At 36.5% G+C, this 129,606-nt stretch overlaps 3 protein-coding genes and 1 non-coding gene across 4 annotated transcripts; 2 read left to right on the top strand and 2 right to left on the bottom strand.

The window, feature by feature from the left end:
• Positions 1 to 55,604: 55,604 nt before the first annotated feature.
• On the top strand, positions 55,605 to 55,712 carry LOC132254220 (small nucleolar RNA R71). The gene has a single exon (XR_009466496.1). It is a non-coding gene; the product is annotated as a small nucleolar RNA R71 (small nucleolar RNA).
• An 11,694-nt stretch (positions 55,713 to 67,406) lies between these two features.
• LOC100265818 (syntaxin-121) lies at positions 67,407 to 69,096 on the bottom strand. Its single transcript, XM_002263950.5, has one exon. It carries the CDS (start codon positions 68,590 to 68,592, stop codon positions 67,618 to 67,620), a length of 975 nt encoding a protein of 324 aa, XP_002263986.1. The 5' UTR covers positions 68,593 to 69,096; the 3' UTR covers positions 67,407 to 67,617.
• A 603-nt stretch (positions 69,097 to 69,699) lies between these two features.
• Positions 69,700 to 124,765, bottom strand: LOC100248747 (uncharacterized). The gene is made up of 28 exons (XM_002263605.5): positions 124,392 to 124,765; positions 124,198 to 124,292; positions 123,296 to 123,395; positions 119,968 to 120,072; positions 119,682 to 119,844; positions 115,952 to 116,072; positions 115,765 to 115,827; positions 115,568 to 115,648; positions 115,360 to 115,454; positions 115,039 to 115,189; positions 114,850 to 114,936; positions 104,967 to 105,086; positions 104,762 to 104,890; positions 104,572 to 104,669; positions 104,346 to 104,469; positions 104,080 to 104,187; positions 85,557 to 85,698; positions 84,194 to 84,304; positions 84,011 to 84,074; positions 83,795 to 83,867; positions 73,808 to 73,993; positions 73,597 to 73,707; positions 72,989 to 73,150; positions 72,745 to 72,903; positions 71,936 to 72,166; positions 71,308 to 71,481; positions 70,597 to 70,712; positions 69,700 to 70,504 (listed from the first exon to the last, which is right to left on the bottom strand). Exons 1-28 carry the CDS (start codon positions 124,570 to 124,572, stop codon positions 69,985 to 69,987), a joined length of 3,870 nt encoding a protein of 1,289 aa, XP_002263641.2. The 5' UTR covers positions 124,573 to 124,765; the 3' UTR covers positions 69,700 to 69,984.
• A 475-nt stretch (positions 124,766 to 125,240) lies between these two features.
• LOC100253843 (caffeic acid 3-O-methyltransferase) lies at positions 125,241 to 127,156 on the top strand. The gene is given in 7 exon segments (XM_019221570.2): positions 125,241 to 125,249; positions 125,762 to 125,801; positions 125,804 to 125,866; positions 126,111 to 126,162; positions 126,339 to 126,574; positions 126,668 to 126,732; positions 126,838 to 127,156. Coding segments are annotated over 7 exon segments (774 nt in total). The 3' UTR covers positions 127,147 to 127,156.
• Positions 127,157 to 129,606: the final 2,450 nt, after the last annotated feature.

Raw genomic sequence — 129,606 nt, 5'->3', positions numbered from 1 at the left:
ATTTTTGGGACTTCATATGGCTTGGATAATGTTTAAATAGGTTAACTACACTTAGGAGGTGTTCAAATGATTTCCGTAAATATCAAAATAAAAAAATACTAAAAAATTAGACAAGGTACGAAAAATGTGAGGAATCCTCTCATTCTTTGTACCCTGCCTATTCTCTAATTCCTTGAACTTTTTAAATTTTTTGGGACTTCATATGGATTAGATATTGTTTAAATAGGTTCATTACACTTAGGAAATGTTCAAATTATTTCCGCAAAAATCAAAATCCAAAAATACTAAAAAATTTGACAAGGTACGAAGAATGTGAGGAATCCTCACATTCTTCGTACCCTTCCCATTCTCCACTTCTTTGAACTTTTCAAAATTGTTTGAAAATTCATATGGCTTGGATATTGTTTAAATAGGTTCATTACACTTAGGAGGTATTCAAATGATTTCCAGAAAAATCAAAATCCAAAAATACTAAAAATTTAGACAAGGTAAGAAGAATGTGAGGAATCCTTACATTCTTTTTACCCTTCCCTTTCTCCACTTCTTCGAACTTTTCAAAATTTTTTGGGACTTCATATGGCTTGGATACTATTTGAATAGGTTCATTACACTTAGGATGTGTTTAAATGATTTTTGGAAAAATCAAAATCCAAAAATACTAAAAAATTTGGCGAGGTACGAAGAATGTGAGGAATCCTCACATTCATCCTCTTCCCATTCTCCACTTCTTAGAACTTTTCAAAATTTTTTGAAAATTCATATGACTTGGATATTATTTAAATAGGTTCATTACACTTAGGAGGTGTTCAAATGATTTTTGGAAAAATCAAAATAAAAAAATACTAAAAAATTAGACAAGGTACGAAGAATGTGACGAATCCTCACATTCTTTGTACCCTTCTATTTCTCCAATTATTTGAACTTTTTAAAAATTCCTAGGACTTTATATGGCTTGGATATTGTTTAAATAGGTTTATTACACTTAGGACGTGTTCAAACGATTTCTGAAAAAAAATCTAAATCCAAAAATACTAAAAAATTAGACAAGGTACGAAGAATGTGAGGAATCCTCACATTCTTCGTATCCTCCCATTTCTCAACTTTTTTAAAGTTTTTAAAAATTCTTGGGATTTCATATGACTTGGATATTGTTTAAATAGGTTCATTACACTTAGGAGGTGTTTAATTGATTTCCGAAAAATCAAAATCTAAAAATACTAAAAAATTAGACAAGGTACGAAGAATGTGAGGAATCCTCACATTCTTTGTACCCTTCCTATTCTCCATGTCTTTGAACTTTTCAAAATTTATTTGGACTTCATTTGGATTGGATATTATTTAAATAGGTTCATTACACTTAGGAGGTGTTAAATGATTTCCGAAAAAATCAAATCCAAAAATACTAAAAAATTGGACAAGGTACGAAGAATGTGAGGATTCCTCACATTCTTCGTACCCTTTCCATTTCTCCACTTATTTGAACTTTTTAAAAATTCTTGGGGCTTCACATGGCTTGGATATTGATTAAATAGGTTCATTACACTTAGGACGTGTTAAAATGATTTCTGAAAAAAACAAAATCCAAAAATACTAAAAAATTAGATAACGTTAGAAGAATTTGATGAATCCTCACATTCTTTGTACCCTTCCCATTCTCCACTTCTTTGAACTTTTCATATTTTTTTGGGACTTCATACGACTTGGATACTGTTTAAATATGTTCATTACACTTAGGAGGTGTTTAAATGATTTTCGGAAAAATCAAAATCCAAAAATACTAAGAAATTAGACAAGGTACGAAGAATGTGAGGAATCCTCACATTCTTCGTACCCTTCCCATTTTAAACTTCTTTGAACTTTTCAACAATTTTTGGAACTTCATATGGCTTGAATATTATTTAAATAGGATCATTACACTAAAGAGGTGTTCAAATGATTCTGGAAAAATCAAAATCTAAAAATAATAAAAATTTACACAAGGTACGAAGAATGTGAGGAATCCTCTCATTTTTCATACCCTTCCCATTCTCTACTTCTTTGATTTTTTTTAAATTTTTTGGGACTTCATATGCCTTGGATATTATTTAAATAAGTTCATTACAATTAGAAGGTGTTTAAATGATTTCCGGAAAAATCAAAATCTAAAAATACTAAAAAATTTGACAAGGTACGAAGAATGTGATGAATCCTCTCTCATTCTTCGTACCCCTTCCCATTCTCTACTTCTTTGAACTTTTTAGTATTTTTGGAGACTTCATATGGCTTGGATATTGTTTAAATAAGTTCATTACACTTAGGAGGTGTTTAATGATTTCCAAAAAAATCAAAATCCCAAAATACTAAAAAATTAGACAAGGTACGAAGAATGTGAGGATTCCTCACATTCTTTGTACCCTTCCCATTCTCCACTTCTTTGAACTTTTCAATTTTTTTTGGAAATTCACATGGCTTGAATATTGTTCAAATAGGTTCATTACACTTAAGAGGTGTTCAAATGATTTCCGGAAAAATCAAAATCCAAAAATACTAAAAATTTTGACAAAGTATGAAGAATGTGAGGAATCCTCACATTCTTCGTATCCTTCCCATTCTCCACTTCTTTGAATTGTTAAATTTTTTTTAGAAATTCACCTGGATTGCCTATTGTTTAAATAGGTTCATTACACTTAGGAGGTGTTCAAATGATTTCAAAAAAATCAAAATCCAAAAATACTAAAAAATTTGACAAGGTACGAAAAATGTGAGGAATCCTCACATTCTTCGTACCCTTCCCATTCTCCACTTCTTTAAACTTTTCATAATTTTTTAGAATTCATATGGCTTGGATATTGTTGAAGTAGGTTCATTATAGTTAGGAGGTGTTTAAATGATTTCCGGAAAAATCAAAATCCAAAAATAATAAAAAATTAGACAAGGTACGAAGTATGTGAGGAATTCTCACATTCTTCCTACTCTTCCAATTCTCAACTTCTTTGAACTTTTCAAAAATTTTTGGGACTTCATATGACTTGGATATTGTTTAAATAGGTGAACTACAATTAGGAGGTGTTCAAATGATTTCCATAAATATCAAAATAAAAAAATACTAAAAAATTAGACAAGGTACAAAAAATGTGAGGAATCCTCTCATTCTTCGTACCCTTCCTATTCTCTACTTCCTTGAACTTTTTATATTTTTTTGGGACTTCATATGGATTAGATATTGTTTAAATAGGTTCATTACACTTAGGAAGTGTTCAAATGATTTCCGCAAAAATCAAAATCCAAAAATACTAAAGAATTTGACAAGGTACGAAGAATGTGAGGAATCCTCACATTCTTCGTACCCTTCCCATTCTCCACTTCTTTGAACTTTTCAAAATTGTTTGAAAATTCATATGGCTTGGATATTGTTTAAATAGGTTCATTACACTTAGGAGGTATTCAAATGATTTCCAAAAAAATCAAAATCCAAGAATACTAAAAAATTAGACAAGGTACGAAGAATGTGAGGATTCCTCACATTCTTTGTACTCTTCCATTTCTCCACTTCTTTGAACTTTTTAAAAATTATTGGAACTTCATCTGGCTTGGATATTGTTTAAATATGTTGATTACAGTTAGGAGCTATTCAAATGATTTTCGGAAAAATCAAAATCCAAAAATACTAAAAATTTAGACAAGGTAAGAAGAATGTGAGGAATCCTTACATTCTTTTTACCCTTCCCTTTCTCCACTTCTTCGAACTTTTCAAAAATTTTTGGGACTTTATATGGCTTGGATACTATTTAAATAGGTTCATTATACTTAGAAGGTGTTTAAATGATTTCCAGAAAAATCAATATCCAAAAATACTAAAAAATTTGACAAGGTACGAAGAATGTGAGGAATCCTCACATTCTTTGTACTCTTCCCATTCTCCACCTCTTAGAACTTTTCAATTTTTTTTGAAAATTTATATGGCTTGGATATTATTTAAATAGATTCATTGCACTTAGGAGGTGTTCAAATGATTTTCGGAAAAATCAAAATAAAAAAATACTAAAAAATTAGACAAGGTACGAAGAATGTGAGGAACCCTCACATTCTTCATACCTTTCCATTTCTCCACTTCTTTGAACTTTTTAAAGATTCCTGGGACTTCATATGACTTGGATATTGTTGAAATACGTTCATTACACTTAGGACGTGTTCAAATGATTTCCGGAAAAATCAAAATCCAAAAATACTAAAAAATTAGGCAAGGTAAGAAGAATGTGAGGAATCCTCACATTCTTTGTACCCTTCCCATTCTCCACTTCTTTGAACTTTTCAAATTTTTTTGGGACTTCATATGGCTTGGATACTATTTAAATAGGTTCATTACACTTAGGAGGTGTTTAAATGATTTCCGAAAAAAAAATCAAAATCCAAAAATACTAAAAAATTAGACAAGGTACGAAGAATGTGAGGAATCCTCGAATTCTTCATGCCCTTCCAGTTCTCCATTGTTTTGAACTTTTCAAAATTTTTTGGGACATCATATGACTTGAATTAGTTTAAATAGGTTCATTACACTTAGGAGGTGGTCAAATTATTTCCGGAAGAATCAAAATAAAAAAATACTATAAAATTAGACAAGGTATGAAGAATGTGAGGAATCCTCACATTCTTCGTACCCTTGTCATTCTCCACTTGTTTGCACTTTTCAAAATTTTGTGGGACTTCATATGGCTTGGATATTGTTTAAATAGGTTCATTACACTTAGGAGGTTTTCAAATGATTTCCGGAAAAATGAAAATCCAAAAATATTAAAAAATTAACAAGAGTACGGAGAATGTGAGGAATCCTCACATTCTTCGTACCCTTCCCATTCTCCACTTCATTGAACTTTTCAAAATTTTTTGGGACTTCATATGACTTGGATATTGTTTAAATAGGTTCATTACACTTAGGAGGTGTTCAAATAATTCCGAAAAAATCAAAAACCAAAAATATTAAAATATTAGACAAGGTACGAAGAATGTGAGGATTCCTCACATTCTTCATATCCTCCCATTTCTCAACTTTTTTTAACTTTTTAAAAATTCTTGGGATTTAATATGATTTGGATATTGTTTAAATAAGTTCATTACAATTAGGAGGTGTTCAAATGATTCTGGAAAAATCAAAAACAAAAAATATTAAAATATTAGACAAGGTACGAAGAATGTGAGGAATCCTCACATTCTTCGTATCCTCCAATTTCTCAACTTTTTTGAACGTTTTAAAAATTCTTGGGATTTAATATGACTTGGATATTGTTTAAATAGGTTCATTACACTTAGGAGGTGTTCAATTGATTTTCGAAAAATCAGAATCGAAAAATGCTAAAAAATTAGACAAGGAACGAAGAATGTGAGGAATCCTCACATTCTTTGTACCCTTGCTATTCTCCATGTCTTTGAACTTTTCAAAATTTATTTGGACTTCATTTGGTTTGGATATTGTTTAAATAAGTTGATTACAGTTAGGAGGTGTTGAAATGATTTATTGAAAAATCAAAATCCAGAAATACTAAAACATTAGACTAGTATGAAGAATGTGAGGAATCCTCACGTTCTTCGTTCCCTTCCCATTTTCCACTTTTTTGAACTTTTCAAAATTTTTTGGGACTTCATATGGCTTGGATATTGTTTAAATAGGTTCATTACACTTAAGAGGTTTTTAAATGATTTCGGAACAATCAAAATCCAAAAATACTAAAAAATTGCACAATGTACGAAGAATGTGATGAATCCTTACATTCTATATACCCTCCCATTTCTCAACTTATTTGAACTTTTTAAAAATTCTTGGTACTTAAGAAGACTTGGATATTGTTTAAATATGTTCACTACACTTAGAAGGTGTTCAAATGAGTTCCTGAAAAATCTAAATCCAAAAATACTAAAAAATAAGACAAGGGTACGATGAATGTGAGGAATCCTCACATTCTTCATACCCTTCCCATTCTCCACTTTGAACTTTTCAAAATTTTTTGGGACTTCATATGGCTTGGATATTATTCAAATAGGTTTATTATACTTAAGAGGTTGTCAAATGATTTCCGAAAAAATCAAAATCTCTAAATACTAAAAAATTAACAAGGGTACGAAGAATGTGAGGATCCCCCATTCTCCACTTCTTTGAACTTTTCAAAATTTTTTGGGACTTCATATGACTTGGATATTGTTTTAATAGGTTTATTACACTTAGGAGGTGTTCAAATGATTTCCGAAAAAATCTAAATCCAAAAATACTAAAAAATTAGACAAGGTACGAAGATTGTGAGGAATCCTCACTTTCTTCGTACCCTTCCCATTTTCCACTTGTTTGAACTTTTCAAAATTTTTGGAACTTTATATGGCTTGGATATTATTCAAATAGGTTTATTATACTTAAGAGGTTGTCAAATGATTTCCGAAAAAATCAATATCTCTAAATACTAAAAAATTAACAAGGGTACGAAGAATGTGAGGATCCCATTCTCCACTTTTTTGAACTTTTCAAAATTTTTTGGGACTTCATATGACTTATATATTGTTTTAATAGGTTTATTACAGGAGGTGTTCAAATGATTTCCGAAAAAATCTAAATCCAAAAATACTAAAAAATTAGACAAGGTACGAAGATTGTGAGGAATCCTCACTTTCTTCGTACCCTTCCCATTCTCCACTTGTTTGAACTTTTCAAAATTTTTGGGACTTCATATGGCTTGGATATTGTTTAAATATGTTAAATACACTTATTGGTGTTTAATGGATGAAAAGAATAATCATAATCCAAAAATACTAAATAATTAGTATGGGGGATAAGAATTTGAGGATTCTCTATTCTCTACTTTTTTAAACTTTTAAAAGGTTTTGAAAATTCAAGATGATTAAAATATTAGCGAGGTGTGTGAAATTCCATATTGTTACTAATTATATTTATTTTTTTTATTTGCAATTTTTTGAACCAATATTTTATGTAATTAAATGTAAATTATAATAATTATTTTATTAATACAATTTTCAATTGAGTACATAACTTTCTTAATTTTTGAGCAATGTATACTTATTTATATTTATTTCATTTTTTTTTCATTTTTTATAGTAGTCTAATTAGACTTGCAATTCATTGAAATTATTCAATTATTTTATTTTTTTACTTTTTAAACTAATTATATTGCTTTTTGCATTTTCAATATTCATCCAATTTTTTCCAGAAATAATTTCAATTGAAAATTAAATAAATTAACTAACTCTCAATTTATACATTTTCTTATCGATTTATTTTTTTTACAATATTTAGTTTATTTAAAAAAAAATTCCTTCACCTCCTCCGTTTATCAATTTATATTACAAAATAAAATAAATTCTAATTTCTTTTTGTAGAAAATTTGTATTTTTAAAAATTATTCAATATTTTTCAATTTTTATAACAGAATTCATCATATTATATAATTGGGTGTTGTAAAGAATTAAAACTTTTGTGTTGCATTGATTTTTTTTTTTTTTTTTTTTTTTTTTTTGCGCATGGGAGTTGACCGGTTGGTAACCCACATAGCAAGTTTTTTTTTTCTTTTTATTCACAAACCTAACATGCGGCAAAATGCCATTTTTGGAAGATTGGAGGCATGGTACCGAAAAGGAGAAATAGGTACCGAAGCATGACCCTTTTCATGAATGTATAGCTAATTGGATTTTAGGGATATCTCTATGCATGTAGGCCAAATCGAAAACTACGTCCTAATAAATCAAAATCTATTATATTGGTTTGAATTCTAATAATAAAAAAGATGGGTTAAATTTGAAACTTTTGAAAACTAATCTTATCAATTCCATATTTTATTTTTTTGTCTCTAAATCTATCAAAATAGAACCAAACTAATATTTTAAAACATATATATAATTATTTGATATTTGATAAGTTTTTTTTATATTATATTCTATTATAGTAATTCATTATTTTTATATTATAGTCAAATTAATTCTAAATACATTCAATTTATTTTTAACATCAAATTTAAGTTGGTTTCAATTAATTTTAAAAATAAATTAGATTTAAAGCCTATTATAAACTCAAATTAATGGGTTTTGGGTTCAAAACAAATACAAATCTACAATTGGGTTAAGAACTAATAAAGGTTATTAAGTTAAATCAAAACCAATCTACGAAAATTGAACCAAACCAACCTTAAAAGACTTAGTTTGGTTTGGTTTTTCATTCCAACTCTAATTGATTAAGTTTTTATCACATATAAAATCAATTATATTGGTTTTGTTTATTTTTTACTTAAAAACTGATTGAACCGACCTTATTTACACCCTTAAATATCTCCACATATACATAAGAAAATCATCAGTGGATATTTTCATTATCAAAGGACCTTAAGCTTTTCTTCCTTCTCTCTTCTTTCTTTCTCAAGATTTCTAGATGTAAGCCTTCAAGTTCAAATTTTCCCTTTACTCTTCCATCTCTTTCTTTTTCATTGTAAGTTATCTCTCCTTAAGATGTATGTTTTTAAGTTTATGTAATATATGAATTTCAAGTTTCAAGTTCCTTTATTTTAAATTTCTTTATGATTTAATATCTTTGTGTTTATTTCCAATTTCTTTTAATTTATTTTGAGTTTTCGCATAATTTATCATTTCATTGCATGTTACCTTGTTCTGGGTGGTGTATGGTATCAGATCCATGGGAAGGAAACTTGGGTTTCTTTTAAGTTTTTAATCTATCCTAAGAGTAGTGGTCTGCTTGGAGGTGATCCTAGGTTGAGACAATTGTTAGTCGAGGTCAAACGTGTTTAAGACAAGTTTTTGGGTGATCACTCACTTAGGTTTGTAAATCTGGAAATAGGCTCTAGATTAAGACCTTAAGTTGAAATCAATTTTCAAATCCATGTCTAGGAAATCCATAGATCCCTAAGAGGTTGTAGTAAATAGGGAAGAGATTAATTATTCTAAGACCCAAAATGAATTAGATGATCTAAGATATCTAATCAAGAAATTTATAAGAAAGGAACCTTTAAGTTTTTCTCAAATTATACCATTAAGACACTTGAACAAACCATAAGCTTAGGGCAAAATGATCAAGTAATAAGACTCTTGGATAGTAAGTTCATAGAGAAACACAAGAAAGACTACAACGTCCTACATTTTGGTATGATTCAAGTAGCAGCCAAGCCTTTAACAGGAATAGGTTTAAACACCTTAATTGTCATTTGTTTAAGGGATAACAGACATCTTGATTATTGAGATTCTATTATTAGATTCGTCCAAATAGGATCAAATGATAGTCTTATTTAATTTCAATGCTTCCTTAACTTCATCGTCAGATTAAGAGATGTTGGCATTCTAGATTGGGTTGTCCTCCATGTTAAAACCCATGGATTTAAGTTCAAGGAAGGAAACAATCCAGTTTCCATCATCACAAGATTTGTTTATAAATGCATGACCACTAGTGTAGGATCTGGAGCATTGTGCACCAGTCCTAAGGGAGAAAACTATACACTTCCATTTAGACACACTACATAAGTCTAACTTCATCATCCCTAAGAGAATTATGTAGAATGAGGTTGAGTTTATAGAATTATGGCATTTCACCAATGTTGTTCTAGCCTTAGAGAAAAGGACATAAAAAATTGAACAAATTATTCAATACCCAGGTGGAGGAGGAGATTTGGTTTTCTCCAACTCTTTTAGATATTCTAAAACCTTAGAATATCATAATATGAACCTTTTAGAACATCATGCTCATCTATCCTAGTAAGAACCACTATGATGGAGGCAGTATCCACTTCAGCAAATCTTAAGAATATTAAGTTGATTGGTGTTAAGAGTCACACCAACCTAGCAAGACCCTTTAACACATAAGAAAATGAGTGTACCCAATAATCACCATATATGTCATCCACATATTCACAAATGATCAATACGAAAAGTCAAGACTTTGAGATTGAAAAAGAACTCTTAAGACAAGACTTCTATTTAGAAGCAAATAAGGAAAAAATAGATTGGTTCTTTAGCAAGGTCCCAAAAGTGTTAAGAACCATTTATCAAGAAGAATTTTAGACATACTTTAGAAAACATCAAAAACATGTCAAGTATTGGCTCTAGTTTGAACTCTTTAAACAAGAGGAATATCTAGACTATCCTGAAGGAGTATGAACAACACATCCACAAAAACTAAGTAATGGAAAACTAGTAACAACACTATCATAGAATCCATTCACCCTCCAGAAGTTAAGATAAACAAGAATGTTAATGGAACAATAATAAGAGCTTCATTCTTTAAGACTAAGACAAAGGATAAAGGAACTACTAGTGCAATAGATGTTGAGAAAATCATGGAACAAAATAACTACACCAACATGTTTCTTTAAGACTCTAGGAAATCAACTTAACAGAGTTGAGGAAATCATTGAAACTTAATATCACATCAAGACAATTTTTGTTAAGAAAGATAATAAGCCTTTATTTAAGTCATTTGAATTCTCTAAAAAATTCCAAGAAAATCCTTTTGTAGATCAAGATTTAACAAAAAGAATAATTGAAAAGGTAAAAGAAAGCTTAATTGTCCTAGAGACACCACAACCATCTTATCATAAGAGAATTAATGCTATTAATGAAGAAATTATTTTTGAAGTTGAATCATATGAACTAATTAAGATATTTAAGGAATCTTAAGACAAAAAAATTTCAAGAATTTTTCATAACCAAGAAACCCTAAGACTAAGAATTTTTATCCTAGGCCTACTTTTCCTACTTTTTGTGATATGCAATATGAGGAAAGAAACCAATACACTCAAGCCTCTTATACTAGTGATACCATTTATGAATGGAATACAAATGGTATGACCAAGTACAATATACTTACAAAACTTATAGAAATGACCATGTTTAGCACAACCTATAAGTTAAACAATAGACTACTAGATCATGCTGTAGCTCAGACACTTATTGTTGGGCTTATAGGTCAATTAAAAGGATGGTGGGATAACTATCTCACATAAGATGATAGGAATGCTATCTTAAAAGCCCAGAGAATAAATGAAGACAGCGAAATTGTTAAGGATGAAGAAGGAGAAGAAATAGAGGATGAAGTGGCTACTTTAATCTTTTCAATCTTGAAACACTTCATAGGAGAACCATCCAAACTTAAGGATAAGACTGTAGATCTCTTAACCAACCTTAAATGTCCTAAACTTCAAGACTTTAGGTGGTATAAGGATATGTTCCTAACCAAGGTCGTGTTAAGATTAGACTATAATCAATCATTTTGGAAAGAAATATTTATTTCAGGATTACCTAAACTTTTCTCTAAAATGATTAGGATTAAGATAAAAAAAAAACAATTTAATGGACACATTCCTTATTATAAATTAACATATGGAGAAATCATAAGTATAATCACTACAGAAGGAATAAGCCTATGCAATGATTTTAAGCTTAAACAACAAATGAAATCTGAACAAAAGGTTTACAAAAATGATTTTAGCACGTTTTATGGTCAGTTTGGATTCAATCAAAAGGAAACTAAGCTCCATTCTAAGCAATGCAAAAAAAGACAAGTAGTAAGAAAACCCAACAGGGAAAACCTTTATCATAATGAGAGGGGAACTCATGGAAAATATAAGATGAATGAAATAAGAAGTTAAGACACATCCAAAGAATAATGAGCAGATGAACTCATGAGAAGATAGAAACCCCTTCACACTCCAATCCAGTTTGTTTTAAGTGTGGAAAAGTAAGATACTTTAAGAAAGATTGTAAGGTTAAGAAATGTTTCAGATGGGTTAAAAGACATGATATGTGAACTAATGTTAAACACCTCTAAATCTAAATGTATGACTGGTTTAAATAACCAAGATGACATAAACCAACTTCAAAACACTGAAGAAACTTCAAGTCAATCATCTAGTGATCAACAAGAATACATTAAGGATAGTTGTGATTGCCAACCTAAGACTATAAATCTCATAAGCCAAGAACAAGAGTTAATTATAGATCTATTAAAGAAGGTAAAAGATTCGTCAGTCAAACAAGAACTTTATGAAGTCTTTAAGAAATTTGTTCACAAACCATAAAATAAGAAAATAGTAAGTCCATACAATCTAAATGAAATCTTAACAAGATTCAATCAGAAATCTCTCAAAGATGTAACTATTAAGGATCTTCAGGAAGAAATAAGACAATATAAGATGAAAGTACAAAAATTAAGATAGTTCACAAACTTAGGTTTAACAGACCTCTAATATCAAATTAATAAGATTTTGAACCAAGCATAGGGGTGCAAACGGAAGAACCCTAAATCCATGAATAAAAACTCTAAATTGGCAGTTATAGGGTTTGAATATCAAAGCCAAAGAGAAAGAATTAATAGAACACATTGTCCCTAAGGCATTATAGAAAAACCTTAGACAGTATAAAAAATGAAGCACTAAACCAAAGTGTAGGCAAAACCCAAAAAACTAACTTGAGAAATTTGAAGAAGCGGTGACAACCTTTGATAATAGATGGCAAAATAGTAGCAAAATGCGCGGAGAGGAGCAAAAAAGCATAGGAATGGTAGAAAGTGAAAATTGAGAAAGAAAATAGGTTTAAATAAGAAATAGGAGGAACGACGATCGAGACACCCTCTATGAAGCGCCACTTGATAGTGGGTATAATCATTATCCACTATAATAGGACCCTTTGGGTCTTGAGCCATCGACACACATCTAATAGGCATCAATTCCCATTTTTTTTTTAAAATTTCAGCATCTTAGGCGATGTGATGCGACCAAGTTGATTTTTCTCAACGAAGTCCATTTCATCCAAAACATGAGTGACCTTAGATGAGAAAGGTGGGCATTGTGGGCTTGTGAGGTTGTTTGGATCTAGTAGACGGAATCGCTCGGTTAATGGGAAAACATACCAATGAACATAACTCCTTCTTGGGTAGTAGGAATATAAATATAGTAGTTACGCGTCATCGAAGACCAATGATCATCACATTAATCGCCAACTATTGATAATAATTAAGTGGTTGACCATTATGCATTAATGTGCATTGAAGCAATAATGAATATCAATCATAAAAGTAAAGTTTTGGACCTTGCATTTATAAAAAGCACTAACACTTGAAATCGAGGTCCACAAAGAAAACCTTTTCAAATTGTGCTGGAAATTTCCTCAAGCTAACTTAGCCATTGGAGGGGTGTGCTCGGAAAAACCATCTAGTTACTCCTTTTTGCAGGTCCATGTAACAGCTAAGTGGAGAGGGTTGCCTAAGACAAGCAATAGTTTGTCATGCACCAACATATATATAATGCGCCAATTAAATGTAGAAAAATATAACACATACATAGGAAAAATCAAGTTATTTTGATGTAAAAAACAAAGTTGAAATGAAAAAAAAATTAAAAGAATGTGGTGTTGAAAATTCCAATAAAGATATTTGAAATAAATGTAATGATGAGCCTATTTGTAGGAAATAAAATACCTTTTATTCTTTTTGGATTGGGAAAGTTAGGATATGTTTTAGAGAACTAATTTTTAGAATAGTTTTTTATTTTCTAGAATAAAAAATACAGAAAATATGTTTGAAAATCAAAAACTGTTTTTTGTTCTTAAAAATAGAAAACAATATGTTTTTAGATAACATTTTTTTATTGTTTTCTATTGTTTTCTTGGATTATACAAACATATAAAATGATTAAAAATAAAATACTAGATATAAAAATTATTTTTAAAACATATTTAAAAATATTAAAAATAGGTTAAAAACATTTTAGGTTTCAAGCAAATTTTTGTTCTATAAAAATCAGAGAACAAATTTAAAAAACTATTTTTCAGAATTGTTTTAAAAAATAGTTACCAAACAGGTCGTTAGTCGCATTTCTTCATATATTTTCATATAATTAGACATTATCCTATTTTTTCCTAATATTTTTTAACTAACATATATAAATTTTATATCACTCCTACATTTAAATTAAAAGTTGGATCTTACACAACTTTTTATATTTTTTTCATTTTTTTTATTTTACCCTTTAAGTGAAGCTCTATCATGGAAATGGTGATATTAATACCATTTATAATATAATTTTTATATATACCTAATAATAAATCAATTTATATTTGAAAAAATTCTTAAAAAGAAAAAAATTGTCACCCTAAGAATGCAACTATTTGAGGTGAAAAATTGTAAATCATATTTTGAGTTTTTACTCACGCTTTTTTCACTTGCATAAATTCAAACACTGAACAAATCTTTTGCACAAAATTTACAATTTTGTTGGACCCTATTTATTTTTATTTATTGCTAGCAGCTAAGTTAGGAAAAAACTTTTGCAAAAATAAAATAATAATAGAAAAAGTTTCAAATCTATTACCAGTAATAATCATAAAATGAGGAAATTTAAGAAAGAGTGGGGGTATAATATCTCAATTATTACAAAGCTCATAGCTCTACCAAATCCATCAAACCATTAAACTATGTTTAGTTTACATATAATAAAAAATATTTGTTTTATATTTGAATGTCATTAAAAATGGAAAGGAAAATATATTAACAAAAAAAGAGAAGAAAATATTAAAAAAGTGTTTCTCCTCATTTTCCTTATTAATTTTTTAATTTTCTAAATTAGTTTTCATTTAACCTTTTTTTTTTAATGAACCTCCAAAAAAGAAAAAAGAAAATTATAATATTTCGAGTGCATTTGAGAGTGATTTTAGAAAGCGTTTTTAGCATTTCTAACATTTGAATGATAAAAATTTTCAAGTATTAAGAATATTCGAAGTGCTTTTTAGAATTACTACTAAACGAGCTCTTCTTCATCCCTTCTTTTTTATCTCAATTTTCTTTCCAAACCAAAGTTAACGACGTGTAAAAATTAGATATGTCATGGTCTTTAAACTTGTGAATACAAAAATATTAAATTCTATAGGAATAAAATCTTCTCGTTTGCTTCATTAATGCATGTAATAATAATTTTTATTTTTTAGTTTATAAATCCTTAAAGCCACAAGAAAACATAAATTAATAATTAATTGACAATATATATTAAAAAAAAAAGCAAACAAAAAATTCATAATGTAATTTTTTACAATTTCCATTTTTTCAATTTATTTCTTTCTCAATATATATATATATATATATATATATATATATAATTATGTCTTTTCTTTATATATAAATTGAACTCAACCTCTTTTTTCTTTACATCTAAATTGAACTCAACCTCAATGTTAAATTTGCTTAGATATGTAGATATGTTATAGATTAACTTTTTATCTCTAGGAAAAAACAATAGAAAGTTTTTCTAACTATGATAGAAAATAAAAAGAAAATAAGATTATGTTTGGTAATTGTTTTTGAAAATTATTACATCATTTTTGTATAATAAAGTCTATTTGAAAGCCTAAAATATTTTTAACATATTTTTAAATATATTTTAAAAATAATTTTTATATCTAATGTTTTATTTTTAATTATTTTACATGTTTCCATAATTATTTTTTAGAAAAATCCTCGAAAACAAGTAAAAATAATAAAAAACAACTAAAAAGATGTTTTATGAAATCATCATATTTTTTGTTTTTAAGAACAGAAAATAAAAAATAGTTTTTTATTATTGAACATTTTGTTTTTTGTTTTTTTATTTTGGAGAACAAAAGACTATTTTAAAAAATAGTCTAAGCAGGCCCTAAAAACCTAAAGAAGATTAAAAAAAAAAAAAGGAAACTTGTGTTTTCAACTTATGATTAAGAAAATATATGGTTTTGGAATCATACATAAGTGAAATATGAGATTTCCCTGTTAATGGAGAAAATATTATGTTTCTCATGCACTATATACTGTTTAGGTATGCATTTCCAAATTGCCCTTTAATGTTTCCTTGTCAGCAGCCACCGGTGTCCATGTTAACAGGAAGGTGCGCAATTTAATAAGCACCAAATTTTGAAACTTGAAGTTATCAAATCTGAAACCCACAAAACACCCGACCCAAGAAACATTTGAAATTTGGGAAACTCTTTCTGTCACTTCCTCTCATTTTGCCCTAACTCGATCTCAGAAAATTCTCATTTTCATAGCTCATTTGATACACGAAGATAGACAGCCGATCTATTTAGACGTCTTGACCAGGCAATGGATACCCATTTTCCCAGAGCCGTCTTCATCTCATTTTGGCATAACCCTAGTGTGCCTCTCTTAACAAGTTGGCCACCCAAACCCAATAGGCATCTTCTAAAAACCTTCAATGAAGCCAAAGTTGAGGCATATCTTCATATTTCTTCATCAAAGGTGGAATTTTTTTAAGGTTTCTAAAAACTGAAGTGGAGTTTCCTTTTGCTGTGGATTAATAAATCACAGGTGAGTTTTCCATTTAAGGATTTGTTTGGTTGTTGAGAAAATATTGGGGCCGAAGTTCTTATATTTTGGGGTTTGTTGTATTTTGATTCATTTTCGCATGAATGAAATAGACAGAAAATTTGTTTTGGTTAAAGAAATTTTTAGATGAAGTGAATTTTGGAAACAAGAATGGTTGTTTTCCATTGTTAACAACCCTATGATTTAGAATATTTGGGATTTTTTTTTGTTATATATTAAATTTTTATGTTTACATGGACAACTATTTGTGGGGAATTGTTTAGGAAATTTTTTTTGAGAACCACACACATCATTAATTTGTTTTATGTTCCTTTTTAGTTTTGAAAATGGAAGATATTTTTTTGAATGTGAATGAAAGCCTTAGCTTAATAGCTTATGTGTAATAGAGGAAAGAGACTGTTGAAATAGTGAAAAAAAATGTTTCTAGGTTATGTACTTTCAAGAATCATATACAATTAACAATGTAACTATGTAGTTTGATGCAAAAATAGCTTGCTATAGGACTTTATTGTTCTTACTAGACTTTTTTTTTTGGTAACCTGTAATCTATTTATCATTAGCTCATGGATGTTACATACTGTAGAGGATTTAAACCAAGGAAGTTGTGGATGAGTGGCAAAGTTTGAACTCTTTGAAATTTTATTTTTTTATCCCATTGAGAGAAAACTATTTAGGCGTTGACATTTTAAATGCAAGTAAGTGGCATAGGCCTGATGGGTGAAAATAGGTGGATTAAGTTTATCAATACTACAATCAAATTCTCTATAGTGAAAAAATAAGATTCTCCTTTTGGTTTTTCACCAATCTTACTAGTTTTGAGACAAGACAACCCTTTTCCTCATATTTGTTTATGTACTCATAGAAGTATCGAGTTATATGGTTTAAAGAGCCATCAATAATGGTTTCCGTCAAGGCTTTATGACCAGTGAAATAATATTAAAGGGTTATAATATTTTCATTTATTCTTTAGTAAGGGTTGTATTCTTTCCTTTGATAGGAAATGGTAATGATTAATTGTTAGTTTTGGGGTGAACCTTCTTTTCTTTGTGGTGGTTCTTTGAATGAATAGAAAATTTCATTTCTGAAGTAGAATGTTAGAACATGGAATTACTACTTTCAATTGTTGGTTAAAGGGTAGGGCGTTTGACATTTATATACTTAGGCTTAGCTTTAGATGTTCCTTTTAGATTGATGTTATTAGGGATTTAGTAGAAGAAATGATCATAAGAAATTAACTTATTAAAGAAGACAATATTTATCTAAGGATAGAGACCAACTTTGATTAAAAGTTACCCTTACTAACTTCTCAATTTATTTCATATACATTAAATTTTTTTTTTTTGTCTTGAAGTGGACAATTCTTTGGAGAATAAGGTTTATCTTACAAAGTGTCTACCATTTTTTTAGGAGAATAAGTAGGAGTTTTGAAAGTTAGGAGTCTTTTAATACTAAACAAGTTGTTACTTGAAAAGTAGCTTCTGTGATTGCATGGTTGTAATTTCTAAATTAATTCTCATCCTGAAATTGGCATTATGTACAAAAATTGTAATTTATTTGATGATGTGGTAAAACATTTAGGTTAATTCAAACATAGGGTAGTTGACTTGATCTTGATCACTTGTTAAAGAGGTTTAATGATTACATGTTTTGTAGAGTTTTCTTATCTTGATCAAATTAGCATAGCGACGATTCCCGACTAGCCTGATGCTTATAAAATATTATCCTATGTTTGTCTGAGTTGGCTAGGTTAATTCATGAAAACCCTTCAAAAATCAGGATTTATTGTTGTGTATGCATTTACTGACATTTGGAGGTTTTCTAGGTTCTTTATGATACAACTGACTTATTGGAAAAGAACATAGATCCTCTTCACTCTGATTTGATCCAACTCCTCTTATCATGCAGTTGCAAGCTTCCTTAGTTGTTTGCCTCCAATTTGCTCGACCATTCCCAGAAGCAAGCTAATCCTTTATCCTTAGGTGCATTTGATTCGCAGAAGCAAAGTGTTGGGACAAAGTTTAAGGTAAATATGTTTGTTTCCTAGAACTGCATATACTGTGCATCTAGCTAGAAACTATTTTTCAATTACAAGCCACTGAATATGAAATGTGGAACAGTACTGTAGTATGTGAAGTAATACTATGTAAAACCTACTCTCTTTTGACAATTTAATTGATTTAAAATTGTAAATAGTATTTGCATAAGTACATGTTAATGTGGTTATTTGGATTATTGACTGCATATATGGTAGTTTGGAAATCATAATGTGTTTTTGTTGTTGTTTGATGAAGGTCCTTTATTCGTTTGTGATGAGATGAATATCAATTGTTCACCCCATAGTGTTTTATGTAATGCTAGGTTTTTAACTAGTTTGTGTATAAATGTTATTTAATTTATAACAAATTACATGTTTAACAAACTTGTCATAGAAAACATGTTTATTGGTCATGAAAATTTAAATATTCAAAATGTTTTTTTGTTCCTATATATTTTTTCATGAAACAAACATAGATATGAATACATAAAAATAAATTTTAGGTGTAGAGAAAAGGTTAAGCATACAGTTAAAATGAGATATATTTGGTTTTGCTTAAATGTAGTATTGTCAGGGGTTGTCTTAATTAGTTGTCACTATGAATTAGAAGCTTAATAGTTGATGTAAAAAATATTTGAGGTTGGTATATGTGGTCATCTCACTCTTGAAGAGCTTTTCCCCTATCCAATGATGGCATGAATCCAAGGACTTCAAAAGCTAGTCCAACACTCCTCTACTCACTTTGATCCATCTCTGATAGCCTTTGCCTTTTTCCATTATATATACATTCCTCTACCCCTTGACTCATCCAACTCTAAGCTCAAAACACTTGGACTCAGTAATGACCAACCTTGAGTTTTGTACACCCCTTGGATCCATCTCTTTTCTCTCTATATTCCTCATTACTTCTAGACGTGCAACACTAGCTAGCTACCTATGTCTAGTATTCATTGATACAAACACAAAAACTTATTTATTTATTTATTTATTTTGATGAATTTGATACAAACACAAACACATGCAACCACAAACATATCTAGGTATACCTCAGGTTAAGGATAGTAGTAGATGTGTTGATATGGGTGGAAAAAGGAAAGAAATAAATAGGTTTGAAATGCAAAACAACCCTGCTGTGAGATCTTCAAGAGTACAGTGCACATCACAAAACACATTTTTCTTTTGGAGAAAAAGGACACAGTTCTTATACATGTCCACATTGGCAGAAACATTTAAACAAACTGATTGCCTCACTAAAAGAGAAAAGATTATACTTGCCATAATGTTTCTTGGAACTGAATTTCTAATAAGGTTGGTTGCACAAATGCTCTTACTTTTGTCTAAACTATGTTCAAGCTAATGAGTCTGTTGCATAAAATTTTCAAAGAATTTCTTGTTTTCTGAACAATAAAAACCTAAGATGATATCTTGATGAAGCCTTTCCTGGCCATCACCCAGTAAAGGAGAATTTGAACCTATGATGCCACCATATGTGCCAAATGGCAATGTAAAAAACTTGCATATGTTAAAAGTGAACCAATTGTGGAGGAGAGTTGTAGAATATATGATATAGCTAAATTGAAACCCTATTTCAATTTGTAATCGGGTCAGGTTCACAGGGTAATTTGATGGCACATATGCTTGAATAGTTTATGGACTTATTCTCACCCATGTATATACTAGGTCACTAAGAATCATGAGTCTCTCTAACTTCCCAACAAATAAAAAAAAGTGCTATAACAATCTGATCTGCATCAGGTTTGTATTTTAAGACTGGTTTCTGCATCAATTGTGTTTCAAGTAGTGATAAAAATAAAAAATACTTAACAATATCATGGGTTGGACTTTTATGTCAGGATTGATTTTTTTTTTCGACAAATGATATATGAATATATTTAAATTATTCAAAATTGACACTTGATCTTGATTTTTTATTCAAAATTATTGTGGAAAAATTAAAATCTCTATGGATATTTTCTGTGATACAATTCAATGGTATTACATTTGTGCAGTTCTCTTACCACTTACTATTCTAGTTTGAAGTATATTGTTCAAATTTGGATTGCTTACATTTGCACTAACTTTTGTTTCCAACTCACTTTTCATAAGTTAAGGCGTACTCAGAATCATCAAGACAATCAACTTCCCAATGATTAGAAGATGGGCCGGTATCATTACAACTGTTTTATACAATTTCTTGTTGATTTCTATCTATTGGATGCTAGATTGGCTGTTGCAAATAGAAATGTGCAAGTTGATTGTTCTGACATTCATTTTTATAACAACAGTTGAAGGGACAAAATTCTTCAGCTGAAGGGTTTGGAAGGGAAATTGAGATTCAAGGATTTAACTAACATGGTATGCCATCCACTCATGAAGTTCATTTGTATAATTTTTTTGTTGGCTAAACATGATTTTTTTTTTCAAGTTGATAACTTGATATTATGAAATTTCTGAATCCATTTTAGTTGGAAATTAATTATTTCATTTGGGTAGTCTATTGGAGCCCACCTAATAGCTTTATAAAGTGCTACAAATACAAAAAATAAAAATAAAATAAAAGAATAAAAAACTAGTGTCTGCATATTTGTTATGTTTGGTGTTTTGCACAAATGAACACAATTCAATAGGAAAATAGTTTCCTAAATGGAACACTGATTTTAGAAGATGCTTAGTGCTTGAGGCTTTTAAATCTAAATATTGTCACACTTAGATGGCAATATTTTTTTTGGTTTTTTCGATTAGCAAATTGAGCTGATCCTCAGCACTATAAAATCAACTGCTTGGTTTCCAGCTCATTGAAAGCTAGCCAGTCATTGATTGTTCATACACCATAGTTCTTTATATTTTGTAATTGTTGGATGTAACAGAAAATTTCATACTTATTGCATGTAGAAGCAAAGTTTAACCCATTTTTCCATTTTCCCCACTTGGAGGGCAAACCCACCTCCTAAGGAATGGCCCCCAACACACACATTGTTGCTTCCATAGCTGTGTGCAATTGATTTTAATGCTTCAAAAGCTCCTTTGAATATGACAGAACCCTTTAAGCTTTCCCAAGCCAGAAAGCGGAGATCATCCTTAATGTCTCTTCTAATTGTTGGGCTCTTGAGTAATGTCCTTATTGCTAGAACAACCCTAGGCGCGCCACTGGGTCTGATGAGGATTATTTATTAGATGTAGCAGGCTAATTAGATCATCCTCAATGTACTTGTTTTATTCATGGCAAAGCATGACTAAAACAAGTACTTCAATAAAAGAGCAACTGTAATTTGTTGAATGAAAAATGTTGTCACAAGTCACATGCTTCAAAGATTAAGTTAGAATGCATTATTGCCCAAAAAAGAGGAACTAAAAGAAAGAAAAAGACAACTGTAATTTTACAAATATTCAATTAGATATTTTACCTATATGTGGAGCTTTTGGAAAGCTCATTTCTAACATCGAGAAATAGGCATAAAACATTGACCACTTCATGAGTAGAATACTATAAATGTGATTGAGGCAAATTAGAACTTATCTCTTGGAATAAAATTCTTCTTCTTCTAGTTTGTTTGTGTAAGGATCTTCTATATTATATGTTGTTCTATGGATATATTAGATCTTGGGTTAAGGGATGGGTCCCAATCTAGAAAATTAACCATGAAATCTATGTTATGATCCTGCAACAATTATCAAACCATATTTTAGTGTTTACGCAAAATGCTTACATCAATTAGGTGATGCTTTATAGTTATCAATGCACAAATAGGAGGAGTTGGAAAATATGCATTATTGTAGTTGAACTATATTTAGTAAAGCAAATTTATAGTTTTACATTGTTAGAGTCTACTTCAAACGAACGTGGTAAGAAATGATCAAGGACTCTGACCTAGCTTAAAGGCTATTCTACATCTTTATTATTTATTTAATTAAATGTTAAAAAAATTAAAAAATCGTTTGGTCCTTTACGAGTTCCTCGAAAATTCATATCCATAAGTATTAGTTTAATCTAAATACATTAGATAAACAACCATAAGGAGTATTCCCCAACTGAGAAGCAATTCTCAAACACATGAAAACTTTGGGATCCTCTCATCATTCTTTACAAGCGAAGGACTAAAAATTTATAGGAAGAAATGATGAAGTATCACCCAAAAATTGAGTGGCTTTTTGGTGCTCAATTCACTCAACTAAACTTGTGAGAATGAGAGATTTTTTTAGATTGTCTTTCCTTGCAATTGGAATATACTAATATTCTTAAGAATAGGGTGAATCTACACAGTCAAGGCATGACAACAATACCATGGATATATGAATCATTCCATAGAATATGACTGATGTTTTATAAGATAATATTCCAAAAGGCAAATAAAAAAATTGTGACTATAACATGGCCAATTGATTTATCCCAAAAACATACATCAATTCCATCTGTACAATTGTAAATTATACGGTAAAGAATTTCCCATGCTGCTTCAACATGATGAATTGCTTTACCATAGCGTCTATAGGAGTAGGTTTCCAATCATTCCTACAAGAGAAATAAGTTAAAATCACAATTATAAAACACCAAATGTCATCAATTATCAACAAAAATTCTGACCATTGTTCTGCAAGGCTTGATATGAATCATGTCATGCACTTGGAAATTTATAATTCTAATATTTAAAATCAAGTATGCAACTCCTAAAGGATGGGGGTAGGGGGAAGACACCATAAATACATATAACAATGCTAAAACAGATTGTATAGCATGCCAAAAGATCCTTGCCCTGTTCATAGCACACATACATTCACACAATCACAATTAAGTAAAATAAATCCACCTTAGGAGAATAAATGAAAGTGGCATTTTTTTGGCCTATGCTTACACAAAAGCACCATTCAATATTAATATTGCCACCAAAATTTAGCCTATCAATTCCAGATTGAAAAAATAAACATGGATCAATTATTGGAGGGCTTTCTAGTTCTCATAAGGTTAGAAAATAAAAGTATAATTAAAGAATTAGGTTATTGAAGTTATGGAAACTCTAAAGAATATGAAAATGGAGAAAGTGGGATTTTGAATTTAGAAAATCTCTACAGAAGATGAATATAGGAAAGGCTATTGGAGACAGGGTGATGAAGCTAGACAAAGACTTCAAAAAATTCATGCAAGGCCCACTAGTGACCAAGGGGTCCACCATGAGTTTCACATGACAGGATATCATTTCTTGTGGAGTATGGTTGAACCTCCATGGTTCTAGCCTCATATATTGAAAAAAAAAAATCTAAAAATTTGATCTTAGAGGGTGTTTTGGAAATTTAAGATCATGAGGCTTTTTGGTATTTGACTACAAGAGAAAGAGCTAAGAGAAAATTCATTTTTCCCACCAAACCAAAGGACACATGATAGTCAATCCTATGGGTCTCTATAGGAAGCCTTTATACACTAATCACACCTTATCTATTTCATCTAGTTTGTACTCCTAAGCAAAAACAACCACTTGCATCCAACAAGTTTCTTCCACTAACCCTAAGTAGATAGTTAATCCTACGGGTCTCTGTAAGAAGCCTTTATATGCTAATCACACTGATTACTACCAAAAAGTGCTATTTTGTAGATCTAATTATAATGGTTTTAAGCACCTTTAAGTAGTAATCATATTCATTTAACCCAATTAATTCATTAAGGTCCTTAGTAATTGGTTTTAACCATTTTGTGGCAAGTTTACATGTTTTTATTAGCTTATGAACCAATTCAAGCATGCCAATTGATGGAGGAGCTATTTGGGCAAGTTAAGCAAGGATTTTGGACAATTACAGGCTTGAATTTCAAGTGGAAACACGAGCACAAGCAATGGAGAAGAGGAAAACAAAGTGAAGAAAACAGCTGCAGTCTTCTTTCGCACTTTTGAAGCACTTCCCGAAGTCTATTTTTTTGCATGCTATATACCTTTTGAAAGCTTAGGAAGTCAAAAATCCAACGCTTCAAACCGTGTATGATTTGGAGCTGAAATAAGGAAGATATGGCCTTCGGAAGACAACTGCATCATGTCAAATGACCAATTTCGCAAGGAGATTTTCTTCATGGTGCGAAATTTTGCCATTTCGCACCATGAAGACCCACCTTGCGAAAATTTCACAGGTGGATTTAGGCACATTGCGAAATTCCTTTGAATCCCCTGTTTTGAGACGTTGTTGATGTTATTCCACTGCCGGTTCTCCAAGATATTTTGCTTGGCTTTTAGCTTTGTAAATACCTATTTTACCCTTGTAATCAACCAATGAATAGGTTGCTTTTGTAATAGCTCTTGTAATTTAGCTTGTTATTGTCTTTAAATAGAGGTGAAAAGCCTTAGACACGCATCATCTAATCTTGTAAACTGTAACTTTATAAGTTATAAGAGCACTTTTGTTCATACTTTTCTTTTCTCTTTTCTTTCTCATTTTCTTAGTAGCCAAACATCCTTGGAGGATGAAATCCCCAAGGATGAGAGGCTAAAACCTTTTAGTTTCTTGAAGTAATGGATGCCATGTGAAGCTCCCGTGTCAGGATGGAGATTTCCAAGCCATGAATGTAAGTAGCTGAGCGTCATAAATGTTTTCATTCAAAGTAAAGCTTTTAATCCCTCTGACTTGCTTTGAATGGCCAATACTTGATAACCTTTTGGTCTCAGTGGATTCTTATTGTTAGATCCACTGATGTTCATTAGTTTTCTCCTACGAGCCATTGTATTGCAAGTCGAGGAGATGACCTATATCATTAAAAGAGCATTTATGAGGTTCAACTACCCTTTTTGTAAGTTTTCAAGGACTAAAACTCAGTTGTTAAACTCATATCGGTTCGGGAAGTAAGCATCACCTTAGTTGCTTCCCCAACTCGAGGTGAAAAGTCCCAAAATCTCCATTTTTACACAGTGAGTTAAGCATGGCTATCCAAAGCTTTGAGAAACTTCTTTTTCCATCTTTTAACCTATTTTCATGTTAGTTTAGTTTACAACACCTTCATTTTTTTATGTTTTCATCTTAACCCAATTTTTATTAAGAAAAGTTCACTCCATCCTCCGAACTTCATCAGTTAAAGTAAAAACCCTTCCCAATGTTCGATCCTAGAGCCACTATGCTATAGTAGCTTTGCTACTTTAGTGTAAGGACCTTAGGTATAAATTTTGTTGATACCCTTACATGCCAAGCTACCAAGAGTCAGGTTGTCACACACCTTATCTGTTTCATTTAATTTGTACTCCTAAGCAAAAACACCCACTTGCATCCAACAAGTTTCTTCCACTAACCTTAAGTAGATAAAAGAGCAATATGAAATTTAAAACTGGAAAATAGAAAATGAACTCTTATGCATTGTCTTATAATATCCTTGGACATAATATTCTTCCATTTTGGCTCCGACAATGCATTTTTCAATTTTCAAGGTACAAAAAATCACTAGATGGTGTTGCAAATGCATGATAGGAAGTCAGAGAAGCTAATTAAAAATTAAATAAAGACAAGACTTTTGAGAACATAAGATATCTCCTAGAAAAATTATGAACCATCAATACGATAGAAACAACATTAGATTATTGTGTTAATCACCTCAATGATATGTGGTTTGGGCATGAACCTATCTGATTGTGACTATTTATTTATTTTTATCAGAACATGACTAAAATATGGATCCTTTTAAACGTAAATACCCCTATCTAAGAGTAAAATATTGGCGACCAAAAGGGAAAAAAAGAAAATTTTCCAATCATTATTGACTCAAGTAAAAATTCTTTGAGTATAGAATAACACTTTTTTTTTTTGTATTCAATAGCAATTAGGGCAGTTAAATTACCATACCATTAAGGAGTTAAATTACCACAAGTTGAACATTTTCACTGTGAAATGCCATTTCAAACATCGACTCATAAACAACTGGGTTTTGCTCAATTCCTTCCATGCACACGCCAACACCAACCTACGGGAAATGATTACTACTCAAAAAGTGCTATTTGATAGCCTATAATTAATCCTTTTAAACACTTTTGAGTAGTAGTTTAGCCTTTTTAACTCAATTGGCATGTTAAGGACCCTTGAAAGCAATTTTAATCACTTTATGTAAGTTTTGGTGTTTTTGTTAGTAATTTGATCACCAAAGCAAGTCAAGACTGAGGAGAGTTATGAGGAATCTTGGGCAAAGCTTAGAAGTCATTTACCAAGAGTAAATCCGGATTGCAAAAGAGAAAAAGTAAAGAGAATCTGCCAAGAAGCATATTCTTGATGACAGTCGTAGCAGCCACTTTTGGAGCACTTTATGAAGTCCAATTGATGCATGCTATATACCATTTCAAAGCTCAGGAAGTCAACAATCCAATACTTCAAACGGTGCGCAATTTGGAGTTGAAACGAAGAAGTTGCAGCCATTGCAAGCCAATCACTCCAAGCTGAAGGAAGCATTTTCCAAAGTGTTGCGAAATCACCCTTTTGCTGCGAAGTGATTCCGCAGCCTTTTTGTACAGTAGGGTGTATTTCCTTCTGAAGGTGCCCGATGTATACCGCGAGAGGGAAGCTTGGAACCTCAAGGTGGAAGCCAACTTCGTAGCCCTGCGAAGATAGCATGTTGTTGCGAAGTGATTTCGCAGCCCCTCTTGAGTGTCTGCGAAATCTCGCAGACACCATTTTCTCTTGCGAAATGGTTCCTGAAGCACCCCGATATTTGCTACCGACATTGGGAGATATTTTACATCAGATTTTTTGTTGTCTAAATCCCAAAATACTCCTTGTAAGCCACCAATTACATGATTCCTTAGCTTTTAAGTAAGTAAAAAGAGTAAATATCTATGTAATAATTAGTTTTATATTATGTTCATATATATACCTCTCGAGAGCCTGTTCTCGGAGAGGAGTTCCTTCTGTAAAAGTTTGGGTAAGCAAGTAAAGTTTATTTCTTTCTACTGCCTTACCTTCTCACTTTGTATTTTTATTTTTATACTAAGTTATGAACTCTCTGAGGAGTTTTCCCCAGAGAATGAGTAACTAAACCTCTAATTCCCTCTAATTCCTTGGAGCTAAGGTTGCCGGGGAAGGTTCCAAATGCAAAGCTTTGTGGTTTTAGCTAGTAATGAAGAGGAAGTGAAATCCTTTAGTGATTTCTATGTTTTTAGTTAACTTAAAACACCTTAGAGTCACCTGGGCCAACACTTGGTAAGGCAAGTGATTTCCAACCATGGAAATGCACTAGTTTACCCCTTGCGAGCCTCTGGGAGGTGACTTTAGGGTAGGATTTTCTAGAATAGCCAACACTTGGTAAGCTTTTGGACTCCAAGGAGACATCCATTAGTTATCTCTTGCGAGCTTGAGAAGGGAAGTCCAAGGTTAAAGATCACCTTGGATGGTTGAGGCTTAGTGAGAGGCTTAAACCATTGCAAGTTGCATCAGTGAGAGAATTAAAGTGAAATCTAATTGAAGGAGTCTCTGTACAACACCGGTTAGAGAATTGACTATATGTTGAATCTCTAACGCAAGGAAATGAACCATCTGACCGGAGCTATGTCTTTTGCATGAGGAACCACCCCAGTGAACCTAACTCTCCAAGGAATGTTTTTCTTCCTAAGTTATTCCTATTACTTATTTTATTAGTTAGTTTAAGTCTAAATCTTTACCAATCAAAGTTTGTGTTTTATTTCTTAATCTAACCTTGAAATGAAACAAGACCAATTCACTTTGAATTGGTATCATTGATAGCTTGTTAATCCTTCCCAGTGAATGATCCTAGAGCCGCTATACTATAGTAGCTTTGTCTTTGCTACCCTAGTATATGGTGTTATAGGTTATAAATTTTGTTGATTACTCCCTCAAACAAGGAGCACCAGTTTGACACGAATCAGTTGAGACACCAATTGGGCACGAATCAAATGGCGCCGTTGCCGGGGATGATGTCAAGTTTATATTGATACCATTTTTGAGCACTTGTGATTTTCATCACAAGTTGGTAAAGTTTCTTTCACTTTACTAATTCTCATTCTTTCTTTATTTATTTATAATCTAAGTTTATCTTTTAAAATTTAGCCTAGTTTAATTTTGTTGTTGTAGCCCTGTTTCTCTTGTTGTCCTTTGTTTTTATTTAAGTTGCAGATAGATACTAGTTGTGTATGCCAAAGTGGATACGAGACAGTGGAGGAAGGCTTGTTAAGTGTGATACACCTTAGAGAAAAGAATTCGAAGTGATCTTGAATATCATGGAAGCTACACCTGAAGATCAGCATAGTCACCAAGGTCGTCAAGACAATCTCAATGAATTTAGATCAATGAGGGACCGCATGCATCCACCTCGTATGAGTGCACCATCATGTATAGTGCCCCCTACAGAGCAGCTAGTGATCAGACCGTATTTTGTTCCACTTCTTCCAACTTTCCATGGGATGGAAAGTGAGAATGCGTATGCACACATCAAGGAATTTGAAGATGTTTGTAATACATTCCAAGAGGGAGGAGCTTCAATTGATTTGATGAGGCTTAAGTTATTTCCTTTTACTTTAAAGGATAAGGCCAAAATTTGGCTTAATTCTTTAAGGCCAAGGAGTATCCGTTCTTGGACTGACTTACAAGCTGAATTCCTCAAGAAATTTTTTCCCACTCATAGAACAAATGGCTTGAAAAGGCAAATTTCAAATTTCTCAGCTAAAGAGAATGAGAAATTCTATGAGTGTTGGGAAAGATACATGGAAGCTATAAATGCTTGCCCTCATCATGGCTTTGATACTTGGCTACTGGTGAGCTATTTTTATGATGGTATGTCCTCTTCAATGAAGCAACTCCTCGAGATAATGTGTGGAGGAGATTTCATGAGCAAAAATCCAGAGGAAGCTATGGATTTCTTGAGCTATGTAGCTGATGTTTCAAGGGGATGGGATGAACCAACTAAAGGAGAAGTGGGAAAGATGAAGTCTCAGTTGAATGCTTACAATGCAAAGGCTGGGATGTATACTTTAAAAGAAGATGATGATATGAAAGCAAAGTTGGCAGCTATGACAAGAAGATTGGAGGAGCTGGAGCTGAAAAGAATTCATGAAGTGCAAGCTGTTGCTGAAGCACCAGTGCAAGTGAAGTTGTGTCCTAATTGTAAATCATATGAACATTTGGTGGAGGAATGCCCTGCAATTTCAGCTGAAAGGGAGATGTATAGAGATCAAGCAAATGTTGTTGGACAATTCAGGCCCAATAACAATGCGCCATATGGAAATACCTACAACTCAAGTTGGAGGAATCATCCAAATTTCTCATGGAAGGCCAAAGCAACTCAATACCAACAACCGGATCCACCATCTCAACAACCTTCAAGTCTTCAACAAGCAATGGCTAACCTCAGCAAGGTAGTGGGAGATTTTGTTGGAAAGCAAGAAGCCACCAATGCTCAAATCTATCAAAGAATTGATAGAGTGGAGAGTATGTTGAATAAAAGGATAGATGGAATGCAAAATGATATGAACCAAAAGTTTGATAACATCCAATATTCAATTTCAAGGCTTACAAATTTGAACACACTGCAAGAAAAGGGAAGATTTCCTTCTCAACCCCACCAAAACCCCAAAGGTGTCCATGAAGTGGAAAGCCAAGAGGGAGAATCATCATAGATGAAAGATGTTAAAGCCTTGATCACTCTAAGGAGTGGTAAAAAAATTGAGCAGCCAACACCCAAGCCACATGTTGAGAAAGAAGAAGAGATAAAGAAAGGGAGGGAAATGGAAGATAAAGAGAGTGAGATCAGTGAAGAAAAGAAGGACTCTAATTCAATAAGGAAAGTAATTCCAGAGAAGGAGCTTCTGAAGGAAGAAATGCTGAAGAAATCAACTTCTCCACCTTTTCCTCAAGCATTACATGGGAAAAAGGGGATTAGAAATGCAACTGAAATCCTTGAAGTATTGAGACAAGTGAAAGTCAATATTCCATTGCTGGATATGATTAAACAAGTTCCAACGTATGCAAAATTCCTAAAGGACTTATGTACTATCAAAAGAAGGTTAACTGTAAACAAGAAAGCCTTCTTGACTGAGCAAGTAAGTGCAATCTTACAATATAAGTCTCCTTTGAAGTACAAAGACCCTGGAAGTCCTACCATTTCAGTCATGATTGGAGGAAAGGTAGTGGAAAAAGCCTTGCTAGATTTGGGAGTAAGTGTGAATTTGCTTCCATACTCCGTCTACAAGCAATTGGGACTTGGAGAGTTGAAGCCAACAGCAATCACTCTATCTCTGGCAGATAGATTAGTGAAAATTCCAAGAGGGGTAATTGAGGATGTATTGGTTCAAGTAGATAATTTCTACTATCCAGTAGATTTTATTGTTCTTGATACAGATCCTACTGTAAAGGAAGCTAATTTAGTTCCTATCATCCTTGGAAGACCATTTCTTGCAACTTCAAATGCAATCATCAACTGCAGGAATGGGCTTATGCAACTCACTTTTGGTAACATGACACTGGATCTCAATATTTTCTATATGTCTAAAAAGAAAATCACTCCGGAAGAAGAAGAGGGTCCAAAAGAGCTGTGCATTATTGATACTTTGGTGGAGGAGCACTGTAATCAAAATATGCAAGACAAGTTGAATGAAAGTCTTGTGAATTTTGAAGAAGGTTTGTCTGAATCTCCTATTGGGCTTGCTACTCTACAAAGTTGGAGAAAGATAGAAGAGATTCTACCTTTGTTCAATAAAGAAGAGGAGACATCTGCTGAAAAAGAAATTCCAAAACTCAATCTGAAGCCTCTACCTATGGAGCTGAAATATACATATCTTGAAGAAAATAATCAATGTCCTGTTGTGATATCTTCATCTCTGACCAGTCATTAAGAGAATTGTTTAATGGAAATTCTCAAAAGGTGTAAGAAGGCAATATGATGGCAAATATCTGACTTGAAAGGCATTAGTCCTTTAGTTTGTACTCATCATATATATATGGAGGAGGAAACAAAGCCAATTCGTCAATTTCAAAGAAGGTTGAATCCTCATCTACAAGAGGTGGTGCGAGCTGAAGTGCTGAAGCTACTTCAAGCAGGAATCATTTACCCTATATCTGATAGCCCTTGGGTGAGTCCTACTCAAGTGGTACCAAAGAAGTCAGGGATCACAATGGTTCAAAATGAAAAAGGGGAAGAAATTACTACACACCTCACTTCAGGTTGGAGGGTGTGTATTGATTATAGAAAGCTGAATGCTGTCACCAGGAAAGATCATTTTCCATTACCATTTATTGATCAAGTGCTGGAGAGAGTCTATGGACATCCATTTTATTGTTTCTTGGATGGGTATTCAGGGTATTTTCAGATTGAAATTGATTTGGCAGATCAGGAAAAGACCACTTTTACATGTCCATTTGGAACATATGCTTATAGAAGAATGTCTTTTGGTTTATGCAATGCACCTGCTACATTTCAAAGATGTATGTTGAGTATTTTCAGTGATATGGTGGAGCGAATTATGGAGGTTTTCATGGATGACATCACCGTATATGGAGGTACATTTGAGAAATGCTTGGTTAATTTGGAAGCAGTTCTTCATAGATGCATTGAAAAAGACCTGGTGCTCAACTGGGAGAAATGCCATTTTATGGTACATCAAGGAATTGTCCTTGGCCATATCATCTCTAAAAAAGGCATTGAAATTGATAAAGCAAAGGTGGAACTTATTGTCAAATTACCATCCCCAACAACTGTAAAAGGAGTAAGACGGTTCCTTAGCCATGCAGGGTTCTATAGGCGGTTTATAAAAGGTTTTTCAAGTCTTTCAAAACCTCTTTGTGAGCTGTTAGCTAAGGATACTAAGTTTATATGGGATGAAAGGTGTCAAAATAGCTTTGATCAACTGAAGAAATTTTTAACAACAACTCCAATAGCGAGAGCCCCTAACTGGCAATTACCTTTTGAACTGATGTGTGATGCCAGTGACTTTGCTATAGGAGCTGTGCTTGGCCAAAGAGAAGATGGGAAGCCCTATGTGATTTACTATGCAAGTAAAACACTAAATGAAGCTCAAAGGAATTACACAACTATAGAGAAAGAATTGTTAGTTGTGGTATTTGCTTTGGACAAATTTCGTGTTTACTTAGTGGGGTCTTTCATCATTGTCTTTACTGACCATTCAGCCTTGAAGTATTTATTGACAAAGCAAGATGCAAAAGCAAGGTTGATTAGATGGATTCTTTTGTTATAAGAATTCGATCTTCAAATCAAAGATAAGAAAGGAGTGGAGAATGTGGTAGCTAACCACCTTTCAAAGTTAGTTATAGCACATAATTCCCATCCCTTGCCTATTAATGATGATTTTCCTGAAGAATCACTCATGTTCCTATTGAAAACTCCTTGGTATGCTCATATTGCCAATTATTTAGTAACTAGAGAAATTCCAAGTGAGTGGAATGCACAGGACAGGAAGCACTTCTTTGCCAAAATTCATGCTTATTATTGGGAAGAGCCCTTTCTTTTTAAGTATTGTGCATATCAGATCATAAGGAAGTGTGTCCCTGAAGATGAGCAGCAAGGGATTCTATCCCATTGTCATGAGAATGCATGTGGAGGCCACTTTGCCTCTCAGAAAACAACCATGAAGGTATTGCAATCAAGGTTTACTTGACTATCTCTTTTCAAAGATGCCCACATCATGTGTAGGAGTTGTGATAGATGCCAAAGGCTTGGAAAGCTAACAAAAAGAAATCAAATGCCTATGAACCCCATTCTAATAGTTGAGTTATTTGATGTATAGGGCATTGACTTCATGGGACCTTTCCCAATGTCTTTTGGTAATTCTTACATTTTGGTGGGGGTGGATTATGTTTCTAAATGGGTTGAGGCAATCCCCTGTAAACAAAATGATCACAGGGTGGTTCTCAAGTTTCTTAAAGAGAATATATTCTCAAGATTTGGGGTGCCCAAAGCCATAATCAGTGATGGAGGTGCTCATTTTTGCAACAAACCTTTTGAAGCTTTGTTATCCAAGTATGGAGTGAAGCATAAGGTGGCTACACCTTATCATCCTCAGACTTTCGGGCAAGTTGAGCTAGCTAACAGGGAAATAAAGAACATATTGATGAAAGTGGTGAATTCCAACAGAAAAGATTGGTCTATTAGGCTTCATGATTCATTGTGGGCATATAGAACAGCTTATAAGACTATTCTTGGGATGTCTCCCTATCGTCTTGTCTATGGTAAAGCATGCCATCTCCCTGTGGAAGTTGAATACAAAGCTTGGTGGGCAATAAAGAAGCTGAATATGGACTTGATCAAGGCAGGAGAAAAGAGATATCTAGACCTTAATGAGATGGAGGAATTAAGAAATAATGCTTATATCAATTCCAAAGTTGCAAAACAGAGGATGAAGAAGTGGCATGACCAACTCATCTCCAACAAGGAATTTCAGGAAGGGCAAAGAGTTTTGCTGTATGACACAAGACTCCATATCTTTCCTGGGAAGCTCAAGTAATGATGGATAGGCCCGTTCATAATTCACCGAGTATATTCCAATGGAGTGGTGGAATTATTGAATTCTAATGGCAAGGACACCTTCAAAGTTAATGGATATCGTCTCAAGCCATTCATGGAGCCATTCAAACCAGAAAAGGAGGAGATCAACCTCCTTGAGCCTCAAAAAGCCTAAGCAAAGAAGGGTTTGCTGGATGTGCTTTACCACAGTCCAAAATTTTTGTAAATTTTGTAAATTTTCAAGTTTTTTCCATACATTTGATCTTAAATCATGTTTTTAGGTGTGTTTTAATCTTTTTGAATGATCTCAGGTGGAAGAAATTTCAAGGAAATTGAAAGAAAAAAAATCGGGAAGAAATCGGAGCAAAAACAGAGGAAAAACAGAGCTCTACGAAATTTCGCAGGCTAAAAAAAAGCCTCTACGAAATCAGCACTATGCTACAAAACCATTCCGCAACACTTTGGAGTTCTCTGCGAGAATTTTCGCAGCTGCGAAGGCGATTTTGGCACACGTGTGCCACTTCGCAGCACAGGAGCCCTCATTTGGCAGCTGCGAAATGCATTGCGAAGTGGTAAAGCCCAGATTTCGCAACAAAAATCCCATTCCGCAAGGTATTTCGCAATTGCGAAGGCGATTTTGGCACACGTGTGCCACTTCGCAACACAGTAACATTAATTTCGCAGCTGCGAAACGCATTGCGAAGTGGCTGTGAAATTGGCATTTTGCTGTGAAATTGGCGTTTTGTTGCGAAACTCAAACTGACCCTTAGGCTTCCATTTTTCCTATTTATACCAGTCATTTGAGCTGCGAAAAGGGTTTCAAAAATCAGAGCGCCATTCTCGCAAGCTGTTCGTCTTCTTCAGTGAGCCACGCCATCCAAGCCTCCGGTCATCTTCTCCGATCAGCAACGTCGGCCAAATTTCGGTATCCCGAAATGGCGCGAACACCAGGGGCTAAATCTTCATCTCCTTCGAATCGCAAGAAGAGTCTGCGAAAGGAGCCAGTTTCAGATTCTGCTCCAGAGCCTTCGCCATCAAAAGCAATTCCTCCTCCGATGAAGCCAGCGTCGCCAAAGCCTCCGGCGAAACGTTACCTTACCAGGTCAGGGGGTCGACCACTGCAAAAGAGACTCAGGGTGGAGAGCTCAGAACCCATCGATTTGACTGAGCAATCTCCAGAGCCTTCACCAATTCCATCACCGGTTCCAACTTCAGTTCCCTCGCCGATTCCCATGCCAGTTCCGTCGCCGGTACCATCTCCAGCACCGCAAGAAAAATCTCAAGAGCCTCAAGCGCCACTTCTCGAGCCCTAAATTCCATCTGAAACAGCTCTGGAAGAAGTAATCAGGCGGCCAATGCTACCTCAGCCCCCAATTGAGGGAAATTTGGATTGTAGAGCTCGACCATTCCATTCCGAGCTATGCTTCGACATAGCCGCATTCAGAGTGAGGCCGGAGCTTGCACAGTCATTCAACCTGCTAAGAAGGTACCATATGGAGCATCTGCTAGCTCCGAGAGACTTTTTCTACCCCCGGGTAGCCACAGATTTCTATCAATCCATGACAACCAACCAGGTCAGGGATCCAACTTTGATTCATTTCACTATCGATGGGAGACATGGCATATTGGGAGCACGCCATATTGCTGAAGCCCTGCAAATTTCTTATGAGCCAACCCAATTCGATAATTTTAGAGCTTGGGCAAATCCTACTGAGTTAAAGATGGTGTGCACCCTTTCTAGAGGAGCTGCAAATTGATCACACCTGCTGAGGGGGGAGCTTCCTCCAGTTATGTTTTTGATTGATGCATTTTTGCGTCATAATATCTACCCATTGCAGCATTGGACCCAAAGAAGGGGAGTCCTCTTAGAAGCTCTTTACAAGATGTCAGAAGGATTTTTCTTTGGGCCTCATCATCTGATCCTGGCAGCCCTTCTCTATTTCGAAGAGAAGGTTCACAAAAAGAAGCTTCAGAGAGCTGATTGCCCTCTCCTCTTTCCAAGGCTGCTATGCCAAATTCTGGAGCATTTGGGATATCCTTCTGAGCCTCAGTTGGAGAGAAAGCGAATTTATCGTGAGCTATTCACTCTTGATAAATGGAACAACATGACGGCCTACAAAGTTGATCAGCCTGAGCAGCCTTAGCCAGCTGCAAGGAGAGCATCCCCACGACACATACCTGAGGGTATAACAGTTGCTGCTCCTGCCATTCCCAGAGCTCCACCAGCTGCACCAGCTTCATCTCAGCCATCCACTTCAGCTGAGCCGAGGATGACCATTCCTATATCTGAATATCGAGAATTATGCCGTGCATTGGAGACTCTCACAACTTCTCAGAACAATCTTGCTCAAGAGATGGCAGCCATTAGAGCATGCCAAGAGCAGATGTTGGCCACTTAGGCTCAACAAGCTACCATCTTAAGGCAGCTCCAGCTTCATTTCGACCTACCACCAGCTGTTGAGCCATCCACTTCTACTCCAGCAGTGCCACACTCTCATCCCTCAGAGCCTCAAGCCCCAGCTGATGCACCTACTGAAGAGGCAGATCCATCTGCCTAGCCCCAACACTACCCACTCATCAGATCATTATATATATATATATATATATATATATATATATATCTACTATCTTTGTTTTATGTATTTCGTTTTTTTTTTGTTTGAAAGAAATCCCATTATTTTGGTACTATATTTGGGATTGCTTGTATTGCTTTTCTTTTGCATTGTACTTAAATGGATTCAAAGTAATACAAGTTTAATATTTCTTGTTAACAGTTAGCATTAACTTATTCTTATTTCCTTTTCTCACATATTCTATTCTTTTTGAAACATGTGGTTTCCCCAATCAATATTCGAATTTGATATCAACCAGGAGGTACCACTTCCTCCCTTTAATTACAATCACTCATATCACATTGAGGACAATGCTCAGTTCGGTTGGGGGGAATTATGAAGGAAGTATGCTAAATCTTTTTGGTATTGCAATTATATTGGTTAATTAGTTGTAGTTTTTACTTTTTACTCTTGTTACTCTTTTCTCCATGAATTTTGAGGAAAAATTTTCAAATTAAACCAAGAAAAATTGAACTGTTGTTTTTTCACTTGACTTAGAGTATGGATTATGCTCACTAAAGTGGTTCAATTGTTTAAACTTCTATTGAAATTGAATTTAGTTCTTCCACTTTAAGCTATTCACACACTGTGCACATTAGATTCCGATTATAATATGAAAAACTATTTCCCTCTTGACTTAGAATAATTTTGGGACTTGGTATACTTGACCTCATTTGATAAAAATTGAAACACCCTGCAAAAGGCTAATGAGCCTTTGAAATAAAGAAAGTTGTTTGCTTGTCTTGAAACCCGAGCAAGGTCTGAGGGGTATATGGTGAAAATCTTTAAAGCCTGGTGCCCTAAGCCTTAATTGGTTGGGAGTCACCGACCTCAATGCTCGTTATAAGGGTGAATAGGTAGAGTTAGCATATGGTAGATGCTTGGGTATTAGAAATTCATTCTTAAAAGTCCGGGGAAAAATCCGAGGAGTTAGTGGTTGAAAGATCCTTAAAACTTGATGCCCTAAACCTTAATTGGTTGGGAGTCATCGATGGACCCCCATTACATAGACAATTCAGAAAGAGTACCCCATAAAGCTGCCTTAAAATAAAAAAAAAAAAAAAAAAAAAGGTGTGTTCTTTTCTTATTGATTTTGGTCAGATTCCTAAAGTATTGAAAAGAGATAGGTTGGGGGGAGAGATTAGTTTAGCATATTATTCTCGGAAGCTAAGGAACCAATACACATAGATTTTTGTGGAAGATTAAAGTTTGATTCTTAGAAAGTGGAAATGATTTTAAAACTTCAGTTTGCATAATGCACTCCCTTGATTGACAGTGTTTAGCATAGTTTGTTATAACTCTTGTTGAAATTTGGGTTTGTATTTCTTTAATGTTTCATGAGAGAATTAGATCATCATGCCACTTGAGAATTATTTTCTTTCAGCATGATGTTGTAAATTTTAGATTAGTTTGCTTTTTATTTTCATTTTTCTCTCCAATATTGCTAAGGGACTAGCAATATGTCGGTTGGGGGGAGTGATTACTACTCAAAAAGTGCTATTTGATAGCCTATAATTAATCCTTTTAAACACTTTTGAGTAGTAGTTTAGCCCTTTTAACTCAATTGGCATGTTAAGGACCCTTGAAAGCAATTTTAATCACTTTATGTAAGTTTTGGTGTTTTTGTTAGTAATTTGATCACCAAAGCAAGTCAAGACTGAGGAGAGTTATGAGGAATCTTGGGCAAAGCTTAGAAGTCATTTGCCAAGAGTAAATCCGGATTGCAAGGAGAAAAAGTAAAGAGAATCTGCCAAGAAGCATATTCTTGATGACAGTCGTAGCAGCCACTTTTTGAGCACTTTATGAAGTCCAATTGATGCATGCTATATACCATTTTAAAGCTCAGGAAGTTAACAATCCAATGCTTCAAACGGTGCACAATTTGGAGTTGAAACGAAGAAGTTTCAGCCATTGCAAGCCAATCACTCCGAGCTGAAGGAAGCATTTTCCAAAGTGTTGCGAAATCACCCTTTTGCTGCGAAGTGATTCCACAACCTTTTTGTACAGTAGGGTGTATTTCCTTCTGAAGGTGCCCGACGTATACCGCGAGAGGGAAGCTTGGAACCTCAAGGTGGAAGCCAACTTCGCAGCCATGCGAAGATAGCATGTTGTTGCGAAGTGATTTCGCAGCCCCTCTTGAGTGTCTGCGAAATCTCGCAGACACCATTTTCTCTTGCGAAATGGTTCCTGAAGCACCCTGATATTTGCTACCGACATTGGGAGATATTTTACATCAGATTTTTGTTGTCTAAATCCCAAAATACTCCTTGTAAGCCACCAATTACATGATTCCTTAGCTTTTAAGTTAGTAAAAAGAGTAAATATCTATGTAATAATTAGTTTTATATTATGTTCATATATATACCTCTCGAGAGCCTGTTCTCAGAGAGGAGTTCCTTCTGTAAAAGTTTGGGTAAGCAAGTAAAGTTTATTTCTTTCTACTGCCTTACCTTCTCACTTTGTATTTTTATTTTTATACTAAGTTATGAACTCTCTGAGGAGTTTTCCCCAGAGAATGAGTAACTAAACCTCTAATTCCCTCTAATTCCTTGGAGCTAAGGTTGCCGGGGAAGGTTCCAAATGCAAAGCTTTGTGGTTTTAGCTAGTAATGAAGAGGAAGTGAAATCCTTTAGTGATTTCTATGTTTTTAGTTAACTTAAAACACCTTAGAGTCACATGGGCCAACACTTGGTAAGGCAAGTGATTTCCAACCATGGAAATGCACTAGTTTACCCCTTGCGAGCCTCTGGGAGGTGACTTTAGGATAGGATTTTCTAGAATAGCCAACACTTGGTAAGCTTTTGGACTCCAAGGAGACATCCATTAGTTATCTCTTGCGAGCTTGAGAAGGGAAGTCCAAGGTTAAAGATCACCTTGGATGGTTGAGGCTTAGTGAGAGGCTTAAACCATTGCAAGTTGCATCAGTGAGAGAATTAAAGTGAAATCTAATTGAAGGAGTCTCTGTACAACACCGGTTAGAGAATTGACTATATGTTGAATCTCTAACGCAAGGAAATGAACCATCTGACCGGAGCTATGTCTTTTGCATGAGGAACCACCCCAATGAACCTAACTCTCCAAGGAATGTTTTTCTTCCTAAGTTATTCCTATTACTTATTTTATTAGTTAGTTTAAGTCTAAATCTTTACCAATCAAAGTTTGTGTTTTATTTCTTAATCTAACCTTGAAATGAAACAAGATCAATTCACTTTGAATTGGTATCGTTGATAGCTTGTTAATCCTTCCTAGTGAACGATCCTAGAGCCGCTATACTATAGTAGCTTTGTCTTTGCTACCCTAGTATATGGTGTTATAGGTTATAAATTTTGTTGATTACTCCCTCAATCAAGGAGCACCAGCTGGACACGAATCAGTTGAGACACCAATTGGGCACGAATCAGGAAACATCAATAATTAGTGAGCCATGTCAATAACCTCCTCAAGAACATAGGAGGTGAAATGATATACTAGAATATAAACATCCAAAAGTTTAGTAAATCTCTATTTTATGAAGATGACAAATCAAACAGAATGAGGAAACGAGTGCAGGTTCAAATGGAAGCTTTCATATAGCTATGTACTAATCTTTGTTTTGTCTATACAGAATGACTACAAAATATAGCATTTGTTATCTATTCCGTTCCTTGTCATATATATTCATGGTCACTGATTAATACCTTGAACTATTGGCTACTAAGTTTAACAAATAGTTTGATGAAGCCAAAATGTCTCAAATCCTATTATGTTGTCTGCTTCTAATTTGATAATTAAATCTTATAATGTGCTCACTAAAATTAAATCTTATAATTAAATTTCATCCTTGTTTTATGCTCATACACATTTTTTTATCTGCATCATGGAGCCTTCTACATCTAACAAAAATGTAATTGGGCTTTAGTAGTTGCATCTAAAGTTTTTTTTTTCTCAATTTATTTATTTATTTTTTCCCCCTCATGACTAGAACTTGGAACCTCCTACAAACCCATCCCATCTCTTTATCACTTGAGCTATGCCTCAAAGACTGAGTTTCTATTAATAATTTTTCTTGCACTTGAAAGGCTCTGTGAAAATCATAACTTAAAAAAAAAAATTTGGAGATTGTTAAGGGGCTTATTGAATTTTACTATAGGTCTATTTTTAGCTCATATTTTAATTGACATACAAATTAAATTAATCTTTATTTATGTTGGTGTGTTTTGCAGATGCATTTTAAGAGCAACTAAAGATGGCTGTAGAGAGGAAGGTGTGGTTTTTGTTATATTTTGCGATCTTTGAACCACTTACAACATTCAATTCTATGGTCATGATTAAGCTAGAAAATACACATTATTGCTTAAGGGCTTTTAATTGATAGGCTATGTTTATGCTATGCCTCTTTTTTTTTTGTTCTTTAAAACTTTTATGCCATGGTTGGATGTCCTATTAAGCATAAATCATTGAAGTATGTTGTTCATTAGCATATGAAATCAACTCACATTGTTATTCTAGTATCCTTATTTTTAATTTCCATGGTATACTGTCTTTCAATTTTTCTTTACGTATTGAATTTCTTGATCACTCCATTATCTGTGTTTGCTACATCTTTAGATGGATTTTTCGATTTTAAATATATGAAAATGACATTGCATTGCTTTATTTTACTAGATAACACACTGTGCTTATTCTCTACATGAATTTATATATATATTCTAAGAATATCAAGGTTGAGTGGGTTGCATGTACCTTAGTTTGTGTTTAAACGGCAAACATTTCAATGTTACCCTCGTATTGTCAAGATTAGGTTATATATGCCCATTAGGTTTCGAATATGGGTTAAGGTGCCTCATTATTATACTTGACAAGAGCATCTCCCTTATCTTATGAGATGTCAACGTTTTGGGGAAGAATGAAATTTATTAATATTACCTTATAATGTAAATTGCTTATCATAGTGAAACTCAAGTTTCTCAAACTCACTATCAACCTTATCTACTTACCAAACCTTAGGTACTTCCATACTCAACCTTAGGTAGTACTTTAGTTAAGGGCAAAACTAAATGCCAAAATGAGTCAATAACGATATTGAATCCAACATCATTATAATTAAAAAGTGGTCCTTAATACAAGAACTCTTATATTCATACATAATCCCTGGTTACTTTTGTTGTCGTTTTGTTTGTAACAAGTTTTTATGTGATTAAGGAGATGGAAGGGGACATGTTCTGCTACATTCATGAAGGCGGTGAGCTAGTTAAGTGTGTTGGTGGGTCCGTAGAATATCAGGATGGTCGGACCGAAGGCATTGTTGTTAGCTCGCATATGTCACATAGTGATTTCGTTTCAAAATTGTGTGATGAACTGAACATTGACCGAAATTCAATCAAATTGGAATTCATAGTCAAGTTTGACCCATCATGTCTACTACCGTTGCATGATGACGCAGCCATATTAAAGATGTTCAGATTCAACGAAATGTTTTGTCGTGTCTATGTTTCCCCATCAAGTGAAGTTGTTACAGCTTGTATCGCATCGACTAGGTGTATATGGCCTTACCAACATCACAGTCACTTTGTCTAATAACTTTTGAAAGATATGTAGATGGATGAATAATTTGTTTTTATGTTTTATTTGTAGTGCCCCAACCCCTATTGTTGGTTCGAATTCGATACAAGTAGTTTCCTTTGGTGGTGATCCGCTAATGGATATCTATAATGCTCTCTTACAATTGAGTCATATGGGTTTTCCCAAAGATGTGTTGAATCAAATATACTTGAATGTGACTCAAGACAGTTCGAAAATTCCATTATGGGTAGTGGACATACCTTCCCCAATGCTGCTGAGTTTCGGGATGTCGTGTATTTGATGTCAATTGCTGGTAGATTCCGTTATTGCTTCAAGAGAAATAATATAAAACACATGACAGTAGTCTGCATAGTTAATGAATGTCCTTGGAAAGTCACCGCTCATGCATTAGGGGATTTGAACATCGTTTAGGTTCACACATTTCAAAACCTCCATAATCATAGTTTGGAAAATGTTGCCTCATCCCAACCTTTAGTGAGATCCAATTGTGCCTCATTCCTTATTGATGATGTCCTACGGTCTACTCCTGATTACCAACCCCGCCAAATTTGTAAGGACTTCCACAAGCAACATGGGATGCAATTGACATGTCTTCAAGCATGGAATATCAAGGAGAAGGCAAATGAGCGCATTTATGGAGAGCTCAAATATTATTACAAATTGTTGCCTTGGATGTGTGAGAAAATGGTTGCAACAAATCCGGGAAGCATTGTTGAGTTGAGTCATTCGAGTGATGGGCATTTTGAGCAACTCTTTGTTACTCATTCGGTATCTATCTAAGGATTTGCAATAGGGTGTCGACCAATCATTACTATTGACTTAATCCATATGAGTGGTCCATATAAGGGTGCCTTATTTTTCAGCCATTGCATACTGAGAAAATAAAGGCTAATTTTAAATGATGAAAACACCCAAGAGGGGGAGTGAATTGGTTTTTTAAAAATTCTTTTTGAACACAACAAATTTAAGCACAATAGAAGCAAATATAAAGAGATAGAGTTAGAGAAATCAAACTCAGATTTTATAGTGGTTTAACACTTTCCTGCCTACGTCCACTCTCCTAAAGCTCCTAACCGAGTGAGGGTTCCACTAACTTGAAGCTTCAACCAAACTTCTAATCTCCTTTACACTTGGATTCTGGCTCCAATGGGCTCTTACACAATCTCTTCAAGATTCAACTCACTTGAAGGCTTTAACACTCAATTTTATAAGAATGAATTCCTCAACTTGGCTCAATAATAGCTCAAATACAAATCAAAGCTAGGATGAATAAAAAATGTGTACTAAAGGATATGCAAGTGAAGATTTAATGCACCAAGAAAGAAATGAGAGCTTTTAAGGCAAGAACAAGTGGGTAGACAAATAAATGCAGGTGCTCTCTTCTTCATAAATGAAGTGGACCTCTCTATTTATAGGTTTCTAAACTTAGGAGCTAAGAAAATCAAAAAGCAGCCTCAACCGATCGAGTTGGGGGTCGACCGGTTCACTAGCCATTGGAGCATTTAATGCTTTGACAGGTTACCGTTGCTCCAACCTGACCTTGACCAAAGGTCGACCGGGAAGGAAGATACCTCAAGTGGGAAGGAAAGGCTACTGGAAAAGAGAGAGTGTTTTTTACACTCCTCGACCGGACCTTAACCGGGCAAAGGGTACCATTCTATCGGTTCCCTGGCCGGTTGAGCCAGTTGGCCAGTGCCTCGACCGGTTCACCATTTTGGGCCCGAAAACTTATTTTTTCTATTTGTTTCTCTTCTAACACTTAGGCAAGGTCTTTAGGTAAATTACTATGTCAATTTTGAAATGTTTTGCCTAAGGTACATTTGATAAACCTCGGGTTTTAATGAAACTGTTACTTTAAAGAATAACCGAGTTTTTCAAAGATGCATGAAATGATATGTAAAACCTAAGTGCACCCATGCATTCATCTCACATTTGTTTCCTATGATTAAAGTCTTCCAAACGTCTTGATCTTGTATCCATTAGGTCCTTTGATGAATTTCCAAATTAATACTTGAGATTCTTTACAATTCAAACCAATTAGTAACTTAACCATGGTTTGTTATCATCAAAACCTGATTAGGAGAACCCTTGGGCTAACAATCTCCCCTTTTTTTATGATGAAAAACCTTGGTTATCTAGGAAAAGAAGAATCTCCCCCTCAAACCAATCATGGATCAATCAATCAAAATTTATGAAATTAAAACCAAGATAATCAAGACATGCTAGAGAGAATGAATTTTCAATAAGAAACAGTGTAAGTCATGAAATATATAAGCATATCATATATAAGTCAAATGTACATGAAACATATAAGCCTATCATATATACGATCTAAACAAATGATATGACAATGATATGCATGTAAGTCTCCTAAATCCTAAATATCTCTCCCTTTTGGCAACATAAAAAATGAACAAAATAGGTCTCTATGAAATCAAGGCTGAGGAGGTGGAGGTGGAGGTGGAAACACGGAGCATAGGTAAGCCATTATCTCCTCATGTTGACTCTCCAGGCAATCCTCAATGTGCTCAATCCTCTGTTGTAGATACTCAAACTGAAAAGTGAAACCAATTTGCTATTGATCCATGCGATTCTCAAGACGCTCAAATTGAGAGGTGAAGTCAGCTTGATACTAATCCATGCGATCCTCCATGGAGTAGAACTGAGTATCACTGACTACAAAAAAACTCCTCCATGCGAGTGCCTAGAAAGCTAATCTAAGCATATAGATCCATCCAAGGTGCATGATCAGGAGCATGAGGTGCCTGATGAGGTGGTATCTCTGTGTGAGGAGGCTTAGTGAATGATAGCTGAGAAGATGGTCCCGCTATATAAGTTGGCTCAAACATCATCGACTTAGAAAATGTGGCCTCAAACTAAACACCCTCTGACTGGAGTGGAGGAATGTCAAGCTCTGGCTCTCTCTGTTGATAGCTACTCTAAGGGTCTACTCCACCCTCCATCTCTCATATCTTAGCGTTCTCATCTACTCCAGGATGTGTCTGTCCCTGTCCTCGGGCATGTGCTAATGGTCTCTCTGCTCACCTAACCCAAGAACCATCGGGGGCCTTCTCAAATTTCATCCGCCCCATCGACAGATCATCATATGTATCATAAACGTTGGGGGCCTCAAAATCTGTCTCTCTACTCAAATCAACCCCGACATCCTTGAACACTCTGGTGAGGAAGCGACCATAGGGGAGTACGCGGGTCGTGCTCTCGCAAAATGAGATCATGTGTATCATCATCAAGTACCCCAAGTGGATCTATCTCCTTGTCATAATAGAGTCCATGAAGAATGCCTCATAATAGGAGACCTCATCTCGGTGTCCGCCCCGTGGTAGCAAGATAGAGCAAATCATGTGGTGTATTACTCTGTTGATCACGGTCAAGCTGTGGACCGAGAGTTTGCCCATCCCCTAGGCGTCTACAAGTCCGTAGATCCTCTGAACTACCTTTCTAGGCTCGAATCCCAGTAGAGTGGGCTAAATCTTGGACTCGTACACTTTAAGTCCAATCGAAGCAATATCGAAAATATGACAAATGCTCTCTAAGTCCAGGCGGATCTGGACTCCTCTAACAGTGGAAATAATTGGGCCACCAATGCCATAAGTAGCCCTCAAATAAAATACTCACACCAAAGTTGGGAAAATCGGCTCTAAAACCGTCACCACAGGAAGCCAACCCCTCTTACTGAAAAGGCCCTCAAACCTGAAATGCTGGAGTTGGGAGAAATTGATATTTCTCCTTGGAACTACTTTCCTTTGAGTAGACTTTTGCTTGTATTGCTGGTAGTCCTCCACGAAATTGAACAGGGCAATGTCAAATCTTGCCTTTTGGCGAGCCTCTGGCTAACACGACATAGCTAGGCACTTGCCCTTGTGCCCTAGAGGCAACCGACTCTTTCCTAGGAGCCATGAGAAAAAGCAAAACATTGGAAAAAGGGCTAATAGAGAGAGAAATGAGCACATCCGAAACCCTAGGCGCACAGAAATGAAGAAGAACCTAACTGTGACACGCGGGAGGAAGAAAATGCAATCGAAAACCGAAACCCTAGCCTCCAATCTTGCCAAAAATTCAATCCAAAACCTTTAATCGGTCCAAACCTCACTCAAAATAGTCTCTAGAAGCCAAAATGTGAAAGTCCCTTAAGAAATGGTGGAGAAACTAAAGCGTGGGAGTCACTTAAAAACCCTAATCCTGACGAACCAATCGACCGGTCTTGGTCTGGTCGACTGCCTAGTCAATGCGGTCAATGACTTGACTTTTCCAATTTTTCGCGTATTTCCTCATTTTTTGATCCTCTTCCTTCCTTTTTCAATTGAAATCCCTAATTTTTTATGCCCAATGCCAACAAAATTTTAATTTTTGGTCAAAATTTGACCATTTATCTAAGTATATGTCTATGTGATGTATATGACATGAAATTCATGCAATCAGAAGATACATTCATAAAAAATTCATAAAGCAATCGTTAGATCATAAAGAATTCACCCCTAGTTGTCTTCTAATATCAACAAATTTTTCTTCACTTAGAGGTTTTGTAAAGATATTAGCAAGTTGATATTTTATGCTTACAAATTCAAGTGTTATGTCACCCTTTTGTGCATGGTCTCTAAGAAAATGATGTCTAATCTCTATGTGCTTAGTCTTAGAGTGTTGCACGAGATTTTTTGATATACTTATGGCACTAGTATTATCACATTTAATAGGAATATGCTCAAAAGATAAATCAAAATCACTAAGTGTTTGTTTCATCCAAAGAATTTGTGCACAACATAAATCGGTTGCTATGTATTCGCCTTCCGTCATTAACAAAGCTATCGAATTTTGCTTCTTACTCCCCCCAACCGACATATTCCTAGTCCCTTAGCAATATAGGAGAGAAAAATGAAAATAAAAAGCAAACTAATCTAAAATTTACAACATCATGCTGAAAGAAAATAATTCTCAAGTGGCATGATGATCTAATTCTCTCATGAAACATTAAAGAAATACAAACCCAAATTTCAACAAGAGTTATAACAAACTATGCTAAACACTGTCAATCAAGGGAGTGCATTATGCAAACTGAAGTTTTAAAATCATTTCAACTTCCAAAGAACCAAACTTTAATCTTCCACAAAAATCTATGTGTATTGGTTCCTTAGCTTCCGAGAATAATATGCTAAACTAATCTCTCCCCCCAACCTATCTCTTTTCAACACTTAGCAAACTGACCAAAATCAATAAGAAAAGAACACACTTTCATCTTTTTTTTTTCTTTTTTCTTTTTTTAAGGCAACTTTATGGGGTACTCTTTCTGACTTGTCCATGTAATGGGGGTCCATCGATGACTCCCAACCAATTAAGGTTTAGGGCATCAAGCTTTAAGGATCTTTCAACCACTAACTCCTCGGATTTCTCCCCAGACTTTTGAGAATGAATTTCTAATACCCAAGCACCTACCACATGCTAACTCCACCTATCAACCCTTATAACGAGCATTGAGGTTGATGACTCCCAACCAATTAAGGTTTAGGGCACCAGGCTTTAAAGATTTTCACCATATACTCCTCAGACCTTGCTCGGGTTTCAAGGCAAGCAAACAACTTTCTTTATTTCAAAGGCTCATTGGCCTTTTGCAGGGTGTTTCAATTTTATCAATTGAGGTCAAATATACCAAGTCCCAAAATTATTCTAAGTCAAGAGGGAAATAGCTTTTCATCTTATAATCGGACTCTAATGTGCACAGTGTGTGAATAGCTTAAAGTGGAAGAACTAAATTCAATTTCAATAGAAGTTTAAACAATTGTACCACTTTAGTGAGCATAATCCATACTCTAAGTCAAGTGAAAAAACAACAATTCAATTTCTCTTGGTTTAATTTGAAAATTTTTCCTCAAAATTCATGGAGAAAATAGTAACAAGAGTAAAAAGTAAAAAATACAACTAATTAACCAATATAATTGCAATACCAAAAAGATTTAGCATACTTCCTTCCTCATTCCCCCCAACCGAACTGAGCATTGTCCTCAATGTGATATGAGTGACTGTAATTAAAGGGAGGAAGTGGTACTTCCTGGCTGATATCAAATTCGAATATTGATTGGAGAAACCACATGTTTCAAAAAGAATAGAATATGTGAGAAAAGGAAATAAGAATAAATTAATGCTAAAGGTTAACAAGAAAATATTAAACTTGTATTACTTTAAATCCATTTGAGTACAATGCAAAGGAAAAGCAATACAAGCAATCCCAAATATGGTACCAAAATAATGGGATTTCTTTCAAACTAAAAACGAAATACATAAAACAAAGATAATAGATATATAATAGTCTGATGAGTGGGTGGTGCTCTGGCTAGGCAGATGGATCTGCCTCTTCAGTAGGTGCATCAACTGGGGCTTGAGGCTCTGAGGGATGAGAGTGTGGCACTGCTGGAGTAGAAGTGGAGGGCTCTACAGCTGGTGGCAGATCGAAATGAAGCTGGAGCTGCCTTAAGATGGCAGCTTGTTAAGCCTGAGTGGCCAACATCTGCTCTTGGCATGCTCTAATGGCTGCCATCTCTTGAGCAAGACTGTTCTGAGAAGCTGTGAGAGTCTCCAATGCACGGCATAATTCTCGATATTCAGATATAGGAATGGCCATCCTCGGCTCAGCTGAAGTGGATGGCTGAGATGAAGCTGGTGCAGCTGGTGGAACTCTGGGAATGGCAGGAGCAGCAACTGTTATACCCTCAGGTATGTGTCGTGGGGATGCTCTCCTTGCAGTTGGCTGAGGCTGCTCACGCTGATCAACTTTATAGGCCGTCATGTTGTTCCATTTATCAAGAGTAAATGGCTCACGGCAAATGCGTTTTCTCTCCAGCTGAGGCTCAGAAGGATATCCCAAGTGCTCCAGAATTTGGCATAGCAGCCTTGGAAAGAGGAGAGGAATGCAATCAGCTCTCTGAAGCTTCTTTTTGTGAACCTTCTCTTCGAAATAGAGAAGGGCTGCCAGGATTAGATGATGAGGCCCAAAGAAAAATCCTTCAGACATCTTGTACAGGGCTTCTAAGAGGACTCCTCTTCTTTGAGTCCAATGCTGCAATGGGTAGAGGTTATGACGCAAAAATGCATCAATAAAAAATATAATTGGAGGAAGCTCCCCCCTCAACAAATGTGATCGATTTGCAGCTCCTCTGGAAAGAGTGCACACCATCTCCAGCTCAGTAGGATTTGCCCAAACTCTAAAATTATCGAATTGGGTTGGCTCATAGGGAATTTGCAGGGCTTCAGCAATATGGCGTGCTCCCAATATGCCATGTCTCCCATCGATAGTGAAATGAATCAAAGTTGGATCCCTGACCTGGTTGGTTGTCATGGATTGATAGAAATCCGTGGCTACCCGGGGGTAGAAAAAGTCTCTCGGAGCTAGCAGATGCTCCATATGGTACCTTCTCAGCAGGTTGAATGACTGTGCAAGCTCCAGCCTCACTCTGAATGCGGCTATGTCGAAGCATAGCTCGGAATGGAATGGCCGAACTCTACAGTCCAAGTTTCCCTCAATTGGGGGCTGAGGTAGCATTGGCCGCCTGATTACTTCTTCCAGAGCTGTTTCGGATGGAATTTGGGGCTCGGGAAGTGGCCCTTGAGGCTCCTGAGATTTTTCTTGCGGCGCTAGAGATGGCACCGACGACAGAAGTGGCATGGGAATCGGCGAGGGAACTGGAGTTGGAACCGGTGATGGAATTGGTGAAGGCTCTGGAGATTGCTCCGTCAAGTCGATGGGTTCTGAGCTCTCAACCCTAAGTCTCTTTTGCAGTGGCCGACCCCCTGACCTGGTAAGGTAACGTTTCGCCGAAGGCTTTGGCGGCGCTGGCTTCACCGGAGGAGGAATTGCTTTCGGCTGCAGAGGCTCTGGAGCAGAATCTGGAACTGGCTCCTTTCGCAGACTCTTCTTGCGATTTGAAGGAGATGAAGATTTAGCCCCTCGTGTTCGCGCCATTTCGGGATACCGAAATTTGGCTGACGTTGCTAATCGGAGAAGATGACCGAAGGCTTGGACGGCGTGGCTCACTCAAGAAGACGAACAGCTTGCGAGAATGGCGCTCTGATTTTTGAAACCCTTTTCACAGCTCAAATGACCGGTATAAATAGGAAAAACGGAAGACTAAGAGTCAGTTTGAGTTTCGCAGCAAAACGCCAATTTCGTAGCAAAATGCCATTTTCGCAGCAACTTCGCAATGCGTTTCGCAACTGCGAAATTAATGTTACTGTGCTGCGAAGTGGCACACGTGTGCCAAAATCGCTTTCGCAATTGAAAATACCCTGCGGAATGGGACTTTTAGTGCGAAATCAGGTCTTTACCACTTCGCAAGGCGTTTCGCAGCTGCCAAATGAGGGCTCCTGGACTGCGAAGTGGCACTCGTGTGCCAAAATCGCCTTCGCAGCTGCGAAAATTCTCGCAAAGAACTCCAAAGTGTTGCGGAATGGTTTGTCAACAAAATGCTCATTTCGCAGAAGTTTTCTTCAGCCTGCGAAATCTCGCAGAGCTCTGTTTTTCCTTTGTTTTCACTCTGTTTTTGCTCCGATTTCGATCCGATTTTTTTCTTTCAATTTCCTTGAAATTTCTTCCACCTGGGATCATTCAAAAAGATTAAAACACACCTAAAAACATGATTTAAGATCAAAAACTAAGATCAAATGTATGAAAAAAACTTAAAAATTTACAAAATTTACAAAAATTTTGGACTGTGGTAAACCACATCCAGCAAACCCTTCTTTGCTTAGGATTTTTGAGGGTCAAGGAGGTTGATCTCCTCCTTTTCTGGTTTGAATGGCTCCATGAATGGCTTGAGACGATATCCATTGACTTTGAAGGTGTCCTTGCCATTGGAATTCAATAATTCCACCACTCCATTGGAATATACTCGGTGAACTATGAACGGGCCTATCCACCTTGACTTGAGCTTCCCAGGAAAGATATGGAGTCTTGTGTCATAAAGTAAAACTCTTTGCCCTTCCTGAAATTCCTTGTTGGAGATGAGTTGGTCATGCCACTTCTTCATCCTCTGTTTTGCAACTTTGGAATTGATATAAGCATTATTTCTTAATTCCTCCATCTCATTAAGGTCTAGATATCTCTTTTCTCCTGCCTTGATCAAGTCCATATTCAGCTTCTTTATTGCCCACCAAGCCTTGTATTCAACTTCCATAGGGAGATGGCATGTTTTGCCATAGACAAGACGATAGGGAGACATCCCAAGAATAGTCTTATAAGTTGTTCTATATGCCCACAATGAATCATGAAGCCTAATAGACCAATCCTTTCTGTTGGAATTCACCACTTTCATCAATATGTTCTTTATTTCCCTGTTAGCTAGCTCAACTTGCCCGGAAGTCTGAGGATGATAAGGTGTAGCCACCTTATGCTTCACTCCATACTTGGATAACAAAGCTTCAAAAGGTTTGTTGCAAAAATGAGCACCTCCATCACTGATTATGGCTTTGGGCACCCCAAATCTTGAGAATATATTCTCTTTAAGAAACTTGAGAACCACCCTGTGATCATTTTGTTTACAGGGGATTGCCTCAATCCATTTAGAAACATAATCCACCCCCACCAAGATGTAAGAATTACCAAAAGACATTGGGAAAGGTCCCATGAAGTCAATGCCCCATACATCAAATAGCTCAACTATTAGAATGGGGTTCATAGGCATTTGGTTTCTTCTTGTTAGCTTTCCAAGCCTTTGGCATTTATCACAACTCCTACACATGATGTGGGCATCTTTGAAAAGAGATGGCCAAGTAAACCCTGATTGCAATACCTTCATGGCTGTTTTCTGAGAGGCAAAGTGGCCTCCACATGCATTCTCATGACAATGGGATAGAATCCCTTGCTGCTCATCTTCAGGGACACACTTCCTAATTATCTGATCTGCACAATACTTAAAAAGAAAGGGCTCTTCCCAATAATAAGCATGAATTTTGGCAAAGAAGTGCTTCCTGTCCTGTGCATTCCACTCACTTGGAATTTCTCCAGTTACTAAATAATTAGCAATATGAGCATACCAAGGAGTTTTCACTAGGAACATGAGTGATTCTTCAGGAAAATCATCATTAATAGGCAAGGGATGAGAATTATGTGCTATAACTAACCTTGAAAGGTGGTCAGCTACCACATTCTCCACTCCTTTCTTATCTTTGATTTGAAGATCGAATTCTTGTAACAAAAGAATCCATCTAATCAACCTTGCTTTTGCATCTTGCTTTGTCAATAAATACTTCAAGGCTGAATGGTCAGTAAAGACAATGATGAAAGACCCCACTAAATAAGCACGAAATTTGTCCAAAGCAAATACCACAGCTAACAATTCTTTTTCTGTAGTTGTGTAGTTCCTTTGAGCTTCATTTAGTGTTTTACTTGCATAGTAAATCACATAGGGCTTCCCATCTTCCCTTTGGCCAAGCACAGCTCCTATAGCAAAGTCACTGGCATCACACATCAATTCAAAAGGTAATTGCCAGTTAGGGGCTCTCACTATTGGAGTTGTTGTTAAAAATTTCTTCAGTTGATCAAAGCTATTTTGACACCTTTCATCCCATATAAACTTAGCATCCTTAGCTAACAGCTCACAAAGAGGTTTTGAAAGACTTGAAAAACCTTTTATAAACCGCCTATAGAACCCTACATGGCCAAGGAACTGTCTTACTCCTTTTACAGTTGTTGGGGATGGTAATTTGACAATAAGCTCCACCTTTGCTTTATCAACTTCAATGCCTTTTTCAGAGATGATATGGCCAAGGACAATTCCTTGACGTACCATAAAATGGCATTTCTCCCAGTTGAGCACCAGGTCTTTTTCAATGCATCTGTGAAGAACTGCTTCCAAATTAACCAAGCATTCCTCAAATGTACCTCCATATACGGTGATGTCATCCATGAAAACCTCCATAATTCGCTCCACCATATCACTGAAAATACTCAACATACATCTTTGAAATGTAGCAAGTGCATTGCATAAACCAAAAGGCATTCTCCTGTAAGCATATGTTCCAAATGGACATGTAAAAGTGGTCTTTTCCTGATCTGCCAAATCAATTTCAATCTGAAAATACCCTGAATACCCATCCAAGAAACAATAAAATGGATGTCCAGAGACTCTCTCCAGCACTTGATCAATAAATGGCAATGGAAAATGATCTTTCCTGGTGACAGCATTCAGCTTTCTATAATCAATACACACCCTCCAACCTGAAGTGAGGCGTGTAGTAACTTCTTCCCCTTTTTCATTTTGAACCACTGTGATCCCTGACTTTTTTGGTACCACTTGAGTAGGACTCACCTAAGGGCTATCAGATATAGGGTAAATGATTCCTGCTTGAAGTAGCTTCAGCACCTCGGCTCGCACCACCTCTTGTAGATGAGGATTCAACCTTCTTTGAAATTGACGAATTGGCTTTGCTTCCTCCTCCATATATATATGATGAGTACAAACTAAAGGACTAATGCCTTTCAAGTCAGATATCTGCCATCCTATTGCCTTCTTACACCTTTTGAGAACTTCCATTAAACAATTCTCTTGATGACTGGTCAGAGATGAAGATATCACAACAGGACATTGATTATTTTCTTCAAGATATGTATATTTCAGCTCCACAGGTAAAGGCTTCAGATTGAGTTTTGGAATTTCTTTTTCAGCAGATGCCTCCTCTTCTTTATTGAACAAAGGTAGAATTTCTTCTATCTTTCTCCAACTTTGTAGAGTAGCAAGCCCAATAGGAGATTCAGACATACCTTCCTCAAAATCCACAAGACTTTTATTCAACTTGTCTTGCATATTTTGATTACAATGCTCCTCCACCAAAGTATCAATAATGCACAGCTCTTCTGGACCCTCTTCTTCTTCTGGAGTGATTTGCTTTTTAGACATATAGAAAATATTGAGATCCAGTGTCATGTTAGCAAAAGTGAGTTGCATAAGCCCATTCCTGCAGTTGATGATTGCATTTGAAGTTGCAAGAAATGGCCTTCCAAGGATGATAGGAACTAAATTAGCTTCCTTTACAGTAGGATCTGTATCAAGAACAATAAAATCTATTGGATAGTAGAAATTATCTACTTGAACCAATACATCCTCAATTACCCCTCTTGGAATTTTCACTGATCTATCTGCCAGAGATAGAGTGATTGATGTTGGCTTCAACTCTCCAAGTCCCAATTGCTTGTAGACGGAATATGGAAGCAAATTCACACTTGCTCCCAAATCTAGCAAGGCTTTTTCCACTACCTTTCCTCCAATCATGACTGAAATGGTAGGACTTCCTGGGTCTTTGTACTTCAAAGGAGACTTATATTGTAAGATTGCACTTACTTGCTCAGTCAAGAAGGCTTTCTTATTTACAGTCAACCCTCTTTTGATAGTACATAAATCCTTTAGGAATTTTGCATACATTGGAACTTGTTTAATCATATCCAGCAATGGAATATTGACTTTCACTTGTCTCAATACTTCAAGGATTTCAGCTGCATTTCTAATCCCCTTTTTCCCATGTAATGCTTGAGGAAAAGGTGGAGAAGTTGATTTCTTCAGCATTTCTTCCTTCAGAAGCTCCTTCTCTGGAATTACTTTCCTTGTTAAATCAGAGTCCTTCTTTTCTTCACTGGTCTCAATCTCTTTATCTTCCATTTCCTTCCCTTTCTTTATCTCTTCTTCTTTCTCAACATGTGGCTTGGGTGTTAGCTGCTCAATTTTTTTACCACTCCTTAGAGTGATCAAGGCTTTAACATCTTTCACCTATGATGATTCACCCTCTTGGCTTTCCACTTCATGGACACCTTTAGGGTTTTGGTGAGGTTGAGAAGGAAATCTTCCCTTCTCTTACAGTGTATTTAAATTTGTAAGCCTTGAAATTGAATATTGGATGTTATCAAACTTTTGGTTCATATCATTTTGCATTCCATCCATCCTTTTATTCAACATACTCTCCACTCTGTCAATTCTTTGATAGATTTGAGCATTGGTGGCTTCTTGCTTTCCAACAAAATCTCCCACTACCTTGCTGAGATTAGCCATTGCTTGTTCAAGACATGAAGGTTGTTGAGATGGTGGATCCGGCTGTTGGTATTGAGTTGCTCTAGCCTTCCATGAGAAATTTGGATGATTCCTCCAACTTGAGTTGTAGGTATTTCCATATGGCGCATTGTTATTGGGCCTGAATTGTCCAACAACATTTGCTTGATCTCTATATATCTCCCTTTCAGCTGAAATTGCAGGGCATTCCTCCACCAAATGTTCATATGATTTACAATTAGGACACAGCTTCACTTGCACTGGTGCTTCAGCAACAGCTTGCACTTCATGAATTCTTTTAAGCTCCAGCTCCTCCAATCTTCTTGTCATAGCTGCCAACTTTGCTTTCATATCATCATCTTCTTTCAAAGTATACATCCCAGCCTTTGCATTGTAAGCATTCAACTGAGACTTCATCTTTCCCACTTCTCCTTTAGTTGGTTCATCCCATCCCCTTGAAACATCAGCTACATAGCTCAAGAAATCCATAGCTTCCTCTGGATTTTTGCTCATGAAATCTCCTCCACACATTGTCTCGAGGAGTTGCTTCATTGAAGAGGACATACCATCATAAAAATAGCTCACCAATAGCCAAGTATCAAAGCCATGATGAGGGCAAGCATTTATAGCTTCCATGTATCTTTCCCAACACTCATAGAATTTTTCATTCTCTTTAGCTGAGAAATTTGAAATTTTCCTTTTCAAGCCATTTGTTCTATGAGTGGGAAAAAATTTCTTGAGGAATTCAGCTTGTAAGTCAGTCCAAGAACGGATACTCCTTGGCCTTAAAGAATTAAGCCAAATTTTGGCCTTATCCTTTAAAGTAAAAGGAAATAACTTAAGCCTCATCAAATCAATTGAAGCTCCTCCCTCTTGGAATGTATTACAAACATCTTCAAATTCCTTGATGTGTGCATACGGATTCTCACTTTCCATCCCATGGAAAGTTGGTAGAAGTGGAACAAGATACGGTCTGATCACTAGCTGCTCTGTAGGGGGCACTATACATGATGGTGCACTCATACGAGGTGGATGCATACGGTCCCTCATTGATCTGAATTCATTGAGATTGTCCTGACGACCTTGGTGACTATGCTGATCTTCAGGTGTAGCTTCCATGATATTCAAGATCACTTCGAATTCTTTTCTCTGAGGTGTATCACACTTAACAAGCCTTCCTCCACTGTCTCGTATCCACTTTGGCATACACAACTAGTATCTATCTGCAACTAAAAATGAAAACAAAAGACAACAAAAGAAACAGGGCTACAACAACAAAATTAAACTAAGCTAAATTTTAAAATATAAACTTGGATTATGAATAAATAAAGAAAGAATGAGAATTAGTAAAGTGAAAGAAACGTTACCAACTTGTGATGAAAATCACAAGTGCTCAAAAATGGTATCAATATAAACTTGACACCTTCCCCGGCAGCGGCGCCATTCGATTCATGCCCAATTGGTGTCTCAGCTGATTCGTGTCCAACTGGTGCTCCTTGATTGAGGGAGTAATCAACAAAATTTATAACCTATAACACCATATACTAAGGTAGCAAAGACAAAGCTACTATAGTATAGCGGCTCTAGGATCGTTCACTAGGAAGGATTAACAAGCTATCAATGATACCAATTCAAAGTGAATTGGTCTTGTTTCATTTCAAGGTTAGCTTAAGAAATAAAACACAAACTTTGATTGGTAAAGATTTAGACTTAAACTAACTAATAAAATAAGTAATAGGAATAACTTAGGAAGAAAAACATTCCTTGGAGAGTTAGGTTCACTAGGGTGGTTCCTCATGCAAAAGACATAGCTCTGGTCAAATGGTTCATTTCCTCGAGTTAGAGATTCAACATATAGTCAATTCTCTAACCGGTGTTATACAGAGACTCCTTCAATTAGATTTCACTTTAATTTTCTCACTGATGCAACTTGCAATGGTTTAAGCTTCTCACTAAGCCTTAACCATTCAAGGTGATCTTTAACCTTGGACTTCCCTTCTCAAGCTCGCAAGAGATAATTAATGGATGTCTCCTTGGAGTCCAAAAGCTTACCAAGTGTTGGCTATTCTAGAAAATCCTACCCTAAAGTCACCTCCCAGAGGCTCGCAAGGGGTAAACTAGTGCATTTCCATGGTTGGAAATCACTTGCCTTACCAAGTGTTAGCCCAGGTGACTCTAAGGTGTTTTAAGTTAACCAAAAACATAGAAATCACTAAAGTATTTCACTTCCTCTTCATTACTAGCTAAAACCACAAAGCTTTGCATTCTTGCACTTGGAACCTCCCCCGGCAACCTTAGCTCCAAGGAATTAGAAGTTTAGTTACTCATTCTCTGGGGAAAACTCCTCAGAGAGTTCATAACTTAGTATTAACTAAAAAATACAAAGTGAGAAGGTAAGGCAGTAGAAAGAACTGAACTTTACTTGCTTACCCCAAACTTTACAGAAGGAACTCCTCTCTGAGAATAGGCTCCCGAGAGGTATATATATGAACATAATATAAAACTAATTATTACATAGATATTTAGTCTTTTTACTAACTTAAAAGCTAAGGAATCATGTAATTGGTGGCTTACAAGGAGTATTTTGGGATTTAGACAACAAAAATCTGATGTAAAATATCTCCCAATGTCGGTAGCAAATATCGGGGTGCTTTAGGAACCATTTCGCAAGAGAAAAATGGTGTTTGCGAGATTTCGCAGACACTCAAGAGGGCTGCGAAATATTTTCGCATCAACAAGCTAAACTCGCAGGGCTGCGAAGTTGGCTTCCACCTTGAGGTTCCAAGCTTCCCTCTCGCGGTATATGTCGGGCAACTTCAGAAGGAAATACACCCTACTGTACAAAAAGGTTGCGGAATCACTTCGCAACAAAAGGGTGATTTCGCAACACTTTGCAAAATGCTTCCTTCAGCTCGGAGTGATTGGCTTGCAATGGCTGCAACTTCTTCGTTTCAACTCCGAATTGTGTACCGTTTGAAGCATTGGATTTTTGACTTCCTGAGCTTTGAAATGGTATATAGCATGCATCAATTGGACTTCAAAAAGTGCTCCAAAAGTGGCTGCTACGACTGTCATCAAGAATATGCTTCATGGCAGATTCTCTTTACTTTTTCTCCTTGCAATCCGGATTTACTCTTGGCAAATGACTTCTAAGCTTTGCCCAAGATTCCTCATAACTCTCCTCAGTATTGACTTGCTTTGGTGATCAAATTACTAACAAAAACACCAAAACTTGCATAAAGTGATTAAAATCCCTTTCAAGGGTCCTTAACATGCCAATTGAGTTAAAAGGCCTAAACTACTACTCAAAAGTGTTTAAAAGGATTAATTATAGGCTAACAAATAGCACTTTTTGAGTAGTAATCACTTACTATGCCATGAAACAAGTGAGTGTCCTAGGAAATGACAAGTGCCACTAATGCTTTTTCTTTCAACTGTACAATCGATAAAATCGGCATCCGAAAATCCAATTAATTCAAAGTTGTCACTCTTAAGATACCATAAGCCTATGTCCATTGTCCTTTTCAAATATATGAGAATTATTTTTTAAGGAACTTAAGTGAGATTCTTTAGGACAAGATTGAAATCTAGAACACAAGCATACATTATACATAATGACGGGTCTACTAGCAGTCAAATATAGTAAAAAACCTTGCCTCTATACATAGTAGAGTCAATGGATTTACCTTTCTCATCCTTATCAAGCTTGATGGATGAGCTCATTGAAGTCTTCATTGTTTTGGCTTTTTCCATGTTTAACCTTTTGAGAAGATCTCTTATATACTTTGCTTGATTGATGAAGGTTCCTTCTTTTAGTTTCTTGATTTGAAGTCCAAGGAAGAAGTTGAGTTCTCCTATCATGCTCATTTCAAACTCACTATGCATGCACTTAGAAAATTATTCACAAAGAGATACATTAGTAGCACCAAAAATAATATTATCAACATATATTTGAACTAAGAGCATATCCTTTTCTTTGGTTTTTATGAAAAGAGTTGTGTTAATATTTCCCATTTTAAAACCCTTTTTCAAAACAAATTTACTCAATCTTTCATACCAAGCTCTAGGTTCTTGTTTCAAACCATAAAGTGCCTTTTTAAGTTTAAAAACATGGTTAGGAAAGTTAAAACTTTGAAAACCAGGTGGTTGTTCAACATATACTTCTTCATTTATAAAGCCATTTAAAAAATCACTTTTCACATCCATTTGATATAAAACAATGTCTTTAAAAAATGTAAAGGCAAGTAGCATCCTAATGGCTTCCAACCTAGGCACGAGGGCAAAAGTTTCTTCATAATCTATCCCTTCTTCTTGATTAAAACCTTGGGCTACCAATCTTTCTTTATTTCTAACAATTATGCCATTTTCATCAATTTTATTTCTAAAGACCCATCTAGTTCCAATAACACTTTGATTTGAAGGTCTTGATACTAATTCCCATACTTCACTTCTTTCAAATTGATTTAACTCTTCTTGCATAGCAATCATTCGATTTTCATCATCTAAAGCATTATTTATATTTTTAGGCTCAATTTGAGAGATAAAAGCTAAATTATTGAAAATGTTTCTAAGAGAGGATCTAGTTCTTACCCCATTAGATGGATTACCTATAATTTGATCTTGTGGGTGATTGATGACAAACTTCTAATCTTTAGAAAGGTCTTGGCTTGATTTACCTTGCACTTATTGAGAAGGGAGTGGTGCCAATGGTGATTCTTCTTTCTTGGGATCCTACCCAATTACTTTTTGTTGCCTTCTATCTTCAATTTACAATCTTCCCATGGAGATCTCCAAACCTAAATCATCATCAAAACTCTTTCTTTCTTGGAGAGAATTGTTAGATTCATAAAAAATAACATAGATGGACTTCTCTACAACCATGATTCTTTTGTTAAAAACTCTAAAAGCTTTGCTTGAAGTTGAGTAACTAAAGAAAATTCCAACATCCGATTTTGCATCAAATTTTCCAAGATTGTCTTTGGTGTTTAATATAAAACATTTGCACCCAAAGACTTTGAAATAGCTAATGTTGGGTTTCTTGTTTTTCCAAAGCTCATAGGGAGTTTTCTTAAGAATGGGTCTCAATAATATTCTATTTAAAACATAACAAGAAGTGTTAACCGCTTCAGCCCAAAAATATTTTGGTAAATTGTTTTCATTTAGTATGGTTCTAGCCATTTCTTGAAGAGTTCTATTTTTCCTTTCAACTACCCCATTTTGTTGAGGAGTTCTAGGAGCCGAAAAATTGTGGTTAATTCCATGCTCATTGCAATACTTTTCAAAATCAATATTTTCAAATTCTCTCCCATGATCACTTCTTATACAAGTAATTGTAAAACCTTTTTCATTTTGAACCTTATTGCAAAACTTTGAAAACTCATAAAAGGCTTCATTCTTTTGATTTAAAAACAAGACCCATGTGTATCTAGAAAAGTCATCCATAATAACATATGTATAAGACTTTCCTCTAAGACTTGGTGTCCTAGAGGGACCAAATAAATCCATATGCAACAACTCAAGTGGCCTAGATGTGGAAATGAAGTTTTTGTTTTTGAAAGAGTTTTTGATTTGCTTTCCTACTTGACAAGCTTCACAAACTTTATCTTTTTGAAAATTTATTTTGGGAAGGCCTCTAACAAGTTCATCTTTGTTGAGTTGGGAAATAAGGTCCATGTTTGCATGTCCTAACCTCCTATGCCACAACCAACTTTGATCATGCATGCTTGAAAAACATCTATCATGACCATCATATTTTGAAATATTTATAGCGTAAACATTATCACATCTATGGCCCATGAAGATGGTTTTATCATTTTGAATATCCTTGATGATGCAATGAGATACTTTAAAAATCACTTTAAAACCTTTGTCACAAAAGTTGACTAATGCTTAAAAGGTTATGTTTTAAGCCATCTACTAATAAAACACTTTCAATAAGAGAGGATGTGTCATTACCAATGTTGTCTTGATCAATGATTCTTCATTTTGCATTGTCTCCAAAGGTAACATATCCTCCATTTTTCTTTGTAAGGAAAGCAAACTTGGATTCATATCCGGTCATGTGTCTTGAGCATCCATTATCCAAGAATCACTTATCCTTCTTTGAACCCTATAATATAAAACTCAAGTTGATTTAGGTACCCATATCTTTTTGGGTCCTTGAGGGTTAGTGACCTTGGATTTTTCAATCCAAACCTTTATAGTTTTTGCATTTGAATTCCTTTGAGAACCATTTCTTAAAGGACATGTACTACTAATGTGCCCTCCTCTTCCACAAAAGTTGCAAGTAGTGGAAGAACTTGCACTTGTGGATTCTTTTTCAAAATAGTTTTTAAAATACTTTTGATTTTTTGAAGATTTGAATCATAACCCTTGTTTGTCAAAAACACATTTTTGGCTAGCTAAAATCATTTCAAAATATTTTTATCCACAAGAAAATATTGAAAGAGAGGAGGCCAACCATTCATTTTTCTTTCTCAAAATCTCATTTTCTTTTTCAAGAGAAATTTCAACATTTGAAATTTTTTCTTTTACTTCTCCAAGTTCTTTTTCAAGTTGTTGAATTTTCTTTTTAAGAGAAATATTTTTCAAACTAAGTTTTTCAAAATCCTCATACAATTCTTCAAAAACATCATGTATATCTTAATCACTAAGGTTAGAGTCTACCTCATCAAGTTCATCTATTGCCATGAAGCATATGTTTGCCACTTCTTTCTCCTTTTCTTCTTCGAAGGATTCTTCACTTTCACTCCAAGTGGCCATCATTGCCTTCTTCATTCTCCTCTTAGCTTCACTTTTATAGAGAGAACAATCATATTTAATGTATCCCAGTTTCTTGCATTTGAAACACACAAAATCTATTTTCTCTTCCCATTTCTCCTTGTCACCATGAGATGAAGATTTCTTTTTAGAAAGGTCTTTTCTAGAGGTGAACCTTCTTCTTCTAAACCTTTCACCCCTCATGTATTTGTTGAGATTTCTTGTGATGAGGGTTAATCATTATCTTCTTCCTTAGTTGTAGCTTTGAGAGCTATGCTCTTCTTCTTTTTGTCTTCACCTTCTTGTAACTTCTTTGCCAAATTGATCTCATACGTCATTAATGACCCTATGAGCTTCTCCATAGGTAGCTTGGTCAAGTCTTTGGCTTCTTGAATTGCAGTGACCTTTGTATTCCACTTTGATGGGAGTGACCTCAAGATCTTCATTAGCAAAAAATATGGATAACAAACAAAGGAAGCTGAAAAACCATGTTCCACCAAGATCTGTTCTGGTAAAAGATTATATAGTTCTTTCACAAATTTTTATAACTCTGAACCTTTAGGCATAACTCAAATATTGCGACATCTTTGTAATATTTTTTTCTTATTTCATGTTGTAGGTTAAGTTACCAAAATCCCGATTCTCGGGAAAGAGTTTCCTGACAATCATTGAGACACTCCCAATAGAGAAAAAAAATGTCATAGTTGATATCGGATTTGGGGGTTTGCTGCAACTAGGTTGCAAAGAGTTGTGGTATGAACTAATCATGTGGATAATCACCAATTACGATATAGGTTATCACCAATTATGTATGCGTACAAATGTTGTTGTCCCAGTTACTCCCAAAGATGTTAGAGAGGTGCTAGGCATTCCAGACAATGGTGTGGACATTGTCATTTATAATAGGCGCAACATACCCAACCACACATATAACATTCAGTTATTGGAAGATAATATGCATAACTACCGCTTGGTGACAAATTCAAGAAATCCTTCCTCATATTTGCATGTGCCACTATCCTTGCCCCCAACTCAAAACTTAAAGGGATGCATGACTTGTAGGACACGATTTGGGATAGTGATGTGGTTGTCCACAAAAATTGGGCAAAGTTTGTGCTATAATTTGTAAATGATGGAATAAGGGACTATCGTAATAGTCACCCGACATACATTAGAGGTTGTATGTTGTTCCTTCAAGAAGTGCGTTATCACCCTCTTCACACGAATGTCATATACGTCTTTCATATTAATTTGTGAAGTTGTTGATCTTTAAAAGGCTCATCTAACTCACTTATATTTGCTTCCCATTGCACAACTTTTCTATATCACCAAGTTCTACATGTCGTCTGTTCAAGTTGAAGTGTGAACCCTACTATGTGCTGCGTGGATAGATGACCAAATTAAGCGGCGTTTATCAGTAGAAACTCAGACTTATGGAAAGTATGGTCATGTCTAGGTATGCTCAAATTTAGAAACTCCATAAATGTAGATTAGTGAAATCATTAATTTTTGTTTCGAACATAATCATCAATGTTTGTTTGATGTATGGACAGGTTGGACAACCAAAACAACTAGCTACACATATGGATGCACCTCCACATGAAGCAGCATGCTCACATTTTGATGACCCCACCAAGGTACTCCATGGCTTAATAACTTTAGAAATGCACACACAAACATGAGCACCATGATTATTATAGTTGACCTTGTTAATTGATACTCCATGTCCCTATCTATTAGACCATTGAAGCACGAATGATTCGAAAATCAGAACAGCTTATGAGCCCCGCTTCATCTTTGGCAAAAGACATTGCCACACTACGTTCACAGTCTAGTGGAAGATAAACTGGTTTGCAATCCCCCCCTCCACCATAAGCACCAGTAAATGTCGAAGCAAACAAAAAGGAGGCAAGAACAAGTATTCATCCTTATAATGATCAATTTATGGGAAACTGTACCGGTTTATCAAGGACACATTCTTCGTTGGAAAAGGATACCATTTGCAGCAGTAGATGTTTCTCCATTAATTGGCTAACAATCATGTCTACCTTCCAATTATGGTGCTAAATTTGATTCATTTGAAGTCGTGGAAATTGGTTTTGAAGAACACAGTGGCAGCAAACTGATTATCCCTACCTTTAGGAGGAGATAAAAATGGACAACAAAAAGGCTTGTCAAGCCTACAACCATTTGCAAATCCCCCTTCATGTCTCAATTTCTTACATAATTTCCTAAAATCACCCATCAAGAAAGGTTGGTTATTGATTTTGCATTGGCGGAAGACGGTGAGTAGAGGTATTTCACATTAGTTCACCATATATTATTCATGCGACCATAATTTTTTCAGCTTTTAGCTATTAACTTAAGGCATTTTGTACATTGCAGTGAGATATTATGCGATATGCATGGAGCATACATCACACGGGATGAGTTTTTTTTCGTTGAATGGAGGTCGTTGGGCTAATAGTGTGGTATGTGTTAAATGTTTCTACTTGATCTATGAGGGTTAAATACGAATCACATAATTTTGTTTTATGCTTATTAACGTGTGTACATATAACATTATGTGGGCATTTTGACTATAAGCTGCCAAAATTTTTTATGTTGGTTAATATTTATCCAAATCCAGTCACTGTAGGCAATTTATGTTTGTTAATAAGGGGAACATAATTTTTTAAGTTGAAAAGAATTCCTATCATTTTATTGTTCATGATTAAATTATAGATGCGGAAAATTTCTTAGCCCTTCTTCTTTCTTTTTATAATTTTTAATTACATTAATTTTGCATTATCCAAATATAATTTCTATAAAAAAAAACAAACGTAATTTAAATAATTAGAAATTTATTTTAGCTTATATTGACAAAATTTGTACATATGAGCTTTAATTTAAGTTTGAAAAATGCTAAAATTTAATTTCCCTAGATATAGTTATTAGCTTTACATATCAACTAAAATTTATTCTAAAGCTTATGATGTATAAAAAATTCTCAATTTCTCTTATGTTGTGACCTTTAATAAACAAATTGCCTTATGCTCCAAACATTTGAGTGAGCATTTTCAATTTAACAAAGTTGATAATAATAATCACATAGTACATGTGAACATTGTGACAAATACATTACTAGACATTGATATTCATAACACATTTCCACAACCTATGTTAAACTAGATATTACACTAAGCAAAACACATGCTACAAAGAAGCCAACAAAGAAACTGATTACATATGTATATGAAATATTTTGCAAGGAATGTTGATCATCAACTACAAGTTCAAACTTTGGTTTGCCAACTAATGAACATTCATCACTTCTCTTCCATCTTGATGCATAGAACACCCAAGCTCGAACAGTTTCATCTCTAGAAGTATATGATTTGTAAACACTCCCCTTATAAAGGAGCACATTGTTTGGACATTCAACCTAAGAATTGTACACTCCATGTCTACGACCCACTAACACTACATAGTATGGTTGCTTGTTCGTCATCTGATGACATAATTGTTGTTGGTTAATTTTTGATAATCAATCAAGTAATAACTATTGAAAAATATGGTGCGAAACGTATATAATTCACACATGTGTACCACATTTTAGGATAATAACAGTGATGATTAACTACAAAATTTAAAATATAACAAGTAATGTTCGGGATTCAAGGTCCAAGGCTTCGGATAGGTAGAACCTAACTTTAACTAAGGTAGTACCTAGGGTAGATTAAGGTGGTACCTAAGGGCTATTAAGGTAGTACCTCAGGTACAATCCGAAAAAAACCAAAGGTGAACCACTTGACCACACAAAATAATCACATAATGGCATGCTCTAAGGGTCACAAATGAAGGTCCGAGGCTTCGGATAGGTAGTACCTAACTTTAACTAAGATAGTACCTAAGGTCGGTTAAGATAGTACCTAAGGTAGATTAAGGTGGTACCTAAGGGCTATTAAGGTAGTACCTAAGGTACAATCCACAAAAAAACCAAAGGTGAACCACTTGACCACATAAAAGAATCACATAATGGCATGCTCTAAGGCTCACAAAGGAAGGTCCAAGGCTTCGGATAGGTAGAACCCAAATTTAACTAAGGTAGTACCTAAGGTACAATCCGCAAAAAACCAATGGTAAACCACTTGACCACACAAAATAATCACATAATGACATGCTTTAAGGGTCACAAATGAAGGTCTAAGGCTTCGGATAGGTAGTATCCAACTTTAACTAAGGTAGTACCTAAGGTCGCTTAAGGTAGTACCTAAGGTAGATTAAGGTGGTACCTAAGGTCTATTAAGGTGATACAGTCCCCAAAATAACAATGCGACTTACAACCAGATATGTTGTAAGTTCCATCTAGATTCAATACGACTTGTGGGTCATATGGTTATTTAGGAATAATATGGTTCCTGCAAACCAACACAAAAGTTCAAGTCCACCAACGACTCCAAAATCGTTGATGTGCTCTATTTCAAATAAATGAACTAAAGAACAATAAATGAAAATTATTTACCTCCAGATTTCAGTTTTGGGTTAGGGCAAAATGACACTCAGTGATAGGAAGAGATATCTTGTTCACAAAGCCAATATTTTGGATTCCACCTTTCCGTTCTGGTACGCACTGCTGTAGTAGATTCACAATCACAGATGTGCCTCTTGAAGTTGTATTTTAACTGGACATTCTTAGGATTGAATGCTCCATTTTGTTGCACTTTTATGTGGACAAGAGAGAAACACGCAGGTTGGAGTTTTAGGTTAATTGTTTTCTTTTTTTCTCAAATGAGACAATTTTTGGGAAATTTTACATGGGTCTTGGGATTGTGTGGGTGATGAAGCCAAGAGATAGAGAGAGAGAGAGAGAGAGAGAGAGAGAAAGAGAGAGAAATGCTCCCAAATCAGAGAGAAGAAAGGTTTCATATTAGGGAAATAACAACCGATTGTCGGGTTGGGTGATTTTTCATAGGTTTCAAATTCAGATTTTTCTGTTTTATAAATTTTCAGTCTCTCATGTGACATGGAGGGTTTCTTGCTAATATGGAGATAGGGTTACAGCTGACATGGAGGCATGGAGGGGCAATCTAAGAACATAAAATGGAGTCAACAAAGAGTGCATGAGAAAGATAATATTTTGCCCTTTCACGGTCAAATCTCATATTCCAGTTCATTGCAATTTGATTGTCATAATACTTTTAATTAGTCGGCTGTAAACACAACTTTCCCAAAAAAAAATAAAAATAAATTAGAACTCATTTAAAATAACAACTTTTGATAATTTCGTTGGAAATCGGATGTGGAGATAAATTTCAAATGGATCATGTGGGTCCCAAAACTTGTGGTTTATTTAAATACAATTTTGTTTTGCTTTTTCTTTCCGGGCTTGAAGGTGTGAAAAGAAAATATTTTTAACAAATATAGATCATATAATTCTCTAGAGAATATTCCTCCATCTTGAGGATTTTTTACGATTGTTTGTCCTTATACTTTTGTCTATGCAAAAGTCTACAAGATTCATGTGTGTCCAATGATGGCTTTTCTAAGAAATCAATATCAATGTCAATCAAAGACCATTTAACAATTGAAATTTGTAGTTAAATAATTAAATGATATGGAATTGAAAAAGTCTGAATTTATGCAATGATAAAAGTAAAAATGATTTTCAAAATTTGCATCACCATTTTTATTCAATGAGATAAACATTGAATCCAACTGCACATCCATCAATGATTCAACTACCCCCCATATTCACTAATGCCAAATGGGACCGTAGAAAAAAGTCTTCAAAAATAACAAATAAAATAATACATGTACTATATGGTGCATCTCGGTGTAAGATAAAAAATCTGAACTTCAATCAATCCGACGGGCTACGCCTGAGTAGGTGGAGGTGGTGGAGGTGGAGGTGGAGATGTGCTACTGGTGCTCCCGCTACTGCTACTGCCGTTGTTCTCCCAAGGCCGCACGGTGAAGAGCACAATCAACAAGATAATCACAATCAAGATGATAATACCGTAACAGGTCCACTTGCGGCTGCTGATCTGGTGCTTACGCGCCGTTTGGAGTTGTTGTGTTCCGCCTGTAACGAACGAATTGGCTCTTGCCACCTGGCTCTCGATGTCGTCGAGTTGCTCTCCCTGAGCTTGGACCAGGACAGCCATGTCGAGGAACACCTGGTGGAGTTCCTTGAGGTTCCTCTCCAGTTCTTTGACGGACTCGTGGCGCTCGCGAATCTCGGAGATGGTGTCCAGAACTCTACCTCTGCCTTGCTCTTGGATCGCCTTCTGAAGGAAGGTTTCGCTCTCGCCGGTGGAGATGAGCAGATCTACGGTTTTTTCGTCGGGATTTTCGCCGGTGACGGTGAAGTAGCGGCGCTGGACGGTTTCGCGATACTCGGAGGAGATTTGGTTGCGGATGGAGGTGAAGGCGTCCATGGAGTCCCTGAGCTTCTTGCGAAGACCGTTGACGACGGATGTGCGGGTGCGGTCGGAGGAAGAACCGGGGCCGCATCCGGGGAGACTGCGGTTGGCGGCGTTGGAGCGATCGAGGGCTTCGAGGCGGAGCTTGATGAGCTTGGCCTTCTTGAGAGCGAGGGAGACGTGAGAGTCCATCCGCGATCGGAGCTCCTTGACGGAGTTGGCGTTGTGGAGAGTCTTGCTCTGCTCGTGAGCGTCGTGGAGCTTCTGCTGCAGGGACTCCATCTCTCGGAGTTCCTCCTTGATGGATTCGACATCTTCGAAGAACTTGTCGAGATTGACACCCGCGGTTGAGGAGGTCATCTCGACAGACGGAGGCGGCTCTTCGCTGCGGAAGCGGGAGAAGGAACCGGAGAAGAGATCGTTCATGATTAGCCGGGTGGTGTTCTTGGGAAGAGAATGGTGGGATTTTGGGATAGTTTTATTGGGGTAAGAAATGGAGGTATTCTTTGTTGGCTGCTATGGGGTTCAACTACTACTCTATTCTATTTATCTGGATGATTAAATTGAGGAGAGAAGAGGGAGGGGGTCAACCGTGGATTGTTGATCTTTCTTTCTGCGTGTTTTTTCTTTAATATGGAAGTGTCGGAGAAAGGGGCGGGATATAAGAAATCGATTAAAAACGCGTTTTTGGATCTTTTGGGCGAAGCTGACTGGGTATAGGCGTCTTTTGCTTCTGGACTTATTCTCATTTATTTTGGTACACGTCGTAAGTAAAGTCATGTAAACCACCCACCCAAGCAGCCATTTCTAAGGAGTACCCGGACCCATGGTTTCCCGTGTCAGACGTCCCTTTTAAACCTCATTTTTTTAAACTCCATCCTCTCTATTCGGATGTACCCAATGCTTAATCCAACCTTAGTTTTTTAAACTTACATTGACCATTAGACTTCTCACATTGACCGTTAGACTCAAGTTAATCAATTTGTATGATTCAAAATCAATTCATAATGTTTTTTTAAATCTCTCTATATATATATATATATTTATACCAAAATTTTAAAGGTAAAAAGAGACCATTTCAAGCTAATAATAATAAAAATAATAATAATTATAACTTTTTTTTAAAATAAAAAATAATACAATAAAAATATGATAGTTTTCTAAAAAAATATATAAAAAATAAGTATTATTATATAAAATAACATTAAATCATATTTCAACACACATTAGACAGAACCTTATCCCAATTGATTTGGAATTGTTCAAATCCAAGTTTTAAAACCGATTGTCTAAATCCCTCCAAACTTCATGTTGGATCGGTCATCAGACCAAAGTTGCAACCCCCGGTCCCTACATGAAATTGATTGCAATGCACATCGAATGTTTTATCACTGGGACGTCCAATTCAACAATAAGATGCCCAACAAACTTGCAATGATAATAAACAACCAAAAAGGGAATGAGAAACAAGGAGGCATAGGCTTGAGTTTAGTCATGATTCAGATATCTAGAGACCGAAATAAGCCGCCAGGGTAATGAATTTATGACATTTTCTTTGCTTTTATTTTTCTAAGAACAAAGAGGAATTCAATCTCGGTTTCTGTCTTAACTAAACTTTGTCACCATTCCCTACTGTTACCAAAAAAATAAAAAATAAAAAACAAAACATTGAAACACAATAATTTACAAGCAAAAAGGTACAAAAATGACTACATCCAAGATCCTGTGCCCTTTTTCTTCATCCCTTTTCTAGCCCAAGGTCACGTGTCTAAAAATTTGTAGGAAGGTATCAAATATATATATTCTAGATAGAGATTCTCAGGCAGATTGCAGCACAGTGAGATAATAGGGGCTCCCTGGGCATTTCCCATGACTTCCTTCATCCTTGGATGACAGGAGATTCCAATGCAAAGCATAATTTGATAGATCATATGTACCTGGGGAGAATACACATATCTGGAGAGGTACTACAGCTGTGGACATTGGCTCAACTTCAACTTTAGTAGAGCAAGACCCAGACCAAATGAATTGGGAGACACTATCCAGTGATGGTGGCTTTCCAACTTTCATTCCAAGTACGTCGGATGTGACCTTAATATCATTCAACAGAGATGTATCATACCACCCTGCTTGGTTTCCAGGAGAACCTGCCATTACCTCACTTAATTGACTGGTGCTGGGGATAGAATCAAGAGTATGAATGAAAATTGATGCTGACAAATCTGATGAGTTGTAGAGAGTCATCTTTAGTTTCACTTCACAGAAAGAAGCAGAAAAGTTATGATGTATGGTCCGAGGCCCTTCCATTAACCACCATATCGGGCTTGTGCTCTCAATCCTATTATAAACAACAAAATGTTCTACACAGTGAAACACCAGTATTTACATGAAATCCATATAAAAGTCATTCTTTTTCATGTTGAATCTTACCTGCAATGACATACATGATGAGAAAAGAGATGTGGAGGAGGATTGGGTAACCCGGTATTGATACTATCATTTGATGGCTGAGAGATCAAGATGAAGTCGACAGAATTTGGATGTTCCTGTGCCAAGCAGAGAGAAAAAGATCGAGTTAATGGTAAGACAGCAAACTAGAAAATTTATTCTTCTACTAAATCCACAATACATGCACCTGACTACTAATGAATAATATTTTTTACATTCCCAAGACATTGCTTCTAATAAAAATAATATTTCCAAAAAGGAAATATAAGATGATCAATAGCCATATCCAAACTAACCAACTCTTGAGTGTAGATGACTTTAATGTGCCTAAGGAATCACTTGCTCAACTTGCATCATTTGATAGTACAAATGCTAACATGTGTGAGAACATTAACAAGAACCTTTTCATAATCTGCATGTTAATTGAATGAGAATATGACCCTTTTCAGCAGAAAAAATGTTTCAAGTCTTCCTCTATACCAGCATCACTCCCTTTCTGATTTCAGCATTTGTAGGGTTCAAATGGATCCATAGTAAATGTTAAAATCAGAGCAGAGGTACTATATAGATCTTTCTGTATTATCAGGAAATTATAAAAATAACATTTAGATAAACCAAATCCCAGGTGGGCAGTGGTGATGGTGGTGTAGCATTATCTATATTAAGTGATTATATAGCAAGACAAAAATTAACCTGATGTGATCCTTCCTGGTGGATTCTTTCGCAAATGTGGAAATCAGCCAGAGGTGAGCTACATATGTCAAACAGAATTTCATTGCTAGCCTCACTGCCCAATTTTACATCACTTCCCTCTTGAGGAGCAAGCAAAGACACCTTGTCTTCAGGAGTTGTCAATTTCCTGACATTCTGAAGCAAGAAGATAATTAACAGAAAGGAAAAAGAAATAAAATTAGGTCATCCTCGAAAATAACGAAAACTAATTGACCGACTTAAGATGGCAAGTATATTGGTAACAAACTTAAACAAGGACAAGTGTGTTGTGGAGGACACAATGCAAAAGAGTGGCTACACACATAAAGAAAGGCAAGAAATAACTCTTTAGCCCCAGTGCTTGAGCATTAAGCTCTAAGGTCTGTAATGTGAAAATATGTCACAGCAATCAGCACAACAATGTATTGACAAAATCAATCCCAGAAACACATCCTTGTTAATGGGTTAGTAGTCAGTGTGAGAGAGTAATGATGAAAATCAAGGAAGCATATTAGTGGAAGAAAACAGAATACAATGAAATACTTTAAGATCAAAATTGAAATCATTGCAAAAAAAGCAATGGACAAAAAATGCAACTTCTTCTACCAACCTCAAGCTTGAAGAAACGTGACAAAGCTTGGCCAGGCATCAACTCTGAAGGAAGCATGGTCTCAACAGGTTGAAGCAATGAGATCTTCCACTGATGCCCAACAGATGATAACTGATGAATCTGGAAAATCTCTGAACTGGTCTTGTTGACAGCATCCATGCGCACAAGGAACTCTTTCAATCTTGATGGACAAGGGCTGATTTGGAACGACAAATCCAATGATGATAACACCTATAAGAAAAATGTAATGGATCACCAAACAATAACAGTTCACAAATAGGTCGAAGCCAAATGGTAATACCTATAGAAGATCAATCTAATGGATTACAGAACAATTATAGTTAACAAATAAGCAGAAGTTAATAAACATAAAAATAGTCATAGTAATGAAACAGATGGAGTTCTCATGTAATTGGAATCAATATGGTTAAATGTGGTCATATACATGACCAGTAGAAGAATCAAAAGCTTAGAAATGAACACAATGATAACATTGCCACAACTTCAAAATGCAACTCAATAGGTATAATAGTATATTTGTTCTTACTATTAGCAGAACATTTGTTCTCCAGGAGATTAATTTCTAATCAAGCCATCACGAGAACTATAAGAAGCATATAATATATATATATGGCCCTTGAGGCCTGGCGCAAGTGGTAAAGGGATGGGGAGGGTTTGTGGGAGGTTGTAGGTTCAAATATATATATATATATATATATATATATCTACACACACACATACACACACATATGTAACATATATAACAAATCAAATTAAGAAATTAGAATTTCTCATATTCAAGTGCATACCTGTAAGTTATGATACATACGTAGAGTCCGGTGTCTCATGATGTTAGATATGTCTCCCATCTCATAGTATATTGTTATATACAAGGGAATGTTTCCAGGAACAGCAGCCCGAAGCCAAAGGGGCCACAGGAATGGTGTTCCCCCTTGAATTAATGTGTCCTGAAAAACATAAACAAATGAAAAGAATCAAACCCAAAAGATAGCCTGATAAAGACTTTGCATAAATTATCCAAAAAAAACTGACCTCTGGAAACAGAAACACGGTATGAGACTCTTTGTTATGGTTAGCCTGTACTCTTTGTTCAGGATCTGTCTTCTTTTCTAAGCAAGCAGGGAATTCTGTGTTCAAAATTTCCCAGCTCCCAACATTTAGAAATCTAGGACTGCTGATCTTCATCTTCATATTCTGCCAAGAAATTTTACAACCAACTTTAAGGACTGAACAAGACCAGCACACATTTGCATGCATACTTTTGTAGGAAAATGTAGATCAACCTAATGCATGGCCAAGCTTGCCTATATGTGTTTCTCATTTGGAGACACATTATATGTGTGCCCATCTTAAGCTTATGCCGAAATACAAACTGCAAAGTTCTGAGCATTTGAACTCCGAGATAAGCAACGATGCACAAGTCAACTAGAGTCGACATGCAGAATGATCAAGAGGTAGAATTTTTTTTTTTCTTTTTTGAAGATGCTAAATGAGAAATCCTTTGAAAATTACAAAGCTAATAAAAAAAAAGAGAAGTGTGATGATAATGCTTCACAAGAAAGCATGACAAACTTTATAAGTTAACATGCAAAGCTATATCAATTACTATTTAATGGACAATAGAAGAACAAAATCCATACCTTCACAGGATATTCTGACTGGTTCCTCAACTCCAAAACAAGACGCCGCAGGTCTCCCGCATATACTTTTTCGGGTAAGTGATGAATAGAGCCCTCAAGCTTGGGAAGACTCTGCATAATGAGAAATTCAATACAAAATAGAAGTCTCCCGCCTAGTTTAATTGGCAGTCTAGAATTAAAGAAAGGGAAAGAAACAAGAAAGAGCGTGAACCTTGATCACTAAAAACTTCAGATTATCACTAGGAGAATGCTTGGCTTTCCTTCTTCCCTTCGCAATTTTCTTCTTTACAAGATTAGACTCAAAGTTATGAAAACCAACCACAGAGTCTGACAAGTTCCACCTCACACCAACTACTTTTAGGATGCCTTCTATTCTGGGAGTGACTGTAAGTTGTACCTGAAAATGAATAGCGATTGCAAGTTTACAGAATTCCTCAAGATAAAAATAACAGATGCACAAATTTGTCTTTAAAATAAAATCAGGAATCAAGGCAAAGAAGGGAAGGAATGTCAACACTTACCCCTATACAATAGTAATAGCCAATTAGGTAGAAAACAAGGTGGAGACATGTGGATTTCCAATTTAATTCCTAACTTTTAGGAATTAGTTTCCTAGTATTTTGGGGTTAGATTCTGATTTTATTTCCTATTTTAAATAAAGATATAAAGATGATTGTATCTGAAATCTCTATTCTAATTCAATCAGCATATATCCTTTATTTTGAGGGATTGTTTGCTACTTGAATTATGGGGATTCAGATAAGCTTGTTGTCATGCTTCTCGTATATATTCTAGCTTCTTCTACTGTTTATTTAATAAGAAAAATCAAAGTTTTCCTCTCTGAATTTCATTATGGTGTCAGAACCACATCCGTACCTCACCATCCAAATGGTGAAATACGGAATGACTACTCTAGACACAACCTCCAACTTGGATTTGATCTCCATCCAAGAGGTTACTTCTTCCAACATCAATAGCGGATCAGAAAGTTTGGTTATGTCGATTACTAGGCATAAGCTGAGTGTAAATAATTACCTCCAATGAAGCCATTCAGTTATGCTTTTCATCTGTGGGAAAGGAAAAGATGATTTTTTTCACCAAGGCAACCACCACTCCGCCAATAGAGGATCCGAAGTACAAGGCCTGGAAATCTGAAAACAACATGATGATGCCATGGTTTATCAATTTCATGACCTATTCCTTATCTAGCTGAAAACCAACTTCGCAAACTTCTTCCATGAAGGGGCATTCCAACCAAACAACGCTCTCTTTAGAAATGGGAGATCAATCCAACTCTTCTATCATCCATGAGTCTCCAGGTGGTCTAGAATACAAATTTCTAAAAATTTGACTATTTCCTCCAATATAACTAGTGTTGCCCTAATCATTTTGATGTACACAAATAGATTTGCCTTTTTGGACTAGTATACACTTATCCACCTTTTTGTACTAGTATACACTTATCTGCCTTATTGTTACTATAGACAATTTTGTATTCTTAAAGGACTTCTCATCCTTCTTTGTACTTACCTTTTCAATGCAACTAATTCGTTTCTGATTGAAAAAAAAAATGAAAAAATAAAATCTTGGGCATGGAATTTAGTACCAAATGAGTGTCTAGACTCCAAATCAAAAGTGATACTTAGAAAATTCTTCTAGGAACTAGACATTGAGAAATCACTAATTGTGTGAAATGAAATTTCCTCTTAGATCTCCTTAAGCCCATGCAAAACATTGAGAAATGATAGAGAGGGATTCCAGATAGTACTCAAAACAGTCCATTGTGTTTATGAATCAGACCTTAAGGAATTTTGGAGTAACTTATTAAGCCCTTCTTTTCCAATTAATGAAAATGCTTATCCTCCCAAAACTTTTCTCCCTAAGCTATAGCTATCAAATACAACATAGGGTGGAGTGATGATGATAGGGGTCAAGACAAGAATGTATACCAAGTTGACTTGATATGCATTATTGACTTGGTAGGTTAACATAGTACCAAAGCCTTGGTTAACAAGAGGTCAAGGGTTCAAATTTTCTTGATGTTTATTTTCTTCGTTTATTAAGCTCACATGCAAGTTCAAAGAAGATTGCCTATAAGGTGGGGTGTCAGGGATTTAGCTCAAGTTGACTTGATATACATTGTTGGCTCATCATTTAGTAGCTTAAATTGTGGGGTCAATTTGTAGCTTAATAATAGAGAACAAAAAATTTTATAAGTAGAGAGTAAATATAAAAATAAGGATTAAAGATCCTTCTCAAAAAAAGAAACAAAAAATAATACTAAATTCCCACCCCTACATACAACATCAAACATACAATTCCAACGAAGCTTCACCTAGCATACTACTACCAAAATAGCTCTTTCTTGGGATGGGAGAGCAAACTGTGCCCTTACTCCAAAGAGGTCAACTCTAAATAAAGATTAAAGATCCTTCTCAAAAAAATAAACAAACAATAATACTAAATTCCCTCCCCTACATACAGCATCAAACATAGAATTCCAAAGAAGCTCCACCTAGCACACTACTACCAAAAAAGCTCTTTCTTGGGATGGGAGAGCAAACTGTCCCCTTAGTCCAAAGAGGTCAAATCAAAAGCAATCCTAAAAAATTCTTTAAACATCAAGAGCGATAGAGAAGATACAAGGAGCAAACTGGAGAGTTTTGAGATGAGGATGAGGAGTAGGTTAGGGAAATCTATTAGTGTGTCTCACCTATTATATGATGACAATGATATGGTAGTTTATGGGCCAAATCAGCTGAAATTGAGATACCTTGGCAATTTCCATGAAGCAGTGTCTGGTATCAGGACAAATTTCAACAGAAGTATTGTTACTTTTTTAATAGGTTCAGTCCTCAACAGCATGAGAATTTAAGATGCAGTTTTGTTTCACTGTCTACAACATGCCTGACACTCCCTTTGGGGCCTCTTTTGTTTAAGTCATTGTGGGATGCAGTGGTGATTCTGGTGTAGTGTTTCAAGCAAAGGCCACTTGAAGGAGCAACATTTCTCAAAGGGGGTAGGTTAACTTCAATCAAGAGCGCTTTGGCTACTCTGCCTGCATATTTAATATCATTTTTCACAGTCCCTTGAATAGCACTGCTGCAAAAGAAATTTCAAGGAGGAACCCAACTATGAAGGTTCAAGAGGGAACCAACGCTTCATCTGTTTGCATGGGAAAAATGTGCAAACCACCTGGAAGGGGGGGAATAAAGTTTCATCGATTCAAGTTGTAAAAAATGTCATCTGTTTTGGTTTTCAAAATCTCCCTCTGTTCGATAAAGCCCTTGCAGGAAGCAACCATGAAGGTATGCTCTAAGAAATGACAAGCTGCAGAAGAAGGTATAAAGTATACCTGAAAGGTTTGTGTGGGGGGGATGAACAATCAGGACCTCAGGGCAGCTGACTAGGTTGGTTTGTGTAAAGGAATAAGGAATTGTTTGTGTAAAGGATTCAGAATAAGCAGGGTTCTGCAGAGGGGGAAAGGATTTTGTAACATTTCTTCAAACATGAAAATATGAATATTGAAGTAACATTGTTTGTGAAATCTTAAGAGTTAATCCTTTGCCATAGAATGATAATTGTTCGATGATCCTCCGCATCTCTCCCAAAGACTCATCACAGACGCTCACCATGGAGACACCAGAGAACCCCAAGTCAATCGATTGAAGGGAGAGCTGCAACGTGTCTCCAAGCAGCTGACATACATGTAAAACTACACAGGAATGCAAAGGAAAATCCGAAATTTTTGAGAATATGTTAAGGACGTTGAAGGTCTCTGAGGAAGACCTTCTTGGTTAGGTTGGAAGGCGAGCACGGAGGAAATTGGTGTTCGATCACAGAGCACAGCAAAGGCTCTGTTTATGTCTTAGGATTTGAAAAGGAAGAAGTCAGGTGGTTGATCGAACATTTGACGAAAGCCATCGAAATGAAGAGTAACTTGGGGTTCAACAGAAAGTTCAAGGGAAAATTTTGTGTCCATTTGTTGGAAGTTTGCTTCAACAACCACGGAAGGTTCATAAGGATTTCAGAGTTCGCTACCAACAGAAAACCAATTTTTCTAGTTATTCCTGAGGGCAAGAAGGGCAGAGGATGGGAGATTCTAAAAAGTGCGTTGTCTTCAATGTCGGTGGTCCCCCCATTGAATGCATATAAAAAAGGAAGACATTACAATGTGGAAAGGGTTACCCACAATCACGTGGGTCCTCTGTACTGGTCTTTTGCGAACGTAGTCAGAGACAAAGAACAAAAGAGAGGCGGACTTGTTCCTGTTGGGAGATGGGCGCGAGCCGTGGTGTGTGAATGCAGTGCAGATAGCGTTAAATGGGTTGAGGTTGGCCGAGTTGTGGCGAGAAGATTAAGGAAGAAAGGAGTGGCTATGATTGTGCAATTCTTAGGCCAAAAAGGAGTTTTTTTTGTAGAAACGATGGAGGAAGCTCTCTTTCTCCAGGATTTAAGGTTTATTAAGATTGAGGGAGGGAATTCAATTCAATTGAGAAGGTGGTTGCCAAAGGAAAATTCGGAAGTTGAGAGGAGGTTGGATTGAGCTACGGGGTTTGCCATTTCATCTCTGGTCTGAGGTACATCTGAAGAAAATAGTGGAGAAGTGGGGGACGATGACTGAAATTAATTGGCGAACGTTGAAATTGTTTGATCTTAGCAAGGCGAGGATAAGAATTGCAATGAAGGATCGGTTAGTTCTTCCAGCTTTGATTGAGGTGATAGACGGGGATTGGGTGTTCACTATTTCTGTCGCAGTGATCGAAGATGAAGAGGTTAGGAAAGGTAGAGCAATAGGTGAGTCGACTTGGGTGGTTCTTGAATCTCACTCGGGGACAGGTGGTGGAAGGCTCAGAGACTTAGATCAACGGTTGGAGGTAGTTTCCGTGTTGGGAAAGTTGGCAGAAAGAAGAAGGGAGAAGAAAGGAGGTCGGCTGATGTTCTTCCAGTGGGGACACGTGATAAGAGTGGTCAGGCTATGGGGAATAGCTGGTTTAGTTCAAATTTAAGAAAACTGAACTTTGGGCCTGTTGGGACAAAGATGGCGAGCATAGCTACAGTCGACGGGGACGAGGCCTTCTCAGACGAGAATGGTCAGGCCTTCGAGAGAGAGGTCCAGTCTCTCCCCAATTTCAGCCCAATAAATGTTGCAAAATTTAAAAGGCCCGTTGAGGCTAGGCCAAGGAGAAGGAGAAAAGAAGACCTCTGAGAAGCAGGTTACACCACGAAGAGAAGAAGTCGTTGTAGGGGTAAAGGGGAAAGGGGAAAGGGGAAAGGAGTTTCAGACGATCAGGATGAGTAGACGAGAGGATCCGCAAAAAAGGAAGTGAAGTTTGGTTCAAAGAAGCTGTGAAATACCCTATTTTCTTCAAGCTTCAATTGCCGACAAGGTTCTCGTAGTCGCAGCGAGCCTCTTTTGCTCGGGAAGCCTTCGTTAGATAGCGAAGAATTTCCAAAGGACGGGGCTTTCAGGGAGGAAGCCCAATGGGAACGAGGATTCAATGCGAGTCCTATCTTCTTTTGCCGATCGCCAAGGATTCGATGTTTGGGGAAGGGGCTTCGTCATCTAGAGACGAAGAGGCTATGCGTGATCTGCAAGTGCGCAAACCTTTTTTTGAAGAAGGCAGAGAAGGACTCTTGGGCCGAGTGGGATCCGATCTTCGTGGTTCTTCAGTCACGTTATTGCCTTCTAATCCAGAAATCAGAGGTAAAGGTATCAACTTTTCGGTGATTTGTGGAATGTTGGTAGCGGAAAACTTGGAGGTAAACTCGTCCTCTCTTTCTTAGTCACTCTTGTCTTCTTTTCCCACTTCTTCTGGGTTGGCAATTCCATTTGTGAGTCCTTCTGCTCCCGATCTCCCTAATCTAATCATTCAGTCTCAATTTCCTATGAAAAATCGAGTATTTTCTGAAATTTTTTCCAAAAAAAGATGATGTGGGTTCTTTATGTCAAAACTGTGTTGGCAATCCTAACCATGTTGCGGTGGGGTCCCAGTTAATTTGTTCAAACCAGTTGCCCAAGACTTTCAACTCCATTAAGACTAAACCCGTTTTGCCCAGTGAGGTGCCCAACCGGGTTACAGGTAGCCAGGGTGATGATGGGGTCTCCTCATTAGGCGAGTTCCAAATTGAAGGTCTATCTCCCAGGAAAATGGCTAAAGTGCGTGAGGTTTTATGCTCTCTGGATATTAAGGTATATTCCAGAAGGAAGAGCAGATGCTCTACAGGTTTGTGAGACCTATTGGAACTGGTTGGGGGCTTAGGGTTTCTGTTTTTCCATGAAAATAATTAGTTGGAATACCAGAGGTTTGGGATCAAGGAAAAAGCGAAGGGTGGTTAAAGATTTTCTAAGGTTAGAGAATCCGGATGTAGTGATGATCTAGGAAACAAAAAAAGGTGGAGTGTGACAGAAGGTTTGTGGGTAGTATCTGGTCGATCAAAAATAAGGATTGAGCTGCTCTTCCGACGTGCGGGGCTTTAGGTGAGATTTTGATTATTTGGGACTCTAATAAATTGCATAGTGAGGAGGTGGTAATAGGATCCTTTTCGGTCTCAGTCAAGTTTGCTTTGGATGGTTGTGGGCCCCTTTGGCTGTTCGTGGTTTATGGCCCTAACAGCCCCTTACTTAGGAAGGATTTTTGGGTGGAATTGTTACACATTTTTAGACTATCTTTTCTGTTATGGTGTGTGGGCGGTGATTTTAATGTAATAAGGGGAAGCTCAGAAAAATTGGGAGGATCTAGTCTAACTTCAAGCATAAAGGACTTTGATGATTTTATAAGAGAATGTGAATTGTTTGATCCATCTTTACGGAACGCACCATTCACTTGGCCAAACATGCAAGAGTCTCTCGTGTGTAAAAGATTGGACCGATTTCTTTACTCAAATAAGTGGGAGCATCACTTTCCTCAAAGCCTTCAAGAAGTTCTTCCTAGAAGGACATCGGATCATTGGCCGATAGTTTTGGAAACCAACCCGTTCAAGTGGGGCCCAACTCCTTTTAGGTTTGAGAATATGTGGCTGCAACATCCTAGTTTCAAGGAGTGCTTTAAAAGTTGGTGGAGAGGTTTTTAAAGAATTGGGTGGGAAGGTCACAAGTTCATGAGGAAATTACAATTTGTTAAGGCCAATTTGAAAGAGTGGTACAAGGTTTCTTTTGGAGTGCTAAACGAAAGGAAAAAAAGCATCCTGAATGAAATAGCTAACTTTGATGCCATTGAGCAAGGAGGGGGTCTCACTTCTGAACTTTTAGTTCAAAGAGCTCTAAGAAAAGGAGAGCTAGAGGAATTAATTTTTGAGGGAAAAAATTCATTGGAGACAAAAAGCTAGGGTGAAATGGGTGAAGGAAGGGGATTGTAACTCAAAGTTTTTTCATAAAGTGGCTAATGGTAGGCGAAATAGGAAATTTATCAAGGTGGTGGAGAATGAATGAGGAATAGTGTTGAATAATTCAGAGAGCATCACAAAGGAGAATTTACATTACTTTGAAAAGCTCTACTCGGGTCCTACTAGAGAGTCCTGGAGAGTTGAAGGCTTAAATTGGTCCCCTATATCTGAAGAGAATGTGTCTAGGTTGAACTCCCCTTTTATCGAAGAAGAGATTTATAAGGCCATTTTTCAGTTGGATAGGGATAAGGCGCCGGGTCCTGATGACTTTACCATTGCAGTGTTTCAAGATTGCTGGGATGTGATCAAGGAGGATTTAGTGAGAGTATTTGCAGAGTTTCACAGTAACGGGATTATCAATCAAAGCACTAATGCCTCCTTCATAGTTCTGTTGCCCAAAAAAAGCATGACAAAGAAAATCTCAGACTTTAGACCTATTAGCTTGATCACTAGCCTTTACAAGATTATAGCCAAAGTGTTATCAGGGCATCTAAAAGGGGTACTTCATGAAACTATTCATTCTACTCAAGACGCGTTTGTTCAAGGGAGACAAATATTGGATGCAATTCTCATAGCCAATGAGATAGTGGATGAGAAAAGACGTTCAGGGGAGGAAGGAGTTGTATTCAAAATCGACTTTGAAAAAGCTTACGACCATGTGAGTTGGGATTTTTTGGATCATGTGTTGGAAAATAAGGGATTTAGTCCTAGGTGGAGGAAATGGATAAGAGGTTGTTTGTCCACGGTATCTTTTGCAATCTTAGTAAATGGAAACGCTAAAGGGTGGGTCAAGGCATCTAGAGGCTTAAGACAAGGCAACCCTTTGTCTCCCTTGTTGTTTACTTTAGTCGCAGATGTATTGAGCAGGATGTTATTGAGAGCAGAGGAAAGAAATTCGTTGGATGGTTTCAGGGTGGGTAGGAACAATACAAGGGTGTCCCATTTGCAATTTGCAGATGATACCATTTTCTTTTCTAACACTAGTGAGGAAGATTTGCAGACTCTCAAGAGTTTATTGCTAGTGTTTCGGCATATTTCGGGGCTTAAGGTTAATCTTGACAAGAGTAATATTTATGGCATCAATCTTGAACAGAATCATCTTTCTAGGTTGGCCAAGTTACTAGATTGCAAGGCTTCTGGTTGGCCTATACCCTACTTGGGTCTTCCTTTGGGAGGGAATCCCAAGGCTTGTGGCTTTTGAGATCCAGTGATTGAGAGGATCTCGAGAAGATTAGATGGGTGGCAAAAGGCTTATTTATCTTTTGGAGGTAGGATAATTCTTATCCAATCTTGTCTCACCCACATGCCTTGCTACTTCCTTTCCTTGTTTAAGATACCCGCTTCAGTGGCTACAAAAATTGAGAGATTACGAAGGGATTTTTTATGGTTAGGGGTTGGGGAAGGTAAAAGAGATCATCTTGTCAGTTGGGATGTAGTGGCAAGAGGGGGTTTGGGATTTGGAAAGATTGTTCTGAGGAATGTCACTCTCTTAGGGACATGGTTGTGGAGGTACCCTAGGGAGGGTTCAACTCTATGGCATCAGGTTATTTTAAGCATTTATGAATCACACTCTAATCGTTGGGATGCCAACACCATAATCAGATGGTCACATCGCTGTCCTTGGAAGGCTATTGCACAAGTCTTTCAGGAGTTTTCCAAGTTTACTCGGTTTGTGGTAGGAGATGGGGAAAGAATTCGGTTCTGGGAAGACTTGTGGTGGGGGGACCAACTTTGGGATCCCAATATCCAAGACTATTTAGAGTAGTCACAAATAAAAATATTCCTATTTCTTCAATTCTCGGATCTACTCATCCCTTATCTTGGAACTTTAATTTTCGCCGCAACCTATCCAATTCTGAGATAGAAGATTTAGAAAGCCTCATGCAGTCACTGGATTGTTTGCATTTGTCATCTTTGGTTTCAAATGCGAGATCCTGGTATTTATCTTCATCAAGGCTTTTTACAGTCAAATCTTTCTTTCTTGCCTTATCCCAATGTTCTGGATCTTCTCTAGTTTTCCTTACTAAGTTTGTTTGGAATTCTCAAATCCCTTTCAAAGTCAAGTCCTTTGTCTGGTTGGTGGCACACAAGAAGGTAAATACTAATGACTTGCTACAATTGATAAGACCCTACAAAGCTCTTAGTCCGGATATTTGTAAGTTGTGCATGAGGCACGGAGAATCAACAGATCATCTTTTCCTACATTGTTCTTTGACGATGGAGTTATGACACGGATTATTTCAGTTAGCCAAGACGGATTGAGTTCCCACGAGGACCATTTCCGACATGTTGTCCATCAATTACAATGGTTTTGGTTTATTTAAGAAAGGGGCAGTTTTGTGGCAAGCTACGTGCATAGTTATAATTTGGGTTGTGTGGTGGGAAAGAAACGTGAGGATCTTTGAGAATAAAGCAAGGAATTCAAAGAATCTTTGAGATTCTATTCATTTCCTTGCTTCTCTTTGGGCTTTTTGTTCCAAGGTCTTTAAGGGGACTCCCCTTATTGTGTTACAACTTGATTGGCTAGCGGCAAGTAATTCCTTTGGGTTGGTCTAGTCTAGAGTGTTTGTTCGTTATTACATTGTATTTCTTTGTTTTCATATTCTTATAGTTTAGTTTTCTTTGGTGGGAGGATTCCTCATCCTTCTCTTGTACTTCTTTTTTCTATTAATATATTCCTTTGTCGTTTCCTATAAAAAAAATATATATATATTTCTTCAAACATTCAACAAGCTCCTCAAAACTAGCATATAGATTTTAACAGAAATTAGATCTTTGTGGATTTATTCACCTATTCTTCTGCAATACTTACCATAATTCTTTCACCTCCTCCAAGTGAAAAATCAGCCTCGGACAATGTAAATGAACTATTAGAGGTCTGCTCCCTACAATCATGAAGCAAATACATTAATTAGCACTTGTAAGAATGTCAAAAATAGATATAGAGACTAGTATCAGAAATTTGTTCCACCAAATAGAACAGATCTTTGAGGGGGAAAATTAACACTGGAAAAATTCAAATACACACCTACTAATGGTTAATTTTCCAGATTCCTCATCATTCTGAAGCTCAGAGGTTGAGCTATTAGCATCTGCCACATTGATACACTTGTCAGCTCTCTTTGATGACAGAATTTACCAATCTCAGACACTAAGAAGAAAAGGGGAAAAACAGAAAAGAAAATGTGAACAGGCACTGGTATGAACTTACCACAGTCCATTTCCTCAGAACTAGCTGAAAGCTCACATATTAAGGAAACACTGGAGATGGAAATTGTGATTTGAAGAGGATTTTTGAATTCGACATCCACCTTTATAGCTTCTGCAAGTTGAATAGTCAGTAAATATTGAGAAATTATATTGAAAGACCTATATAAGGCATCCCTCTGAGACCTTTCCATCAATCCATAATAATAGACCATTTGACAAATAAGTGAAATTATTTGAATTCAACTCCCTAATATTTTTCTCTATTTGCATAATTCAGTATTAGAACTGAAAAAATGTCTCATTCTTGAGTTGATGCCTTCTCAAGCTCCAAAGCACCTCTTATCCTTATTTTTTCCTTACTAATTTTCATGGCAATGGAAAGTTTGTTTCTAATGTTTCTAAGTAAATAATAACAATAACAATAATAATAATAATAATAATAATAATAATAATAATAATATTTTTACTTACTATTTTTCATGGCAATGGAATGTTTGTTTCATGGAAATATTTTCAATAATAATAATAATAATAATAATAACAATTCCCTTTTTCTTGCATAATTTGATATGCATTCTTCTTTTTTAACACCCTGCATGTTCTAAGGATCCAATGTTGCTATTAAATATAGTAAGAGGCCATTTGTCTCCCAGGCGGAATAATAATAGTAATTATAATAATTCCCTTTTTCTTTCATAATTTGACTTGCATTCTTCTTTTTTAACACCCTGCATGCTCAAAGGATTCGATTTTACTATCAAATATAGTAAGAGGCCAGTTGTCTCTCAGGCGCTGGTATACTTTAAACCACCTTCTGATCATGTGCCTTAGTTCCAAGACCTGTAACTTTGATTGCCTAAACTAGGTTTTGTTCTATCATGAATTTACAAATGACCCTTAAGGAAAAGAAGAGGCTTGATAAGCCAGTTACAGCCAATTATAAGATGTGGAAGAGATGAATAGGAGAGTGGTTGGAGAAGTTGTAAAAAGGAGAAGGGTTCCCAGCTGTGAATGAGACATGAAATTGCGCAGTTAAATCTTGGCAACTCAACTTTGATAAGCAGTAACATGCATCTACTAGTTCCATCCTAACCAATCTCACCAAGTGACATACATCTGATGCTTTATGAAAATCCATAGCTACTTATAAGTTGATCATTGCATAGTGGATCATCACAAACATATCTAGAAAACCCAAATAAACTAATCTGAGAGTTTAAGCCAAAACATGTTTATCCTCGACCAAAATCAATGTTGGAGAAGATTGAACAAAAAATAATATGATATTACATGAACTAATTGTGCAATTTAATTGACATACTACAACCTTCTTTTTGATAGGCAAAATACTATAAACTTCATACCTCCTGTCACACAAATGTTTGATTGTTTATGTTTTTTTGAAATATTCTTAGGTAGTGACTCCAACCAATTAGTCCTGATGGTAGGCAAAGATGGAATCATGTCCTCCTCCAAAGACTGCCACATACTTTCTCTAACACTAGCCTGTATTTTTTTTAGAAAACAACAATAACATCAACGAAAATATCATAATCATGTAAATTTCTTTTAAGCAATAAAATCAACACTTTGGAACCAGTAATGTTAAAACAAACAGGGGCACCAAAAAAAATGATGATGCCATGATTTTGAATATCAAGCTGTTGAGATGGAAGAAAACATATTTATTAATTGGAAGCAAATGCACAATTCCAAACCCCAAAAAAAAAAAACATACTTTAGTTATCCTAGATACATGCACATTGGTAAATTGCATGACACTCTTGGCATATGAAACTCTGATTAGATGAGAGTATTCAGCACTACACTTGGTCTATAACACTAAGGGCATATAAAATTCTGATTATGAGATTATTCAGTATCACACTTGGTCAGTTGGTCCAAGTTACTTTTTAACCAATACCCCTATGTGCAAATAAAATTTTTTCACAAAATAATAATCTAACTACAACTTTTAGCAAACAAAAAATAATTCTTAATGGCAATGGTAGAAACATCCCAACCTTCACCCAAAAATTGAGCCTATTAAGCCAACCTAATTGATGCCATTCCACAATGACTATCTGTAGGGCCATCTTATATGGTAAGCTGTATACATTCAAAATATTCCAATTTAAAGGGCTAAACATCCATAAATAACAAGAAAAGAAATAAATCCAGCAAATCTAATTATGAGAGTTGCTTGGGTATAGTATCAGCACTCTGAAGGCTAGGGTGTTTTGTAAAGCTTCTTCCTTTGGATTAATAGGTCGTGTGCTCTGGGAAGAAAGGATTAGAGAGGATTACTTCTCATCTTCTAGCATGCCCTATGATAGTTTACCAGGCAGCATTCTTTCAAAGTCCTGAAATCTTCCAAGAAATGGCTTCTTAAAATATATTTATAATATATATTCAGGTATTGTTTCAGATGTCGGTGACCTGATGTACATCTAGATGTCAGCTCCATTTAATACCCAGATCTTAGGACATAAAGGATACTTCTACATAATTTAATTTCACTTTTTCTCATTCCATACCCAAGGCCAAGTTATATTAGTAAGACAGAATGTCCAATGTAAGTCTAAGTTCACTTGCAATAAGTTAGGAACTTATTCTGCTTTCTCTTTCTTCAGCTCATGGTTAGTGAACTCTATGGAACCAGAAAATTTTTAGGCCTACCTCTTCCTACCAACAACAAAAGATTTGTGGGATGCTGCTCGGATTTTTTAAATTAAGACCAGCATTTGTGAAACCAAGCAAGGCAGTCATGAGATAACTCAGTATCACAACACTCTGAAAGGCATATGGCAAGAGTTGGATTTATTTTGTGAGTTTGAATGGGGATGCGCAATTAATAGCACCCAATACAAGAAAATTTTGGAAAAAGATTGTGTTTGAACTTGATGAAGTACGAGGATGTATACTTGGAAAGGAACCACTCCCATCCACTGATGAAGTTCTGAGGTTAGAAGAGAAGGAAGCAGAAGTTTGGTGATGATGAGGGGCCCTGCTACTACTGAGAATTCGGCACAGGCTACGCTTCAACAAAAGGTACTGCTCTGGTTGCTGGTCAAAAAAATCAGAATAAAAAACACTCGAAGAAAAGGATAAAGTATGGTGTTGTTTTCACAACAAGCCTTGACACGCCAGAGAGATGTGTTGGAAGTTGCATGGGAAACCACAAAACTGGAGAAGTGCCAGGTTTTCTAGACAAAACAGCTGTGCATTGCCAAGCTACAGCAGAAAACCAAGGAAGTGGCGATCCCACTTTCTTTAGTAAGGAACAGTTGGAATAACAGTAAAATTTTTGGAACAATTCTATTCAATCCAAAAACTTCAAAATCCTTAATCTTATTGTTCTTTAGCACAGAAAGGTAATCCCTTAAGTACACTAAATGTTTCTTCACAAACTCGACCAACATGGATCATTGATCCAAGAGCAACTAGTTACATGACAAGTCTTTTGCAGTTATTTTTTCCATATACTCCTTATCCCCAAAACTTGAAAATAAATATTGTTGATGGTTCTTTGTCTTTCGCAGTAGGAAAAGGTCTAATCATTGTTATAAATTATTTAACACTAACTTATGTTCCTAACGTATCCCACAATCTTTTGTCCATTGGCAAACTAACAAATGATTTGAATTGTGTTGCTAATTTTTTTCTTTTTGTACCTATGTTCAGGGAAGACGATTGGCAGTGTTAGAGATGTTAATGGATTATACTACTTTGAAGGTGACATTGTCATGAGTGCACAAGCTCAAGCAACAAGTAGTGAGATTTCTTTTTGTGTTGAAGATGAAATAATGTTATGGCATCATAGGCTAGGCCCTCTTAGTTTTCCATATTTAAAAAATTTGTTTCCTTTATTGTTCAAAAATAAAAATCGTTCATTGTTTCAATGTAAAATTTGCTAGTTCACCAAGCATCATCGTGCATTCTTTCTATCATAGTCTTATAAAGAATCTAAACCTTTTTCGCTTGATGCATAGAGACATATGCAGATCTTCTTGCGAGACTAATATTAAGGGACCTAGTGGTTTATTACTTTTATAGATGGCCATACACATGTTTGTAGGTGTATTTACTGAAAGAAAATTCAGAAGCTAAAACAATATTTAAAAATTTTCATGCCATGATTAAGATCCAATTCCAAGCTAAAATACAAATTCTTAGAACTAACAATGGAAAAGAATATTTTAACTCCTTTCTTGGAAATTTTTTGTTAGAGCAAGGGATTATTGATCAGTCCTGTGTTGACACTCCTCAATAGAATAGGACTGTAGAAAAGAAAAAAAAAAAGCATCTTTTAGAGGTTGCGAAAGCACTAATGTTTACCATTGAGATTCCTAAACCTTTCTAGGGTGAAGTAGTCCTCACTGCTTCCTACTTGATTAACCAAATTTCTACTTGGGTCCTTAAGTTCCAAACCCCTCTAAACACTCTCACATAACTATCCCCACACAAAAATCTTTACATATCTTCATCTTGAAGTGTTTGGGTGTATGACATTTGTCCATGTTCATAATCATAATAGAAATAAACTTGATCTTAGAGCCTTCAAGTGTGTTTTTCCTTGTTATTCTCTAACTAAAAAAGGTGCAAGTGTTATGATCCTATATCTAGTAAATTGTTTGTTAGCATGGATGTTACCTTCTTTGAAAATAAACCCTATTTTCCCAAAACTTCTCTTTGGCAAGAGAACTTTAAAAAAAAAAAAAAAAATCATATTTAGGAAATTTCTTTGCCTATGACTTTGCCTCTTGTCCCTACCTCATCTAAATTGATGACTCCTAGACCAAGTCCTAAATCTAAGATACCATCAATGAAAAATTGATGTCAAGGGGAGATCCATTGCTTGCTAAACAACAACCTGAGCTTTCTGTTTGTTTAAGATTACTTAAGACAGCCCTTATCAAAAAAAAAAAAAAAAGATTACTCAAGACAGCAAAACCTACAAGCAATGGGAAAACAACCTTCTAATCTCTACCAAGAGTCAGAATTGAACATGGGCACTTTGGAATTTACAGGTACTCCTAATCTTTCTCTTGTTGTTCCTCTTGTTCCTTTATCTAGTGAAGAAAATGAATATAAGGATCCTGATATATCTAGTGCAATTAGGAAACCAATTTGTTCATGTATTATGCTTCTAATTGCTAAATATGTATCATGTCATAGATTGTCTCTTTCATATAGAGCATTTACGACTAATGTGTCAAGTGTAGAAATTCTAAAATTTGCATGGGATGCTCTTATTATTCCTGGATGGAGAGAGGGTGGTCATCGGCAAATAGATGTTTTCTTCATTCAGTCAAAGGGAAATCAATTGATCATGTTCTTCTTCACTGCATCAAATCAAGATTCCTATGACAGTTGTTGTTCTCTTTATTTTGGAGTATTTTGGGTGTTTCCTTCCTCAATTAGAGAATGTCTTTTAAGTTGACATGGCTTCTTAGTATGAGAAACGAAAGAAGGTTTGGAAGACCTCCCCTCTTTGCATGTTTTGGTCTTTGTGTAAGGAAAGAAACCAACAAGCATTTGAAAATAACGAGATATTGAAACAAAAGTTGAAATGTTTATTCCTGACTAACCTCTTAGCATGGTTATGGATGTATATAAAGGAAGGTTCAATGCCTTTGATTGATTTGTTGACTGGTTAGGATCTTATTGAGAGAGAGAGAGAGAGAGAGAGAGAGAGAGAGAGAGAGAGAGTTGTTTTTTGTGTTCTCTCTTGTGTGGCTATACCTATTGTGTTTGTTGTATACGTTTTGTGTACTCTGGTATACTCTTTTTCTTTTATCATATATATACAACCTTTTTTGCCTATGAAAACAGATATTCCTAAATGGAGAGAGGCAATTCTGAAGGAGATAAAGGCACTCGAATAAAAATGGTACATGGGAAGAACCCTATTGATGGTAAATGAGTGTTTACAGTAAAGTATAAGGTAGATGGATCAATTGAATGATATAAGGTCTAAGAAAGGAATTTGTGTCACAGAGGAAGTATACATTAATTCTGTTAAGAGTAAATGCCTATTTACAAGAGCATAACAAATAAGAAACAGAAAATAAATAGAGCACACATCATTTATAGTGCTTCACTTTCAATGTGAGAGGTAGGTCCACTTTGCTGCAACAAATTTTCCACTACAATAAAAAATTATAAGGTAATCTTATGCCTTATAATAATCATCTCTACTACGTTTTCCCTCACAAAAAATCAATTGCCTCAATAATTCTTTATATAATAATGAAAATTAGAATAGACTAAAACATGTGTAGAATACTTAAAAATACATCTTAAAAAATTCGCAATCACCCCCACACCCCCTGTCAACCTTGCCATGAAGGTTGATTCATGATCACAAGGAAGGGGTTAACGTTTAAAAAAAGAGATCATCTACAAGTTGAGGCATATATAGATGTTGATTAGGAAGATTATACAAGTGATGGGAGATCAACTTCACATCATTGCACAACATGGAAAAGTAAAAAGCAATAATGATTGCTAAGAATAATGTTGGGGCCGAATTTAGAGCTATAGCTCAAGGCGTTGATTAACTCCTATAGTTGAAGATTTTACTTAAAGAACTAAATATTGATTGTGAAAGGATAATGAAATTGTGCTGTGATAAAAAGGTTGGAATTAATATCAGTCATAATCTAGTATAACATGATAGGACTAAAAATGTGGAGGTAGATCACCGTTTCATCAAGGAAAAACTAAAGGAAGAACTGATATGTATGCCCTTTGTACCAACAAAGATGTAGCCTGTGGATATCCTCACCAAAGGACTACACAGGTTGTGGTTTAAGTCTCTAAATAGCAAGTTGGGAATGTATCATATCTTTGAACCACTTGAGAGGGTGTCTATAAAAATATAAGTTTTACAATTAGAAGTAGTTTTTTAAGTTACAGAATTATTCAAATTAGGGATACATTCTATTTATGAATTCATTTGTTTTTCTATTTCCCACTTTTTAGCTTGTGATCTGGCTAGTCTTTCATTTTTGTTTTTATGAATCTCTATAAATACTCAATATCCATATACCAAAAAAATTAATGAGAATTAAGTTATTTCTCAAAAATGTATTCAAATATAATCATAACTATTAAAACTTATGATAAAATGATATGAGACATTTTTTATGAAAATTGATATCTATTGCAATTCATATCGTATCTTAAGTGAATTGATATACACGCACACACACATGCGCAATGATACATACACTTCCAACAATTTTTGTAATTTTTGTGAAAAATCAATTTTTTTTTTTGGTGACAAGAATTATTATATTAATTTTTAAATGTGTTTGTCATCCAAATATGACAGGAGATTCCTCCATGGTTGATGTTAGTGGTTGCTAAGGAGAGGTGCATGTTAGGTGTATATATATACACACCCACCTATTTTTTGTAATGCCAGTGAAAAATCTTTCTTTTTTTTTTATGTTAGAAGAATTATTGTATTAATTTTTAAACATACTGAAAAGTATTCACAGTCCAACTATGGTGGGAGATTCCATGGTTAATGTTAGTGGTCACTAAGGAGAGGTGCAAAGATATTGAGGTTAGGGATGAAGGTAAAGGAAATCCATGCGTGGTTGGGAGAGGTTAGAAGAAAAGAAACGTGTTAAAGTGGGCTTGTAGGTGTCATGTATAGAGCATTATCTTCCTATGCATGAATAGTAGAGTCAACTTTCTCTTAGCATGATGGCAGAGCCATTTGTTGTTCCTTGAGCCTCATACTGATGTGGGCTTTATGCCCTCAGTGGCCCTAATGGGTCTCTTTGTTGGTTGATGGGCCTCTTGTCTTCCAAGGACAAGACTAATGTGGGCTTGTATTCGATGAGCCAACCTTATCATAAAGAAGTTGATAAAGGGGTTTCTAGCAAGCCTTTATAAGGCCAACCCATAGTAGTTAAAAGCTTTATTAGGTTAGAAGGGAGCTTTGGTGGGCTGGTTAAGGATAGGTTTGTGGCTATTTCGAGTGTCACACCCATTTCCCTCCTCTTTTTATTTTTTATTTTTATAAGTACCCATCTCCCCAATTTATGGACTAAACGTTTTTTTCTCAAACCCAATAGATGGATTGTGAGCAAGTTTATGAAGGCCTAAGAGAATCTTCAAAACTCTCCTTTCAACGAAGAGAAAGGTAGCAACAAGATCTTTGTCGACCACCTTTTGCAGATGAGGTTTCAAGTTAGGAGGGTTTTCAATGTCAATGATGCTATATTTGATATTAGTTGCAAGTTTCGAAGGTGGGTCTTCTTCTAGTGTTTTTTTGCTTTAGGGAGGGCACTCCACCTTTTCTTCCCCTTCCATTTCTATGGCTAGGACACTCAGTAGAGGTAGTGGACCTTTGAACCAACCCTTAGTAGACAAATCCTAGCTAGGAGAAGGACTCTCAGTCGAGGGTGGGGATTTCTATTAGGTCTAGGAGAGCTGGAAATGGGCCATGTCAGATGTTTCAAGATGGCTCAATGATGGAGTTTCCAAAGAACGATGTGGAAGGTCCTACTTGTAAGGAAGTGGTTGTCAAGCTTGAGGAGCAAGAGTCTTCTAAGGTGAATTCCAGTTTTTTAGTGAAGGAGGAGCATCCTTTTAATGGCCTCTTTAGTAAGTTGGCCAATTTCAATACCTTTGTGGGGATGCTAGTTATAGGTTTTGAAAAAGAGGTTATAACTGATTGGGGAAAGCCTTTTAAAGTTTATTCAAGGAGGAAAGGGAAGACCTAAGTAAACTTTAAGTAGGATTAATATTAATTAGAATTGAATTAGGATTCATATTTATTGGAATCTAATTAGGATTAGCTAGTTGAGTTATAATATAATTAGAATTTGACTCATGATAGGTTATTAGAGTCCTAGTAGACTTTGGATGTTATAATTAAAATTAGAATCATAATAGGTTATTAGAGTCCTAGTAGACTTTGGATTTCTTAAAGAAGCTTATAAATAAGCTAATCAATGTAAATCAAAGGGATGAATTGATATTAATAATATTATATTTTCTTTCATAGCAAAGTTGCAACCCTCAATGGTGAGACTCCATTGATTTTCTTCTAGGTCAGACTCCTAAAAGGCCTTAGTGAGACTCTAAGGTTTTCCATCTTTTCTTCATTATTTCTTCTTTCTCTCTATTTCTTATCTTATAAGTTTCTCTACCATAAAATTTATTCCTTGTTCCTCTCCTTACACCCTAAAAATAAAACCCTAGTCCACCTACCTTTGTTTGTAGGCAACCATCCTAGGGTTGTCCTACATCAATAACCCCTCTAAGAAGCATGGAGGCAAGATGAGGGAGTGGTGTTAAAGCTTCAAAAGGGAAGAGGAAGTCAAACTCATCATCCCATTTCAAGAGAGAGATCTAGAAATTGGAATGCTCGGTCAATTACAAAAGCTCCCCTATGATTGATAGGGATAGGGGGAAGAGAATCTAGTTGTTGTTATGTGATGTTGCTTTACCTCCCTTCATGGTTTGGTAGAATGGTAATTGTTGTAAATTGCTCAAGGGACATATCTAGTTTGCTTTCAAGTGATAAAAGTGGCTTCACTTGTTGGTCTTGATGTTATAAAGCCTTTGTTTGCTTTATTCCTTGGTTTTAAGAGCAACAGTGGCTTGTGAGTCAATTGAGAGCAATTTAGATTTTTGTGTTGTTAGGGTGTTGCCTTTGTTTCGGAGGTTTTTTCTTATTCTCTTTTCCTTCTTACTTGCCTTTTAGGCACTATTTTTTTTTTCTTTCTTGGATAGGTAAAAGGATATTGTATTAAAAAGGTATACATAATGTATACAAAGCAACAAAAACCAAAAGGAGCAAATACACAAAAATAAGCAACCACGCCTTATGGGGAACCTAACCAATCCACAAAATCTAACAATGACATAGACTCATCCTCAATATACAATTTAATCCAATCCAAAAATAGATACAAAAAACTTTCACAATTCTCAAAGGCTCTCCCACTTCTCTCCCTCCAAATGGGCCAAAAAAAGGCATAAAGGAGCAACTTTTCAAGCTTTTTTCCTTTTTCTGCCAACTAAGGAGCCTCCCCAACTCAAGAGCACCCCTCTCACAGAAGAATGCATCACCCACTATACATCAAATAAAACAAAAATCAGCTGCCACAACATGCGAGCTTTCGGATAGTGCAGGAGAATATGGTCACCTGTTTCTTCTTCTACTTGGCACAAATAGTATATGTTAGGCATCCTCCATCCCCTCTTTCTGAGTTGATCTTGACTCAAAATAATTTTAGCCCAATTTCTTCCCAAGCAAAAAAACTAGCTCTTATAAGAGTCCAAGAGTTCCAAACTATACTAGGAGGGAAAGGCTTCGCTCTCCTACTTGCCAAGGAGGAGTAGGACTTAACTAAAAAATCGTCATCTTTTGTCTCCATCCAAACCATAACATCATCATTATCTAAAGAGATGGAGTGATCATGTAACCTCCCAAAAAGGGCATCTACTTCTGCCAACTCCCAATCATTGAATTGTCTACTAACCTCGAGCCCAATTACCCCATCCCAAACATCAACCACCCAAGCATCTTTAAAAGAGGTTGTACAATAAAAGTCCAAGAAGGAATCCCTCAAAGACAAATCCCCACACCACTTATTCTTCCAGAACTTCACCCGGTTCCCTAAGCCAACCTAAAGACTAATTTATCTTTGAAAGCCTCCTATCCATTTGTTATTGCCTTCCAAACCCCTACTCCATACCTCTTTCTCACCTCTTTTGAGCACCAACCCCCCTCCTCTAGCCCATACTTACCAACAATCACTCATTTCCAAAGAGGATTCATTTCCCTCACAAATCTCTAAGACTATTTCCCTAAAAGAGCCTTGTTAAGAATTGGAAGGCTTCTAAAACCCAAGCTCCCTTTTTGTTTTTCCAAGCAAACCACCGACTAATTTACTAGATGGGGCTTGTTAACCAAAGCCCCACCTCCCCAAAGGAAGTCCCTTTTGATTCTTTTCCAATCTATACACCACTCTTTTAAGGATAATAAAGAGGGGCATGTAGTAAATGGGTAAGTTGGATAAAGTGCCCTCAATCAAAGTTTGTCTTTCACATTTTGAAAGGTATTACCTCCTCCACGAAGCAAGCCTTTTTTGAAACTGCACTTCCACCCCTTCCTAAACCCTAATAAACTTGTAAGGAGCACTTAAAGGGAGGCCTAAGTTGGTGGTTGGTAGGGTACCCATCTTGCAGCCTAAAACCTTAGCAAGCAGCTCCAAATTTGGGATATCCCCAACTAGAATCAATTCACTTTTCTCTAGATTAATCTATAGCCCTAAACACACCTCAAACCACATGAAGACCTAACTTAAGTGCTCAAGATTTTCCTTGCCAACATCACAAAAATATGAGAGTATAATCAGCAAAGAACAAATGGGAGACCACCACTCCCACATCATCCATTCCTTTGATTGGGAATCCAATCCCTCAATAAAACCACCTTCCTTTGCCCTAGAAAGCAAGCGAGAGAGGATCTCCATCACTAAGATAAACAAATAAGGAGACAAAGGGTCTCCTTGTCTCAATCCTTTAGAGCTTTTGAAAAAACCTAAAGGAGTGCCATTTATGAAAACGGAGAAGTGGGTTGTAGAGTGTGAAAAGAGAGAAAATGGAGAATCCCTAATTTTTGTTATTAAAAACTGTTAATAATACACATTGGACTTGGGTATATATATACATGCTAGTGGGACCCACAATACAATAAGGAAAAAAAAGGAAAAGTAAGTAACTGAAATAACTGTACACTATCTAACACTCCCCCTCAAGTTAGAGCATATATGTTATATGCACCAAGTTTGTTACAAATGTATTTAATTTTAGGACCTATGAGAGATTTAGTAAAAATAACTGCTAGTTGATCATTTGAATTGACAAAACTAATCGTCACATATCCTGATGCGATCTTCTCTCTAATGAAGTGACAGTCAACTTCAATGTGTTTGGTCCTTTCATGGAAGACCGGATTGGATGCAATATGCAAAGCGGCTTGGTTGTCACAGATGAGCTTCATTTGTTCATCCTTTCCAAATCTCAACTCTCGAAGAAGATGTTTCAGCCATATGAGTTCACATATTGCCAAAGTCATAGCTCGATACTCGGCTTCAGCACTAGATCTGGCCACTACATCTTGTTTCTTACTCTTCCAGGATATTAGATTACTTCCAATAAAAACACAATACCCGGAAGTGGAACGTCTATCTGTGGGTGAGCCAGCCCAATCTGCGTCTGTGTAACCAACAACCTGGGTATGACCTCTACTCTCGTACCACACCTTGGGCTGGTGTGCTTTTGATATATCGAAGAATGCAGATCACAACATCCCAATGGCTATCACATGATGACTATAGGAATTGACTAACAACACTTACAAGAAAAGAAATGTCTGGACGAGTAATGGTGAGGTAGTTCAGTTTACCTACAAGTCGCCGATATCTCCCAGGATCTCCTAAAGGCTCCCCTTGTCCTGGTATAAGTTTGACATTTGGATCCATAGGAGTGTCTACCGGTTTACAGTCTAACATACTAGTTTCTTTCAAGACGTCTAAAGCATACTTCCTTTGGGAAAGAACCACATCGGAAATGGATTGAGCTATCTCAATCCCTAAGAAATACTTGAGTTTCCCCAAGTCTTTAGTCTGAAAGTGGGTGAAAAGGTGTTGCTTTAGTTTCTGAATATCATTCTGATCACTACCTGTAATGACGATGTCGTCAACATAAACTACCAGATAAATACACTGCCCCGAAGAGTTATGATGATAGAAAACGGAATGGTCTGTTGTACTGTGAAACATGCCAAACTCCTGAACAACAGAACTAAAACGGCTAAACCATGCTCGAGGAGATTGTTTCAAGCCATATAGAGAACGGCATAACCTGCACACTAAACCAAACTCCCCCTGAGCAACAAAACCAGGTGATTGCTCCATATAAACTTCCTCAGCAAGATCCCCATGAAAGAAAGCATTTTTAATATCTAACTGATAAAGAGACCAAAAACGCATAGTAGCCATGGAGAGCAATAGACGAACAGAAGCTATCTTAGCAACAGGAGAGAAAGTGTCTCCATAATCAAAACAATAAACCTGAGTATAACCTTTTCGCTTGATTCCAAAATTTAAAGCATGTTTTGTAGGCCTAAAGATGAAGCAGAATCTTAGGATCAATTGATTTCCATAACACACTACATAACTGTGTATCTATCTTCCTCCATTGTACTTTGTCAACCTTAGGGATATCCACCTCCTGCGTAACAAGGTGATCCTCATAAGCTTAACCCATAAACCAAAGCTCCACAGAGGCAGACCAGGACAAATAATTTTCACTGCCAACCAATTTCTCCGAAGTAATCATAGGAGATTCAGATATAACAGAGGAAAAAATGGAACTTTTAGTAGTCATATTTACTTATCTGGAGAACGAAATATGTTTGGATCGAAGAGAGCCCTAATACGGCTTCAGATCGAGGCTGAAAGAAGAAAAAAAAACAAGGATTCGCGGCTATGAGAGACCAAATAGTAAAGAAAAACAAATGTGGCACTACTGGAAGGGTAGAAGAACACTTCCTAAGACACGTGCAAGACTCGGGGTGGAGAGGAAGTCACCGGAGGTCGCCGAAAAGACTGTTTAGAGGGCCAGCGGAGACAAAAACCCCAAAAAATACACTTGTAGGGCTCGGATGGCACAAGCACAGATGGAGAGTGGCTAGACGGCGTCAAGCAAGGTTGGAGGTGGAAGTGTGTCGTCGGAAAGTGCTCCACGCGCCGGCGCGTGAGGTTCAGGCCGTCGGAGAAGAAACGCACGTGGTCGGCGCGTGACTGAGATTCTTCCTCTAGTGCTTTGACAAAACTTGAAGATCTCCTCCTTGCGCACCTGATGGTATGGTCGGTGTCGGAAAAGGACTTCGCCGAAAAGAGTCGCCGGAAAAGTCGCCGACGGTGAGGGTTTTCTGACGGCAATACGGTTGACCGGAAAGCTTTAGGAGATAGGGAAAGTGATCGGAATGAAACACGATCACTGAAAGGTTTCCCAAAATTGATTCACAGATAAACCGGAAATAATTAGGTTTTTTTTTTTCTCCCTAATGTCACGGGATGCTTCAAATGACCCTCCCCATGGGCTTATATAGGAGGAGGGAAGCTTCTGGAGACTCCTGGAGCCATCTACAGTAAGCCATTGGTGGGAAGAGTGTGGAAGGTTCTAGAAATGCCTAGAGATGTCCACACATCTCTACACTATGGTGGAAGGCATGGGAGGAGTCCAAGGCTTTCTAGAGAGTTCTAGGAATCTCTTGTATATTCTTGTACATAGGGTTGTACATAGAATAGGGTAGGATGTTCTAGAATATTCTTGATTTGTAAGGGAACCCTCCAAGGTTCTAGAGAGTTCCCTTGGTGCCTATAAATAGGTGAGGGCCTCATTCGGCCAAGGCACCACCCAAATCACTTCCTAACCAAGCAAGTGAGCTTCCAAGCACTTGTAAAAGCTTCTTTGAGTAATAAAGAGCTTCCATTCTTTAAGGAGTTGCCTACCAAGCTTCTTAAGCTTTTGAGTCGCGAGTGTCTTAGCCGAGCGAGCTAAGTATTGGGAGCAAGGCTGACTTAGCAAGATCAAGCGTCTTGGCTTGTCTAAGTGCCGCACGAGCTTAGTGAACGACTAAGTCCGTGACAAGTGGTATCAGAGCGCGGTTACGAGGTGGGCATAGCAAAGGGAGCATGTCGGGCTCTAACATGGAGGAGACTAGTGAGCAAACCCGTGGAAGGGAGACCGAGCCTACTGCACGGGGCAGGGGTAGGAAGGATAAGTCTCGTGACGCCTTAGCCAACATAGAGGCAAGGCTAGCCAAGGTGGAGCTAGCCATGGCGGACACCCGGGAGGGGTTGGACTTGATCGAGCAAGGCATGGAGAAGGGCTTAGAGGATCTAGGGGAGCAGATCCAAGACCTTCGTGAGAGGGTGCTAGTCTCACATGTTCAACCAGTGTCGCACGAGGAGTTTATGTCCTTCCAAGGAAAGGTCTTGAGCATGCTTGCTAGCATGGAGTCAAGGATAGAGGCCTTGGCCACTCGAATGGAGTCCCGAGACCAGGAGGTTAGGCAGGAGTTGGCCATCTACAAGGCTGCTGTGTCGGCACGGGTCATGGCCACACAGGAGGCATCTAGGGTGGAGGTGCCGAAGCCACATGGGTTTAGTGGCAATCGGGATGCCAAGGAGTTGGATAACTTCTTATGGCATATGGAGCGATACTTTGAGGCTATCGCATTGACGGATGAGGCGGCTAAGGTAAGAACTGCAACTCTCTACCTTACTGACACGGCTACTCTATGGTGGCGTCGAAGGTTTGCCGATATGAAGAAAGGCATTTGCACCATAGAGACGTGGGAGGACTTCAAGAGGGAGATTAAGAGGCAGTTCTACCCCGAGGATGTGACTTACCTGGCTAGGAAAAACATGCGGCGTCTTAAGCACACAGGCTCAATACGCGACTATGTCAAAGAATTCTCTTCGCTCATGCTTGAGATTCCTAATATGACTCAAGAGGAGTTGCTATTCAACTTCATGGATAACCTGCAAGGGTGGGCAGAGCAGGAATTAAGGCGCCGAGGCGTTCAAGACTTAGCCACTGCTATGGCAATAGCAGAATCTTTAGCGGATTATAAGAGGGGAGACTCCTCCAAGATTGAGTCTTTAGAGGATAGCCACGCCATGGGTGGGGGAGACGAGGATCTAATGGACCACAATGCTCCTAAAAAGGGATCAGGCAAGACGCCTAACGTCCGAGAAGGAAGGGGTAAGGCGGAAAGGAAGGAGTTTACGCCTAAAATCAAATGCTTCCTGTGTGACGGTCCACATTGGGCACGGGATTGTCCAAAGAGAAAGGCGCTTAGTGCCATGATCGAGGAGAGGGAGCAGGAGGACGAAGCACATATGGGCTCAATGCAACTACTAAGTGCCCTCCAATTCGACCCGAAGCCTAGCACGCCTAAGACCTCCTTACTAGCAGGGGTGCAAGTAAAGGAGGAAAAAGGGGAGCGAGCTGAGGTAGCCCGCACCCACATGGAAGAGGTCACCAAGGGAGAGGTGAACTCAATGGGTAAAAGGAAGCAGCACTCTAAGCATCGAAAACGCATGGGTCTGCATCCATCTGAGGCCTCACGGGAGAAGGAGGTGAAGAATATCCTAGCTGAACGGGTCATTAGGAGACAAGGGGTCCCTCCTGTGATAGAGTATCTAGTCCGATGGAAAGGACTACCTAAGAGGCAGGTAAGCTGGGAACATGCGGATGCCTTGAGAAAATTCTGGAAACACATCGAGAGGTTTCAGAATGAGGCAACGACGAGGACGTCGACGACATCGGTGGGGGAGAGTGTCACGGGATGCTTCAAATGACCCTCCCCATGGGCTTATATAGGAGGAGGGAAGCTTCTGGAGACTCCTGGAGCCATCTACAGTAAGCCATTGGTGGGAAGAGTGTGGAAGGTTCTAGAAATGCCTAGAGATGTCCACACATCTCTACACTATGGTGGAAGGCATGGGAGGAGTCCAAGGCTTTCTAGAGAGTTCTAGGAATCTCTTGTATATTCTTGTACATAGGGTTGTACATAGAATAGGGTAGGATGTTCTAGAATATTCTTGATTTGTAAGGGAACCCTCCAAGGTTCTAGAGAGTTCCCTTGGTGCCTATAAATAGGTGAGGGCCTCATTCGGCCAAGGCACCACCCAAATCACTTCCTAACCAAGCAAGTGAGCTTCCAAGCACTTGTAAAAGCTTCTTTGAGTAATAAAGAGCTTCCATTCTTTAAGGAGTTGCCTACCAAGCTTCTTAAGCTTTTGAGTCGCGAGTGTCTTAGCCGAGCGAGCTAAGTATTGGGAGCAAGGCTGACTTAGCAAGATCAAGCGTCTTGGCTTGTCTAAGTGCCGCACGAGCTTAGTGAACGACTAAGTCCGTGACACTAAGCTCTGATACCATGTGAAAAGAGAAACAAGGGAGAATCCCTAATTTTTGTTATTAAAAACTGTTAATAATACACATTGAACTTGGGTATATATATACATGCTAGTGGGACCCATAATACAATAAAGAAAAAAAAGGAAAAGTAAATAACTGAAATAACTGTACACTATCTAACATAGAGATACACCATTTGATCCAACCTAACCACTTAGAGCCAAACCCCAATTTTCCATAACTATAAGGACAAAACTTCAATTTACGTGATCATAAGTCTTTTAAATATCCAGCTTGCATAAGATTATTTTTTATTTTTTTATTTTTTATAAGAGAGGTAAAAAAATATTAAAAGGAGGCATCAAAATGGCGACTCAAAGTAAACAAAAAAGATACACCAACCCCCACCCAGCTGGAACAAAAATAGTTGTGAACAAGGAGGTACAAAAAAGACCTCACCCTCAATGAGAGCCTAACCAATCAATGAATCCAACTAATGTCAAAGAACCATCTTTTATGAACAATTTCGTCTCCCACCCAAAAAAGCTCACTTTAGGCTGCACACAAGACTTCCAAATGATATTTGAGGGAAGGAAATTGTAGAGCTTGGTTCTAAGGCTTTGTAAAGGGATTTAACAAAAGACTTCCCACACTTAGTCTCCGTCCAAAGCACCTTATCCTCCTCATCCCGCTGAACACTCTTCCCATTAAGACTCAATAAGAACCCGTCCACCTCATCCATCTCCCAATCATTAAAGGGTCTAGAGAAATGCAAGCTCCAACTCCCCCCTCCATTAGCGGAACTTCACACATCATTCACCCAAGCGTCCTTAGAGACGGCTAGAGCAATTAATGAAGGTAAAAAGTCACAAAAAAGGTGAAGCCCCACACCATTTATCCTTCCAAAATCTCACCCTCTGTCCAGTATCCACCATCAAGGAAAGTCTATTACTTACCAAGTGCCCACTCCTTCCTAATTGCTTTCCACCACCCCACACCATGTCCACTCCTCACTTCCTTAGTACACCATCCCCCTTTCTCCTTCCCACACTTTCCCCTTATCACTTGATTCCAAAAGGCCCTTCTCTCAATTGCAAGCCTCCAACTCCATTTCCATAGGAGAGCCTTATTGAGAATAGATAGACACTTCACCCCCAACCCCCCTTTTCTTTGGTCTAGGCAAACAGTCGCCCACCTTACAAGATGAGTTTTCCTCTCAAGAGCCCCACCTCCCCACAAGAAATCCCTTTGAATGTACTCTAACCTCAATCTGACCATCTTGGGTAAATAAAGTACAAACATGTAATAAATGGGAAAGCTAGCCAAAGTGCTCTATATCAAGGTGATCCTTCCTCCTTTGGAGATGTATTGTCTCTTCCACATTATTAATCTCTTTTGAATCCTCTCTTCCACACCATCCCAAGCAGCCACAGACTTAAAAGGTGCACCCAACGACAATCCCAAGTAAGAGGAAGGAAGACTCCCGACCTTACAACCAAGCTCTGCAACTAAATCCTTCACATTTTCCACACATCCCACTAGGATTAACTCACTTTTCTTCAAATTAATTCTCAACCCCGAAATGGCCTCAAACCACATGAGGGCCCAACATAAATACATCATCTGATCCTGAGAATCCTCACAGAATACAAGTGTATCATCCACGAACAATAAGTGGGACACCTGAGCCCCTTCACCACCTCTACCCCTCACCTTACAAGCTGTCAAAAAGCCCCCATTCACAGCTCTCTTCACAAGACAACAAAGTGCCTCCATAGCAATCACAAACAAGTATGGTAAGAGAGGATCCCCTTGCCTTAAACCCTTGGAACTTTGGAAAAAGCCTGAGGAAGTCCCATTAACCAAAATAGAGAACCTGGTTGTGGAAATACACCATTGCATCCACCCTAGTCATTTCTCCCCAAAAGCCATCATACTCAAAATTGAAAGCAAGAATGACCACAGCCAACTGCCATAAGATCTCCCCCCCTTTCCACACCCCCCAGCCCAACAACAAAAACCTGCTGAAAATGAATATTGAAGAATTTTGATTAAATCATTATGCTACAGCATTCTGACAAATAACTTGCACTCTCTCCTCTATCTACAATAATTGCCTTTTCATAACTAATAAAGATGGCATTTCATTAATAATGGCCTTCAAATTTTATCACTCCAGATATAAACATGGGTACAAATAGGCTAATGGTTGTGACATGAACATAGTTGTCCAGTGGTTGAATCGTTGTCATCTAAGGCTATTGCCTAGTTTTTTTACTATTTTTTTTTCTTGTTTTACTTGTTTTTCAGTGGGTGATAATACAAAATTCCATTTAGGAAGATGTTTGGCTGGGAGAGCAGCCCCTTTGTGCTCAAGTTCCAAATCTTTATAGAGTATTGAGATGTCAAGATTATTAAGTCTCGTCTATTTTAGACCTCTCATGTTCATAGTCTTGGAATTTCAATTTTTGCTCTAACCTCTTTGATTCAAAAATCAAGAAGCTTGAACTCCCTATATCTTCTTGATCCATGTGTATTTATCGCTTTCTTTTCCAGATGTGAGGGTCTAGTCTTCGACTTTCTCAGGGGTATTCTCTGTTTTCCTTTCTTTTCAACCCTATCTAAATCTATGAATCTAATTCTGATAAATATATAAATATATATATCCTATGAACCTGATTCCTTTCTTTCCATCCAATTTCATTTGGAAATCCAAAGCCCTACCTAAGGTAAAGACCTTTGCATGAATGATGCCCAATAAGCAAGTCAACACCATTGATTTGTAATTGTTATTTTGAGTATAACAAAATGAGGACAAACACAATTCTAAAAAATAAAATTAGAAAAACAATAACTTCAAGAATTATTACCAAAGGATTCACATGTCTAGACAATGAGGTAATAAATTCAACTTACAGCTGCAGGAGATGCATAAGTTCGATTATCTTCAAAAATAACTTTGACTGATGGAATGTTGATAGCAGGCAACTGAAGTTTCAATACCTCAAATTTTTTCCCTGTGTTCTGTATCATCAAAGGAAAAAAAAAAAAAGAAAATAGTTAAAATTCAGATGAATTGGTTCAATGAAACTTTATGGAAAACCAGGCAAAGGACAATAGAATATCTAAGTCAAACTTTGTGAACTATAGAATAAAAGACAGCTTTTAACATTGGCCTTTACCTGAACAATTTGAAGGAATTCCCTTAAGAATAAGTCCTGTGTTGTCTTAGACTGATGACCACATGTCAGAACTTCCAACATATGTGGGACTGCCACATCAAACATCCCAAGAAAAGCATACCACCTAAATTAAGTAATGAGTTTTATTAAGAACCTTTGCCCATTGTCGATGCCGAACTCCAATAGATTTATCATGCAATAACAAGTGTATGATTCCATAACTTACTTTCCAATATGGAAATGAACATGATCTTTGATATAGCTCCACATAGTTCCTTTGTACACAGAAAGAGCCCTTCTATATGTCCGAATTGCATGCTTTATCTGGAAAGGACAAGGAAGAATAACCATGTCAAAAGAAGACAGTATTTCATATTAAAAAAATTAACTTTTGAATTATATACTCGTGTAGGTACCTGATCACATTTTTTATAATGATCGCCAGAAAGAACAAGGTGAAATCCATACTTGTGTAACATGGGTGGTTTAGAAAACAAGTAGCAATAAGATGCTTGCTCAAGCATTACAGCAGAATGTAAAGGTTCCTAAGAAGAGAAACAGTGTCAGGAGCAGAAAATAAATCTTTCCAATCAGCACTCTTTTCAAGAAATTGGGAATTACCTCACCGGATATACGGAAGTAAACACTGGCAGCCTCTTTATACTGATCCCTTGTTTTCAACATTTCTATCCACCAAAGACCACAACGTGTTGCATTTTGCTGACCTGATGACCCAATTTTCTGCATGAACATCATTTCAGATCACAGTACTGAGTACTAATTTTACCAAGTGATTCACTGAATTTGAAAAGAATCTTCCAGATCAAGGTGATGTAAAATATAAGCTATGAGGCCTCATGGTATGGATTTTCCTTTTATTTATTATTTTGCACCAGAGATGAGTAAACTCATATTGACGCTATCTCCCAAGAAAATGATGAGTTCATAAGCTATCTGTCATCCAAAACTGACAAATCGCATGGCTTGACAATGAATCCCTGTTATCTTAATGAACAACCAAGCACTACAAGCAACTGCTAAACATTTTTCAGAAGCCCAATTGAATACAATATGCTGCAATGTTCTCATTAACATTTGCCTTATCTGATTAGGAGGAAGACCAAGTATCAAAAAGAACATAAAATCATAAAACATGTATACTTTTGTACTAATCACAAGGAGAAGAAAATGCTCCATCCAGATTTTGAATATGTTAAAAACCAAAAAATTTCCTCAATAGGCCTACTTAAAGTTAGGATTCAATATTCAATGATGACAACATAGAAAATAGTACAACTGAAGGAAGATGAAGAAATAAGGACATATATCTTTTCCCTCTGCCATTGGTTGCTTAAGCGTTGAATTACCAAACTAGAATGGGACTATGATAGATAAATCTTATGCTAAAGCAAGCGAACAAAAAACAAATAAGAAAGCAATCACAAGAGAAAACAAGATTTAACATGGTTTGACAATGCGTCACATCCATGGGGAGAGGAGAGATCAATTAACTATACTCAAAGGTAAGGTTACAATCCTAAAACTCTCAAATCAAAGTCCTAGTTACATCCAAAAGGACCTCTTTAGATCAAAATCTCTTCCCATATTATTTTCTAATTTTGTAGGAATATCTTATAGAGGGAAAACCTATTTACACAAGAAAGTATCACAATATTACAAATAGGAAAACTCCTAACAAAATTTTATCCAAATAGGAAAATATCAAATATTTAGAAATAGGCCAAAAAAAGGATTTAAGACATTTTTCAACAATCAAGAAGACAAGTTTTTAATATTGGACAAAAATTGACCTTACTACCTCAAATGGCAGTGTCCTTCAGATCAGAAAATAAGAATTGAGAGCATATAGTGTACAGAAAATCTTACCCACCAAACAAGAAACCCATAAGCAACAGTGCTAACTTATCCAAATTTTACATAAATACTCTAAGAGTAAAATACAGGTTAATTATTAAAAAAATAACAATAACACAACAACATTTTCTCATCCAAATAAGGACCTAATATGTATATATCAAATTGGTAAACTGTACTCTGAAAGCTGAAGCTAGATTTGAGATTATATGTCCAGAACACATAAACTTATCTGGATAAAAAAGAATAAGTTCCATAATTCATCTTTACAAGGAAAAAGTGCATAACTCCAAGAATACGGAGACAACCTTTTTTCTCTTTTTTCCCTTTTTTGTTTTCATAAAACAACATGGAGCTAAATGTAAGATACAAGCAAGGCGTAATAGGAAAATTTTCATTGAAAGGATTGAAAATTTTGAAAATTAGCAAGAAATTCTGGATTTTCATTACAAGTCACAATTTTGGGGGGAAAACCAACAAATAAAAAATAAAAATAAAAATAAAATAACCATGAAAAAAATTAATAAGTATTTCCAACTCACAGTAAAATTTTATACAGTAAAATAAAACTAAAAAGGAAAAAAGGGATCATCCTTTGGAAGATATTCTTTCTTCTTTTTATAGTTTTGTAACAAGACAACAAAAATGCAAAAGTGGCAGATTTATGGGCGATTAAGTGGTGTCAGGGACATTGGAGTCCTTGTGGGATATTTTAGTCACAACTATAGAGTTGCAGTGGGTTCTTCCAGGAGAAAACAAAAGGATCTTTTCTCAGGTAACATGCTTAGGGCTTGGATAAGAGGAAGAGAAGCAGCGTGGGGAATAGCTCGTCTCTCCACGTATTGGTGCATTTGGAGAAAGTGGAGCAGACAGTAATCTAGAAAGAAGGAATGCTCCAATTAAAGCTTGAAGTGCTTTTCATGGATTCAGAAGACCCTATTGGAGTACTTTAAAGTTCTGTTGGGATGATGAATTGCTCTTGCAACATTCATTGTCCACTTAAGCTAGGGCTAGAAAGTGTTCATGACTGTTCTTTTCCTTTTGGTGCTATGCTTCTTGTGTTCATGGGTTGGACCACCCACCTTTTTTTCTTTTTTTTTTTTAATGAGAAACAACACAGTAATATATTAAATAATGATTAAAAGATACAAAGGAAGGATGAGAAATCCTCCAAAAAAACAAAGAACTAAACAAATGGCACCTCCAAAATACTAAATATAACCTCTCCTTACTAGCCCACACCTTTGTACTTACACACCAACAACCAATCAAGTTGGATCATATGAAAGGGAAAATCCTTGAAAGTTGTGGTGCAAGATGCCCAAAAGGAAGCAAGGAAATGAATGGTATCCTAAAGAACCTCTAAAGTCCTCGCCTAATCCTAAAAAATTCTAGCATTTCTTTCATGTCGCACAACCCAAATCAAAGTCATACAAGCATTTTTCCACAATAACAATACTCTATTGGAGTTTCCCAATCCCTTATATGCAATAGTCATCATATCACAAATACTCCTAGGAGGAACCCAGTCCAACTTTTTTATTTTTTTATTTTATAGGAAACAACAAAAATATATAATGATAGAAAAAGAAGTACAAAAGAAGGATGAGGAATCCTCCCACCAAAGATAAAACTAAACAACACAATAAAAGATCAAGAAACTACACTATGAAAACTACGAACAAGCTCTCTTGGCTAGACCATCCCATTGGAACTACACACTGCTAGTCAATCTATTTGTAACACGTTAAGGGGAATGCCCTTAAAAACCACGGAACAAAAAGCCCAAAGAAAAGCAAGGAAGTGAATGGAATCTCATAGATTCTCTGAATTCCTAGCTTTGTCCTCAAATATCCTAGCATTTCTTTCCCGCCACACAACCTAAATTAAAGCAATGCACGCATTTTGCCACAAAACTATCCCTCTCTTGGAAGTGCCAAAACCTTTATAATTGATGGACATCATGTTTGAAATGCTTCTTGGAGGAACCCAATCCATCTTGGCTAGCTGAAATAATCTGTGTCACAACCCCATCGACAAAGAACAATGTAGGAAAAGATGATCTGCTGATTCTCCTTACTTCATGCACAACTTACAAATGTCAGGACTAAGAGCTTTGTAAGGTCTTCTCAATTGTAGCAAGTCATTAGTATTTACCTTCTTGTGTGCCACTAACCAGACAAAGGACTTGACTTTGAAAGGGACTTGAGAATTCCATACAAACTTAGTAGGGAAAAGTGGAGATAAATCGGGCATTTGGGACAAGGCTATAAAGAAGAACTTGACTGTAAACAATCCTGAAGAAGATAAAGACTAAGATCTCGCATCTGAAGCCGAAGTGGATAAATGCGTACAATCAAGAGATCGCATGAGGCATCCTAGATCTTCTATCTCGGAATCGGATAGATTATGATGGAAATTAAAGTTCCAAGAGAAATGGCGAGCAGAACCGAGAGTTGAAGATATAGGAAGATTTTTATCTGTGACTACTCTAAATAGTCTTGGATATTGGGATTTCAAAAGGCTGGTCCCCCCACCACAAATCTTCCCAAAAGTGAATTCTTTCCCCATCTCCTACCACAAACCGAGTATACTTTGAAAAATCCTGAAAGACTTGTGCAATAGCCTTCCAAGGACAACGATGTGACCATCTGACTAAAGTGTTAGCATCCCAACCATTTGAATGTGTCTCATAAATGCTTAAAATGACCTGATGCCACAGAGTTGTACTCTCCCTAGGATACCCCCACAACCATTTCCCTAAAAGAGCGAGATTCCTTAAAGAAATCTTCCTAAACCCCAAACCCCCTTTTACCCTTGGCTTACACACTGCATCACAACTAACAAGATGATCTCTCTTACCTTCCCCAACCCCTGACCAAAGGAAATCCCTTTGCAATCTCTCAATTTTTGCAGCCACTAAAGCGGGAATCTTAAACAGAGAGAGAAAGTAGCTAAGAATGTGGGAAAGGCAAGAGTGGATAAGAGTTATCCTACCACCGAAAGATAAGTAAGCCTTTTGCCACCCGTCTAATCTCCTTGAGATTCTCTCAATCACTGGATCCCAGAATCTGCAAGCAATTGGATTCCCTCCCAAAGGAAGACCCAAGTAGAGTATAGGCCAATCAGAAGCCTTGTAGTCAAGCAACAAGGCTAACCTAGAGAGATAATTCTGATCAAGGTTGATGCCAAAAAGATTCCTTTTGTCAAGATTGACCTTAAGCCCAAAAATTTGCCCAAACACTAACAATAAACTCTTGAGAGTTTTCAACTCTTCCGCACAAGAGTTAGAAAAGAAGATAGTATCATCTGCGAATTGCAAATGGGACACCCTAGTTCTATTCCTACCTACCCTAAAACCCTCCAACATACTTCTTTCCTCAGCTCTCAATATCATTCTGTTCAACACATCTGCGACAATAGTGAACAAAAAAGGGGATAAAGGGTCACTTTGCCTTAATCCTCTAGATGCCTTGACCCACCCTTTAGCATTTCCATTCACTAAAATAGCATAAGAGACGGAAGACAGACAACCTCTCATCCAATTCCTCCATTTAGGACTAAACCCCTTCTTCTCCAACACGTGATCCAAAAAATCCCAATTCACATGGTCATAAGCCTTTTCAAAGTCAATTTTGAAGACAACTCCTTCCTCCTCTAATCGCCTTTTCTCATCCACTATCTCATTGGCTATAAGAACTGCATCCAAAATTTATCTCCCTTGAACAAAAGCACCTTGAGTAGAGTGGATAGTTTCGTGTAGTACTCCTCTTAATCGCCCTGATAAAACTTTGGCTATTACCTTATAGAGACAAGTGATCAAGCTAATAGGTCTAAATCTGAAATCTTCTGTCTGACTTTTTTTGGGCAAAAGAACTATGAAGGAGGCATTGGTGCTTTGATTAATAATCCCACTACTGTGAAACTCTGCAAACACCCTCACTAAGTCTTCCTTGATCACATCCCAACAATCCTGAAATACTGCAATGGTAAAACCATCAGGCCCCGACGCCTTATCCCTATCTAACTGAAAAATGGCATTAAAGATCTCTTCTTCGGAGAATGGGGAATCCAACCTAGAAGCACTCTCTTCTGAGATTGGGGACCAATCTATGCCTTCTACTCTCAAAAACTCTCCAGGAGAACTCGAGTAGGGCTTTTTAAAATATAGTAAGATCTCCTCTGTGATGCTCTCAGAATTATCCAACATCAAACCTCTTTCATTCTCCAAAAACTTGATGAAATTCCAATTTCATCCATTGTTAGCCACTTTATGAAAAAACTTTGAATTGCAATGCTCGTCTTTAACCCATTTCACCTTAGCTTTTTGACTTCAATGAATTTCTTCCCTCAAAATTAATTCCTCTAGCTCCCCTTTTCTTAAAACTCTTTGAGCAGAAAGATCAGAAGATAGAACCCCTTCTTGCTCAATGGCATCAATGTTAGCTATTTCATCCAAGATGCTTTTTTTCCTTTCCTTTAGCATTCCAAAAGTATTCTTATTCCAATCTTTCAATTTTGCCTTAACAAATTGTAACTTCCTCATGAACTTGTGACCTTCCCAACCATTTCCTTCAAATTCTCTCCACCAACTACTAAAGCACTCTTTGAAACTTGGATGTTGTAGCCACATATTCTCAAACCTAAAAGGTGGTGGGCCCCACTTGAAAGGATTGGTATCCAAAACAATCAACCAATGATCCAATGTCCATCTAGGAAGAACTTCTTGAAGGCTTTGAGGGAATAATAGCTCCCACTCATTTGAATAAAGAAACCGATCCAATTTCTTGCACACCGGTAACTCTTGCATGTTTGACCAAGTGAAAGGGGCATTCCGTAAGGGGGGATCAAGTAATTCACAATCTCTTATAAAACCATCAAAATCCCTCATGCTAGAAGTGAAACTAGAGCCACCCAATTTTTCTGAACTTCTCCTTATAACATTAAAATCACCGCCCACACACCATAAAGGAAAAGAAAGGCCAAAAATGTCTAATAGCTCCACCCAAAAATCCTTCATGAGTAAGGGATTGTTTGGGCCATAAACTGCGGACAACCACAAGGGTCTGCATCCATCCAATAAAAACTTGATTGAGACAGAAAAAGATCTAATTACCACCTCCTCACTGCTCAATTTCTTTGAGTCCCAAATGATCAAAATCCCTCTTGAAGCCCCGCATGCCGGAAGAGCAGCCCACTCCTTATTCCTAACCAACCAAACGCTACCTACAAACCTTTTGTCGCACACCTCTCTTTTTGTTTCCTGAAACATCACTACATCTAGATTCTCAAGCCTCAAAAAATCCTTAACCACCCTTCGTTTTTTCCTAGATCCCAAACCCCTAGTATTCCAACTGATGATTTTCATAAATAAACCTCCAAACCAATGCCAACAGGTCTCAATTACTGTTCTTCCGCCTTGAATACACCTTAATATCCAGAGAACTTAAGACCTCACAAACTTCGACCATTTTGCTGGGGGAAAGGCCTTCTATTTAGAACCCACCCATCAGGGGGAATTCCGCATCACCCTGGCTAATTGTAAGCATATTGGGTTTGGTCTTAAAAGATTTAAAACTCTCGAACAATTGGTTCAGACTAGATAACTGGGACACCACAACATCTCGGTTAGGATTGCCAATAGACCCAAGACAAAAAGCTCCATCGTCATCTTTTTTGGAAAAAATTTCAGATATAACTCAAGGTTTCGTAGAATACTGAGACTGAATGGCTGAATTGGGAAGAACGGGAACAGAAGGACTCAGGTGAGGAAGAGCCAAGCCAGAGGGAAGGGAAAGAAAAGACAGAGATGACTGAGAATGTTGATAAGAAGATACCTCGAGGTTTTCCACTACCATCAATCCACAAGACCCCATAGAGTTGAGCCCTTTTTCTCTGGTTACTGGAAAAGAAGGAAAAACCGCGACTGATGAGCCACGATGAGGAAAACCCGCAAAACCCTTACAACCTGCTCTGTCTTCACCTTTAGAGAATTTGCGCAGTTTCTCCTTCCCCTTTGAAAGAAAAGGAGCCTTAAGAACAGACCTTTGATCCGCGTCTCCACTCGACGGCGACATGCCTTCCCCAGAACACCATTTTCGAAACCCTAACGAACGACTTGGACTTGCACTAAAGCTTCGTTCCAGCTGTGTTCTTGCTTCGAAAGCATCTTCCTTTGGAAGAGCATCGCTAACTGATGACGGTCTTTCAAGCATTAAAGGCTCGCTTCAACTTCGGCCCCCTTGTCGGCATCCAGAACTTGAAGGTAACAGAGCATTCCACAGCTTCTTTGAACCACACTTCAACGCGGAACCCCTCAATTGATCTTCAAAAGCCCCAGAGCCTACCTTCCCCTTTCCTTTTGCAGAGGGGTCATCTCTGCGTAAAGAGCCCTTCGTAGAGATGGGTTGTTCGCCTCCCAATTCTTGGCCCAACAACGAAAATCGGCCATTTAAGGAATCTCCCCTCTTCCGGCCCAAGTCAGCTTCAACCTATGGACTGGGCTTAAGAGAAGATTGGGCCTTTCTCACTTGTTTGGAGGCCCAAAGCCCTTCCTCATCAGTTGATTGGGCTTTGTCGCCTCCAGCCCATACTTCTCCATCCTGCCTTGGCCCGACAAACCCAGTTCTCATAAAATTTGAATTCAAACTGAAAGATAGGGAAGGTTGGGACCAGTTGTTCCCCACTGTCGGTCTTCTCTTGCCGCGTGTCCCCACAGCAGCAATTTTAGCCTTTTGACAACCGCTTCCCTCCTTCATTCTGCCAACTGCCCCATCAGAAGACCTACCTGCAACCGTTGATCTAGCCTCCTCAACCCACTTTCTGCCACCTATCCACGAGTGAGGCTCAAACTTCTGCCGAGTTGACTCACTCATTTCTCTACCTCGCCTAACGTCTTCCTCTCCAGCCACTGCAACTGAAACTGAAACTGTGAACTCCCATCCCCCATCTAACACCTCGATCAAAGCTGGGAGAATTGATCATTCCTTCATTAAAACTCTCACCCTTGCCTCGCTAAAATCAAACAGTTTCATCGTTCACCAATCAATCTCTATCACCGTCCCCCACTACTCCATAATTTTCTTTAGATGTACCTCAGACCATAAATGAAATGGCAAACCCCGTAATTCTATCCAACCTCCTCTGAATTTCCCCTCTACTTCTAAATTTTCCTTTGGCGACCATCTTCTCAACAAGACTGTAAGCCCACCCTTAATCCTGATAAACCTTAAATCGTGGAGTGATAAAGCTTCCTCTGTGGTTTCCACAAAAAATAAACCTTTTCCACCGGAGAAGGGGACAATAGTCACCACACCTTTATGCCCTAATCTTTTCGCCAAAGCCCGACCGACCTCAACCCAGTTAACAGAACCAGCATGACATTCGCACGCTACAGCTCTCGCCCATCTCCCGACTAGAACAAGGCCTCCCCTCCTCGGTCCTTCTTATTTGACTACATTCGCGAAGGATTGGTACAAAGGACCCACATGTTTGTGAAAAGTCCTTTCCTCCCTGCACTGCCTTCCTTTTTCAACAATACTCGAGGAAGGGACCACCAACGTTGAAGACAACGCAATCTTTAGATGTTCCCATCCCCTACCATTCTCTCCCTCAGGTATTACCAGGAAAGTTGACTTTCTGTTGGAAGCAAACTCTGAGAGCCTTATAAACCTACCATGATTGTTGAAGCAAACCTCCATTAAATGGACTCTAGTTTTTCCTCTGAATTTTTTGTTGAAACCCATGAAATTCATCATCTCAATGGCCTTCGTCAAATGTTCTATCATCCAACCAACCTCTTCCTTCTCAAAGCCTAAGGCGAAAACAAAGCCTCTACTGTGCTCTATAAACGAACACCATTTTCCCTCGGCTTCACCTTCGAACCTAACCAAGAAGGTCTTCCTCTCCACAAAGACCTTCAACGTCCTTACCATTCTCACACTTCTCCCCAACTCCTATCCCTTGGTAAAATAACCCAGTCCAACTTATCCAATCCAAATAATTCGTGTCACAACCCTATGGTCAAAGAGCAATGTAAAAAAAGTTGATCTACCGATTCTCCACGCTCCATACACAACATACAAATATCAAGACTGAGGGCTTTGTAGGATCTCCTCAGTTGTAGCATGTTGTTGGTGTTCACCTTCTTGTGTGTCACTAACCAAGCAAAGGACTTAACCTTAAGAGGGACTTGAGATTTCCAAACAAAATTATTTAGGTGCTCCACTATTTGTTAGGTGCCCTTTAATTTATTTATAACTGTCTATCAAAACAAAGCATAATTTTAATTCATTACAAGACATTATTATATTTTTAAACTGATTGGTAACCCCACACTTCTCGATTTTGAATTCAATACTTAAAATGAAAAATACACTTTTTTCATTCTATGGTACCAAATTAGTAATCGTACCATACCCTCTTCTTCCAGCCAATGAAAAAAGGACACATATAAAATGAATACTTCAAAATATTTTCTTTTATCAATTTACTGGTGCGATTAGCCCTCAACCATCCAAGGATTGAGATTGGATGGGGGGTATGTTAGCAATTTAGAGAGATGTATTATAGAGGCACAAGATCAACTGAGAGAAACCTTTACAATTTTAGCAAGAAAAAGCATACATACCAAGTAAGTATTAAATGCATTTTCCATGCAATATTCTGCCTCCTTTCTTGATTGATCCAACAAGAAGTATGTAAGCCCCATCATTTCCTGCAAGGAAGCATGAGACAGATCCAGAATATTCTATTTGCAGATCATCTGTGTGGCAAGAGCTAGTTACAATGGAGAAAATAAAGAAAGATCTGAAGCTACCTGTACACCAGCACAGCGCTTCCAGGCTTTGTCAAGCTTGTAATCAGTGGAAAGCAGTCGATAGTTTGACAATGCAAGTTCATAATCCCGTAACATAAAGGCATAATCACCCAAAACTCTAATTTGAGATTCAATGGAGCTAAAGGTATACCTTTAATAGGGATAACAAGAACTAAATTAGTAGAATATAATAGAGAAAAGAAGAAAACAGGGATAATAAACACTAAATTAGAACAGAATATAATTTTTTTTCAAAACCACAAAAAGGAAGAAGAAGAAGCATGAAGTGACATGTAAACAAAATATAGTAGTAAAACATACATAGGGCCATTGGAAGCATCTGGTGTATCTTCTTTCCCTTTTCTCCACCACAAATTTTTAATTTGGTTTCTAAAACCTTTCCGTGTTACAGAAACCTATAAAAGAATAAAAAATGTATGAAGAAAGAAGGGCAGAAACAAAATCATGATTAAAGCTACAAAGTTCCCTTCATATCAGAAATCCTGTAGAAAATGCTTGAAGGGACAACCTGCTGATTGAGCACGCGTATTTTTTGCTCCATGTGAGGAATGATATGTTTAGAAGAAAAATCTTGCATGAGATCTTTTATCTGTTTCCAACTTACACAACATATCTTGGTCAGAATTTCTGATCAATCAGTAATCATAGACATGAAATCCTGAATAATTGTCAGTTTGTTAACCAGGGGGTAAGAAAATCAATCACCTCATTAAAATCATCAATGTTGAGAAAACAGCCAAGAGGCTGACTAAGTGAAGCATCAGTTTTCTGTCACAATAGTAGAAGTGTATAGCTTCAACCTCACTGATTTTTACCATATTTACCAAAGAAATTGAAAAATATAATAAAGACAGTTGGAAAAAAAAAAAAATAGTCCCTAAAAATGACTTACATAAGGAGCCCATGGGTTATCTTCATGTTCTACTAATCCATCTTGAGAAGAGTTAATGCACAGTAATTGACAATCATTAGAGCCAAAAGTACTCCTCATTTCTGTTAAAATTTTTTCTGCCCTGGAAACAAAGAAGCATGTGTATTTTAAAAATATTAAAAATTAAAAATTAAAAAAATAAATAAATCAAATTGCTGATATGTAAGCCCTATTTGGAAGAGTTTCTTAAACGCTAAAAGCAATGTTTAAAAGTCAAATACAAGATTGTCCAGTAGCCTGAACCCTATCCTATACTACTAAAGAAATTTTGAATCTCTTGTCCACACCCCGCCACACCCCCCCCCCCCCCCCCCCCCCACCCCCGCGCTTTTCATTCTCTTGTTCTGTATCCGCAAAAGTAGGCTTTTCAGTTTGGCTGCTAACGAGGGAAGAAGGCTGACACAAAAGTGGTTTTAGGCTGGAAAAAAACTTTGGGTAGTAGTCTCCTTGGGGCATTGTATAAGGAAGAGATTTTCCCTTTATCACAGCTTGTTGAGAAAGGGGCGAAATGGCTTAAGGTAAGGAGTTGCATTAGTGTATAGAATGCCTAGTTACGTTCAACGCAATGTTTCCAGTCATAATTCTCTTCCTTTTTCAACCTTTAAGGATATCTGGATAATGTGGGCACCACAATTTCCAAAATAATTATCAGCATTGTGGAAAAGCAAAGAGATCCCTATTTTCCTCAATCACAATGTGGAAAGTAGATTTTTTATTTAATGAAAGTTTAAAAATTGTCTAAATTATCCTTATTTTTAAGAAAAGTATTTCACGACCGTAAAATCAACTGCATGGCAATAATATTTACTTGTACTTCTATTAGTAAAAATAGAAGTTAAAAGGTATCTCAAATAGGCTTGTAAAAAACAAATATGTAGTAAATGGGGTTAAAAGCATAACAAAAGCAACAAGAGATGAAGGGAAAAGATACCAAGACTCACACTAGGACCGATGAAACATCATATTTGAATTAAAAAAATATATTCATTTTTCTGTTCTCAATCCAAACTTCTACAATACCCAAACATAAATCCTCATATTTCTTTTCTTTTTTTTTTTTTGGTTTTGATTTCATACTTCCTGCGTTTGTTTGAATTTAAAATATAAATAAATAAATAAATAAAAATCACTTTTCTCTTTTCTGTTCTCAATCCAAACTTCTACAATACCCAAATATAAATCCTGTCCTCTCCAATTGCCGACTTGCCATCCCTGCTGCTCACCACTGTTTACCACCCCATCCAAACTTCTACAATACCCAAACATAAATCCTCATATTTCTTTTCTTCTTTTTTTTGGTTTTGATTTCATACTTCCTGCGTTTGTTTGAATTTAAAATATAAATAAATAAATAAATAAAAATCACTTTTCTCTTTTCTGTTCTCAATCCAAACTTCTACAATACCCAAATATAAATCCTGTCCTCTCCAATTGCTGACTTGCCATCCCTGCTGCTCACCACTGTTTACCACCCCCACTCCTCTTGGATCATCTGCTTCTACTCCAACACCACCACTCATCAACCAAGAGTAGTACACCACTGTCCACCACCTTAAATCCCCTCCAAAAGTGAACACTCTCACCCTCAGTCCTCTTCTCATTCTCTTTGCAACACCTCTATGCTCCCTTCAGGTGAAATGGTGGTTTTTGGATTGGGTGAGTGAATTGTGACTATGGTATTTCCAAATTTTTTGTACTTTTTAAGGGCTCGGTGAATGAAATTGTTGTTTCTAATTTATGTGGATGGATTCTTATATGGGTTTCCTGTTGTTTATGCAGTTTTGTTAGATTTGTTGATGTCTCTGTAGTTTTGTCATATTTATTGGAAATATGTAATGGAAACAATTATTTTTTGTAGGTTTAAGGCATCTAATTACTAATTTTAGATGCTTCTAAAAGGCAAAAATAACAAAACTTAAAACTTAACAACATTCAAATATCAATAAAAACAGATATATCACTCAGACTCATGCATTCCACTCTATTTAGATTTAAGTTCAAATCGGGTCTATTAAGATTTTAGATAAAAAAGAGAAGGAAAAAAAGAAACAAACAAACATCACCATAAACATAAAGGGAAGCACATTCACTAGACTAGTACTATCATATCTGGGTGTAGATATGAACAAGATTAAGAAAATCCTGGAAATGGTGAAAAGAACCACTTTTTTCTTGGTCTCAATCACTAAAAGCTTTCTTACAAATATTACCAGGGATTGATTAGTGGCTTCCCTCTCCTATCTAATCATAAAACTTGTTAGAGACAAAGAGATCCACTAGCTTAGAGAGGCAAAGCTGCATTGAGTAAGCTTAGTTAAATCGAATTTGACATTCTGTAATATGGCCTTAATTCAACTTTATTTAAGTTTATTCTTGCAAGTGTATGTTGGTAACTTTAAGATTCAGATTGTCTGGTATCTGGCTTAGTATTCATTTGGATATAGGATTTGTCGCTTGTTAAGGATTAGTGTGTCACTTTAAGATTTTTGTTAGAAATTTCCATTTTTAAGAACCTTTTGTTTCCATCGATCTTCCTATTTTGTAACAGTTTCAATTATTTGAAATTTACTTTAGTTCTATTAGTTCTTTCTTAGAATGCAAACCAACCAGGAAGTATTAATAACTTTCCATTTTAAAAAAACTCTGTCCTGCTGGTAAGTTATTTTTTCTTTTCTTTCTTTCCTTTTCTTTTTTCTTTTTCCATTTTGTGTGGAAATTTTCCTACTAGACAGCAGATTTTGAGAGCAAATACAACTTCTACATGTAAAACAAAATTATAGTATATAAATGAATCCTTTTAGTGCTTAGTTTGATTTTCTAGACTTTGAAGATATGATCTTTGGATCTTTTTTTTCGAAAGACATGATCTTTGATTCTTTTTCTCCTTTAATTCTTAGTGTTGCCATAATGCTAGTTTCTCCCCACGACAAGACACAACAAACCAATCTTCAGTTTTCTCACCTATGACTCCATATTCAATTGGTCCCCCGAATATTTAAGCAATGGCAAACATGATTTTTAAATAAATAACAACCCACATGATTAGAAGAATCTGAATGACTGATCTATAAATCCCTCAGGCAGTTCTTGTTATTTATCTATCTAAAGAACAGAGTCAAAAAGTCATTCCAATTTTCAGTTGTCTGGATTTAGGGTACTCAAAACAGCATGACTTCCACTCACTGGAATCACTATTAAATTTTGTCGTAGCTCTTTCCACATCCAAAGACATTCACGGTTGCCTGGACATACATGGCAATTAGATTGGAAGCCAAAAGAAACAAAACACCCTCCACTTTCCCTTACTCTAATTCAATCTTGTCCCTTATGAACCAAAATGGCCAACATAACAACACTATTTTCTCCAGAGAGTTCATATTCCTTCTTAGACTCCAAAGATCACAATGAACTTGTCGTTCTAAGGGTCATTTCATCATTTAAATCTTATCACAAGGGTATGATTGTGATGTTGGTCTGCTGCTACTTGGTGTGACCAGAATCATATAGATTATGTTAATATCTTTTAATCATGTTTTGACAGTAAGTTTTTGGTATCCAAAACTGAAAATAAACCTGTATGCTTGCCAAATGCCAGCATACAACACCTCTGATGGACACATAATACTAGAAAAATATGATAGTTTCTTGCCAAATGAAGCATTCTAAAGTAATAAGGAACAAGCCAACATACTTCTCTGAGGAGCCATCTTGGTTATCATGCACTAATAAATAATGCTTCAAAATCTTTGGGTCCATCACACCATCATTAAGCAGAAAGGGCAGTTGATTAGTGTTGAAAAGGTCAACAAATCTGTTAAGTGGCCGTTCATCCTTCGTTGAAACAACCAAAAGGCCTGCATGTCAATTTAGACAGAAAGCTGAAATTGAATCCAAAATAATTTATGGGGAATAAACAAACTTTTAAAATATTATCCCGAGAGGAGGATGGGTCACATTAAAATTAGTTTAAAACTTACATGCCACAGGATGGTCAAAAGCTTCATGATCTGAAAATGACAGGGAACGTACGAGCTCTTTATTGAAAAATTGAAACCATGATGGCAGAATTTCAGATTCAGGGGCTGCACAGGAAAGCCACAATTATCAGTCCCAACAACTCCAAACATTCAACATAATCTCCACTCTACCAACACTGATCCACATCCTCCAAATTATATTTCTAAAAATCTAAAATTTTCAAACAAAGAGCAAATAATGAAGGTAGCAGCCTCTCAAATCAATAAAAGCAAAAAAGGGAGGATGAGGAGGAAGATACTATGCCTAACACTATTGTTTAAGAAAAAATAAAATGTTAAGGGGAACTAGTTGCAGTAAACTAAAATGGAAAAGGTTAGCAAGAATGGGAATGATTTTGGCCATTCACAATACCCTTTAAATTAAGAACAAACTACAGAATGTTTTTCAAAGCCTTAGACAATCAGGATGATGAAGGATTAGAAACGCCATTCACTGAGAAGAAGGTGTTCAGGGCTTTGTGGGATTTGAATGGGCATAAAACTCCAAGCCTGAATGGCTTTTCTACGGCTTTCTAGCTATTCAGCTAGGACTTTGTGAAAGATGAAGCATCGGGATTCTTTAAGGAGTTCCATGACAAGGAAAGTTTGAAAAAAGGTTGAATGCTACGTTTTTTGTGTTAAAACCCAAAAGATGGGGTGCAACTGACTTGAAAGACTTTAAACGAATTAGCTTGATAAATAGTTTGTATAAGCTCATACCTAAGGTGCTAGCAAGGTTGAAGAGGATGGTGGGAAAGTGGTTTCTATGTTCCAAAATGCTTTTGTAGAGAGAAGGCAGATTCTTGATGCAATGCTTATGGCTAATAAGGCAATTGATCCTATGATGAAAAGTGGCTCCATTGGTGTAATTTGTTAACTCAATCTTGAGAAGGTGTGTGCTTTTGTCAATCAGGATTTTTTACTAGCCACTCTTTGAAAGATAGGACTTGGCTAATAATGGATTGAACAGATTAAATGGTACATCTTGACAACAAAATTTGCTATCCTAGTTAATAGCACCACCTAAGGGTTTTTTTTCAAAGCTTTAGAGGTTTAAGACAAGGAACTCTCTCCCCACCTATTTATTTGTGTTGGCAATGGAGACACTCGGTTGTCTATTAGAGAGAGGTAGGGAGGCTGGTACTTTGTCGAGATTTAACGTGAGGGGAAAGGGCTATGGGGATGAAAGTGTCCCATGTATTGTTTCCCATTGACACCTTAGTCCTTTACAAGGCCACACAAAGTCAAATGATTCATTTAAGATGATTGCTTATGTGGTTGAAAACTATCTCCAAGCAGAAATAAACCTAGAGAAAAATGAATTGATCCCAGTAGAGAGGGTGGCAAATGTGGAGGATTTAGCCCCTTGAATTAAGATGTAGCATAGAGGAGTTTCCATCTACTTGGGTATCCCCAAGGGTTTCCTTCCAAATAGTTTGGGCTTGTGTGGAAGAAAGGTTTCGCCAAAGACTACCAATGTGGACAAGACGATATACTTCTAAAGGGGGTAGGGGAGGACCCTAATTTGAATTACTTTGTCCAGTTTAACAATATATTTTTTATGCTTGTTCAACTTTCCCAAAAAGTGATACTGAGGCCAGAGAAAATTCAAATAGACTTCCTTTGAAGAGGTGAGGCTTTGGAGAAAAAGATGTACTTAGTGAAATAGTCGATTGGCTATAAGGAGAAACCAAAGGATGGCGGGGAGGAGGATGGTCTTGGCATTGGATGCCTTTATTCACTTAATATGGTTATCCTAGGGAAGTGGTGTTGGAGATACGCTTTGAAAGGAGAAGCGTCACTCAAGGAAAGTATGGAGAGGAAGAGGTGGGTTGGAGTTCTTGCAAAGTGAGCGAAAGGTATGGAGTTTGGGTACAAAAAAATATCATAAAGGGATGGAACACAATCAACAGAAGAGTAACTTTTGAGGTAGGAAATGGGAGAAGGGTAAAGTTGTGGAAGGATAAGTAGTGTGGGGAAGAACACTTATGCATGTCTTTTCCCTTCTTGTATGTCTTAGCATTTTCAAAAGAGGCTTGGATGGCAGATGTTTATGATGATTTAGGTGAAGGGGGCCCTTAGAATCCCTATTTCAATAGGAAGATTTGACAAATTATGTTACGATTTGACAAGCTATAATTGGTTTGGCTTATAAATATTGCAACTGATTTTGTATGGTTATATGTTTTATTTCTTTCCTTTAATTCTTCCTTGGAAATTTGCCTAGTAATTAGGTTTCCTGATTTAGTCTTAAATTAGCTATAGCCCAATCAACCCCTTGTATGTATATAATTTGTTTTTTTTTTTTTTTTTTGATCAATTTGTATGTATATAATTTGTACTCGCCCTTTTGGAATTAAGATATAGTGAGAAGTTATTCATTCCTCAATTTCTCTTAAGACTTCAATGATTAGGAGTTAAATAATGTAAAGGCTTACTCTCTCAAGGTTGCAAGGAAGGTCAATAAGGAAGAAAATGATAGAGTGGTCTGGATGGTCTCAAGGAAGGGAGTCTTCTCAATCCAATCTTTATATTCCATCATGGAGCTAGGTTTTATAATTCCTTTTCCATTTGGCATTATTTAGAAACGATGGATTCCATCAAAAGCGAGTTTTTATGCTTGGGAAGCTATATGGGGAAAGGTGTTGACTTTGAATCAACTTTAGAAGAGAGGGTGGTCCTTGATGAACAGATGTCCTCGCTGCAAAAATGAAGAGGAATCAACACCATATTCTCTTACATTGTGCCAAAGTAAGAGAACTATGGCAATTGTTATTCTCTCCACTGGATATTGTATGGATCCTTCCTTTTATAGTTAAGGAGACTATTTTAAATTAGCACAACTCTTTTGTGGGAAGAAAAGGTAAAAAGATTTGGAGAGTCACGCCCCTATGCATTTTTCAGGTAATTTAGAAAAAAAAAATAGATCGAAAAGCATTGGAAAGTAAGGAGAAGCCAACTCAATCATTAAAGTGCTCTTTCCTTAAAGTCTAGTAGCCTAGGTTATATATATATAGTCCAAAGCCTTTGATTGATTTTGTAGATTGGATGGATCTAATTGAGGAAGGGATTAGTTTTTTGTTCTCTCCTCCATCTAGCAAAATCTTTTGATACCTATTGTATATGTCCTCTGAACATTGGTGCATACCTTTTCTTTATGTATTTATAATATCCTCTTACAAAAAAACAAGAACAATGACAACGACAAACTATTGAATTTCATGTCATTTAAGAGCAAGAGAACAAAAATAACCAGACAAAGGAAAACAAACGAAGGAAGATAACTTACTAGATAGGACATCTTCAATTTGAGGTGGGTCTGAACACAAGTCAGAAAAGTCTTTCTCCCCAGCATGGGTAATAACCTCTTTCAGCTGCTCTTTTGCAACCTAGTTGAAATAAAAATGTCTTCAACAACAGATAGCCAATAACTCAAAAGGAAAATTTTTCACAATGCTACTACTAATATTACTAACATGCACAATAATGCCAAATATTCAATAGTTCAAAGTGCACAACCAGCATAGACCCTCTTTTCTCAGTGTAGTTAACTACATAGTCAAACCAACACAAGGAAAATCAATCAATGCAAGAGTGAAAAGGCTTTTAACAACTTGGAATACAAGAAAATCAGCTCCAAGTGAACTTTAAGTTCTTGTGCTCCTACATCACATTGTTTATTTTCCAATATATTAAATATCTGCTACCCTCTTTTTGGGTAGGGAGAAATTAAAGAAAAGAACAGTAAACCGAGTTCCGAATGTTACTGTTATATATTGTTTTATTTTCCAAGAACAAGTGAAAAATTCATTTAAGAATCCATAGTTTTTGCCTTAGGTTAATCCAAGAAGTATGAAGAAATACAAATTAATGAAAATTTAAGACTCAGAAGACCAGTCTCAACTGAAGTTTAAAATCCTCATATTCGCGTATCCCATTGCCTACTTCAAGATATATTATATCAGTTACCGTTCGATGAGAAGATTATGCAAAAGGACAGAAAATAAAATAAAATTATGTACAAATCCTATTTTACTATGTCGTTGTCTTCTCCCATTATCCTGTTTAAAATGAGAGCAACTGATGAACAAGTCCAAATCCTCACATTGAGTTCAGCTAAGGAAAGCTTTAATTTCTTTCATTTTAAATTATTTTCTCGGCTACCAAGCACAGCATTAAGAAAAAAACTACCTCCAGATTCGGCTGTCGGATATCCGATGCATAAAACAATCGTAATTTGAATTTCTGAAGCCTATAAGGTTGATCGCTCGCCGTCCGTACTGGAACTGCCACAAATCAAAAGGATCCAAACACAATCATCTCAAATTTCACTCACCATTATACACAAATAGAGGCACAAGATACACATAGATGTATGATTTTACCGTCGATATTGTTAAAGGTAGAGAAAGGAGTAAGCAATTCGACGAGGTTGAGGCCGTTCTTGAGGCAAGCTTCTTCGACAAGAGGAGTGCGGAGAACCATCACCACCGGAGTGATCTCGTCCAATAGCATTAGGCCAAGTGGCGAATTCGCCGGATCGGATTGCCCTAGCATCGTCGCCATCGTTGTCGTCGCCGCTGCCGGCCGGTGAGTGGATGGTAGTGAGCTTCTCCACTCGGCTTCAATGATAGTGCTGAGTCAAACTCATTCACTGGGTCGACTCGGCTTCTGAGGGAATTGCTCAGATCTCTGAGCGCCTTCTCTCTGTTGCGAGCCAATAGCCAAGGCAAGTCGTGGAGGTCTGTGACCCGTTTTCCCTTTTGGATTGTGAACTGTCTTTCGGACTATCCACTTTAGATCTGTTGGGCTTGGGCCTACAAATTTTTATATTGTTTAGGTGTTATTTTCTTAAAAAATAAATAATAATAAAATCATAAAATACATATTTGATAACGCATGTGAAAATTATTCTCCATTTTGAGGAAGAAAAAAAAATATAAATAAAACACATTTTTAATAACATACATAAAATGTGCCAATAAATTTTTCTCAAAATTCGTGGATGTTTGAAAAAATACCTCAAGAATCCATAGGAGGAATTGGAAAATCCAAACAATTTGAAAATAAAATTTTATTGATTTTCATTTGAAAAATATTTTTAAACAAATATTCTCAAGCTTTTAACATGATGATTGGTTACTAGAATAACATAACTTAATTGATTTTTTTTTTTTTAATTTCTCTCTAAATTCATTTCTGTATTTTTTTTATTTTTTTTAAATATGTTCACTATGGAAAAAGTCCTCATTTCCCTTCTTTTTTTTTTTCTTAATAAGCTATACAACAAAATTTAAATGTTAAATGTTTTCATTATTTACACAATTTCTCAGTGACTGCTTTTAAAATTCTATAACCTAAAATTAGACAAAAATATAAATATGAGAAAATTTTATAACCATAAGTTATACAAAATAAATACAATATCTATACTACTTATAAAAGTTAGAGATAGTTTACATCTTTTGTTTCCAAAAACTACTCTTATCAATTTCTTTTTCTTTTTTTCAAAAATACCCCTCAACTCATCATTTATGTCAAGTGTTTGTAACCTACCCTATACTTATAGCAAGCCGAAGCCTTAAATAATAAATAAATAAATAAATCAACTTAATAGTTTATCCCAAACATCATCATCATCATACCCAACTTATTACCCATTTTTCAACCACTACCCTTCTTTTTATGTTGGTTGTGAATAATTAAAAAAAAATCAACTTACCAATTTACCATACATTACATATAATCAAGATAGTACAACATTGGACCCATTTGCAAACTCCTCACCCGGAACCAAATGGTAGGTCGATTGGTCCTTTGTTTCTATTGCACCACGACAAAGTCTTCATGGAGAGCCAATACTATACAATTAGCTTTATTCTTTTTCCCTATTCTGAAGTTTCTTTTCCATAGACAAATGAAGTTTTCTTTTCTTTTTATTTTTTATTTTTTATTTTTTTGGAATAGTAGTGGGATTTTTAAGGGGGAAATGGGGTTTTGATTGTCTCGATAAAACAAACACAAGGGAATCGAAAGATTAAGGACTAAGATGGTGAAGTCACCATATTGTTGTATTTATACCTTGATCAATTGGGTTGTTCTCAGGTACCACTTGAATGATGTTATATTGGAAGGAGGAATTCCCTTCAATTGGGCGTAACAGATCAAAGATTCAACAACTATTTTCATCGAGATTTTTTGGTATGTCTTTTTAAAGTTCGCCAAGGCGAATTCCAAAAAAGGGGGGTTAAACGCCATTTCTTCCACTGTCATTCATTGATTCACTCATTGTTAAGATGAGATATGCCTATCTCTATCTCACACTAAGCTAGGAAATTTACAAACGAGAAATTGGGGAAGAGGTTCAATGAGGCAATGTCAAATCATACTAAGTTGATAATGAAGAGGATACTTCAGATTTACAAAGGGTTTGAAGGCCTCAAAGTGTTGGTTGATGTGGGAGGTGGTATTGGGGTCACTCTTAGCATCATCACTTCTAAGTATCCTCATATTAAGGGCATCAATTATGATCTGCCTCATGCTTTAGCAAACGCCCCCTCTTATCCTGGTACTGAATGATTCTCTTCTTTACTATTTCTTATAAGCAAAGAAAGTTAGGGAGATAAAATTGTAATTCACTGATATCTGAGTCGTGTTTTAGGTGTGGAGCATGTTGGGGGAGATATGTTTGAGAGTGTTCACAAAGGAGACGCCATTTTTATGAAGGTAAGCCATCTGGACATAACTTAGAAGTCAAGATTCAAATAGTTTTTAGTTTTTAGTTTTTTCTTTCTAGATTTGCCATTATTTATCTATGGGACATGCATGCAGTGGATTCTTCATGACCGGAGTGATGAGCACTGTCTGAAGCTTCTCACCAACTGCTTTGAAGCTCTCCCTGATAACGAGAAGGTGATCATCGTTGAATCCATTCTTCATATGGCTCCAAAGAACACAGTCTCAACCAACATTCCCTTCGAGCAAGATCTACTCATGCTGGCTCAAAACCCTGGAGGAAAAGAAAGGACCCAGAAGGAGTATGAGACCTTGGCCATAAAATCAGGATTTTTTGGTTGCATGGTCATCTGCAGTGTTTACAACAGTTGGGTTATGGAGTTCCCCAAGACAGCACATCCATAGCTTAGTCCCTAGCTTTTCAGGGTCGTACGCTTGTTCTTTTGTTTGTTTGGTCTTTTTCTCCCTAGGGAGTGTGCTGGGTCAAACTTAATGTTTAACATTTCATGCCTTAAAATAAAAAGTTTAAATTAATTCATGCAGTCATTTTTAATTTTAATTTGCAATATTGAGTTGCTTTATCAAATAATTGAGAGAAGTGAATTCTTCTGCATTTTTTTTCTCACATGTGAGGTTATTTGGCATCACTTAATATATTTAGTGCTTAATGATTAAATTAAGAAGTTAAATTATTCTTAATTATTAAGTCAAGTGAAATTATTAAATAATTTGTCAAAAGTTGTTTTTAACTTTAAGTTCTAATATTAAATAGGTAAGTTCTAAAAATGAAATATATGGTAAAACTGTTTTCAAGAAACAATAAACGAAAATGTTAATGTTTGTGGGACCTCTCAAACTAGGCATTCATCTTTGGCACAACAATCCGACGTCCCCTTTTACATAGCTACTTCATACTTCATCCTGTTTGAAGAAGTGCCTCATGATCCATTGATATCATGTTTATCAGTCTCAACCATTGATTTTGGTTTGTTTATAATAGGGAGAATTGTGTTTTGGGCCCAGCTGGGCCCAAAAATTAACAAATGGTCCATCTAACCGACCCATTTAAGCTGAAAACCCATAGGAAGTGTCAAAATTAAAAAGAAGGATATGCACTTTTATTAATTCCAAAAATAACCTTTGCTGATTATGAAAAAAAAAATATAATAAACAAAAAAAGCCAGGTTGGAATTTTGCCCTATGTCTCTTCAGATTTCAAGCCTCCGTTTTCTTCTCTTCGTCTGCGGCTCTTGGGAATTTTGCCCTAATTTTGCTCTCTTCAGCATTTCAAGCCTATAAGCCATTTTCTTCTCTGCCTAGAAGTCGTTTTCTTCTCTACCTAGAAGCCGTTTTCTTCTCTGTCTAGAAGCCGATTTCTTCTTTGCCTAGAAGCTGTTTTCTTCTCTACCTAGAAGTCGTTTTCTTCTCTGCTTAGAAGCCGTTTTTTCTGTTCCTCCCGAGTTTCTCCATCGCTTGCATCTCAATCTCTGTGGCTTTTTGGAATTTTGCCCTAATTTTGGTCTCTCTTCAGCATTTCAAGCCTAGAAGCCGTTTTCTTCTCTTCCTCCCGAGCACTTCCATCGCTTGCATCTCAATCTCTACGGCTCTTTCATTTTTTCTCGCATTCGGCTCTCTCGAAAATTTGAATAAGGTATGGATTTAAGTTGGGTATCTCTTGTTGCATATTTGAGGTTAGTAGATTGCCTAAATTTTGGTCTTTTCAGCATTTCAAGCCTAGAAGCCGTTTTCTTCTCTTCCTCCCGAGCACCTCCATCGCTTGCATCTCAATCTCTGCGGCTCTTTCATTTTTTCTCGCATCCGTCTCTCTCAAGAATTTGAATAAGGTATGGATTTCAGTTGGGTCTCTCTTGTTGCATATTTGAGGTTAGTAGATTGCCTAAATCTCGACCTAAATTTTCTTAGTCCAAATCTCTAAACTGTGTTCAACTTGATCTCCGGAGTTCAAGTTAGTGTTCCCATTCAATAATTGACTTCTTGGTTTGGTACTATTATTCGGATGCTGAGAAAGTAATGAGAAAAAGAAAGGAAAAATTTTGAACCATAATTTTTGCTTTAATCCTTGAGAATACAGAAAATGCACTTTACCTGCAACTCATGATTCATGGCTTAATCGATCTGATTATATTTTTGTAATTTTTTTTAGATTTTTTTTCATGCTATTTGTATATTTTAAATTCAAAAAAATATTTGTGAAAAATTGTCATATATACTTGAAAATAATTTATAATTGTTTAATTGGTTGCTAGAAAACCAGGAGAGGAAAAATGGAAAGGGGAAATGGATAACCTAAAAACCCTACAGTTTTCTTATGGTGCATTGGCTTGAGATGTAGGCACAAGTAATAGATTTATCTCTTTTTATCTATTAGTTTTTTTGACCCTTAAACCTTAAATGTGTTAAACTATTGCTTATGGTTTTGTATGAATCATCTAAAGTAGGACATGATAGTTTAGAAGAGAATTCTGTATTTGTTACATTTTTTAGGCTATTATCTCTTCATATTATTTTGAAAAGCAACGCTTTATAATTAATATTTAAATATCTCCATTCTCTTTGAATAAGTTTGTAGGCATGTCTGATATAGTAGTACCAACAGAAATTGTCTAAGGGTTTGAGTGAGAATGAGAATTTGTTTTCTACCTAGTGTAAGTATAGGTCAGAGCTTAATAAAACGTGGGGGATTATTTCCTATTGAATGTCTTATAGTTCCATAATTCCAATGTTTTTGGTGTATATATATATATATATATATATATATATATATGTTCTGTAGTATTATGTCAAATCGGACACAAAATCCTCCTACTTTACTAGATATTGTTGTGATGTTTTGTCTTAAAGTTC

The sequence above is a fragment of the Vitis vinifera genome, chromosome 8, assembly GCF_030704535.1.
Source record: "Vitis vinifera cultivar Pinot Noir 40024 chromosome 8, ASM3070453v1".
Lineage (NCBI taxonomy): Eukaryota > Viridiplantae > Streptophyta > Magnoliopsida > Vitales > Vitaceae > Vitis > Vitis vinifera.
Note: the sequence above shows the minus strand (reverse complement) of the source record. Positions and strands in the feature narration are given on the sequence as shown.

Excerpts from the sequence above, each read along its gene's own strand:
- LOC100265818 (XM_002263950.5), bottom strand. The coding sequence starts at position 68,592 with ATGAACGATCTCTTCTCCGGTTCCTTCTCCCGCTTCCGCAGCGAAGAG.
- LOC100248747 (XM_002263605.5), bottom strand. The coding sequence starts at position 124,572 with ATGGCGACGATGCTAGGGCAATCCGATCCGGCGAATTCGCCACTTGGC. Across the intron at positions 116,073-119,681 it reads CAAGATGGCTCCTCAGAGAA|GGCAGAAAAAATTTTAACAG; the intron begins GTATGTTGGCTT and ends CTTTGTTTCCAG. Across the intron at positions 104,188-104,345 it reads AATTCCTTCAAATTGTTCAG|AACACAGGGAAAAAATTTGA; the intron begins GTAAAGGCCAAT and ends TTGATGATACAG.